At 31.6% G+C, this 144,179-nt stretch overlaps 1 protein-coding gene across 1 annotated transcript; it reads right to left on the reverse strand.

Annotated features, from left to right (window-relative positions):
- Positions 1-15,580: 15,580 nt before the first annotated feature.
- LOC113515804 (uncharacterized) lies at positions 15,581-82,445 on the reverse strand. The gene is made up of 8 exons (XM_031911288.2): positions 82,074-82,445; positions 42,809-43,179; positions 41,020-41,522; positions 39,517-39,618; positions 36,706-36,814; positions 35,694-35,840; positions 29,502-29,636; positions 15,581-19,453 (listed from the first exon to the last, which is right to left on the reverse strand). Exons 2-8 carry the CDS (start codon positions 43,023-43,025, stop codon positions 19,317-19,319), a joined length of 1,350 nt encoding a protein of 449 aa, XP_031767148.1. The 5' UTR covers positions 43,026-43,179; positions 82,074-82,445; the 3' UTR covers positions 15,581-19,316.
- Positions 82,446-144,179: the final 61,734 nt, after the last annotated feature.

Below are 144,179 nucleotides of genomic sequence, written 5' to 3' on the forward strand. Positions count from 1 at the left end.
ATTATTTACTTTTAAATTCAGAACACGAAATCGCGTGTTTACGTATAAATTTTGCTTTGTACCAATCAATTTATTTTTTCGTTAAATCGATACTAAACATAATTTTGGAAATAAATCCAGAGTTGGCGACATTTTTTTATGCCACTTAGAATGACAAACATACGAACGCCCTATTGATTCACATTTTTATTTTTTTTTTTTTTTTTTTTTTTTTTTTTTTTTTTTTTTTTTTTTTTTTTTACAATACAGGGGGCAAACGAGCATGCGGCTCACCTGATGGTAAGTGACTACCGCCGCCCATGATCACCCACAACACCAGCGGCATTGCAGGTGTGCTGCCGGCCTTTTAAAAAGGAATATACTCTTTTCTTGAAGGTTATGTTGTCGTATCAGTTCGGAAATATGTTCGAAAATATCACATGGGGAAAAAAGGAAACTAGTAACCATCGCCAATAGATATGAATAGTACAATGAACATAGGCGAGTATACTGTGTCGCCCATGATACCCTTCATGCGTTGCTATTTTACAAACACAACTGCTTCAAGCAGACGACGTTCGTACAAAGTACTTTGGTAAAAAAAAAACAATATGACTTCATAAAAATCAAACAAATGAAGAAACTACTTGATAAATCTCCTAAAAACAAATATCCTTTATTGAATTTCTATCAAGCATTAGTTTCCGTTAAAAGAAATAGAGTTAGATACATAATGGATTATTTCTTGGAACTGGAATTTTCACACTGTTCCAATTTATTTCCTCCAATATAGAGGTAATATCTCAAATTGATTGAATGACTAACTTGCCATATATTCAATCATTTATGTTTATTCCATTGAGAATATTAAAGTGTTTTTTTTTTCGATTGAACCGATTTCACAAGAGGAAGGAGTCTATTAATTTAACACTATTTTTTGTTTTTGTATATGTTGCGAGACATGTCACTTATTACAATTTTTTTGTTTAATAATTGCAATTACGATGATTCCTTTTTTTTTAATTCTAAATTAGTTCATTAATTATATTATTATTATTTCAGCGGTTAACTGTCTACTGCTGGACATAAGCCTTTCCCATGAAGGGAGTTTTGCCCGCCTGCCAAGTGTGCCAGTACTTGGCACACTTGGCAGGCGGTTTGGCAACCGCAGTTAGGGTTTTAGAGATATATTAAGAGGGACGCTCTTTTTTATATATATTTATATGCTCCTTCCTAATTCTAATTAATAAAATATGTGAATATTTGTAAACGTAAATTAAATTGAAAAGTCGCATTGAAATTTTATTATATTTGGTTGACAAATGTCATTTATACCCAAATTTATGTATAACTGGTAATTCAAGTGGTTTAAGTATTCCCGTGTGGTTCCGGCATAGAATAGGCTACCCTTTCCTTTCCTGTGGGTGTCGTAAAGGTAACTAAGCCCCCCCCCCTTAGCTTGTTAAGCTTTTATACACCGGCAGGACACCAGTAAAGGATAATAGGTGAGAATGAAGTAAGTAAGTTAGCCCATCGTGACGAATTCAACAAGAAATGTTCACGATGATTTCCAGAGGGAACCACGTAAAGGTCGAACTAATAGGACGTATTGCTAGCAATGGTAGCCTCATAGGGTAGGCTTATCCTCAGTAATGAACAGTTAAAGGTTGATATGATGAAGTATTACTAATAAATATTCATTAACATCATATCATTCGTTAAGTGATTCCTGGGTATTCCTGGGCATAGGCCTCCGCCATAAGGGGAGTTTTGACAGTAGTTGCCAATATTATTATTTATTCATTACCAAAGCCTCATAATGAAAATTCCTATTATATATTCATACCTCATACGGTATATAGATGAAATCAAACTACGGTCAAACTATTTATAACTATTCCTTTGCATCCAAAGATAGCCTGAAAGAGATTTTTAGCGATAAGACCACCCATTGTTCTCTCACTGTGATCATTTCTTGTAATTGTTTGTGTCTATAATAGGTTTACTATTGTAATCTTTTGGAGGAAACAATAAAGAATATCTGTCTATTTATAGATGGAGCATGTCATAGATTGATAGATATATAGATAGAGACTCTTTAGTTATAGAATACTTTTTATTTATTTATTATATATACCAACTAAGGGAAATAAACTAATAAAGTTTTCGATTTCGCTCTCTTAGTAATCACATTCATCTATTATGAAACATAATAAAATTTGACATATTGGACATTTTCTAAATAATTTATTGCCATTCTGCGAAACTCGACAAGTTTACAGGTCAATATATCCAAGTCCGGATACTGGCTCATGACACCGTTGAGCAGAGTCAGTGTCAGTGGAAGAGGAGCCTGTTTTGCTAGTTTTATTCTTCGCAACGGAACATGGAAGAAGTTCCTTCGACGTGCTCGAGCATTTTATTTTGTCCTAATTCACGCGTATGAAACTGCAACTAGTATTTATAAACTAGTCGTTTCCCACGGTTTTTCCGCGTGAATCATTATATAAAAGATCTCATCTGTTAAGACGTAATCTATCCATATCTATACCAAACTTTCCTTGAATTCGTTCAGCAGTTTAAGCTTAATTGAGTAATAAACACATAAACACTGGAATATTTTCAAAAACTATCGCATTTGTAATATTAGTAGGATGTGAAAGATTGTAAAGTTGTATGGGTGATTGAAGTATTGAATGTTTGTATGTTTGTTACGCAGTCACACTTGAACGACTGAAAATTTTAATTAAATCAAATCATAATAAAATTTTTTCATCTAAAAAGCGCTGTAGCTTTTCAGTTGCACTATAACGCTGATCGGGAACCATTTTCGCAAACATTACGTAACGTCTTCACCTCCCATACATGTTATGTTACTCTGTATGAACATTTTTTGTAAATGTAACAATGGTTTCTGAATAAACTATTATTATTATTAAAGGTGTGTATGTATGTGTAAATATATATATAGGTGCAAGTATATATTTATGTCTATGTATATGTATATTTATACGATTAAATATAGTGTAATATAATTATGTATACATTTAAGATTGTCCAGTTTCTTTGTTTGAAAAATTTCACAATAGTGTACACCGCTCTACCCACTGATATTGATGCTCCTTTCCACTTTGGATTTGCTGGAAGAGAACACTTTTAGAGTTAAACTCGCCTTTGTGCATTTGATTACCTCTGTCATATTTTTATCTATAATTAGTGCGTACAATAAAGTATTGAATAAATAAATAAATAATGGATTTGAATAAAATTCGGCAATAGTAGAAGGATAATTTATATATTATTACACGCGAGCAACGCCGCAGAAAACAGCTAGTAATATATAATTATATCGATTAAACATTAATATAAATGCGAGTATATGTACAGGTAGAAATAAACGGGCACTAATGATGCGAACTTCCTGAAATTCCGATATTAACTGGAGATTATGAGTTACGCGTAGGTGAATATATATACATATATACATACATATACTAACTTTTCCCCGTGAATAATCGTCCGTGTGACCGGGATATGGTTACTGACCGGGATAAAAATCACATTCCTGCTAAACAGCTTATATCCTTCTGTATCCCATTCATTGAATTTTTTATACGACTTAGAATGGCAAACAAGCTGACGGCCCACCTGATGGAAAGTGGTAACCGTCGCCTATAGACATGAGCAGTACCATGGACATAACAGTACACACACATAGTGTTTCGCCCATGATACCCCCCCATGCGTTGCCATTCCTGAGGACGCAGGTGTTATTCCTCTGTACCCTGTAAATTGACGCCATATCCCACCCTTTAAACCGAAACACAACCATACAAACACAATTGCTTCACGGTAGAAACACGAATGGCACAGAGGTACACAAGCATTCGACTTTTGTACAAAGTCTCCCTCTTTATTTACTAAATATTGGTGATTACCAGTAGCAGATCTTGAATTACAATTGTTCAGCAATACTCAGCAATATATTACGTATATACTAAATTACATGGTGATTAATTAACCCATTCAATTACTATAAGGTAACTAACAAACACACTTCCATATTTATAATATTAACAAGGATATAATAATAATAATAATAAAGATTTATTGCACATAAAAATATACAGTCATGGGCTTACAGAAATTTCAAAGTGAATTATATGTGTATAAAGAGTAGCATTATGCCCAGCACATTAGTGTCTAAACTAGGCCTAGCCTGTATCTTAGACACTAATGCCTTCTATAATACATATTTTCGTGCAGTTTCACTATATTAAAATAGTACATGATTCAGTAAACAACATGTTTTATATTACTAAAATAGGGTATCTGTAAAATAAATTACAATGTTGTATCAAGAAATGTGTCATTATATATTTATATATATATATATTTTTAAAGTATTCTTCCTTTGTACTCTTGTATGTATATACACTCGATGTTTGTTGGAATAGGTGTATTTGGTATTTTATCTAGTCAAATAGTGGCCAGGCATGATATTCATGAATGTACATATTATTATTATACAATTACAGGCATATTAATACGTAAATAACAAATATTAATACATTATGTAGTAATAATATAATTAAAAAAAAAAGTGGTAATTTATTTATTTAAATTCAAATATTTACATATATTATAGATAATTTAAAATTATTTCATAGAATAACAAAAAAAAAAAATTAAATTAATGATTAGTCCCATTCATGATCCGTACCCGACCCAAAGGTCCCCATGACACTTGCAGCATTTCGGCGTTGGATTGCCAGAGATATTCTTTGAGTCAGATACGGACCAGAACGGCGATCATGGCCCCTATCCGCAATACGCAGACTCAACTCTCTGTATGTATGTATATTATATATAATTATGATATATATTTACAATTTTTATTTTATGTTTATTAAGTACACATGTCAACGTCATTACCTGAGGGAAAGGGATTGTTAGTAATACGAACTACCAAGTCCCATTGCTAGCAATATAGGGTATAGTCAGGTCGACCTCCACGTGGTCTCCCTGGAAACCATCATGCTGAATTCCAAGTGTTTTAGTCACTATGGGATAACTGACCTGCCTTTTTGTTCTCATCTGTTATCTTTTACTGGTGTCCCGCCAGTATATACCGTTAGCTCAGAAGGGGTTGCCATTCCATTATCACGCATTAAAAAATATAATCATTACCTATTTTAAAAATTAAGTACCGCGTTTGTAATTCATTGTTCATCTCAAAGATTGATTGGTAGAGAATGCTACTACATAGTGTTAAGTCTACCTTTTTACCATATTTTCATTTAGTCGATAAAGTTATTTAAATAAATAACTGTGTAACTTCTTTCTAACATACAGGATAGTCCGTCTATTACTTCCTGCAAGAAGTCTCCTTTTTTAAATAATAATACTTAATACTATGTATTTGCTCACACATGTATTGTATGTATGTATTTACGCTCTTTACATTACCCGCTTATCATTTTCTCTCTCACTGCGCTGGATTGGCTGGAAGAGATCTCTTTCAGAGATAAGCCCACTATTGCAAAGAAGTTGTTAAACTAATCGCAGTATCTTTTTTTTTCTTTTAAATGTGATAAAGAATATATATATATATATATATAATAAATAAATTTAATATCTAACTCCAAAGAGATGCTGATTCTAATTAATGGCCTCAAAGAGAAGCAATTAATTCATGGGCATATTATTAAACAAGTCATGTTTCGAAATCGTCTTAATTGACATTCTTTAGGTCTCCTCCCATTTATTATCCGACAAATTATGATCGGAAACTTGATTCGAATTCCTCGTTTAACTTAGAATACCTTTCAGCTATCCTAAAACTTTTTGTCCCTCGAACACTTCCCTAATAGAGTCCCATAGATTATATAGATCTAGATAGAGTGTCGAATATCGAATATCTAACCAGTATGTCTGGCATTACTATTAATTCAATTAAAATTTTTCAATTTTTATTAAAAAATCCACCCGAACGTATTAAATATTTTTTGTGTATAATATTCTAACACATATATCATATAACATACAAAATAATATACATACATTATTCAAAATGGTAGTTAATTTTGATATTTAAAAAAACGAATACACATTTTAAATCTATTTTCAGAAATCGACCAAATTAATTGGTGAAAAAAGGATATTTGTGAATTAAGGATCGTGATATATATTAAATTCAGCCCTATTCTCTTTATTAAATGTTAATTCTATTATTAAATGTTAATTTCATATTACTAGTTATTGCTCACGGCTTTGCACGTATTTCCCCTTTACGTCGAAATTATCAAAAATTTTTACTTAGCGGATGTTTACGTTATAAAATAAATTAATATTTCAAATTATAGTCATCTATACCTTACAGTTTTAACTATAAATTGATAGTCTGTCAGGTTAAATGGTTTAACAAGTGCAATATATTAGTCCATCTCACTTTAAAATACATATTCTTTACTACTTACTTATGAGTAATAAACATATTATAATTTGTATATGTTATTATTGTAATGTAGTTATGGAACAATAGTTTAATTTTAACAATTTTTCTAGAAATCTGTCCGATTTTAGAATAAGGGTATACGGGTATGCGACCTCGGCCTCCCGAGCCACTGCAGTGTCCCAATCTTTTCCGCAACTGCAGTGTCCCCCCCTTTCCTTTCCAACATAGGTCCCTTGTTCCTCTCTTTTACTGGTTTTCTTTACACATTTCTAACGTTCTCTTCCTTTTTTCCTCAATCCTTTCCTCCAGACCGTGGGTGAGGAAAGCCACCAACAAATGCATTCCCTAAGAGGGTTGACGTCAGGCGGGCGGCCGGTCGTAAAGCTATAAGCCGGATCCTTTGGTAATATGGATAAAACCATGTTGCGCCGACCCCAAATAATTGGGATAAGGGTAGGAAGATGATGATTATTATTTTTTTACTGTTAGTTATACATTTTATAATGTACAATTCGAACATTCTATAATGTTCTTCCAGCTTTTCGTAGGTTGTCTGTAAAAGTTCCCTCTATGGGAGAAGTCCACCATTGTATGTTAAATCCTGTTAATGTATCCAGTGTAAAATATGCGCAATAAAGATTTTACAATACAAAACAATTCTAAAATCCCTATACATGTATGTAAAAATAGAAAAGTTTATATTTAGCAGAGCGTTTGTATTGAGATACTCCATCTAGAGTCGTTTAATCTTGGTTGTGCCAATTCAAGGTACCTATTACACCAATTAATTAACACGCCGACACTTTTATTTTCCAACTGTAACAATGGTTGATGTTGACAAAGACAAATTAATGTTTCCACGAAGACGGTGAACTGATAATGGACGCAGATTTGCGGAATAGACAGTAAGGATATTGAATTATGATTAAAGCTCTCCCCCTTTATTTACAAACACTGAATAAATCTATTCAATCATCATTTAACATATAAAGACTGATTTGTATGTATTTGATATTAAATGGAAATTTTGTAGACTTAGCGAATAGATAGATTTTTGTAACTTAGATGATTTATATAGTTATGTTTTAGTTTATATTATACAAAATTATCGTCTACTCCATCCCATATAGTACACATATACTAAATTTTATAAAGATTAGTTGAGTAAAAAAGTAACAAACTAACTTTATATTATGTATTAGCAAGGAATGCTATACAAAATACAAAAAAAATTGGTCTTTTGGCAGTTGATTAAAATGATCTTATCGCAAACAAAATTATTATGTTACTGATGTGAAACAACAGTGAAAAAAAATCAAAATTTTTCTTCTTATACCGCTTTGCTTTTGACTGAAGCAAAAAAAGAAATTTTCCAGATACGTAACTTAAGCTGTTTCTATAATATTATGCAATAAGTTTGAATCCCTGGTATCTCAAATTGGCAAAATAACCTATCAGAAGATACATACATATATATTACATAGCGCATATAAAAAAAAATAAGATTATTGCTTTTTCATTATATTTTTTAGTTATGCAGGTAACAGGAAAATGTATCTATCGATGGATTAGTTTTCGGATCCTCCACGAAGGGTTCGAGGTATCCCCGTCTTCATGTTACGCCATAAAGTGCCTCGTGCCATAAAGGATTGTACCTCGTTGTAGAATTGGGGTGATCAACAGTGACCATTGAAGGTTTTTTTTTAATGGATGAAAATGGAATAGTAACCCCGCCTGCGTAACTGGATACGCTGGCGGAGCACCAGTGAAAGGTGATAGATGAGAATTAAAACAGGCCAGTTAGCCCATCATGATGAATTCATTAGGAATTAACCATGATAGTTTCCAGGGATAACCGCGAGGAGATCGATCTGGTTGGGTATATTGCTAGCAATGGGATTCTCAGTCTTCATTACTTACAATCTCTTTTCCCCAACATTGAAGGTTGTAATGATGATAATGATGATGGATTCGCTTACCAATTGTCGAAGGAAGCTGGTAAGTTAGTCAGGGCCTAAAGATTAATGACATTAGAGCTTACAAAAACGGATGCCTATTTATAGATGTGAATTGTAAGGGGATATTGGTAACTGCAACCCTGCTGATGTAACCTTCGATTTGTCACGCAACATTGACATTACATGGAAACCAATTTGGATTTTCTTTCATCTAACAATGTGTCATTCAATTTGCAACTCTATAAAAATGTATAAAGGTGTAGTCCGACTTGTACAATGCTCATAATACTGAGAATTCTATTGTGTAATGAAATATACTCGAATATTTTTTAGGGTCCTTACGTGGAATTGTGGAATTGTCCATGTGATGACAGAATTAGAACACAATATGTTCCTTCATTCCTTTTCATCTCCACTGTTTTCCACGGAAAGGAAAAAAGTACAATACAATAGTGTAAAAAAATGTAAAACTTTAAATTCTATACTACGCAATCTACCAACTCCTTGCGGTTCTTTCAAGAAACCATCGTAGTTCCTTCCTATGGCATTCGTCATGATGAACCAACTGACTTACCAGAGGGAGACTTTGTACAAAAGTCGATTGCTTGGGTACCTCTGTCCCATTCGTGTTTCTACCGTGAAGCAGTTGTGTTTTTGCATAGCTGTGTTTCGGTTTGAAGGGTGGGATATGGCGTGAATTTACAGGGTACAGAGGAATAACATCTGAGTCCTCAGGAATGGCAACGCATGGGGGGTATCATGGGCGAAACAGTCTACTCTGTTATGTCCATGGTACTGCTCATGTTTATAGACGACGGTTATCAGTTTCTATCAGGTGGGCCGTCAGCATATTTGCCATTCTAAGTTTTGTAAAAAAAAAAACTGACTTATTAGCTGAATATGGAACTATTTACTTATTCAATAAAAATTTTTGTTCATCATCTATTCAAAGCAAATAAAGTATTGTATTCTATTTTATATTGTATAGCGTAGACGAGATTACCATTCCATTTTCATCCATCAAAAAACACGTAGCCACCAAAACAAAAAACGAATAGAGAACCATCTTCCTTCAGAATTTGCTTAAAAACTAAAAGAAATACCGGATATAATAAAACCGGAATGTTATATCGAAACATTCATTTGCCGTGTCGCGTCAATCCTTCCTCAAAGTACCAATTTACGACGCCAAATGGCACTTACATTAAATTAAAACCAACTCGAAGTTAAACTGTCTTTTTATGGGTTTGTAATAAAAATAAACCCATGACTGGCCAACATTTAGCTGTAAAGTTTCAGCATTTCACTCCGTTGCTCGTAAAGTATCGTGAGCAGTGGTGTTTAGCGGTGAAATAATTTCAAAGTTATAAAAGTAAATTACGCCAATTTTTTCAAGTACTACAATAATACTGGGGTAAGTCAAAATGTAGGATATGATTTTAACAACTTTCTTATGAATATAATATCCGGTTATTTCAAAACAGCTGTACTTTGCTACTCTTTTAGAGTATCTATGACTACCTCGACATCCCTGATTGTTATAAGTGTCCGTAGGCTACTGTAACCTCGTTTACCATCATAGGCCATATGCTTGTTTGCCATTGTAGTACATCACCAAAACCTAACTGCAGCCAACCTCAATGGTCACGTACTGCGCGGTTTCAGAGATGTTTTCTCCCACCGAACACTCAGGTTGTGGAATGAGCTTCCTGCCGAGGTTTTCTTAAGAGACTACAGCATGGGGTTCTTCAAAAGGTGGGTAAAGAGGTTTCTTCAGGGTCGGCAACGCACGCGTAATACCTCTGCCGTTGCAGGTGTTCATAGGCTACGGTAACCACTTACCATCAAGTGGGCCGTATGCTTGTTTGCCACCTCAGTGGTATAAAAAAAACCTGCCTGCCAAGCGTGACGTTTTTTGGCAATATTATCAGAGTGGCCTGTGTTCAACAGCGAATATTTAAGCTACTATGATGCTGATAAACCTGTACATATAGTATAAATATTGTCATTATTTATACAGGGTGGACACGAGTTCACTCTGTATAAATAATTATAACACTTTTTTTTTAACTTAAATTATGAAAAAAAATTGTGCCAAAACCACTTATTTTGGTTTAGTATTTATTTAGTATTTTATTATGTATCTTAATATTTTATTTAACTGTATATTTGTGTATGTACTCTAAATATTAATAGTTGTAGCACTTCAGCTACCCGCTAACAACATGCTTTCTAATTGCATTGGGTTGATTGGAAGAGATCTCTGTCAGAGATAAGCCCACCCTTGCTCACAATATTTATAAATGCGTTAACAATGTAATTTACAAGTGCAACAAAGAATATATATAAAAACTAAACTACTTAATTGGTTTTTAATAAAATTGCTATGAAACTAATCTGAAAATATATCCTTTCGAATAATAAAGAAAATCCAAAACAGTTTATAACTGACGGAGATCCGAGGTAACAAACATAAAATACAATCGAATCTAGAATCTCCTTCTTTTGGAAGTCGGTTAAAAAGTATTGTTAGATACAACAACGAGAGAAATGCGAATACAAAAAGCAATAAGCGGATTCTGTACTAGTGAAAAGCATTTTTCAATTAAGAAAACAGTTTTTTCCATTCTCTCTATTGTGAAAATATTAAAGAAGCAGTCTTAATATTAGATTGAAAAGTGCCTTCGGACAGAATTACGACTGCTATTCCCTGGTCACATAGAGAAAAAAAATAAAAAAAGTCACAGCACGATTCCCAATAATACTGTTAGGAACAAGTACATACAGAAGAGTTATTGGAAAACTGTTCCGCGTAAAATGATTGAGGAATTGCGGGTTTCGAATTTTATCAGAACGAGGAAGAATTATTTCCAATGTAATATCATCGATGGTGAGGCGTAACCATAAAATGTTTTTCATTTTTTATACAACTGTAATCAGAAAAATCTATATAAATAAAAACCAATTGCTGAATGTTTGTAAACCGATCACTTCAGAACGACTGCACCTATTTGGGTAATTCTTTTGCTGTTGTATTTGTAATTGTTAGGACAAGATTTGTAAGAAAGAAAATATTCGAAATATTCAATGTAAAAAAGAAAATATTTAGGTAAAAAATTTTCGATTTAAAAAAATGAGTGAGAAAGGGAATTTAATCTTATTTTCTTTATTAGTACAGCTGTGTGCAGTTGGGGCAGGCAGGTATCATAAACATCAGGTGCCTGCTCCATATTTTGAGTCGGGGCCCGCAAATCGGTGCGAGCCAATGCCGTTGGGGCTCGGTGGACTTCAAAGGGAACCCGGGTCCCCGACACTTTGGCGCGGCGAGGGATGCCGTGGTGGTTTTAGCCGGTAGGAGTCCGGTAGTACCCATACGCCTCCCCCGAGGCATATGGGTCTGCATGATGCATTTTCCTACGATAAAAAAAAGCAGGTATCATAAACAATATAGTTTTCGTATGTTTAAGTTGGAAATTAAAAATCTTGCGCATACTTTTTTATAGTTATAAAGTTTTCTCAAGTCTAGTTGAATATTCCCCATTGAAAATTAAATGAATAATTTATGATTTTGTTCCATAAATAGAGACTAATTACAATCGTGCTAAATGTAGTTATTTTGATTTAAAAACTAAACTACAAAATAAAATTTTATTAAATTACTATAAGCTAATTCAAAAAGTTTGCTTTCAGTCAAAAAAAAAAATTTTCTAAATCGATTCATATCTTTTGGAGTTACAAGGCAATAACCAAAAAATACAGCCGAATTGAAAAGCTATTCTTTTTTTAAGTCGATTGAAAATGTATATTACGACATGAAGATCAATTAAGATTTAAAAATAAAATATTATTTTGATATAACTTATAAAATGGTACTTAAAAAAGCGATAGATTTATGATTGAATACTAATGATAAATACAAATTCCTACCTAATGATTTATTACTAATTAAAAATATAATTAGAAAATAAAAACTTTACGACTTCTTGTCATTAAAAATATTTAAAAAAAAAAAGTTATTTTTTCTCGATCATTTTAGCAGTTTACTGATTAAAATAATTAACTCTTTCAGTTACGATTATTAAAATCTCCTAAAACACAATTTTTCTTGCATAGTTATAGATGAACCCGGCAAGTTGGATTATAGAAGGTGTCTAGGTACGGTCTCTAATTTGTTACACAGTGTATAATCGAATAATTTATTCCGCGCCTAATTGAATATTAATCTATACAAGATCTGAATTCATTAGAATAACAATCTAAAGCCTTACATTCACGGGATCGATCATCTCTTCGATCAATCTAAACGATAATCTCAACGATTCACTTGTCTATGGTTTATAACGTAGTAATACACTATGGTATAGTTGCATGACTTATAGTTTACATGATTATATACTAGTGATTCTCGCCGAATTCACACGGGTTAAATATATACAGATAGAAATATATATTAGCTTTAATAGGCAAATTTTTAGTACTTTTTGTAATACAATTATAATTTTCTAGGAATCTTTATTTTTTTTCTAAAAAGAATTATAAATATAGTAACATATACTATTTGATAATATAATTTTCTATAGATTAAAGAATGTTTTAAAATCAATTATGTAGTTTCGAATTTATCCATTACAAACAATCAAATCTTTCCTCTTTTTAATATTAGTATAAATAAAATGTAAACTTTACCATACGAAAATCTAAAAATTAAGTCTAGCTTTTACCCCTTATGACGATAAATGACGATTTTCAAGAGAAATGGACATGAACGGGAGGTTAATAATAAGTATAAAATAATTGCAGAAAGTTGCTCATTTATGCTAACATAGCTTAATTTAGCAATTTTAGTACGGCAAAATTCTAGTGCGGCTAAAAGTAGCTAATCTAGCAAAATTGTGTCTAACATGGCAACACCACTCGTGATCCTTACTGCCATACGACCTTAAGTTTCAATGGACAAATAATTTCGAAATCTTATGTTGCGATCTACGATCGGTCGTTTGATTAAGGAATTGTATGTAATATCCTTATATATGAGTATATTCTATTTCAATAGAACATAATAGAATTTTTTATTTATTTTATTTATTTATTTATTAAATACAAGAAATTTACAACAGCGAGTACATTGGACCCCGCACTAGGCGAACCTGTATCGCGGGAGTCCATAAGAGATTAACAAGACATGGTGATTTACAAATATAAATAATAATGGAAATGTAACTTACTTTTGTTTATACATACTTACTTACATACATATACATACTTACTATATATAATACATACTTGTTTATTAGACACTCTCTAAATGAATTTATTAACATATATATTTATTAAATTTATAAACTTTAATGCACAGTGAAATTCTGTGTACATTTGACGACCTTAACATCGGACGATGTTCTCTACCAGTCAACCATTGGGCAAGAAAAACATTCATTAAATACATGGCCATAGCTAGGGGAGCGGAGGACATTGAGGGGCAATGCCCCACCTTAAAATGCCCAATGCCCTATCTTGAAATGAAAGGCCTAAGAAAATCAGACAGATTCGCTTTTTCGAAGTAATTTAATTATGGCTTCTGCCCTACCAAAAGTTCTTTGTCCTACCTTAAACTTGCGTCTAGCTACGGTCCTGATTAAATAGTTTGTCAAACTGTCTTACGATCAAGTCAATTAATCATTTGTTTACGTTTCATTAAATTATATTGAAACAGATTATACGCTGGGTCTGTTGTTAAATAAGAACTACGAATCGTTACGGTAGAGTACTAACAGTACCATAATACTCTTACTAGACTAGACTCTTGTATAAATAAGCCAATGACCTGAGTGCCTGACCCAGTGCCCAACCTAAGTCTGTAAATCGTGATAGTGAAATAGTTTTCCTATACAGACAATTCTAGCTAAAAATATCGCAATGCCTCTCTATTGTAGCTTTTATCCGACCAAATATAAGATTGTGTTCCTTCTTTTTTATGAAGTCGATTAACATGATAAAAAACTTGTATGCTTATTTTGTATGTCTTTGTACATACATAAAAAGAGGAAATTAAACGATAGAATAATGCATGTAAGAATTGATTGGGAACGAATAGGTATATATATATAATTTTTTGCTACAAAAAAACGACTTTATTTATAACTTATTTTGATTTGAAAATTAAAGTACTAAACCGATTTTCATAAAATTTCTATAATACTAATCCATAATATGTACATTTAAATTTTTTTTTTCTAATCGGTGTATAACTGATGGAGATATGAGACAATAAAACATAAAGAAAAACAATCGAATTGAGAACCTGCTTCTTTTTGAAATAGGTTGAAAATTTAGTAATGTCTAACAAATTAATCCGAGTGACGTGGGTAGGTTCATCTCTTGTTACGTTGAATTAGTTTGCTCGTTGAAATGTGGGCAATTTATCAAAGGGAGACTTTATACAAAATTCGTCGGCAGCAATGTTTGTATGTGTGTGTGGTGTGTTTCGGTTTGAAGGCTATAGTAGTGAAATAATAAGGCATGGAAGTATAACACCTTAGTTTTTGAAAATAACAATACATGAAGTGTATTACAAATGTCACACTCTCTGATATGGTGCCGTTCATGTCTATAGGCAAAGGTTAAAACTTTCTGTCAAGGTGGAGTCACTTTGTTTGCCATTCTAAATTGCATAAAATATGTTGAATGTTACGTTCACCATAATAATCGACAAACACCTTTGATTAATATGCTTGTAATATTTCACATTTCACAAGTGAAATTTCATATGCTGTGTCAAATCACACGTTATTCGAGCTAAGTCACTTCACTAATCACTTTAAATGAAATCCCACATAATTGCTGTGTTCAGATTTTTTCGTGAGTCGAACAGAATGAGGTGAAATCGCATCAGTTAACCAACAGAACTGTACAGAACGAGTGAATATAGACTTTATCACACTGCGTTAAAGTGTCTATTCCTTCGCTCTTATTATAAAAGTCACTAGCTTTCACTTGCGACTTTATCCACGTGATCGAAATATGTTCACTGAACAAAATAAATAGTAGCGTATGTCTTTCTGCATTCCATATAGTGCTTATATAGCAAATTTAAGAGTAATTGGTCAAGCCAACAAAGAGCCAAGAGGTAACAAACAAACAAACTTACTTTTATATTTATAATGTTATTAAATATTTGAGTTGGAACTATATTAAATTTAGTTCTTGACGATCCGTAATATAAGACTCGTTGAAAGATCACTTGAAAATTTTAATAACGATAAGTTTAGAGAGTGGTACTTCAAAGACGATCCCATTGTCCTCGGTAAAAGGATGTCTTGGTATTAGAATATTTTAAGGGTATCTAAATAAAAAACGAACTTGGCACGTTCAATTCAAAATTGTTATTTATTCATAATAGTCCAGAAAACACGTCGAGAAACCAAAAATAGATTTTAAATAACAATATTAAATGTTTCAGCACATTAACAGTTTATAATTTATATTATAAATTCTTCTGTAATTTAGATGATTCATTGATTTACAGTGATTTTTCTAGAAAGAGTAGTGAGTGAGACAACAGGACAATGTGGGGACAATCCATTCCTTAGCGTGACGATGGGACAACTATAAATGCGAAAAAAAAAACTTAAGAAAAAAACGATATTTTGAAAGTATTAGCCTGACTTCTTCAAATGTATTTGTAGTAGTACTAATTAATAAAAAACAAAATATAAAATAGTCATGGCGTATTTAAGATTATTTTCCCGGTAAGGGGCGGACTGACCCCTTAAAAAGGAACATAAGTTTTCGCAGACAGATCTATGTGAAGCTTTGTTCGCATCCTAAGTTGAGCACTAGACGATTCTAGGTTGGGATCGGTCCACTCCACTACTCTCACCCCTCTAAATACAAACATAAAAATAGTTTTAAATTGAAATTCCGTGTATTACAGCAAGTGTTGATATAAGGATGCTTCCTTTATGTATAAATTAGACACTGTCCTGACACCTCACTTCTTATATTTTTTTTAATAAAATGACAAGCATTAAGTAAAATGATTTTACGTATTTTTTATATTATATTAATGATTTAAATAAAATAATAAAAAAAATTAAAAATGAATTATTTAATGCGTAAGTCAGGTATTAAATAGAAAAGTAAGAAGTAATTAACTGTTCTTCAAAGTTCAATAAATCTGAGAAGCTCGATATTTACTATATAGAAGAATGAACAATTTACAATATTTTCTCAAAAGCTTTAAGCTCCAATCGAATATATCTAATAACGTCACATCTTCAAGCTTTTAAGAAATAAATTAAAAATATCATAAAATAATAATTCGAATTATAGTTTTTTCAACAAATTCAATGCCTACTTATTTAATCAATAAAATATTTGGAATTTTAAAATACTTTAGTGTCTGAAATTAAGTGATATTGAATGAACATTTTCTTTTTTTATATTATCATGAAAAATTTTGTTATAATAATATTCTAAAATTTTTGAATTAAATGAATTTATTTATACTATCAACTCACAGCATAAAATTTTTAACTTATACAAGGTAATCTAAAAATATGAATATAAATGTTAAACGACACTTCTTGCACAGAAAATGAGGTCATAATGAAAAGTGCAACTAGTTTTTTTTTTTTTGTATTTTGACATAAAATTCATATTCAAAGTTACTTTTGTAAATAGCTACTAGTATATTTTCTTAATAACACGGTGAGTGTAACGATAATCTCAAGCCCATTGAACCCCTTAGTCTAATCTCTCACTATAATACAGGTTAAGGTTCGATCTTAGACCGTTTTCAGTCTGGTAACTCGAAACACTTTGAGTTTGATCATGACTGAAACAGAACTGAACTGTATAGATAGTATGAATGCATGCATTGTTTCTTACGTAATAATTTTTTACAAAACCAAAATTGGACTGTGATTGAACTGTGACCGGAATTATAGTGTGAATATAGCTTTAATCTTGCCCCGTGTTTCCGTTACACCCGCAAAAAATTGAGATGCCTACTCGCCCCCATTGGAAATGGTTCAAATGGTAACGTATTATTTAATATTATCCCGATGTTCACTGTGTAATAAAGAGGCATAAAACCACTATAGTAATTATTTAAGTAACACAAAAATGTTTAATATTTTATTAATTTCAGAAGTAAATGTATATTCTGAGCAAATTTTGATAATGGGGTCAATAAGCTTATCAAATTATTTGCGACGTGAAAATGGGCACATATTAAGGAGAAAGATTTTGAGGGTCCAGTAGGCCCGAGACCGTAACGACGAATTAACTGGACTAATAAATTTATATGACAGATAATTAACTACATTACTTATAGATACATCACTTATGACTCATTATATTTCACATTTTATTTACATTTATTATTATTGTACTCACTTGGTATACTTTTTATGTATTTTTTTTTTTTACTTTCCTCAATAATGATGAATTCAACATTGAAAAAAATATTGGGCAGTTATTAGCTTAAGGCAGGTACTCACAATGACAGTTGTTACCTTTTAATGTAACATAATACACTGGTGTTAAATTTACACATAAATATACAATTGACAAACCTAATTTTAAAATGTTATATACAATCTACTATATTTTAGGCGACTTGTGAAATCACAATTAAATAAAATTAGTAAATATTGTTATATACTCAATTAATATTTGAAATATTAATATTAAAAATAACACAACAACATTAATACACGACTAATTTATTATAATTTAATCTTGTAACTAAATAATTTACCAAGACAGTCTAAAGTATTAGTAAGGTGGTAAGTAATTTAGTGTTATCATTTGGATAACCAAATTTTTGTTGAGTAGTTCGTTTCGGTACTAAATTACTTGTCACTTAATTGAAGTACAAAAGAAGTTCGAATATCAAGAATCAAGTAAAGTTAATTCGGAGGAATTTACTTAGTAACAATTAGTCGTTAATAATTGGTTTAGTCAACAAATAAAACGTATTAAAATTTTAAAACAAAAACTCGTAGATACGATAAGTAACTTTGTTGAAGTCGAGTCGTTAGCCAATTGATTATTCTACAAAATTAAGTTTATTAAGTAATAATTTATTTATAATATAATAATTAAATCTTAGAATAGCTCAACGTAATTTACTAGAAAGTTCTATAAATATATACTTTAAAATACAGAGGTGACGCTACTTCTAAGAATGAACTAAAACATTCAAACTATCATTTAAAAATAAAACTAGTTCTTGGTAATATCAATAAGTAATTTTTACATTAGGCAAGAATATTTTATAGACAAAATCGATAGAACAAAAATATACATTACCCACTTTAGTATTCATCGTAACAAGATAGGGTTGTCAACTCAAAATTTCAAATACTCTCAGTATATTAGCAAAGTACAAAAAAGTCTCAGAATACTAGCAAAGTGTCCCTTAATAATGGCCATGTGATCCTAGCATAGAACCACCCCTTTCTTTCCTGTAGCTATCGTAATAGGCAACGGCGGTTGTCAAGCCATTTGCCAAGTATAGCAATTACTAGGAAAACTCCCGTTATGGGGAAGGCTTATAGTCAATAGTGGACAGTTAACGTTTGAAATAACGAATGATAATAATAATAATAAAATAATAAATAGTAGATGGTTATAGTAAGTACACAATAATAACTCAATCAATGGAACTCAATTAATAGCAATTACATTTTTTATTAAAGTATTTATCTTCAATTACATTATACAAGAAAATAAAAAAAATATATTATTATAATCAATACCTATTACACATTGAAACAGGACGATATCCAAGTTCTATAAAAAAAAAGCTAGAAACCAGGCAACCCTAGTAAACTACCTGCCTCGAGTTAAAACTGCCTCTGTTTTTATCTGAGTGATTATTTATGCACAGTAAACGGTTAACTTTAAATGGAACGTTATCCAAACTCCAGGTAGTTTAGCATTAGAATAATTCTTAATGAAACCATTACAGCTAATAAATGTACGAGTGAATATATTTGTTGATTAGTTGCTGATGAGTTGTTTCCATGTTGCATAGCAGCTGGTGTCTCACCTGGAACAAAAAAAAAAATGAATCACTTTGTTACAGTGTTGAACTTATTAAACCCCCTTGTATATCCTATTGATCCGCAAAAATTTTTCAAGGTGCCTACTCGCCCCTTTTAAAGAACCGTTTCAATGTAAATTTTTATTATTATATTTTTGTAATCTATTACATTCGTTTTAATAATTATTAAAATTACACTTTTCTCTAATAAACTTCGTATTATTATTATTATTTAATAAAAAAAAATCTATTTTTTTTATAAATAAAAATAATAAAGTGCACCTGCCTATACTAACGCTATAAAATGGAAAGATAATAATGAACGGTGAAATGATGAGAACGAAATCAGGTCAGTTGATATATCGTTGTTAATTCATTAGGAATTAACTTCAACGGTTTCCACGAATAACTGCATGGAAGTCGATCTGACAGAGTAATCACCTATCCTGTTCATAAAATACGTTGTCTTCTGTCTCTTTTTATTTTTTTCAGAATATCAAATAAAATATGGAGAGACAACACAAATTGTATATTTCCTAAGTCTGTGTTCATAATGTAGTGTCTATGGCATTAGTAAAATATATATTTTTTTTACTATAAATTAAATAATAACTGCGTTATCCAATTATCACTGAAAATAAAAAATATAACAGTCTACAACTCGCGGTCAGCGGGCTAAGGCGCGCATTCAGAGTCGCTCTCGCGTAAAAGCTGCAAATGATTAAGGGTGCTGAATTGATCTCGAAACTAATCGAGCTTTCTCTATTTAATTACACGTAAGATAAACCGGCAATTATTATATTGAAATATAATGTATGCTTAAGAAACTTTTAACAATAAAATAAAAAATAAGTACTTATTCCTTTTACACTAGGAAATGTATACTCTACGAGGTACGGTAGTAATCGTCTTATGTAAAAAAAAGTAGAATAAGGTCACTAATAAATAAAGTAACCTAAAACTCCTAATAATATAAAAAAAAATTTGCTTTCTTTCATGTAAAAATGATAAAAAAGGAAGTAACTCAAAATATAAAACAAAAGGTGTTTGCGCGGTATTATCATGGAGAGCTCAAAAAAAAAGTAAACAGTAAAATACAAACATCGGGATATAAAACGCAAATGAATACGAAATTGTATCTAAAAATGGAATCAAAACAATTGTTTAACCCGCTTTTATATTTAGTGACGTGTTTGCGGTCGACATTTTTATTTATTAATTTTTTTTGATTAGATTTTAACGTCATAGAAAATATATCGATACTGCGTTAAGGTTGCCTTATAAAGATTGCTCTCAGCAATAAGACCGCCTTACTGTACTTATACAATTGTATCGTTGTGTTTGTAAATTGCCTTGCTTATTTCCTATATTGTATAATGCAAATAAAGTATACTCATTCATTCATAAGAGTAACAAAAATTATGTTTTGACATATTACTGGCCATATCCCGCAGCTTTGATCGTGTAAATCAGTCGATCAATCAAAATCAATTTTATTCATATACGTCTGTTATAGACTATTATGAAATGTCATTTTATAATTATCATAATTATAGTATACAAAGTAAACTCCCCTTATGGGGAAGGCTTATATCCAGCAGTGGACAGTTAATGGCTGAAATAATAATAATACAAAGTATTATATATGATAATTTAAGATAAAATCTCATAGGTAGATTATATCTTCAAATTTCATTAAATTCCATTTAGTAGTTTTCACGTGAAAAAATAATAAACATCCATTCATCTTTATAAACTTTCGCAGAAGAAAGAGACTTACAAATAGTCGCTGCATAAGTGTGAACTTGCCTTTACATACAAATCGTGTACCACTGTTTTACTTGTATTTATGCTGCTGAGCAGCTGTACTCGCATAGCTGTGTTTCGGTTGAAAGAGTATGAAATTAAAATTACGTATGTATATAATTTAAATTAACATTTCTGGTGTTTTCAGATCTATAGGTCGTGTATATAAACACAGCAAGACCTATTAAAGTAATCGGCGTTATTCCATAAGAAAAGCTGATCACGTAAAAAGGTAAAGTCTTCATCAGGAATGAGCATTCTTTAATAGTAATGATGTTGTTCATGTGTAGACGAGGGCTATTTTCCATTAGTTATGGTGGCTTATTCGCCATTACCATTCATATAAATGAAGTCGGAAATTTGTAGTGCTCACGTTTTTCCTACCGAATGCGAGCAATAGCTCAACTAACATAAGTCACGAAACTGTTACAGAAATACTAGGAAATCATAAACATATAACAGTATTACGTTAAGTACAACAAATACGACACTAATCTGAAAATATTACGGCCTAACTACGCTACGGTCGCTATTAATCTCGAAAATAACCTAGGTCACTTAATTCAAACAATTTAATTACCTAAATCGAGGAACAAATTACTTTGTAAATAAAATTTACTCGTCCCTCGGGCGTTATAATAAAATGTACCTTGTTTCTTTGCTGAATTATTGTAATAACAAAAACAAAGGCGAGACTAAATTAGTTTAGGACCATCACTCATTTGTTGGAACGGGAAAGAGACTTAATTCTATGAAGCATGAACAGTAAATGTTTTGTTAAGCGATTTTTAAAAGGCAGTGCTATTTAGTCTTTTTTTTTTTTTGTTACTAATAAATTTACTAATTTATTTTCTTTTACTTTAATTCGAATATAAACTTAGATTACATATATAGATAAAGAATCGAGTACTAAAAACATGACTACATTTTTTTACTACATTCCAATCAAAATGTACTTTTTTAAATACCACCAGCTTAAATTTTTTTCAGATTAAGTCGTATTTTAAATTTGAATTTGAAACTGTTTTTTTTTCCCCCTATAATAATATAAATATTAAAATGGCAGTTATTTTCAATAGTTTAGAAACGAAAACATAATTTACGTCTATTATAAGTCAAAGCATTCTGTAAAAATAAGCATCATTACGAATAATTAGGCATTGTTAATCTTGTTCTTTTAAATATACCTCTACGTATGAACGTTGTTTCGTTTTTATTTTTCAATTTAATCATACGATATAATTTCCTCCATATACTGAGTAATAAATGTACATTATGGTAATCCTATTCATGTACACATAGATAAAAAAAGGTGACCTGTTTTTGGCGAAACATCTGTATCGAGACACTCTACCTAGATCATAATCTAAGGATATAATGCATATACAACTTTTCTTAATAAAAGTATGTAAATAATAATAAAACTCGCATCAAAATCCATTGTGAAAAGAAGTAAACTGAGAAACAAATATGAGGACAACGACTTAATTGTATAATATTAAAAGATTATGTCGTAATATGGACCAAATAAACGATTGTTACATTATTTATTATACTATACAAACTATTGATTAGCAATCGATACTCAGTGATTATTAACTAACGTGAAGCAGTCTGCAAATCACTCTGTCCTTCAGAATATGCCAAGGATGTCACAGTATAAATTCACTGTAGAATCAACGTTATATTACCATCCATCGCTACAAGGAGCAGCTGATGTAACTTTTTATTAGGAACTCGATATACTTATAAAAATATATAATCGAATTGAAAAACTTCTTCTTATTGAAGTCGGTTGAAAATAATTGGTTTCGATATGATTTATGTATTTTTTATGGACCACATTACAAAAATGTCTAGTATAAAAGGCGGATTTAATGCTAACTATATAGCATTCTCTCCAAGTCAACCTATGGCAAAACAGGAATGTAAATATTCGGTTAAAAATTGAAAATTCATGTAGATAAACAGTTACAATCGTATCCATATTATCACATCTACAAAACCTACTTGTCAATATAAAAAAAAAATACAACCGAATTGAAAACATAATGCGATTGTTTTTTTATGTTTTTTTACCTCATAACTCCGTCAGTTGTAAACCGATTTGGAAAATTATTTTTTTTTATCTAAAAGGATACACTTAGAAATTGGTTTCATAGACATTTTATCAATATCGGTTCAGTAGTTTTTAGTTTTTAAATTGATATAACTAGTTTTGCCGCAATTGAAATCGCTTTTTTTTTTGTACAACACAATTTATATTATAATACATTATTATTATAGCATATGTTTACTCCCGCTGATCCACATAATGTGCATTGCGTATAAAATATGTATTGTGTATATGTGAAATGAATATTATAATTTCTTGTAAACTTCGGAAAAACCATTCGTAGTACTCGCCATCCAAATATGAATTTTTTCTACAACACTGGTCCGATTTACTTGGAAAGTTAGTGATAATAGCTATTATACGATACTCTATTATAGTATTTATTTATTTTTTACTCAAGAAAAATCAACAGCTAGGAAACTTCATAATAAGAAAAAAAAAACATTAAAGCCAAAAAGCCAATTATAGGTTTTTACAAATAAAAACAAGATTTAACTAAATGACATCGCTAATACTTACAATTAACTGAATTAAACTAAGAGTAACAATATTATAGTAGTACAAACATTAAGGTAGACAGTTATACAAAAAAGTTGAAATCACACGTTCCAAGATTAATGTATGTATTATATTTATACTAGGTTTTATATATATATATATATATTTCCATCTCTTCTTTTACATTGGGGGTCGTAAGGTACGACTAAGGGAACTTAATACTCTTAATAAGGGATGGGCAGCAGCGTCACATTTAAAACATCACCAATGCCTGATTGCGATTGTTAATCCACCTACCAAGCGTGGCAACTACTGTAAAAATTCATCTTTTTGTGAAGGCCTATGTTCAGCAGTAAACAGTAGGCGGCTGATGTGATGACGATGATGACATTCAAATTAACTCATAAATGATTTTTAATATTAGCTCTAGCTAAGTATCATTATTTATATTAGTCACATAATTCCAATATATGTTAAACATATATTGAAATTATTTCAGGACTGTCAAAAAAAACTTAGTCTAATATTTTCAGGGTTCATTTATTAATTTATTGATTAGTACATAATATGTGTGCATGCCGGTCTTCATGCTAAAAGCATTCTCTCCCAGTCAACCATAGGGAAGTGTCAGAATACTCAAGTATGTGAATTTTTTTACTCCACCATAACTTCTAAACAGTTAAACAAATTTGGATGTATCATTAGAATTTTTATGTCATTCCGAAATACTTTATTGATATTTTTTTTTTAAATTCATTCTGATGTTTATACGGTGGCGTCTCTATCAAATGCAATCCGGCAGTCGTGTTTTTTTCATCAAGTTATTTTAGTATGTAATGAGAGATATATTCGCAACGCTGGATTATAGTATTATATTATTTGTAAAGCTAGTAAGTACATATAGGTTGGTATTACAGTAAGTCTCTTTGATCTTTCATAACATTTAGGGCATTACACCCATCTCCAGCTAGAATAATTTATATGAACTCTAAAAGGTCGCCTTTATTACATAATAACGGTGGTGATGTGTGACCTTATAATGTACGAAATATGTTTATTATGTTATTAGGTAAGAATGTTTTAAACATTGAATTTATATAAAGTTATACACACAGATTATATTAAATAAATAATTAAAAATATTTTTGTTACCTTCAAAGTCTATTTATACAAAGCTACAAATAAAAACTTGAAAAATGTATTTCATCATGCAATTAATTTTATTCAACATTTCATCAAAATTACTAGGGAAATACTTCTCGGATTTACTATCTTGTTGTTGGCGACTTAGAGGGTAGTTTAACAAAGCAATTCCGCCCCAGAGACGGTCTTCCAAACTAACTTGGTACTAGAGGACGTAATTTGAAACTTGAGAGCTTATGTGACAATTGTGGAATGGCTGTCACAAACTCTAATAGGATGTGCTGGTGGTAAAGATTTGTGTAATTCAGTTGGCCAAACCACAGTAGTATCTATTTCTGCTGTGAAGCAGCAAAAGAGTATATTGTATTCATAGATAATAATAAAATGTGTAATTTTTTTCCTGGGAAAAAATATAAAAGGAATTATCGTGAATACTCGTAACACACCGGCAAACCACGAGATGTTTCGTAGATACCTTACATTGTAAATATTTGAATTCAGAACGCCATATCACGTGTTCACGTGTAGATTTTGCGTTTACGATGAGCATATTTCTGCTCGGCAACGATATATAACTTTTGCAATGATCACAAAATTAATATAGGACCAACATTGGAACAAATCTTATCGATTGTAAAATAATTGTGAAAATCGTTTCAGAATTGGTAACATAATTGTACAATACAATCATAAAAATAAGAATATAAAAGAATTGAGAACCATGTCCTTCTGGGAATCGTTTAATTAAGTAGCCCATCCCAAATGGACTTAATGTACACAATATATTAATAGACACATATATTGTAGCTATTATTAATAACTGAGTTCCGAATCTCGTACAGGAAATACATGTTTTTAAATATAGATTCCTTGTATATTCCGTACAACTAAATAAAAATTAATTCCTCGAAGAGTTTTGTATAATATTGGAGTATATTCAAATTTCTTTCACTCCTAGTTACCTGGAATCAGATCCCAAATCAAATGGAATCAAATAATCAGCGGTTTCATCCGCCTGATAGTCTTGTCTTCTGGGAATGTGTCAAGATTCAATTGTACTGACTCAATTTAGCATTTGGAATAAAGAAAATTTACATACTTGATTCCTTGTAAAACCGCCAGTTTCTATCGCAAGCTATTAAGAACTGTTTACCCGCGCGCTTTCAAACTAACAACTGGGTCACCGCCATTAAATTTTCGGAATGTTGTTCGTGTATGCTGAGACTGAAATGGTAAGTGGTAATGATGTAATTTAGTAATAAATGTACTGAATTAGACAAAAAGAAAGGTCTATCAACCAATTTGATTGAAACTCTAGGATTTGCATTTATGATTCCCTTCCTTGATCTAAATAATAAATAACTAGAATATGATAATGTCTAAAAAATACATTAAGTATCAAACTTAACAATGTGTTAAACTTTGGTAAAGAGAATAAGAATTTAATATATGCCACTATTTTGATACATTTGGATAGTTTAAGGGACGTTAAGACAGGAAGAACAGGATATGGTAGTGTAATCAGAAACCTAAAATTTTTATGTTATGACATAAAAATTGTTGGAAAATGGCAAAGAATTATATTGTTGACTGCAAAAACTGCTTTATTCTAAAAAAGTTGTGTAACTGATTTATTTACTATGCTGTCTATTAAAAAAAGTATATATTTCGTAACTACTGATTTTTACTAGTTTAAAGGGTATTAAGATATAAAGAAAAATATTACCTTCAGAGAAAGAAACAATCTAGTTATTATCATCGTCCTTTTTTATTTTATTTTAATATAATCTCGATTCAGTCATTGTACCTTATGCAGTCTATCAAATTCAAATCATCCATCTATTTTTGAATACTTCTCTAGATTTTCATCTATTTAATTATTAATATCTTGAAATACTTAGAAGCTACAAAAATGACTAGTCCAACTTTTGTTTTATTTTATTTATTATTAAAAAATTGCCACAAGATTCGTCTTAATTTTTAAATGCACGATATACATTATGTGTATGTACGTTGAGAGATCTCCTTAATTAATTTTACACAAAAGCATCGGACCGCTCACCCTTTCGTCTATTCTGGACAAACTCTTGATGAACCTTTTGCAAACAAAAAGTCCTTTCATCTGGACTTCAGTTTACTTAAGTCGAAATGAAATAATATAGTTATAAAGTCAGTAAATTGAATTACACCTAAATTAAAATATAACGTTGGCATTTACATGTTTATTAAAAGCAGAAAATAAAATTTATATTACTCGCTATTTTTCCTAAGGTATTTTTAAATATATTTTGAATTTTATTTGGAACTCCAGATAAGAAGGTGCAGTGTTTGTATTAGTTTTTTTTCAGTTCTTTGTATGTTTTAGTACTGCAAAATTAATATAAATTACACTCGAATTACATACGCAGATTTCAAACGAGAAAATTACATTTCTGTACTTACATACTATTGTGATTTAAAGAGAATATTTTTAAAAAGTATCTATAATAGATTAAAAAATAATTAACTAAATTTAATTGATTATAACTGGCTGGTAAAGAATGCATTAGTTGCCCCTCTTAAATAAGCAACTAATTAATAAACTCTTAAGTAAGAAAAATATATTAAGAATACCTATTCTATTATTCATAAATCTATATCAAATTAGATAGTGAGTAAAATGTAAATAACATCACATACAAATAACAATTGACAAAAGAGAGAAAAAAATACAAAAGAAAGGAAAATATATAAAAGAGTTAACATTTTTTTTTTTTACAAATTACAATTAAGGTTTCTCTAAGAAAATAGTCAGAAAATATGAAGCTTTGCTAATCTATTTTGATCTCTTAGTGACTTTCCCTGTGACGCTATCAAAATTTAATGACAGTTACTTAGTCTGAAATCACCGACCACTTGTGAATTATAAATTGGTAGCAGGTGTGTAATTTCGCGCAAATTGACAGCAATTATGATCATATCTTAACGCTCTACATAAGGAAATAGTTACACGTTATTTTGCCATATATGAGGATGGTAGTTTCCTGCAAAAGTATTTTTTTTTTATATAGAAACAAAGATGATCTTAATTTAAATAAACTTGATCATAAATGTTTATTTTTAACTTGTCAGCTTTTTATTATTCTGTCGCTGATTGTAAATAAAAAAAAAAAAACTACTAAGCACTCTTGGAAAGTACCAGTGAGAAACTATTTACTATTATTAATTTATAAAAATATGTACTTTAAAAACTTTGAAATTTTATTTGTATCGTTAGTAATTTAATAAAAGCAATATGAAACTAACAGGAAAGTAAATTTTAAAATTTGCAAAAAGTATCGAAATTCAGATCAAATTTATTAAAATATTACATCATCATGATCATCATATCAGCCGTTAACTATCCACTGGTGAACATAAGCCTTCCCCATAAGAAAAGTTTTGCCACACTTGGCAGGTAGGATGGCCACCCCAATTAAGCCCTTATTAATGTTTTAAGAGAGGCGCTGCTGTTTATCCCTCTACCATTAAGTTCCCTTAGTCGTCTCTTACGACACCCACGAGAAAGGAAGATGTAGCCCATTCTATACGAGAACCACAGGGCTATATTGTATAATATATACAAAATAAGATATACGAATTGATAGTCTCCGCCTTCTTGGTAGCAAATTTTTTTTATATCTATAAGTGCACAAAACTAGAGAAGCATATTGTGCAAGTTTGTCAAAGGAACTTTAATTATTAGTTGACCCGTAGTTTAATTATTGTTCTCAGATATTAGCTACATTCTTTGATCTTCGCTTTTTGTCAAGAGCCACTCGAGCGCTGTTAATTCGAGAAAATGAACCAAGTCTGAATAAGATATCTTAACGTCGATAACATCAAGTTTACTTTTGTATGTTGTATTTGTTTGTAATTTGTTGATTCTGTGTAATCAACCATTTGTTTTGAGGTTGAATTACTTACGAAGCTATTTTGTACAATTCTTTGATGAATAGAGATGAAGTTTTATTGTTAAAAGTTTCGTAAGCATACATTATATTTTAATGTAATTACTGCCGGTTTAACATTTTAAAAATTTCTTATCTTGTTAAAAGTTTGCACGCCGACATAGAGGCAAAATGTACACGGTAAATACAAACCTCTATCATCTAAAATTACCTACATTCTAGCAAAATAAATTCATTTCATTTCAACTTTGCGCTCAGCGGGCCGAAGCACATAGTCAGACTCGTACTCGCGTCACAGTCACATATGATTAAGGATTACGAATTAATTTCGAAACTAGTCAAGTTTAACCGGTAATTATTACATTAAGTAATAAGTGACGTTATTTTATAAGTTTTATTATAAGTCTAACATAGTGATGAAAGACGACGGAAATTTGTGCAATCACAAAAGTAAATAAATTATAAAAGTTAAGTAAACGATGTAATAATCTGAACAAAAATCAAAATTTAGATTGAAATAAAAAAACCTCGTCTAGCAACACTGATCAAGAGTAATACTCACTTTGTACAACATGAACTGTAACTGAAGCAGCTTTTGCATTGGCCGGTACACATGTGTAGTTACCAGCATGCTTTGGTTCTGCTTTGCCGATGACCAGCTCGCTCGTTTGCCGTCCGTTGTGGACATTGACGCCATCTGAACGAAAAATGCAAATATGTTTATTATTATCCAAGCTATAATAGTTGTTAAAAAGGTACAAGTTAAAAAAAAATATACATATTTTCATTTACCAGTATAAAGCTTGAAAATGAAAACTCATTTTCAAACTTAAGTATTTATAGAAAGATTTCGTAAAAACCTAACTGTAGTTTTTTAAGTTACTAATACTACTAATATTAATATCATAAGGAGTACAGTAGTTATTATTGCTATTAATTCGATAAAATAAAATAGGTATTTTAATGAGAAGATAAATTATAAACACATTAGTTTCAAAAATTTTTTTTTAATGTAATAGGTACTATTTGCTGAGAAAAACAGCAGATTCAACTGTCATAAAATTGATATTGAACCAAAACCAACCAATGAATTATCAAACTCGGTTTAGAATTGATAAAAATTATTTTGATTATTATAACTTTTTCTTTCATCTTTTAGACCAATTAAGGAAGCGTAGGAAATACTTATTAGGTGACATGATAGTAACGAAAGAACAAAAACGAAAGTAGACTAACTGAATCTGGGAACTTCTGTTTACCAACAATATATTCCTACCCTGTGTGAAGCACTCACATCTTAGTTGAATGATTTAATTGTATGGTTCAGTGAGCTCAATTGACATTAAATACGGGTATCCCTTCAAGGGTTGAGGGTATAGTAGTATTTATTATAAATAGCACATAATTTCTTTGTAATAGTCATTATTATAGGGGCTGTAACCGAAATTATTATAGTCCTTTTAAAGAGTGTTCTACAAATGAAAATAAACTTTATATCTTCAAAGAAATAAATAACAAGTTGATACCTTCTATACCAATACGGCGCACCTGACTGTCAAGTTAGGGATTTTTTTATCGTTTGTTGATAATAGTTTAGGAAAATATGATCCATGTTTGATGGAAAATATTTCAATTTCTCCGGCAGAACATTGCTTTAAAAGAACTGGATTTAGACTATACTAATTCTATATATACTAATATTCTGTGGCTTCACTCTAGTGATATCAGCACATAAAGCATTTTTAATTTACTTTAAATAAAAAGAAGTTTTTAATTCGGTCGTATTTTTTTATGTTTATTACCTCATTACCGTTAGTTCTAAACCAATGATATTTACAGATTGGTCTTATAAAAATTTTAAAAGAATTTATTATATCACAATTAAAGTATTTTTGGTGGGTTAAAATTTTTAATATAATTATAATTTATTTTTATGTATGTTATATATTTATTTATGTTATTCAGTAGCTTTTGCGTGAAAAAGTATGTAATCCATCCGTCTTTACGAACTTTTGCATTTATAATATTTATAGAATGAGATGATTCTAGAGAATTAGATAAGAAATGTTTCGAAACAATAAAGTAAAAATAAACTGTAATCCCAAAGCATAAGAGCTATTAGTCGACTGCTTCGCTTGTGGTAAAAATAACATTCTATCTTTTCATATTTTTTCTACATCATATCGAATTCAATATAGCGGAGTGTGAGTGTCTTGTGAGAGATTATAAAACAATCATTCAATTCGGATTATATTAATAAAAAAGAAGGCACAACGTATTCTTAAAAAACATCAGTATTTTTTTATTCTACTTCTCAGTTCAGAATAGGTATACTTATTTTTTATACAACTCAGAATGGCAAACAAGCTGAGGGCCCACCTGATGGAAAGTGGTAACCGTCGCCTATAGACATAAGCAGTACCATGGATATAACAGAGAATACTATTTCACCCATGATACCCCCCATGCGTTGCCATTCCTGAGGACTCAGGTGTTTTTCCTCTGTACAATGTAAATTCACGCCATATCCCACCCTTCAAACCGAAACACAGCCAAACTTTCAGTAGACAAACTCCACTGAATTTCTTGCTCACTTGATTCATAGTAATAAGGCAAGTATAAATAAAGATTTAAAAATAAAATAGATTTAGGACATTATCATAATATTAACTTGTTATGATATTAATTCTAATCATCGTCGCTATCATATCAGCTGATAACTGTCCACTGCTGAATATAAGCCTGCCCTAAAAAGGGGTTTAACCGATAGTTGCCACACTTGGTTACCAACCCACCCGGGGTTGGTAACCACAGTTGGTTTTGGTGATGTTTTAAGAAGAACACTACTGTCTATCCCTTGATCATTAAGTTCCCTTAATTACCTCTTACGAAAGCCACGGGGAAGAAATGTGGAAAAATTTTCGCGTGGTTTATACAATACTAGCGACCCGCCCCGGCTTCGCTTATTATATAAAGGAACCACGCGAAAATTTATTCTAATACAGAAGTAAATCCTAATATAAAAATATACCGTATCAAGGTAAAGTCCAAAATTATTTAACTGATTGTAATAAAATTATGGGAGATAGGCGTGATAGACATGTATGTATGTATATAAATGTCTATGTGTTGTTTGCATTAATTTGAGACATAAATAATTAGGATTCATGGATTACAATTATTATGTTTAATTTTGCTATCTTTAGTAAGCGGGTTACTACTAAAATTTGGGGATTGACTACTTTTATAGTTCTACATTCTTCCATATTAGTCATCAATCTCCGACGGTTATTCCGCCCTCACATATGTTGCAACACATGTTTAGCCTCTAAACGATATATCATTAGATATGTATCTCTGCATGATAATATCCTGTTTAGTAAAATATTTTCATATTTTTATCTCGATAATAAAAAGTGAACCCGGTGAACAGGTAACGGTAAAGAGCAAAACATCGTCTTACGGGTCATTTAGTATACTATAATATCAACAAACAAGTTACGAGTATAGAATATGCTTCGTTATTAAAAATTCTCCTCATATTTTGCTCAGAAAATTAGGTCAGTCCATAGACTTGAGTAAATAAGAAACGTAGCTATCTACTTAGAAACAGCTGTAAGATGTTTCAAGAACTACATTATTGCTCGTGTTCTGAATGAAATTTAAAGCCGTTTATGCCTTTTTACTATTGTTTAAAAAAAGAAACAAACTTTTTAATACGATTAAGAATGTACTTTAAAATTCTGGAAATAGAGTTAAATGTTCATTTTTAAAAGAAAAAAAAGTTCGATTCTTTGTGTCTGAAGTTGGTATACTATGAGTTTTTATCCGTGACTTGGTATATTCTGTTCCAAATAAGTAATATGTGTATACCAAATTTCATAACGATTGGTTAACCAATTGATCATTTTATAATATTAGTAATTATTGTAGACTTCTGTAATGATTCCTCTAAATAAGAATCACGCCCTTTGGATTTATTTCTGATTGTATTTTGTTATACACAAAAGCCACTGAAGGTTATACATACCTTCTGAAGCAAGAAATAAATGACAACCATTTTTAAATAAACCAAAGATTAATTTAAAAACTCAAACTTTTAGGCTTGCACTAAGCTTGTGCTTATTTGATTAAAGTTATTTTATTTAATTCTGCTACGATTAGTATGTGTGTGACTCACAACGCTCGAAGATTGACTACCATTATTACTACCAGAAGTTCCATAACCATATATATATATATATATATATATAGTAGGTAGTCACACATATACCTACTAATGGTAGCGGAATTAAATAAAATAATTTCAATCAAATAACCAGTGATATAGACTTCTGTAAAATAACATCTAGTTCAGTAAAGTATCAATCTTGTGAACTAATAAATCAAGGCGAATTAATAATATCATTTTGATATCATAATTAAATAAGAACTCTCAGTAGATTGGAAATATTATATTGTAGCTGAAGTAATCACTCGGTTTGGGAAAACATTATTCTTAGAAACGGAAAACCTCTATGAAAATAGACTTATTAAATTATCTGGTTACAGAGAATAATCTGTAAAATATAAGAGGAAACTGACTGCCTACTCAACGAACAGATAGATCTTGAATAACTAAATTATACAAAGGTACCCTGTAATATATAACAACGTAAGTGAACATCGTAACTGGGGTTTCGGGAATTCTTGCGAAAAAAAAAGGAAATATTTATGTTTGAGCCCCACTATCTAAAACGGTACGATTAGATTTTAAATTAAGAGACAATATGTTTCATCATTTTTAACCTATTTTGCCTTTAGTAAATATGTTGAACTTTTTGATAAAAATAGTCTCAAATAAGAACAAAAAAAACAGAATTTCAGAATTTCTTGCGAAAAAGATTGTAATTTGTGTGGATAAAGTCGTGTAACGGCTAGTTTGAACGCGCGGACAGCTGGTTTTGAATTACGAAATTTTGCTCAGAGATTGTCTCTGTATAATGTAATTAAACATAAAAAATTGGGAAAATTCTTGCAAGGAAGGAGGAAATATTAGATTCAGCGAGGATAAAGTCACATATAAAAGTTAGTTAAAGATTTCACTTTCCAAAAAACAATATAAATTTTGTAAAAAACCAACACGGATTCGATCTCTATTATTTGAGAAAATAAGTGCGGAGCACCAGTAAGATAAGGGACGATAAATGAAGATGAAGCAGTTTTTTTTAGATAATAATGGAATATCGTTTGCGCTATCGGTATACGCTGGTGAGGCACCAGTGAGAAATGATAGCCGAGAGGTAGGTCAGTTGTCCAATCGTTAAGAATTCAACAAGAATTAACTACGATGATTCCTAAGGGAACCGCGTGAAGTTCGACCAGACAGAGTATATAGCTAGCAATGGGGTTGTTAGAACCCATTACTAATAATCCGTTTTCCCTAGATGAAACAGGTCAGTTGGCCCATAGTGACGATTTTGCAAAAAAATAACCAAAATAATTTTTAAGGGAAAGGTAGGCGTACGTGGAAATTGATTTGATGGAACATATTGTCAGGGCTCTGATAAAACTATTAGATTTCCATTACCAACAATCCCCTTTCCCCGTTAAGAGGTAATAAACAAACAAACTCACACGGTAATATTAGCAAGGATTTATACTGTCACACCTGACAGTTTCATATAATGAATAATCCAAAACTGTCGTCTCAAGTTGACACAATTATGCACTAACATCATAACGGACTATTGTGAGTTTGCTAGAATAACGCGAAATTTCACAAAGTTGCATCTCCATACGTTCATTACACTGTCGTATATTTGGAACAGTTGCAATGCAGATTTCATTCACAGATTATAATACGTAAAATACAATAGACTGTATTGTGTTGGAAAATAAATCTACATTCTTTAGAAACAAGGTAAATCCATGATTTTGTTTATATTTTTTAGCACCTGATTCGTCTCTTTTTATGCAATTTGTAATAACCGTAAATATTATTGTTAAAAGTTTCGTTCGTTCACGTTACATTTTAATGTGTGTTTACTAACTTACTTTTTAAATCAAGTTTGCGCTAGCAACTCAGCCGCTCACGATTAAAGGTCCCGAATTGATTGCGAAACTAGTTGAGCTTCCTCGAAGTTATTATACGTAATTTAAATCAGCAATTATTGCAGTAATAAATTTAATAGCACGTCTGATGCAAAATGATAATGATCAAATAAAAACATAATTAATATCTACCACAAACAACACAGTATATACTATGCCCTATTCATAGCCGTATTTTAAACTTAATTCTCGAGAATAATAACTAATATTACGAGTATTATGATTGTTACTAATAATCCAATAACTATATAATGATAAATCATATCACATCACATCATATAAACCCAATAGAAGTGATATGATGTACAATTACGTGTGATAGGCAGTAGATTTATCTATACAAAAGAAACATCGACTTAAGTCCTAGTGAAACAATTACTTTGATATAAAAACCAAACTGCTGATCCGATTTTGGTGATTTTTTATAGGACCAACCTAAGAGAGTTCTCAATTCGTATATATTTTTTTAACGTTTGTTACCTCATAACTTCGATATTTATAAACCAATTTGTAAAATTCTTTTTTAACTGAAAGGATGTACTTACAGTTTAGTCCCATAGAAATTTTATCAAAATCGGTTTATTAGTTTAATTTTTAGATCCAAATAACTGATTTCGCCATAATTGAAGTTTATGGGGCATAATCTTTAATTGTTACTTACTCAAGTCGTAGTTGATCATCCTGTTTTCAAAGTACCAGAACACGTACGAGGGCGGCTCAGTAGATCTCTTCACTATACAGATTAGCCTCAACATAGAGCCTTCGTGTATTATCTTCTCTGATTCCCCCACTATTTCTGCGTATGCCGCTGTGAAAATAAATTAATATTTTACTTCTGTGAATTACGGCTCTGTAAAGTTACCTGGATGTGACATTTAGCGGTAAGGTCATCCTTTATTTTCTTAATATGATATTTTTTTTTGTTTTTGCTTCTATTTCTTATTTTATGTTTTTTTTATAATCTGATAGAATACTACAATTATATTAGGAAAAATTATTTCAAAGATAAATAAATAGTTTACAGTAAGATTTTAAAAAGTATGACATTAATTATTTTAATGTAGATATTACCGAATGTTAAAATAGGTGCCACTTCAATAATATTACGTACACACATATACATACATACAAACATACATACATATATATATATATATATATATATATATATATATATATATATATATATATATATATATATATATATATATATATATATATATATATATATATATATATATATATATATATATATATATATATATATATATATATATATATATATATATATATATATATATATATATTATTCGACATAAATTAATGCTGTTATTTTTTTTAAAATCCATCCAACAAAAGAAATGTGATTGACACTTAAAGATATCATAAACTCTCACATTTATTGTATTTTAGTTACGTACAGTGGCTTTGTTCATTTTAATTCGAATAAAACGTATTAATCTAAGATAAAGACTACATACGTGTATCTGTAAACGAACCTTCATTCATTTACGTTAACATTACAATTAAGCATGATTGAAAAACAAATATTAAAACCACTTTATAAACTTTCACAACTATAATATTTGTTGTTGAATTAACACATAGAATTAATGTCATAATTTTAATAAAGAGATTTTAAAATTAAATAAGATGTTACATTAAATACATACCAACAAGTACGAGTTTGAAGAAAATACTAGTGGGTGGATGTGTTGGGACTTGACATTCGTAATATCCAGCATCAGCAGATGTTGCAAATCGTATATGCAAGGCCCAGTCCTGTAGCGACAGAAAAAGTACAATTATTTTACTTTTTATTATAAAATTCAAAACAAAACAAAAATCTAATATCATCTTTTATCCCATACATTGGCAGGCGGTTTGTTAAGAAATTAAGTAAATAGGTAGCAGATATTCATTATTGTTGATATTAAACTATATTATCAAATATTAATATCATCATTATCGTATCAGTCGTTATTTGTTCAATGCTCAACATAGGCTTCTCGTATAAATTGGGAGGTTTTACCAACAGTTGCTGCACAGACGGGTTGGCAACCGCAGTTGTTGATGTTTTAAGAGGGACGCTGATGCCCATCCCTTGACTTTTAAATTCCCTTAATCATCTATTACGACTTCACGGGAAAGGAAAGGAAATTATTATACTCGTATACACGCTGTTTATACTCTTCTCCATCCAAAGTTTGCCTGGAAGAGATCGCTCTTAGCAATAAGACCGCTCATTGTTTTCTCAGTGTAATATTTTCTTGTAATTGTTTTTATTTATAAAAAGTTTACTAAACTCATTCAACTATTAAATTGCGACTAAATCCTTTCAGCCATTTTATTTTAAACATACGCACGTATGATAAAATGGACAAATAAAAATAGCAAATAGTACAGACAATTTCGTATCGAAGCACAAAGTGAACAAACAAAAATAAATCGGCGTCCAGACAGTTCAGAATCAAAGGCAAATTTCCTAACAAATTCTGTTCAGTTTATAAATGGGATTAAAATAGCGTGTCATCTGAAAGCCATTTATTTCAACTTCGATTGCAAATTTATTACTACCTATTAACATCTGTAGTATTTATACATTTATAGATCAGAGTACTTTCTATGTATATAAATATATAATTCTAATATTATAAAAAGGAAAGATTTGATTTTTTGTATGATTGGATAAACTGTAAAACTGCTCAACAAATTTTAAAAATTATCTCGTCTATAGAAAGATACATTATCAGCGATTAAAATAGGTTATATATTATTTTTGAAAACTTTATTTAGCCGTACGAATCCGGGACAGATCATTAGTAATGTATATAGTTGTATAGTACCCATAGTACAAGCTTTGCTTAGTTTGCAACTAGATGGCGGTGTGAAATATGTCTATCGTTATTTATCTATGTCTATACTTTCATATACTATAATATCAACAAAAGAGAAAAGTAAATTAAATTACTATGTCATATAGAAACATGTTACCCTTGAACAGTCAATTTTTAAATATTTGATTTTATTTTACTAATCGAACGATATCTTGTAAGTACATACTATATTTTAATGTAATAACTACCGGTTTAACTTACACATCGCACCACAACTTCTCAAGACTAAGGGTCCCGAATGAGCCCGAAACTAGTCGAGTTTTTTCTACCAAATTTTACGTAAGTTAAACAAGTAGTTATTAGATTATAATAAAACCATGTCTTTATATAGGAGTAATTTAAGAAAATATTTTGTGTTCTAAAAAGGTCGACTTCAGTTATGAAAAAACCACTTATTCTCTATTTAAAAACTATCAAAATATCGCTCATAATTGTTTACAGTGACGTTTCGTTTTACACAAATAAGTAAGTAGGTATTTTATTACAAATACAAATAGATTTAAAAAAATAAAATTTGAAGTAATTAGAACGTAAAGTCTTCATTTCAGGTAATGCCTCAAGCAGTAAATATGATAGCAGAGCAAAATAACATACTAAGACATTTATGTATAATTGTGTGTGCAGATATAACATTGCCTCTTCTTGTATTTTCCTATTCAAATTATATGCTCTTGTTCAAATACATCTCATTTTAGTAATGTAGGAAAACAATTATTACATTATTTCTACATGACTAGTATTTGCCGCAATATGACTCATCAAAATGAAATATACATTAAGTTAATAATGCCTTCAGTAAAACAACTGGTGTAGATATTTTTTGTTTCACAATAGCAAAATTTAAGAAACGTCTATTTGCGACTTTAAAAGCACCCATTTAAAATTTATTTTTCGTCAACTTCATATTTAAACAATTTTTGTACTAATTTTTTCTAATGTTTGAGTATATAAAGATATACTTTTATATACTCCTATTATGTGTATGTGTATACTGTAGTTATAATGTGGAAAGGGATTGTTAATAATGCAGAGTACCAGTCCCATTGTTAGCAGTATAACCCTGTCAGGTCGACCTCCACGTAGTTGAAACTACCTGGAAACCATCGTGCTGAATTCTAAATATATTCATTACGATGGGCTAACTGACGTGCCTTTTCATTCTCACCTATCGTCTCTCATTGGCGCCCCATCAGCATATACCGTTAGTGCAGGTGAGATAACCATTCTATTATTATCCATTAAAAAACTATTATAATATTATTTATACTATTATAAGAATTATAATATTTATTTTCTGTAACTTTAAAAATTTTAATATATTTTTAGATCGTCTGGTTATATATGTATAGTTTTTTATTTACCAGTAGATAACTGTTTGTTATTCCAAATAAAGAAAATAAAAATAACTGTAAAAACCACGTTCTCTTTGTGCGGTCATTTTTGCTTAATGTCGAAAAAACACACAGAAAAGCAAGACAGAAATTAAAAATTACTGTTATGGCTTTTTAATTCTACATACAGACACCATCTAGTTACAATTTCTTTATGTTAGTAAAATAATATATAAAAAAAATATATTCTATTTACCTTGACGTGTCTCCCGTGAGCTGAGAAAAATCTGCTATCGGCACTGTACGTCACGAGACCCACTGAGAGCAGGGAATAATCTTTCTTCCTGATCCACGTTACCTGAAATTGACTTTAAATTAAAATCTTCAAAGGCTTTGATATAATTAAATATTTTATGAAAAATCTGTATAAATATACACATTATTATAACTTTACTTTAGATATACATTATTATAACTTTTTTTTTCCTGATACTTTGTACGCGTGGATTGCAAAATAAGGAAAATTAGTAATGAAATTTACTAACTACTTTTAGTTGTTATATCAAAATAAAACATACACTAATTTTCAAATTCAGAAATACGGCACTCAAAACCAAATTCAAATTGCATGATGTCTAAACAAACATACAACAAGGAAACAGACAGAGAGACAAAATTTATTGTTTATGCTTTTATTTGTACTATTAAAATCCTTTAAATTTTTTTTAAATATCTTCCATGTACAGACGTCGTTCAGTTACCATTTTATTATAGGTATTAATAAGATTTATACCTTATAGAGAAGGCAGTAAGTATATATAGATATGCTTTCTTTCATTGTGAGCATTGCTGTTTCACACATGAATTCTATGATTATATGATTATACATGAATGATTTGCAAGATAAAATTGCAGTCGAATTATTAACTCAAGATTTTCATGATACAAGAGTCACCATTGCAATAATTCTTCTAGTGTAGCAAACTCTTAGATAATCCTATATCTGGTTATCATCAGGTTGACCATTATTATTATATCGGCCGTTAACTGTCCACTGCTAAATATAGCCTCCCCCATAAGGGGAGTTTTGCCAGTGGTTGCCACGCTTGACAGGCGGGATGGCAACAGCAGTAAAGCTTTGGTGATGTAATATATTCTAAATATTCTTCCAAGAATAGTGGCAGATTTTGGAAGAACATTTTTGTGTTCGTTATTGTTTTATAATAAACAGAAGCCATGTCTATTGCTGAACATAGCCTTCTTCATAAGGAAAGTTTTGCCAATATCTGTCACGCTTAGCAAGCCGGGTGGCAACAGCAATAAGGCTTTGGTGATATTTTAAGAGGGACTCTACTGTCCATCTCTCAACCATTAAATTGCCTTACAACACCCACGGAAAAAGAATTCTTCTTAAAAAAAATAAAAAGAAAGAAAAGAATTCTCTGCCGTGACCACAGGACGGCAGGTGAGCCGTAATTATGTAAATTGTCATCAATATTGTATTATATAAAATAATTACTAATAAATATTATTTAAGATGTTTTAAAAAAAACTGACTACAATTATGATGAAATTAATATAAAACCAAGAATTTCTAGGTAAATAAGTATTAAATTCTTTTAACATTTGATACTTTATATTTACTGTATATTAATTGATTTTCATGTCTCTCTGACCGTTTACCATAATGGTTAGTAACCTTTAAAAAAACAAAAAGATTAAATATTAAATCTTGATCATTATTCTCCGATTTACTCACCGTGTTTTCAGTAATATCGCTAACTTCACAGTGTAATATAGCTGTCGTTCCAATTTGAGCTATAACTGTAGTACAATTTTCAGTTAAAAATATTCCATTTTTTCCACCTTTCCCATTTACTTTGTTAACAGAAAAAGCTGTTGAATCTCTGTACATTTTTTTAACCTTATTTAAAGACTTAGATAATGCTTGCTCATCCAGTTCATTGAATGATTCTTTATTATCATATATTCTATCATATTTCATATGATGCCTTTCTCTATCTATTAGTTGATTAACTTCTTCTTGTATTATATTATCTATATTATGTACATCTTCACTGTAATCTTTATCTAATACTGACGATGACAATCTTAAAGGTTTTGGTAATTTCGGATATGATTCAGTGTTCAATACATTATCTGTTGTTAATTTGTATGGCTCAGTCGTTTCTTCATCATTATCGTTTGTTGTGTAAGTTATTGTAGTTTGAGTTGTGGTAGTTGTTGTTCTTCTTCTGTGACCTGTAAATGATTAATATAACTGTATCTTTCATAACAAAATTATAACCTTGAATAAATAAATATTGTAATTTAAATAATTTCATTTTGTGATATATTTTTGTACATCATAATAATTAAATTAATTTTTAATAAAGGTTATATAAAAATAAATATCTTGTTTTAGTACAGATTAAATATATAACAAGTTATTAATTGATCTTCGTTAAGTTCGTTTATAAAAATGTAAACTCCAAGAATAGCCTGTTTTATAAATTAAATTAAAATTGTATATATTTGGGAATAGTTATGATACACAGAATCAGTTTCTTATTAAAACCTACGTTCATAATATAATGTTGTGAATACATTTAATCCGCAAGTTATTAAATTCATTATCTGTATTTGGTTAGTGGCATTGTTAAAATGTAACATTTAAGTCATTAGTAATGTATTAATGTCAAATTTATAATATAACTTGTACAATTATTTTCCATTAGAGGTATTAAAATGAATATGGTAGGTATCATAGAGGGATAATGAAACCATTATTTATTCCGAGGAGTTGGGAGAAATTCAATTAATTGATTGTGGTATAATAATGTTGCTCGAAGTTAGTAGAAGTTATTATTTTGTTATGTTGCTTAGTTTTCTGTTAAGAAAATTGTATAGGTATACGAAATATTAAATTTACCAGACTAAGTTATTACATATTGTTTCTATGACTGACAGTACACAACCTACACTAAAAGTATAATTTTATAATTTGTTTATCTGTAAATGAAATATAAATTGTTATTTTTATTTTGTTTGCTCATATTATTAACACATTCCGGCATGTATACTCGGTTTAAAACCGAATTAGTGTGGCATTAGTGATTTCAAAAATTGGCATGTTGTAGTACAGAAACTGTATACTCCAAGAGTTTTACGGCCAAACGACGTTTCCTAAGACTTTGCTTGGAAGACAATATTTTCGAATGACGTGGAGGGACGTTGTGCTATAACACAAATCTTACGTTTGACATTCACTAGCACTGCTTACCGGAACGTGTTGAGATGTATTCTAATATACATAATTTTGTCATAAGCAGAATTGTTTTTTTAAATATTGTTCTTGGAATCTTCTTACCTAAATAAAACTCTTTACGGAGATTCTTTAAGGAATTCTAACATTAGAAAATATATTAATATTATCAAACACTTAGTGGATGAAATGTAAAACTTTTTACGAATTGAATACTCAACATAAGATGATGATGATGACAATGATATGATAAACGATAATAGTAGTATTAATATAAATTTACCTTTCTTGTGATGTCTGGTAAAGTTTCCAAAGACACTCCCTAACCGCTGTTGGTTTCGGGACGTACACAGTTCCAATGATTTCAAATCATCTGCGTTCTGTGCAACTAATATGGAAGACCTTTTTGATTCCATAGCACCTGTATTCACTAGTAACTCAGCTTCAAGTAAAAGAACAACGGTAGCGTACAGTAGTTTTAGTTCTTTACAGCAAAACATTGTTTTGGCACTATGCGGTGTAAGTGTCACATTGGTATTATAATTTTTTTGGACTCACTTAAGTTTATAGTCATTTTTCTTTGCACATTTATTAGTTAGATGCACTAGCTATCTGAGATGTTCTATTGAGATTACTTCGCGTCGACACACCATTCTGAAACAATAGAAAATATATTTTAATATTTCGAAAGAAGAATAATTTCGGTATTTTACTTAGCTAAAACAAAAGGAACTAAAATGTGGTTAACATTCAATTGTGATAATATTAAAAGGTAACTCACTGTAGTGGTAGAAATATAATGCTATTTAAAAGATCATTCTAAACTAATTTCAGAGAATTTCAACATCATCATATCAGCCTTTAGTTGTCCACTGCTGGACATAAGCCTCCCCCTTGAGGATTTTTACCAATAGTTGCCACGCTTGGCAAGTGAATAGACAAACGTGGTTAAGCTTTGGAGATGTTTTAATAGAGACGCTGCCCATCCCTCACCCTCCCTTAGTTGTCTCTTACGACATCCACGGAAAAAGAAGGGGTAGCCTATTCTATGCCGGGGACTACACGACTAATTTCAGAGAATTTATTCGAAGAAAACTGTGTACAAATTCACCTTATCTTCTGGAGCAACTATGTACTACCCCGAAAGGTAAGAATTACTGCGTAATGTAACTCAAGATTTTCATATTATAAGGATTGCCAATATGCGAATGTTGCAGCGTCTGTAGTCTGAATACATTTACAATCGGGTGGGTCATATTGTTATGCTGGTTTATTACCCTCGTTGTATAAAATATTAGCTTTTTATTAATATTAATAACAGGCTTACGATTATATAGGGTAGACATATGTTTTTAAATACAATAAGCAAAATAATTATCATCATCATCATTTCAGTCATTATTCGTCCACTACTGGATATAAGTCTATTCCATAGACTGCCATATAGATATCCTTAACCACCTGCATCCATTGACTCCCTGCAATGCATTTCTGGCATCACTCCATCTACATACATACATACATATCTGTCACGCCTGTCTCCCATTAGGGTAGGTAGAAACAATGGACTCACTCTATCTAGTCGTTTTATATTGCATTTGCCCGTACGGCGTCGCCACTCAAGAATCTTTCTTCCCCATCAGTTATCGATTCTTCGGGCTACGTTACCAGCTTATTGCCACTTCAATTTGCTTATCCTTCGGGCTATATCGGTTACTTTATAAAATAATTATATAACTTGATTATCAATTATATTATGTATTTCTCAAGTATTAAAATATGTACATTGGTCCCAAAATGGAATTTTGTGGTACACCTGAGGATACTATTGTATATATTCTTTATGGCACTTGCAAATTACATTGTTAATGCATTTACAAATGTTGTGCGCAAGGGTGGACTTATCTCTGACAGAGATCTCTTCCAGTCAACTTAATACAGTTAGAAAGCATGTCGTTAGCGGGCAGCTAACGTGCTATAACTATTAACATTTAGAATAAGATATACTTTTAACACTAATCAATTATAATATATATAATTATTACACAGCATTGGAGTAACATCGTATCATGGAACCCCATAGAAAATAAAGTTTTTTAGAAAAAATGTATAGTGCTATACATTATTAAATCAGTATATATTTGAAAACTAATATTATACGAGTATAACAAAACCGTTATCGAATTTTCTCTCTTAAATTGTTCGTTCCATAAGCGATATTTATATTTGTAGCTGAACTGTAAATTGTTACATGCTCGTTTACACTTAATATAATTAAATTTTCATTAACAGGCCCAAGTTCATCCTTTCAAGAACCGCGACCTTTTGTCTGAATAGGAAATTACTTGGGCGTTACTGTAGAAATGCGTGTTACTCTTATACTAATTACCTAGTATTCAAAGGCTAGTGGTTTCTAAATATTTGGAAAATATTTTATTTATTCTTCTTGCTGATTGTATTAATACTTATGTGTTAAATCTTGCCAAACAGTAAATTTATTAGTCTTCAGAGACAGTCATTGCTTTATTATATTCTCAAAAGGACACAGTACTTAATTCGATTGTATTTTTTTTCTGTGTGAATTGAGGACATATTTCGATTATTTATTTTGTTTTCGATAGACTTTAGTCAATTTGTGATAACTGAAGTTGTCATTTTTCTTTGCCGGACAGAAAACTACTTGTTGTGAAGCAAAATCTACTGATAGATAGATCTATTGTTAGATTAAGAATCGACATTTTGAATTCAAATATTTTAAATCGAATAATATATTGTAATTCAACGGTACAGTTTGTGTATGTTATAAAATTAAAATAAATTATTTGCTAAATTTTATATTGTTACATTTTGCATAATAAAATCTGCTTGTATAGTTACGTATTAGAAGTTATGTAGTTATGTATTAAAGTTTCCTTTATACGTTATCCTTTTTACATTAAAATAACAAATATAATGATTTTTTAATTAGATCATAACTTACTAATAATTTCTATTTGTAGGTGAAATTTTAAATTACGGAGGCAGGACATTACAAACTCTTGAATAATTTTTTTTTATACTTAGATTGACAAGTAAGTACCCGATGAAAAGCGGCAACAGTCGCTTATAAACATGAAAAGAACTCCGAATATTACATAATATATAATAGTATATTATGTAATATTCGCCCGTGGCACCTCTCATATGTCGCCATTCCTGGGGGTTTACCATGAAATGATATTCCGAATTTTCGGACTCAGATTCGTGTTTTTGTTCATAATTAAATCGACTAAGGAAAGAAAGCTATCGTTTGACATAAACCCTACTATAAAAGTCCAAAGGAATGATATATTAGCATTTTTGATATTTTTAATCAGTATATATCATGTAATTTTAACATCAAATTTACATTTCGTTCGGACCCAAAATTTTGGAAAAAAATTCTTGGTAGACCTTCTGAAAACTACAATGCTATGCCGTATTCTGCAATTTTACTGGCATATTTTTTATTTATTTATTTATTAAATACAAAAAATTCCTTCCCTCAAACCGAAACACAACCACGCAAGTACATCTGCTTCATGGCAGTAAGTATCGCATACAATTTGATCCAAAATTAAGCAGTGCAATAAAGAATTCAAACAGTTGCTCCTTATTTATCGCATTTCTAATCCAAAGACACGGTAATTATTTTATATTTATAGTTTCACCAAGGCTATTATAAGTTTGTATTAAAAAATGTACTAACTATAAAGCGCTATTCACACAGCACTGGTTTCTGAGCTTTGGACCATCCGGGCTGAATATTTCGTAAAGAATGAGTGTTTGGCTCTCTGGCTTTTTTTGTGTATATACCTATTGTGATTGTAAACATATCGTTAATAACAAAAATATATAACATGTAATTTATAATAATATATTACATTAGCACGATTCCTTTTTATCTGTGTTAAAAACTCGACGTTTAATCAATTATCGATTTAAATAATTACGAATAAATCGACTCAAGAATACATACTTCAATTGTGTTTGTACTGCTGTGTAACTTTGGTTAGATTTTGGTCTAAAGAGTGGAATATAAAACTGAAATTCTATCAATGTGACGTAGATATAGGATCGTCACAGATTGTTATATCAAATTATCACATATAACATCATGGGCTTAAGTCCTTGATAATGTAATAGTTATATTTATTTGGTTGATGGTTGTAAATGTACGTAAACGGTTTCTTCCCCGTTTGGTTTAAAAACCTGTCAGTGTTTTCCGAGCATTGGCGGGATCCGGATAAGCTGTGTGAAAAGCGCTTTATTGAATCGATTGTAATTTCATTTCCACTCAAATATTCAGTCTCTAGTTTGTATATAGGTTGTATCGATGTCGATTTACGAGTTATCGAATAGTCATTTCGATACATCGAAGGTCGAAACCGATATAAAGAATGATTGATGGTAATATGTGCTTGAATATTTTGTGTCGAAGTGTATTTCTGAAAAATAATTAGTTATAAATACAATTAAGCTGTACAATAACGATTGTTCTCTAGTCTTTAATATTTTATTCATATCCCCGTACTTCATTTGGAAATTATAGTTCGAATGTAAGATTTATTGATAGTTCTATACGAATAAATATAGTATATTCAAAGAAGAGGTGTGGTCTCACCATAGAACGGGTTCACCCTTTTTTGTGAATGTCGTAAGAGGCGACTAAGGGAATTTAATGGTTAAGAGATAGTGAGTAGCGTCCCTCTTAAATGTCATCAAAGCCTAACTATAGTTGCCAACCCGCCTACTAATCGTGGCAACTATTGGCAAAATCCCCTTATGGGGAAGACCTGTATTCAGCAGTGGATGGTTAACGGCTAATATGATGATGATGCAAAGACTAAAGCGACACAAGGCGGCTAACTTTTAACTTTTTACATATATTTTTGTATCCATTTTGCAAGGGCAAATCAGCTGACAGCGAATTTGAATGGAAAGTGGTGACCGTCACCTACGGATATAAACAGGACTAATAATATTACAGATAACAGGATGACAGAAATAAACAGAGCCATGAATATAACAGAATGCGTGGGAGTCATTCTGTAATATTCATGCTCCTGTAGTTCATTCCATGAGTTCTATGGAGCTCCTCATGCATTACCATTCCTGACTGCTTTCACAGGCAATATTAAAATTGATTTTCGGAAGTTACATATCCAATTTTATTGCCGATGTTTCATTGTCCTGCCATAACCACGACGCGGTGCAATTCACGTCAAAACATTGGCAATAAATTCAGGTAGGTAATATTTTATGAATGAATGAAATTTACGGGCAAAATAATTCATTCATTTATTGCTTTATATGATATCGGGTTGTGTTCAGTCCTAAAAACGAGTTAAAATGTAGCCACACTACTCGAACATCTGATAATATAGTGAAGAAAAGTTCTTGAGTGACAGTCCTACGTATGTATGTAGGTTACCGGCTTCCAATCCACGTGTACGAAGTTTCTGGCATAAGCTTGTATATTATGAAAAAGTCTTTCGGAACTCTGCTTTCCTTGTCCAGACTGTAAGGGACTTAACGCGCGAGGAAGGATAGACATATTTCTTTTTATCGCCTTTAGTCCAATTAAAGTTTTGTACGTTTAAGTTTTTTTGACATTTATCTGTTAGCCGTTGTTAGCATTGAAGAAAGTAAACGGAATCATAAATTATCCTATTTCTTTAGTTCGAACATTTTCTTTACGTTTGAATCGGATTAACTCGAGTACCTTTTCGTATAAATTCACAATGGCGCCAATACCTCGCCGCAATGCGGATGGATTTTACAATTAGGCACCGTCAAAAGGAATTGATTGATCAAACAGCTTACAATAATCATTCATTTTACTATATTCTTATTTGTTTGTTAAAAATATTTATTTTACGTCAGAGACTTTGTACAAAAGTCGTCTGCTTGAGGCGACTTTGTCTCATTGCAAAATACCCTATCTGGTCGACCAAGCTGTTCTCCCTGGAAATTATCGTGATGAATTCTTATGAAATTCGTCACGATGAGCCAAGTGAGCTGCTTCATCCTCGTTTATTATCCACTCACTGGTGCCAAGGTATATTGATAGCGCAGGCAAGGTTATAATTTCATTATCATTCTTTAAAAGGCCCGTCTTATTCATGTTACTGCCGTGAAGCAGCTGTTTCAATTATCGTAGTTATTTCAATTTGAAGGGTGGAAATATAACGGTAAAATTACAGGGTGTGGAAGAAGAACATCGTACTCCTCAGAAATAAGGGTATCATGGTGGATACTATGAGCGTAATGGTATATTCTGTCGATGGTACTGTTCGTGTCTATAGATGACTGTTTTAATTTCCATCAGTGGAGCTATCAGCTTTTTTGTTCTAAGTATCATAAAAAAGAAAACGCAAGAAAGTGAATGGAGGTATCGCAAGATATTGATCGGTACGATGATGGAATTATTCTTAGAAGGAATACATTACAGCTAATCTAGACGATATTGAAAGTATTTTCAGTTGCGGTCTTGTTTCTTCAAAAATCATTATTGTGTCAACCATTCTCTTTTTTATGTACAATAAAATTCAAAAAGAAATTGTTTGAAAATGATAAGATATTAAACGTTTTTAGAATTATGCTTGGAATGATATTTGGTGTGAGGATTTTCTATATTAACTGGAATGTTAATAATATGTTTATAGTAACATTCCAGTTAATATATGAGATAAAAAAGTATAGACAGTATTTATTTAATTATATTATTATTTAATTATATTAGATTAGTATTTAATTATATTAGAACAAAAAAAAAATACAATTAAATAGCTTTTACCGCGACATCGTCCGCGTGACTAAGATATGTCGATTGAGAACGGTCTATGTCTTTCTCCATCCAATATGGTACGTACATACCAGATTTCTATAACGATACGTTTAACCAAGAGGTAACAAACTCACCATCATATTTATAGTGTTAGTAAGGAATAGGTGTGCCCGCGGCTTTGTCGACGTGACCGGGGTATATTGATCGACCGAGATAAAAAAATTGGCCTATATTTTTCTACATACCAATTACTACGTGTATGATAAACGTTGTAAATTGGGGTAACAAGAGGTTATAATTAAACAAACCTATTTTACATTTGTTTTCCAGTATCTTACATTATTAAGCGAACTCCAAGAGAGAGATATTTCTTTTTTATTTTACAACCGACTTTAAAAAGAATGACGTTATCTATCCGATTTTTTTTTTGTTCTTCGTAGCCTCGTAATTTCGTCAGTTGTAAATCGATTTGTAAAATTCTTTTTTTTTTATCTGCAACAATATATTTATAGATTAGTATCATAGAAATTTTATCAAAATTAATTCAGTAGTTTCGTTTCTAAATCAAAATAACTGGTTTTGTCACGACTAAGGTCGGTTTTTTTTAATTAACAGTATTTATTTTGGGTGACTATATTACGCGATTCGAAATTCTAAATTCAAATATTTATAATGCAAAAATTACATATGTTTATTAGTGTTTTTGTATTTCGACCTTTGTTATACAATGATAAATATGTTGCTTTGTGTAAATAAGGTCCTGGGTTCGATTGCCGGTTGGGCCGAGAAAACGAACTTTCCAGAATTTTCTCGGGGCTGGGTGTTTTGAGTTGTGCCCCCTAGATTTTCATTGACTGATTCCTCATAACATAATCTTAAAGACCAAGCTAGATGTAATCATGTAGCACTCTTTATTATTATTATTAACGACTGCTATTGTTTCTTAACTGATTAAAAAGAGGTTTTTGAGGTTTTAATTCGGTTATATTTTTTTATGTTTGTTACCTCAGAATTCGATGAGCCGTAAACCGATTTAGAAAATTATTTTTATATCTAAAAGGATAAGTTTACAGTTTGGTCCCATAGAAATTTTATCAAAAGCGGTCTAGTGTAATATAATAATTGACCAAAATAACTGGTTTTGTCACAAATAAAGTCGGTTTCTTTTATTATTAGTTTTTTATACAACTTAGAATGGCAAACAAGCTGACTGCCCACCTGATGGAAAGTGGTAACCGTCGCCTATAGACGTGAGCAGTATCATGGACATAACATAGTATACTGTTTCACCCATGATACCCATACGTTGCTATTTCTAAGGACTCAGGTGTTATTCCTCTGTACCCTGTAAATTCACGCCATATCCCACCCTTCAAACCGAAACACAGGGACATAACCTTTAATTACTTGCGAATCAGTACGTAAATGTCATCGTAATTCACACGGGCAAATCTGCGGAATAAAACTAGTTACAAATAGTAATAACACGGCTGTCCACGAAGGAAATAATCCGATACCGGTGTCAAAGTAAAAAAATACATATTCGAAGAAAAATTGTCGGACGAAGCGTAACAATCATGTTTTATTCATGTACGCTAGTAAGGAACGGAAATACTGAAACATATTCGGGTACAGTTGGTGCGTGGCACTCGTGTGTACAGTCGGCAAGAAAAATTGTATGAATACGTAACATTATGTTTTATGACGTAACAGCAGAATTTATACCGTACTTACTCTCGCTTGATTTACTGCTATGTACTTCGGCCCATTTATTTAACTATCTTTATTTTATTTCTGCAATATATTTAATTTTGTTTTTTTTCAAGCATATTCATATAGAAAAAGTTTGAAGCCATATGTGAGATATTTGTGATGTCCGATTAAACCGTCTTTGAAAAAGACGTTTATGCTCACTCTGTAAGTACTATAGGTATTCTCATGTTCGTGTATAATATAGTATATATTATATATATGTAAGTAGATGTTTTATTTATATATACTTATTTATTTACATACGTCAATATTAGTATGTATGTACTTGTATATCAATTATTACTAGTACCGCATTCGAGTGTTCTGACATTTCCCTAATGTAGACTGGGAAGGAATGCTTTTAGCATTAAGTCCTCCTTGTACACATACATGTACTAATGAATAAATAAAGTGAAATAAATATGCAAAAGGCATGTTTTCATTATTTTTATTTTTAGATTAGCTATCAGCCTCGTTTCGCAAACAAACAAACTGCACATATAAACCTTTCGTTAATAATTAAAATCAGTGTGGTCCCGGTATAGAACAGGCCACCGGGGGAAAAGGAAATGTTAGTAATGTAGACTACCAGTCTCATTGCTAGCAATATACCCTTTCAAGTCGACCTCCACGTGGTCCCCCCTGATAACCATCGTACTGAATTCCAGATGTATTCATCACGATAGGCTAACTGACCTGCCTTTTCATCCTCACCTGTCATCCCTCACTGGTGTCCCAAAAGCGTATACAGTTAGCGCAGGCGGACTTACTATTTCATAATCATCCATTGAAAAAAAAACCATTATTTCCATTGGCTGTCGTAAGAAGCGACTAAGAGGGATGGACAGCAGCGTCACTCTTAAAACATTTCCAAAGCCTAACTGCAGTTGCCAATCCGCCTGCCAAGTACAGCAACTACCAGCAAACCCCCTCAAGGAGGAGGCTTACATTCAGTAGTGGGCAGTTAAAGGCTGATATGATGATGATGATGAAATAATTAAAGATAAAACCACACAAAAAAAACCGACTTCAAATGTGTATTAAAAGTAATAAAACCTGTTATTTTGATCTAAAAATTAAAATAATAGTTGAAGACAATTTATATGGGACCAATCTATAAGTACCATATATCCTTTCAGACAAAAAAAATCAAATCTATTTATTACTGATAAAGGTATGAGATAACAAATATAAAAAAATACAACCAATTTGAGAATAAATAGATAGGGAGACCAGAGGGAGGTACCTCTGTCCCATTCGTGTTTCAACCGTGAAGCAGTTGTGTTTGCATGACTGTGTTTCGGTTTGAACGGTGGGATATGACTTGAATTTACTGGGTACAGAGGAATAACACCTGAGTCCTCAGGAATGGAAACGCATGGGGAGTATCATGGGCGAAACAATATACTCTGTTATGTCCATGGTACTGCTCATTTCTATAGGTGACGGTTACCACTTTCCATCAGGTGGGCCGTCAGCTTGTTTGCCATTCTAAGTTGTATAAAAAAAAAGATAAACTTTTTATTTGAGTCATTTATGACACACGTAAATTTACAAATGAGTTTATACAATCAAATTATTTACACTTTTTAAAATATACAACAAGAGATAAAATATGAAAATATGGTTCCACCATGTGTGTCGCAGTGACTCAAGTAGGATACAGCTCAGTGATGGTTTTGCTTAAAAGCAAAGCTCTGATTTTCAGCTGCAGCCTGAAGTTAGGCTACACGGACGCGTACAACAAACCCAGAGTGTAACCTGTGTAACCAATTTAACAGCCAAAGATAAAATTGTATTATATAGATACATACTTACATAAATGATGTATAAATAATATATTTCATTAATTAATTAAACATATAATATAAATAATTCACCACAATAATTATTATGTTAAAAGCAGTCGCTATTAGACGACCAACCCTAGTTATTGTTTAGTTAATAAATGCTGCTACGAATCATTTGTGTTATGCTGTCGTTTTATTTTGTTATTACGTTGTCTTCTTGTTTCTCTTATTGTCTCTCCAGTGTCACTTGGTTATTACCTACTACTGCAGGTTTACTCTTGAATCCAATATCAATATTAATCCAATCTGTTGCCAATAACAATTTTATACTGCTCTAGTGAAACAACAATTATGGTTTAGGTGGGAGTTGAAATTGGTTTGCATTGACAATTTATATTAATATCCGTCTATCAGAACAATATGGAACCATTATGTCGCTAGTATTGCAATTCAAGAGTAGAAAATGTCTCAATTTCAATATCGATCTATTGGAATCTATTTCAAGAGTAACCCCACTGTTATCTATTGTCGTCATTGTGTTCTCGTTTATTTAATATGTATATATTGTATATGTGATATATGTGTACATATATATACGTATACGAATACTTAGGTTATGAAATGAGCTCCCTGCCGAGGTTCCCAAGAGATTACAGCATGGGCTTCTTCAAAAGTAAAAAGGTTTCTTCAGGGTTGACTACGCGCGCGTAATGCCCTTGATATTGCAGGTGTTCATAGGCTACGGTAATTGCTTGCCATCGGGTGGGCCGTATACTTGTTTGTCACCTCAGTCGTATAGAAAAAAATTACATATGTATATCTACTTATTTTTATTTATGTAGGTAAATATTTACATACATATATGTATATATGTATTAGTATTGTTTTGATTTCTGTTTTTAACTACTGCTGCCCACTCACTACTTTCTATGCCAATTTGTTAGTTTGTTTTGAAGAGATCTCTTTCAGAGAGAAGTTTACCTTTGCTTACATTGTTTCTAATTTTTATTATTACTGTATGTTTTCGTGCAATAACTGTATTAATATTTAAGTTTATACATTTATTTTTAGATATAAAATTGTAATTACTTTCATTTGTTTGTTTTTCTATTATGTGTAGGTACTATTTGTAAAAATATTTTTGTCATTCCTTTTAAATATTTATTTGTGGAGACTAGTGAAAATTTATGATAGTGTTATTAGTACAAATAAGGATCAGCACTCTACATTATATTGCTCCCTAGTCAGTAATACCTTACAACCGTTTCACAAACATTATTACATCAAGTTTACTGTACTCATATTACACTGGATCATTACGGATCACATTGGCAAATAAATACCTATATTGTAGTGGTGGATAATATGTAAAAATATTTTGGTTATTTTATCTATGTATTGGACCAATAAAGAATATGTTAAAAGTCTGTTATCTAAAAAATAATATTGGATAACAGATTTTTAACATATTCGAGAATAGATATCCAACCGATATGGGCGATATCGAAATAAGTAATTAAATTTTTACCGCCTTCAATATCCAGAGGAAACTAATAAATAGATATCGGATCGATATCCATATTCCATTGTTACTATATTGCGAATAGCTTTATTGAAAAGATTCTCCAAGTTATATATAGTAGTTTACTAGTGGTTAACTTTTAAATTTAAAAGTTACTTTAATGTTAATTAGATATATAGTTGTTTTTAGCAACTTAGTCTTCGTGGAAATTTCTTATTATATTTTCTTAGCGCTTATTTAAGGTAAAAATATAAACAACAAATAAAATAAAAACACATCGTAAAATTGTATTTTCGACCGATTAAAAAAAAACAACAGATTCTACATTTGGTTATATTTTTTTTTTTATTTCGATACCTCCGATTTCGTTTTTTTTTATGTTAAAAAATATGCTCGTAGATTAGTTCCATAGAAATATTATAAAAATCCGTAAATTTTAAAACAAAATAACTGGTTTTGAAGTCAGTTTTTTTGCGAAACACTATTTTAAATTATTTTGGTTTTGATCTTAATACTATATTAGTCATTAGTCATTTATTCAAAAAACAATGTACATCGTGTCTGAAATAAGGGATAAACATACAAAAATCATTACATTAACTTGAATATTACAACCATTCAATAACTATAATAATATAATAAATAAATTTTGCAATAAACAGTGTCAACTTAATCGTATTGTATTTAATCTGTGTATATTATTGCACGTGCTATATCATTAAAGTATGTTATTAAAATTAATGACTCCTAGAACTGTTACAATAATAAGCGTATCTACAGAACGCTTCAATAATTGTAAACATTCCATTACTTTTTACAATATCCAGATACAAAATTCAGCATTTCAAGTCAAACTTAACATATACTTGGAATTCGTTAATACTTAAATACTAACGAAGATTAAAGTGATCCGATATCGTGTTATATTGATTTCACTAATACAATTTTCACGCCTCCCATGATGTAAATGCAATAACTTTTCATGTCTTTGACATCGTAGAAGGCTAGTTCGAAAATTTTTAGTAATAAAGCCTAAGTCTGGGAATGTACAATACCTAGAAATTTTGGCGAATGTCAAATATTTTCTTTATTGTTCACGGGTACGAGACTTTCGTAGTAATGTTCACTAAGATTTAAATTGAAATTTTGAAATTAAAAAATAAGACGTTCGCTATACTTTTTTCTATTAAGTAATTTGAATTCTTTTTAAAAGGTATAAACATAGTTCATAGAAACAGGTATTTATTAACTTTAATTAAATTCAAATTATCATTTCAGCCATTATCCGTCCACAGCTAGATATAAACCTCCCCCATAGACTACCTAAAATATTGTCAATTAAATTATTTTTGTTTTATTTTTAATTATATTACATAATTAATATTCTAAGTCGATATTATTATTATTAAGGTATTGTGAATCTATTTTAATGTTTCATTTGTAATTCGTTATATCATATACCTATTTACATCCGTTATATCAAATACTATTTTTATCACGAGTGATGTTATTATAAATGGAATATTTTAATTAACATTTTTTAGTCATAATTTACATGATACTTATTAAAAATATAACTGTGAAGGTGAGTTTGTTTATTACCTTAAAGTACCTTAATAGCTTAACTAATTACTATGAAATCTTGTATATACATTTTCATTTAGGAGTTTCCTCTTGTCGGTGCAACTAATTCATGCATCTTCCTCCAGCCAGCTCTATCCCAGGCCATATCCTTTATCTCCCTATACGACATGACGCCTAGTGTTTCCTTTATCTGTCCCATGTAGTTAATCCTCGGTCTTCCTCTTCCTCTTTTGCCCTCTATCTTTCCTTCTATTATGCTCTTAAAAAAATCGTCATGTCGTATAAGGTGGCCCTTGTATATACATACTATGTGAGATCGAGAAGGATGTAGGCTACTTTTTATCTCGGTCAGTAAACATATCCCGGTCACGTGGACGAAGTTGCGGATAAAGGCTTGTAAAATATATTTGTTGAGAAATACTTGTAAGGTCAAAGAGCGCAATGTCTAGGGATCTCACCGTGTTTACTTTTTAGTTGGTAAATTAACGGTCGATTATATGTCCAACATCGTTATTTATATCTGATATTTTTTAGTTTGGAAGTTTCGAAGTATTTTTTAACAAGCAATATTTTTAACGATAACCAAACAACAAAAATTATAACAATAAAGACGTTGTTTTATGATAATCTAACGATAATAAATTATTATAAAACAACAATATCTAAAATATATACTGAATAATGACTTAATGGTTGGGGGATAGTCAGCAGCGTTCCTTTTAAAACGTTACCAAAGCCTAATTGCCGTTGCTAACCTACTTGCCAAGCATGGCAACTACAGGAAAAACCCCCCAAGGTCGACGCCTATTTTTTTTTATATCACTGACGTGGCAAACAAGCATACGGCCCACCTGATGGTAAGTGGTTACCGTAGCCTATGAACGCCTGAAATACCAGAGGTATTGCAGGCGTGCGTTGCCGACCCTAAAGAAACCCCTTTACCTACCTTACCTAGCCTATGTTCAGCAGTGGACAGTTAACGGCTAATATAATCATCATCAATGATATTTTTTCATTGCATTGAAACCTATATAAAAAATCTTTTCATTTCTAATCCATTTCTTAATATAAAATGCGTATCGATCCAAAACCCAAGCCTTTATATGAAATGTTGGAAGAAATGCAAACCTTCGAATGATAAATTGAAATGGAATAAAATGTAGCCTTGCAAATCCTATAGATTTGAATGTTACATAGCTCTGATAACTCTACTCTTTATCACTGAACTAATCCTATCTATCTATTCAGTCCACATTAACTCACTGCTCTGCACAGGCCTTCTTTTTGTTGCGACCTTTGTAATGGTCCTGTATTAACGTCATCCACTCCTTCCCCGTAATCCGCAATATGTTATCCCACTATTAGGTTTTCTTTATACAACTTAGAATGACAAACAAGCTGACGGCTCACCTAATGGAAAGTGGTAACCTATAGACATGAGCAAGACCATGGATATAACAGAGTATACTGTTTCGCCTATGTGTTGCCATTCTTGAGAACTCAGGTGTTATTCCTCTGTACCCTGTAAATTCACGCCATACCCCACCCTTTAAACCGAAACACAGCCATGCAAACACAACTGCTTTACGGTTGAAACACGAATGGTTGGTGGTAGTCTAACGACTGTTCTGTCACTTGGTTACTTGGTCCCGCTCTTGGTTACCATTCTGTCACGGCCTCGAGCCTCCACCCATCGTTCCACTTTAACTTCGTAATTGAAATCTTCGATCTTTGTTTTACGTCGAATCTCGATATTTAATACACAATCTGCCAGCGAAATGCCTAGCATAGCATGATCAATAGCCCTCCATAACGTCTTACGTCTAACGTTGTTTAGACGCCGATCGGAAGAAGAAATTTTAAGAAGCCTCATTCAGAAGTGAAACACGTGTCACAAAACGTGTGAGAACTAATGGCGGTTGAAGATTAATGGCTAATGTAGAAGATTATAGAGCTTTTGGTAATAATAATAATAATAGCAGTCAATCTTCATGTGTTGACAGTTGCACGTAAACAAATTAAAATAAACATAATTAATTAACTAGTTGTTAAAAGGTTTTCAAAAAAGATGATGAAGAAGACTAAAAATTATGCATCTATTCTAATAACAGTAGATACAGATAGGACGACAGTACAGGAGATACATTATATACCGGTCATGCAAAGATCTCGCGGGCACATACCGATGAGTGCCGGAATAGACTTGTGTCTGAAATCGAAACTTCACTCCATCAAGTTTCGATCTGGGGTGAACAAAATCTTGTCCAATTTAACCCCAAAAAGACACAAGTCTGCGCGTTTACCGCAAAAAAGACGCCGTTTGTCGTATCTCCTCACTTTCAGGGCACTTCCCTTGATAAAAAGTCAAGTCTAGGAATTCTGGGCGTTGATATATCTTGCGACGTCCAGTTTTGCGGTCATCTGGAGGAGAAGGCTAAGATAGCTTCCAAAAAGTTAGGAGTGCTCAATAGGGTGAGACGATATTTCATGCCAGAACACCGCCTGAAATTATATAAAGCCCAAGTCAGGCCGCATATGGAATACTGTTCTCACATGTGGGCAGGAGCGCCACAGTACCAACTCCTTCCGTTAGACCGCATTCCAAGTCGGGCGGCTCGAATTATCGATAGTCAACGCCTTACTGTCCGACTTGACCCATTGAAACTGCGCAGAGATGTTGCGTCTCTGTGCATCTTCTACCGAATTTATCATGGGGAGTGTTCTGAGGAATTGTTCGGATTGATACCTGCTGCTGATTTTCACCACCGTACAACCCGCCACAAACTAAAGTTTCATCCCAATCATCTGGACGAGTGGCGGTCTTCCACCGTGCGTTTTTCAAGGCACTTTCTTCCACGCACAACCATTCTTTGGAATCAACTTCCAGCAGCAGTATTTCCGAACCGATACGACAACATAACCTTCAAGAAAAGAGTATATTCCTTTTTAAAAGGCCGGCAGCACACCTGCAATGCCGCTGGTGTTGTGGGTGATCATGGGCGGCGGTAGTCACTTACCATCAGGTGAGCCGCATGCTCGTTTGCCCCCTGTGTTGTAAAAAAAAAAAAAAAAAAAAAAAAATAAGCATTTTTTTAACTTTTCAAAAAGGTATAAATTTTGTTCTATCTTGAATTACGTTAAGTACACACCGAAAACACTGAGGTGGGTTAATTAAGAAATTACTCACCTCTCGAAGCGTCAAGTTTACACCTTTTGCTTTACAATTCGAGTTAAAATAACACCGTCTCTAATATAAACTAAGTGTTGGCTTCAAATGTTCTCCCGAAGTACCATTGAAGTTTAAATCCCTCAAGTATCTTTAAACTAAATTCAGGGCTTCGTATATTCTTTGCAGAATAGCAGAATAGGTTCGCGTCTCAGTAAATTGCTGACAAAAAATATAAGATTTCCGATAAATTCGCTTTCCAATTCAATTTATATATTCATTGATGCAAAAATTCGTTGTTCCGTTAGCAAACTTGTACTGGTTTCGAGATTTTCCGCTACTTGGAGGTTTTTACTTAGTTTCTTATTGTTAACGGGGATTTAAAAGTTATTTTATCGGTAGCATCAAGCGTATATTTCGCTTGAATTCTTTAGAAATAATGGTTTCTATGTTCCAATTATAGTACTCTGAGCAGCTATTGAAAAATTTACATAGAGAAATAATTGCAGCTTCCTGGCCAATAAAATTCATCGTTAAAATTCTTTATGATTCCTTTTTGTTTGAAATCGCCTTGTGAAGACTAAATTTTAATCAAGTAATTTTTATTAATTACATTTTTATACATAAGTAAATGTTATGTAATAAGACTTCATTACATAAGTAAGTATTATAACCCATAAAGTGACAGCAAAGTAAATATGACATTCATAGACTATCATAATTGGGTATTTGTTGCCACAAAAATTTAACACTCATTTGCTTCTGTAAATTTCTTTCTATCTTTGTATCTTTCCTTATTTACTTTATTTTCAACTATTATTATATTCTTCTCTTATTTCAAGTAACTGTCACAGTAACTGTAACAGTTAAATAATTTATATTTCAAATAATAAAGAAGTCCATTATCGTAGTTTGAAATAATATCTGTTGAAATTACATATTTTGGAACGAAATCCATTAAAATGTACGAAGACAAGTTTGCAAATAAAGTAGAAGAGTAATATAAGAAAATGGAATATCAAGTTCTTGAGCCTTAAGACATTATTACGATAAGTAAATGAAAGAAAGAAGGAAAAAAAAACTTAAAGAATAATAAAAACTGTAATTACTTATAGTGGCTTTTTTCATTAGAGTTATAACGAAAAACAAGTAACGATATAAAAGCTAACCAAAAATAAATGTTGAAGGACTAAATTAAAGAAGTCTTTTTAATATATGTAAATGATGTCCCGAATTCAATTCTTGATTTGCCCATGAGAAAGAAATTATTCTAAATTGGCTCGAAACTAGTTATTCTGGGTTGCGTTCCGAAATATTCGTTGTCTGTTTTCTCATATTATCCTATTTTGAGGACCTAGCAATAGGTAAATATGTGGGGCACATTTATGAATATAATTATATAAGTGAAATAAATTAACATAATTCTGTCTCTTTAATAACATATATACATGTCTATAAAGCCTATCTTCCATTACGGTAGGAAATGCTTCGATTCAAACATACCTCTTCGCTTCCTCTACATTCATCAGTCTTTACATACACACTATTTAATTAATTAATACCTATATACAATACAATAGTTGTTTTATCTTCTATTCTAATTAATATATTTTATAGAAATCTATAAAAACATCATTTCTAATCTATCATTAATCAACATTCTTTTTTACTGCCCAACATAAACGTTTCCATAGATTTCTGTAAATTTTCAGCTATTTCGTTTCTTTGGGAAAATATTTGGGTTTACCGGTAGAGTACTCTTTTAAAAGGCTACTAATTAGTCCCAATTTCACCTATATATGCTACTAACTTTTACATGCGGTATCGTCCGCGTGATCGAGATTTGTTCATTGACTAAATTTTTAATCCAGGTTTTTTGCCTATGTCCTTCCGCAATCTATACCTACAGTACGTGTAGACGAAATGTAATAGGAATAAATTAAGTAATTTAGGCGCTAAGAAGAAACAAACTAAAAACTTATTCCCGATTTAATATTAGTAAAGACAAGAGAATAATATAAACAATTGACTAATTAAATCACCAACGTTAAAATACACACTTCGCTGATTTCACATATTTGAGAATTCCGTAAATGTTCGTGAATAACACTTGATTTAGCCAGAAATGCATGTGTAAACTCGAATACAATATTGATTAATTCTATGAAACTTCCATATTGATTATGTAGTTCGTGCTATGTGTAATAACAGAACTTCTGCTGATGGAAGAATTTAGGATTACACTAAACTTGTTGAACAGCTCTCGTCATTTGTTATCGATTTAAGATCTTCAACAATTTTGAGTGAGGTCTTATTAAAGTCGACAGTATAAGTGCAATTAACATTTCAGACTATTGTTTTATTCATCATCATAATCATCATCATATCACCCTTTAATTATCCACTGTTGAACAAAAACCTCTCCATTGGAGAGATTTGCCGGTAGTTACCATGCTTGGCAGTTAAAACTGCAGTTAGGCTTTGAAGATGTTTTAAAAGCCGCTGCTGCGAATCCCTCACCTTCCTTTTATTGCCCTCTCACGATAACTACGGGAAAGGAATGGATGGCCTGGACCACACGGCATTATTTATCTATACTTTCTACTAATATGAAAAATGTTAGGCTGAATTTGTTTGTTTGTTATTTCTCCATCTAAGAAATGGAAGAGTGATGCTTTAATATAAGCTATATTACATTCACGCGAACAAAGTTGTCGGTAAACGCTAATGTTATTATTTTTTTTTTTATTTATATTCATTTTTGACGTTATCTATATACGTACATAACGCGAATTACTTAATTAATTTACGCACTAGCTAACTTATTACACGTACTTGACGCAACCCTTTGCGTAAATGTAGTAAGTTAAGTTACGTACGTCCCCTGAAGAAGACTTACGGTTGAAGTCGAAACAATTTGAAAAACAAGTTTATAAAATTTCCCTTGTATGTAGACTAAAATAGTGATAGTATATTTTCTATCCGTTAGTAATTTTATAAGATCTAATTATACTTTTCAGCTAATCATAATTATTTATAAATTATTTTTTTTCTATAAAAACTAACTTTAATAATATCGGAATTTGTAACAATATTATGATCATATTTTGGTTTGATATCAATATTATGAGGTATCTCACAAAAAAATAGCTCGGAATTGGTAAAAATAATTTGCACAACATATAAAATGTATATATGATATACATAAACTAATTGATAAGGAAAGTCTTATTTGAAGTTAACAAAATTACCACAAAGATCAATAGATAAGTCATTAAGAATAAATATCAAAATTGGTTCATAATTGGAAAAATGGCGCGTAAAAAAATAAATACGATAAAAAGTACCTTGCATCGTAAGCCAACAAGCACAAGCAAGTGTACCATATCACAGGAATTTTTTTTTTTAGCAATACTTAATGATTAATAAATAATTTATGCATTGAGTTACTTAAAAAGTTTAGAAGAGAGTTAATTTGTTTTCATCTTTTAATTAAAAATAAAAACTTCCATATTTTAATCTCAGTGTACCGACAACAAAATGGTTTAATGAAACCACTGCAAAGCCCCAATCTATCGGACATCGTTTCATCTTCCCTCCCATTCTAACACGTGTACGATGTAAGCGACAACGTCCTGTATTCCATACCATTCTCAGATGCACATTGACGAAATCGCTCCGAGCTAGGATCCGGATAAAACCGGTTTAGTCCGGTTCGCACGTTCGAGCGATATAGCCAATCGTGCCGGCTGGATATTCTGCTTCATTGTTGCTGGCAGATTAAGCGATTATGGAGATTGTGATTGCGTCAAGTCGTGATATTGTATTCAGCAAATTATAGACTAAACGGATTCATAGTAAGGCGTTGGAAGAGGGATCTCTTTAGTACAAACCTGATCGTTGATGGAGAGTAAATGTACTACTTCACTTGTCATGTAGTCCCGTCATGGAGTGGGTCACCTCTTCTTTTCTCATAGGTATTGTAAGAGGCCACTAAGGCAACTTAATCGTCAAGGAATGGGCAGCATAATCCCTCTTAAAACATCAACAAAGCCTAACAAGCATGGCAACTACTGGCAAATTCCCGCCATATTTAGCGGAGGCCTATTTTCAGGCTTATTTTAAGGTTAATGGTTGGTATGATGATGATGATGATATAAAGTCACAAAATGTGCAGTCACAAAAGTTAGTCACTAAAAGATGTCTAACAAAAAGTACTAAGTTGAGGAAAAGGGTAGCGCACGTTGGATGTCATATAATTAAAACTATCATAATTAAAAAGCGAAACTTAAATTCTACTTACTAATAATCTTTAAAACTTATATAACATTTTAATAAACTTATAGAATTAAATTAAATATATATATTATAAATGTGAATATTAACTACTAAACTAAAATAATGACGTTTAACTTTCTAATTAGATTTTAGTAAAATTCTAAACAATTAATAGAAAGTTAAATTTAAGTTAATTAACATAAATTTTAAAAATAATTCTAAATGGTAACCGTCGCCTATAGACATAAACACATAAAAACACTATCACCTCCACAGTTGTTACTTTTTATGCGTTGCCATTCCTAAGGACTAAGATGTTACGCTTCCGGACCCTGTAATTTCACTACCATATCACCCTTCAAATCGAAACACAGCCATGTATAAGACCCTTATATTTTTTCTGTGGGAAAGTCGAACCTAGATAAAATAACGTCATATTTTATGCGCGGTATGAGCCACTCCATCATCATCGGTTCGCGCCTACAAAAATCCGAAAACGAACAAGTTGTGGTATAAGTTAAAAGAGTTTAGAGTTATCGTAAAAATATAGACATTCCGCAAAAAGCAGGATTGGAAAAAATTTTTGCTTAAAGATGATTAAATTATTAAATACGGCCTGGTATCGCATAAATACTACGAATTTTCGAAAAAAAATATATATCTTATTCTACTCGCTGATAATATAGTTTTCTATAGATGAAATTATTTTTAAAATTGAGTAGGTTTTGAGTGTATCCATTAAATACAAACAAACAATCAAATCATTCCTCTTTATAATATTAAATAAAATTATACAAGACATGGAAATTATTCAAAATACATTGATTTTTTTTAAATTTATTACTAAATTTAACACAAGAAAGCTATTTAAAGAAACTATTAATTAATGAAACTTTGGTAATGATTTTTATGAAAAAATTTCAATTCTGTATTCTATATAATTAAAGTATTCATTAACTATTTATTAACGGGTCAACAATCCATTGGTTGTAAATATTTATTTAAATGTCTTAAATAAAAAAAAAACCGACTAAAATTGAGGTAAAACCACTCATTCTGATTTAAAAATTAAACTACTAAACCGTTTTTAATAAAATTTCTGTGGGATCAATTTGTATGTATATCGTTTCAGATAAAAAAAAAAATCAAATCGGTTTACCACTGACGTAGTTATGAGGCTTTTTTGAAGTTGGTTAAAAAAACAAACAGGGAAAACACGAGCATTTCTTTAGCTCACGGTCTTTTGTTAATCCCAAGGAGAAAATATACGCTCACAACTTACACCAAACAACACCTTTCACTTAACAGCCTTACTGGATCAAACAAACTGCGTAGATACGCACTCCGGGGAAAAATATGTTTTAGTTAGATTGAATTTTATTTCCTATAGGGATTACTGTTAAACACCAAAGAGGAAATATTATGGTTCATTACACTGAAATGGTGACTATAAAACGATTAATTATATATTTTAAAAAGATAAAATTATAAGATATCTCTTCGAAGCTACTCGTTATAACTATTATAATACAAAAACTCGTTCAGATCATCGTTTTTTTGTGACGATAAAGTTTATTCTGACTTTTAACCTATTTCAAAAAAGGAAGTTCTCAATTCGATCGTATTTCTTTTATGGTAACTACCTCATAACTACAGAGTTAATTGACAGAATTATAAACCGAATTGGATTTTTTTATCTAACAAGTTTATACTAACAGATTGGTCCCAATTTTTATCAAAATCGGTTTAGTAGATTAGTTTAGGAATAAAATTTTTTTGCTTTTTAGTTTCACTTAAATTGAAGTCAATTTTTCTTTGTGGAATACAGTGTTTAATTACTCGTATATATTCAGTTATACGCCGTGTCGGTCCCGGCCACCCCTTTCTTTCCCGTAGGTATCGTAAGAGGCGAATAAGAGAAGGCGAGGGATGGGTAGCAGCGTCCTTCTTAAAACATCACCAAAGGCCTAATTGGGTTGCCACCCGCTTGCTAAACATGGCAACTAATGGCAAAAGTCTTCTTATAGGGAAGGCTTATAAGTCCAACAGTGGACAGATAACGGCTAAAAATATATATATGTAAATATATTTAGTTGTATAAAATCCTGTTAACATTTGTGAAGCACACAAATTTAATTTTGTTAAAGCTAACCGGATTAAACGTAATTGGTTTAGAATTGATCTTTATTGACTCTTAAAAAAAGTTATAAATACATAGTGTAGATAGTACGTATTATTTATTATATTACTGGATCGATAGGATCTAGAGATGATTTAAAAAATAATGAATGAATGAATGGTTTATTTTCTCTTCACAAAAGATAGTATAAAGTGACAACTTGAGGTACAATTTGATATGAAGACCAATTTTGTGAGAGACTGGAGCTTGCGGTAGGTTTTGAAGAACCTTTAATAATTTATTTAAAAAATAAATTATGCTTCACAAAAAATCCGATTTCACTTGTAGTAAAACAAGTTATTTTGATTTAAAAACGAAAATACTAAACCGATTTTAATGAAATTTCTATAGAACAAATCTTGTAGTATAATCCTTTCAGATAAAAAAATATTTTTTCAAATCGGCTTTTAAAAGAAGGAGACACGATGTAATAAGCATAAAAAAAATCCAACCGAATTGAGAACTTTCTTCATTCTGAAGTTGGTTGAAAATTAAATTACTAATATGGAGAGTTTGAAAATTAAAACACCAATACGATGCTATTAATTACAAAAACAATTCTAAAAATCAGTTTAGACTAAGTGACGTAACCGTAAACAAGTACATTTTGCTCCACAAAGAAACCGTTTTCAGTTTTGACAAAACCAATTATTTTTATTAAACCATCGAACTAATGAAACCGATTTTCATTTTAATCAAATTTCTACGAAACCATTCTGAAAGTATATCCATTCAAATAAAAATTAATATTTTTATTAAGGTTCATAAACTTTTTTATTATTTTTTTTTTTTTATATATAATTTAGAAATTTTTGAAATGACGGGATTCTGAGGTAACAGACAAAATACAACCGAATTGAAAAACTCCTTTAAAAATTAGGATGTATTGACAACCTCTTCTCATAAAAAATTGTTAAATATTTATAATGTAGTAAAGTACCTAAATAACCTCGCGTCGACTGGTCGCTCCATATTTAATAAACTCATAATAAAATTACACTAAATGAAGGACACGATACGAGTCATGAAAGTATAAGAATCAGCAAGACCTCTCTGCTTACCACATAAGGCACTTGGCGTGAATATAGATAGATATAACTAAAGTCATTATAATGAAACTGACACGTGTTTATAACTATTTACAAGTTGATTAAATAGCAAACTATAAACTGTTCTGAAGTGATTTACTTGACTAGCGAACTTTGATTAGCTGTTTCATTGAGGCCTCAGGTGTCAAATGTTACTAATATTTTAAACTAGCGACCCGCCCTGACTTCGCTCTCTTTTTATTTAAGAGTGTCCTCTTGTCAGTGCAAATAACTTATGCATTTTCATCCAGCCAGCTCTATTTCATGTCATATCTTTGACCTCCCTATAGGACATGACACCTAGTTTTTCCTTGTAGTTATTCCTCGATCCTCCCCTTCCTCTTTTGCCATCTATTTTTCCTTCTACTATGCTTTTTAACAAGTCGTCATGGTGTAAAAGGTGGTCCAGTATGTTTCCTCTTCTATTCTCTATTGTTTTATTATTATTGTGACTGACTTCGCGCACATAGAAAAATAAACTAGCATTTTAAATTAGTGTTTTAATTTATGCTCACACGCTTAAATTTAAATGAGGTAAAGATACTGCATAAATATTATTATTGTAAGTGAAACCTTAATTACAACCATTCTTTCACTTACAATACATTGATTTGGTCCTAATCACTGTATAATTTCTCAAAAAATTGAGAATAATATGAGAATTATTGGAAATATAAAAAAATATTAAGTTATTAAAAATTTTATCAACATAAACATGGGGTTCTTCAAAAGAGGTGAAGAGGCTTCTTGAGAATCTGAAACGCTCACGTAACGTATGCATTACTTGATATTTCTGACGTTCACAGGTTACAGTGACAGCTTACAATCAGATGGACCGTATTATTGTTTGCCACCTCATTGTTATAAAATAGAACTTGATTTTGAAGAAGCAAAATCACAGTACATCTAGTATCTGTATTAACCAAATTTTTGTAGTTTAATTTATACCTTCACCTTTTATTTTTTTACCTTACATTGTTCTGTTAATATAATTCGCAACGAACAAAAAATATATCCACTGTTAAAATAATAAATAATACATTACTAACGATGAATAGCTCTCGGAACAATGAATTTAATAAAATGTAATGTTATTCATATTTACTTTGGGTAATATAATTAAATTTTCTAAAGTATATAGGTAAAATATATATATATAATAATTCTCTCATAATAATATTCTAGTATATATTTAATAGGTATTTAAATATATAGTTTAAATTTGTTACTATAGTGAGATATTTCTAACAACTAACAATATTTTTCATCGTGCCTCCTACCAAATTGTTTATAATTACTCCTCTCCATCCAAAGGTTGCCTGGAAGAGATCGCTCTTAGCGATAAGGTCGCCCATTGTCTTCTCATTGTGATTATTTCTTGTAATTATTTATATTTATAATAAGTTTACTATTGTAATCTTTTGGAGGAAACAATAAAGAGTATCTATTTCTTACCAATTTTTATTATTATATCAACCGTTAACTGTCCACTATTGGGCATAGGACTCTCCCATAAGGGAGGTTTTGTCAATACGCTTGGAAGACGGATTGACAACCGCAGTTAGGCTTTGGAGATGTTTAAAGAAGATCGCTGCTGCCCTCCCTCGCCCTCCGTTAGTCGCCTCTTGCGACACCCACGGGAAAGGAAAGAGTGGCCTATTCTATACCGTTACCTACATGGTTATATAGGGGGGGAAAGGGATTGTTACCAATGAAGTCTGACAGCCCCATTGCTAACAATATGCCCTATTAGGTCGACCTCCACGTAGTTCCCCCGTGATGGGCTAACTGACCTGCTTCATTCTCACCTATCATCTCTCACTAATGCCCCGCCAGTGTAAACCATTCCATTATCGCCCGTTAAAAAAAAAAACACGGCTATATATGTTTATGAACACTTCAACATAACATGTACAAACTTACATCTTATATAAGCAGAATAACACTTGACGAATGATGCTTGAACTGTATTCGAATCAGTTATTAATATTTTTTTTTCACTCGCTCAATATGTGTCTCAGCTTTTAACTAGATCAGGTTTCACTGTATAAACACATTTTTTGCTTTTATTCACAAATATTGCCATCATAGCGATCAATTTGTTCCCTGCTTTTTGCGTTTCATTTTATTAAATACCCATTCATTGGACCAGTTTATAGGAAACGTTAAAATCTTTTATTTTTCAATTCGCTATAGTATTAAAAATCTAAATAGTCTAGTAATAAACGAGGGTTGGTCACTAACTGCCTTTGTCAACCAGCCTGCAAAGCGTAACATTTACTAACAAATGCAATGGGAGGTAAATGTTATGATAAGATACCGAAGATAACCGAAGATAAATATTTCGGATCTACCCTTTATAGTGCCACAAAATAAATCAAAATTATAAGAAAAAGAAAGTGCTACATTCGAATACGAATAAGATTCGCTTTATTTTCATGTCATGTATAGTTACTGGCCTCAAGATAAAATATAAGAGTAAATACAATCATAAAATATCTCTTTTCTGGTTTTTTTTTTTATTCAGAAATACTTCTTCATTAACCGAGCGTCTTCAATAAAACATCTCTCATTGTATATTTTGATTACTGTTCATTGAGTAACAGTCAATTCATTTCGATATTTTCATTGAAAATCCCTAATATTACAACACAGTAATTTATTCTTTTGAATTGCGTAAACTCAGATTGCCTTCGTAGGCACGCCGCAATTTTTCACGGCTCAATCCATACATGCATTTTCAGCCGTATTTTCTAATATTTACACATATGCTTTCTCTTCTTGTAGTAGTATAAATACGAATGTTTATAAGTAATGGTATACGAATAATGGAGTCCAACTACCGCTTTGTTACAGCTACAGGATGACACGGTTCCCCCAGGTAACCATCGTTGTTAATGTTGCATTCGTTGGTGAGCCAACTGGCCTACTTCATTCTTCATTCTATTCATTCCTTGCTGAGGGCCTACCATGAAATGTTTTCCGAAATTACGGAGCCAAACGAAATAGAAATTTGATGTTAAAATTACATAATATATGCCGTTTGGAAATATTAAAAATGTTAAAATATTGTTCCTTTGGACTTTTATGATAGGATGCATGATAAAAGAAATGTTAACCTCTATTTATTGGTCCGATTTTGGTATAAACAAAAACACGAAATTGATTCCGAAATTTCGGAATTTCATTTCATGGTAGACCCGATGGCGTCCGCCCGATGTATACCGATAGCTCAGGTGGGTCACTATTTCATTACGACTAATTAAAAAAAAATCGAGTAATGTTTTGATGTTTTGTTAGAAGAAATGCAGTCACCGTATTTCCTATATTATACAATATATTTATCCCTTCTTTTGTCCTAAGTTACGTAGCGAGCCACTATCGACACCGCTGACTTCGCATCGCATCCAAAACGTGTAAATGACGTAAATGCCTAATTAGGTAATTGCTTACGTTGTAGTACGAGGCTGGTCTACGTGACGACTTGTAAACGCACTCCTGGTTCACACTTCGAACTGTCACGCTTGGCAGACGAATTGACAATCGCAGTTAGGCTTTAGAGATGTTTTAAAAGGGGCGCAGCTGTCCGTCCCTCGTCCTCCTTTACTCGCTTCTTACGACACCCACGGGAAAGGGGTGGCCTATTCTATGCCGGAACCACACGGCCATATATTATATATACATTTTTAATTATCATAATTACTAATATGATCGGGTAACGTAACTACGAATAAAATTATATACGAAATTAGAACCACTTAATGATCTTAGACCGGTTGTGTTTACTTTTTCTTTATTTTGTATGATTAATTAAATTAAAAAGAGAACGATGTAATTCTATTCTTGATTGAAAGTCGTGACATTTTACTTTTTTTCAATGCCTTTCTGAGGACCTGTGAAAAACAATGGGCTGGTAAAAATTTAATTTGTGAAAAATGTTCGATTCTCGTGCAAATTAAGCGTCTTTCGAGTTAATTAATTTTATTAATCATTGCTGTTGAAAATTGAAACGGAATACAGTGTCAGGATACAATTACGTGACAAATTGCCTTCGTTCTGATTTATTTATTTAAATACATTGACTGTATTTTACTCTACTGCCCGAAATAGGGGTAGGTTGTGTTATACGATTACCCAAAAAAGGAGTTCTCAGAATTCTTGTATATATAGAAGCTTATTTATTTCATTATAACTTGTAAATTCCTGAATAGATTTGAAAATATGGGGTATTGTCAGAATCCTCATATCATCCTTAGTGTTACTATATCTATACATTTTTGACACAAAGTTCATCTGATTTTTTTTTATTTGCGGAAAAAAATAACGAGTACATTTTTCTCCGCAAGAATTTGAGTTCATGTATGTATCCATGTAAAAGCAGTTTTATAGCTATTCATAATATTAATTTATTATATTTATTTATTTAAACTTCAATGCACAATTATATAAGTGTACATACAGCGATCTTAATACTTATCGGCGTTTTCTGCCAGTCAACGACTTGACCGATTTTTGTGGATAAAATGTTATATTTATATGGGATTTTAAAATTACTCACATTGCATGTAGTTTAAATATTTTAATACGAAAAAAAGCAACTTTAATATTCAATCGTAATAGATTTGATAATAGCTAATTAGTAATCTATTATATTACTGTTTTATTTTGAAACGTATTCGTTTTATTAAACATAATAATAGGCGAGCTCTTGTTCAAAACACATCTAAGTGTAACTCTTGCAATAAGAAAATTATTATTAATAATCTAGTAGTTAGCACCTCCTTTTAAGTATGAAAATTTTGATTTTTATTGAATTATTTAATAAACACATTTTCTCTATCATAAAAAAAGTGAAATTTGTTACAGAATCTTGCTAAATACATGTTTAGACATTTTATTACAAAATCCTATCTAACATCTGTTTATTTCTTAATAAAAGAAAAATATTAGAAATAAAAAGTGTTTAAAATAATAAATTAACTATTTAATCACATAATATTAGAACATACAATTGTAAAAAAACATTATTACAATGACAAAATAATCTCTAACTGACCAACTAGATTTATAATATTTGAATTTAGATTGTGGAATCGTGTTAAAAAAATGGAGAAAAATAAACGATAAATGTTTCTTGTCGCACAGTTCTTAAAAGTGAATTATATCTTCCAGTTGCGACGTTAACGAACTTAATTTAAAGGAAAATAAGACAATCCCGACGAACTCTAGTAGGCAGTGTTGCCAGGTGCAATTTTTTATTTCCACCCAAATTTTATATATTTTTTCCAAATTTATACAATTTCGTTACTTTTTACTCAATCACAAACATGTGTCAGTTTTCATCATCATCATCATATCAGCTTTTAACTGTCCACTGCTGAACAGAAGTCTCCCCTAGGGAGCTTTTTCAGTAGTCGCCATGGTAGGCGGATTGGCAACCGCAGTCAGACTTTGGAGATGTTTTAAGAGGGACGCTGAAGCTGAAGCAGTCACCTCTTATGACACAGAAAAGGGAGGTACAATTTTAATTATGTTTTATTATGCAACCATTAAACAAACAATGGAAAAAATGTCGTTTACTAATTTCTTTAGTATTCTATAGATCTATATACTGCCATATATAATTTAGTAATGCTAAAATTATAAATTAAATATGCAAATTCCTCTAAATACATTTTCCCCCAATATTATCTGTAACAGTTTTATATTTCGCCAACAACATTTTTTTATCAAATATTACATAATCTGGCAACGCTGGTAGTAGGTACAAAATATCGAACCCCAAAACGCAGGAGACAGCGCAAACAAGATGAACAGCCATTTAGTCGCACGGAAGAGAAATGTTATCTTGAGATGCAATGAGGGCGTTTTTACAGAGCTCGTTCTAAGAAATTACCTTTTAAATGTAAGACGAAATCTATACTGTAATAAAATCGCAATAACTGAAGAGTATTTAGGTACATTAAGTTTTATTATTCTTCATTTTTAATATTTTTATTTTTTTCTCTAAGAAGATAGAAATAAGCAATAGAACTTGTCAGTGAAATTAGTCATTTTCAGAAATGATATCAGTCATGTTCATGACAGCATGAATATGGCTGGATATATTTGAATTAAATTTTATACAACGATTCCACAGTATATATAATATTTATTCTAATTTATGCAAATAAATCTGCGAGTTACAGATTGTAATTTATGAGTAAATTAAAAATAATTTCTGTTACATTATGATTTTTACAACTGATAACGTTTACTATAGTTTTAGTTGCATATTAATTTTACGACGAATAAATTTAGGCCTATGTTCAGTAGTGGACAGATAATGGCTGAAATGACGATGATAATGAAATCTGTCATTTGTTTTGCGAAGTCAAAACTGTTTTTGGTAAAAAAACATCTACATTTAAAGTAGCGATTTTGCGTTTTAAATTCTAATATTTCTCTTAAAAGGCGTTTACAAAATATGTAGTAATTTTTTTTGTCAAGCAAAAGTGCGCTTACCTCTTCTTGATTGATTCAACGATTACTGAGTATTATTGTAGGTCGAGTTATACTAAAAGAAATGATTTTAGTTAAAAAAAAAATTAAAGATTCGAGCATTGTTACAATTGGACGCTGCCATCAATCTTCATCAGAGACGTTTTTAAATTTTCTTTTTCTCTCCGTTTACCTTTTACAAATTTTTTATGTCAGTATTATCCATTCGTATTCATTTGTTGTTTTAATATTGTTCTAATAAATTTGTAATAAAAATAAAATTTTAATATATTTTTTTTTACAAATGAATAAAATATTAATTTTTTTTTTATAAATTGTGAAATAAAGAGTTCTATTATATTAAATTTCTTCCTTTTCCGTGGGTATAGTAAGTGGCTAATAAGCGAAGTTCATGCTGGAGGGATGGGCAGCAGCGTCCTTCTTAAAGCATCACCAAAGCCTAATTGCAGTTGCCAAACCCCCAACAAACATAGCAACTGGCAAACCCAACCTTATGGGTGAGGCCTGTCCAGCAGTGGACAGTTAACGGTTGATATGATAATGAATATATCAAATCTAGGTATTCTTTAAAATAGATTTTATTTAACATAGCTAAAATATTGGAAGAAAATAAATTATATGAAGGAACTTTTAAAATTATCTTCCATGTAATATTTATATAGAAGATAATTTTGGAAAGTTTGATGAGTGGGATATGGCCATAATATTACAGGGTACAGAAGTATAACACCTTAGTCTGGGGGAAAAGGGATTGGTAGCAATGGAGTATGACAGCCCCATTGCTAGCAATATGCCTTATTAGGTTGACCTCCACGTGGTTCCCCCTGGAAATCATCGTGAACAATTCTTGTTGAATTCGTCACGATGGGCTAACTGACCTACTTAATCCTTACCTATTATCCTTCACTGGTGTCCCGCCGAAGTATACCGATAGTGCGGGTGGGGTTACCATTCCATTATCACCCATTAAAAAAAACACCTTAGTCTTAAGGAATGACAGCACACAAGACCCTCGTGGGGTATATTCTATTCAGCCCATGTTACTGTTCATGTCTATAGGCGACGGTTACCACTTTGTATTAAGTAGGCCGTGAGTTTGTTTGCTATTCTAAGTTGCATAAAAAATGTATGAGTGCTCGCAAAACTTTCAAAATGAGGAGTTATTATTTTATCAGGGTGTTATTGTTTATAATATTTGTAACTAAATTATATGTATACTGTTAATTTATTATAAATATTAAAGAAACTTATAAAAATTAATAAATAAAATTTGTTAATTTTCTAAAAAAAATATTTAAAATTAAACATTGCGTTTAATAATTATTTTATTGTAGGAAAACTACAGTTGAGTACGTAATTCAAATTGAAATAGGCACACCGATGAAATACATTATACTTGATACGAGTAGTATGAGTACCAGTAAATTAAACAACACAGGATAACAGGGTTGGCTTCACATCTGATCCTCTTGTTAGGATAAATATTTGTGTTACTTTACAAATATGTTCCGTGTTCTGGATACAAATAGTATACAATTTCGACTTCCGATAAGTACAGTCAGCATCAACAGTCGATAAACTTTGGGACAAGGATTGGTTTAACATAGTATATGATCAAAACTGTTTGTATATATGTGTTTGAGTGAATTTTATGAAATTAATAAGTTTGTTGTTTCCGACAAGCTCGCAAGAAGCTAGATATTGCGATATAAAGCGCTGTACTCATCCTGAAGAAGACTTTTAAGTGTAATAGAAACAATTGTCGGAAATGGCATGCATCATAAGTTCACAAAATTCCTATGACACATATATATAGACATCGTTGAAAATAAACATAAGTTTTATTCAAGATCAAAATTAGATATAGGTTTTATATAAGTTACAAAGCTACGAAAGACAAAAAATACATGCGTCAATAATTAATTTTACATTCACCACGGCGCAGAGGTGGGCACTTTTCTTTACGTAAACGAGATCATGGGCTTTACTCAGAGTAATTTAGAAAACGTACAGTTCTGAATTAATTCAGATCTAATAATAGAGTTCTAGGTTGCGCCCTCAGATGTTTATTAATTGGTTCCTTATAACAGAGGGTACCCTTGCTTGAGAACCAAATAACTGCAATAATTTTGTGGCACTTATTATTATTATTACTATATGTCAATGTCATTTATTTTCGGTGTATAAGAGTTTAAATATTTTTAAATTATTCATACACTTTTGCTGCTGACCGTACATACTTTGTATTAGTCCTTGTTAGTCCCGGATATTGTCATTCGATCAATGTGACTGCTCTTTGGTAGTCAAGTTTGAGATACGCGTCCGAGTTCAATATTACATAACATTTACCAGTTATATAGCTTCAAACTAGCTATATATTGCGGTTTTATTCTATGTGAATCAGTATATAAAATATCCTATGTCTTAACTTGGAATATAATTTACTTATGTACGAAATTTCATTCAAATTCATTTATCTATTTTGTTTAATTAAGTTTAAATTACGAGTAAATTGGTTTTTAAACAATAAACATACAAAAATAATTTTACTATGTTCCTAATATTATTAGGATTTATTACATTATGTATCATATTATTAGGAAAGTGGTAGTATACATATTGTTAGAAAAAAAGAGAATGACAGCACGTTTGTTTGTTACGTTTTGATGCCTTAATTCCCCAACCGATCGTCATTAAAATTGTTATGATGAAAAAGGACATAGGCTTTTTATCCCGCTCAAACAACACATCCAGACGAGTGATGCAAAATACTCATATTAAGACATGAATATTTGCAAAATATATTTGGCTCAACTAATAATATTTATTGTTTATGTACGTTTGTTTATCTATAAATATTTGTAAAGTAAAACGAGCAACAAATTCTCAAAAATATCACGAGTTGACGGATTCTAGTGGCTTAGGAGCGTACTCTGTGAAATTCAATGAGGGAGTGTTTGATTACTTACTTCAAATGTAAATTTATTTTCCATTGTTATACCTAGTTGACAATTAAGTACACTTGTCAAGGTGAAGACTCTACAAGAAATGCAAACAATATATACATATATACATATATATACCAAGAAGTTAGATAATAGAGGATTTTTTTTTGTATTTTACCATATCATATGTATATACCTATTATTTACAAAATAAATAATAATATAATTGCTGTGTAGTGAAATTTTTCTTAGAGCCATATATAGCACTGCTTTAAGGTATATATCTTTGTTGTACAATCTATATACACCTTATACTAATATATATTTACATAAATATATATGTGTGTATATGTACAATTAAATATAATATAATTTTTCTTTTCTCTTGTACCCAAAGGTTGTCTGGAAGAAATTGCTTTAGCGGTATATATATATATATATATATATATATATATATATATATATATATATATATATATATGTGTGTATTATGTTTTAACTGCTGCAATAAACAGTCATCGCTCTACCCACTGACATTGACTCTCCTTTCCACTTTGGATTTCCTGGAAGAGAATTCTTGTAGAGTTAAGCTCTCCTTTGTACATTTGCTTTCCATTGACATATTTCTTTATGTATTATTAGTGTGTAAAATAATGAAGAAATAAATAAAAATCAATGGCCGAAGGAATGTAGGCACATCACTTCGGAGCAATATAAGTGAAAAATGGCTTTTCTACTCGACTTACTGCACATGTAAACGATATATTTTGAAAAAGCTGTATAAAGGAAACAATTATTACTATATGAATAATAAACAATATCTATTAAAATTCTCCGTATCTGGTACATGAACATATTTATAAAATTTAAACTTATATTAATTCCACAACTATTTACAATCAAATGGATATAGAATATTTATAGAATAGGTATAGAGTAGGCCCAGTATAGAATGGGCTACCATTTCGTTTCCCGTAGGTGTCATAAGAGGCGACTAAAGGAGAAGGATGGATGGGTCATCATCCCTCTCAAAACATCTCTAAATCCTAACTGTGGTTGCTGCCAAGCTTAGCAACTATTTGGCAAAATCTCCTAAGGAGGAAGCCTATGAGATATGGTGATGAAATTTTTAATAATAAATATTTACCTAAAGTAATATCATGAAACAGCTATAAAATGATCGAAGGTCACGACAAAAAATACTCTAATTGTCCATATTTATAGTATCGAAACCCCTTTATTATTTACACCCCATTATTGTACAATGATACATAAAAAATAAAACAATGATAAGTACATATGATGCATATATTCAAGGTATAATTTTGTCGAAAGAATAGTTTTGAAATGGAAATAAAAAATGTGGTTTTTTTTTCAAATTATAGGCACTTGACTATTAAAGTGTTGGTAATGGCAACAATATTATAATATATGTTCTATTTTTAAAAGTTTTGTAAGCATACATTATATTTTCATGTAGTAACTGCCGGTTTAACTTATAAGTTACATGTAATACTACATGTAATAACTTATATGTAATTAGATCGTTATAATATTATAATATAATGTTATGTATATTTTAAGTGTGGCAACTTAGTTCTCTCCACTATATCGGTTGTCATATCTTCTTTGTAACGTCTGTCTCCTAATGAAATATATATATATATATATATATATATATATATATATATATATATATATATATATATATATATATATATATATATATATATATATATATCACTTCATACCTACTTTATATTTTTCTGTGAAATTATTATTATAAAAAAAATACACAATTGACGTGTCTTAAATATTACTAAGAGTACGAAATAAGATTTATAAGCAAGAAAATTAAACAAAACCTTTTTATTTGATACTAGCTGACCCAGCAAACGTTTTGCCATATACATTATTATTTAAGTTTACTATTGTAATCTTTTGGAGGAAACAAAAAAAGATTATCTAAATCTAAATATCGAATTAGTAACCTCCTTTTTTTTTAAAGTCGGTTGAAAATAAGAAGTGAGTATACATAGATGAAAACAGAATCCTACTGCTATTATAAATGTGAAAGTTTTTAAGGATAGACGGATATTAATTACTATTTCATGCAAAAACTACTAAACGAATTGAAATTTAAAACATGGATAGGTTATTCTTAAATTAAAATATAAATTACTGAATACAATCATACACGCGAGCGAATCCGCGAGATACAGCTAGTAAATATTAGTGTAAGGTTTACGTTAACAATCTTCAGATTGTAAAACGTGTCCTTTCCAAGTTTTCAATTTAAACGAGCAGGTTAACTGCGAAAACTTGAACTGACAAACTAGTTTGGAATTTATAATTATTATGTTAATTCAGAATATTGGACAAATTGCCTCAATTCTGAACAGATATCGTTCGAGTTCTGTTTTAGTTGGAAAAAGTCAGCCAATTTAAAATTCAAATCTAAAGTCGAGATAAATGGGGCTATGGTAAATGGATTACTCAGCAATTATTTTGTCTAGAAAGTAAAGTGTTAACAATTTAATTTCACTAATCAAAGTTAAAAACTGTTAAGAATTCTATGTCTAATTACATAATTATCTATGTAATACGAGTATATGTTATTGTATGCAGTCAGTCTATGAGAGAAGCCTATGTTTAGCAACCTATGCAAATATGAATTTGTTTGTTACCTTATAGTCTTAAAGATTCAATCCAAAAGAAAAGAACCAATCGTCTTGAAATTTGGTATATATATATGTTTTTCTCCATGTCAAATATCACATTTATTTTATATAGAACATACAATAAAAGAACATACGTCCCGCGGACGAAGTTGCGCGTAAAAGCTATATATACTACAAGTTTAAAATATTAAGGTTCCGATTAGTTGATCTGACAGGGTTTTTTTTTTTATACTACTTAGAATGGCAAACAAGCTGACGGCCCACCTGATGGAAAGTGGTAACCGTCGCCTATAGACATGAGCAGTACCGTGGACATAACAGAGTATACTGTTTCGCCCATGATACCCCCCATGCGTTGCCATTCCTGAGGACTCAGGTGTTATTCCTCTGTACCCAGTAAATTCACGCCATATCCCACCCTTCAAACCGAAACACAGCCATGCAAACACAACTGCTTCACGGTTGAACCACAAATGGGACGGAGATACCCAAGCAATCGACTTTTGTACAAAGTCTCCCTGTGGTACATATACTACAATTGTGTCTCAGAAGTAACCATCGTATAAGCCGTAATTCCAAATTACTGTATGGTAAATTTGATGGTCAAAATTCACCATAGCTCATAAATGCCTACAGTACTAAGAGTGTAACTTACGGGTTTCCGACCCTTAAAAAATATTATAATTACATCTGACTATAACTTGTTAACTTATTTTTTTTTTGTGTCTCTCTGTCATATAATTCCACGACAATCCTTTCGTTCATGTTACTTTATTTTGCGTGAGGTTTCTTTTGATTATTAAAATATATCCAATGATGTCTAAAAATTGATTTAGGTACGATGGGACTGACGTGGCTAAAAGGACAAAATTCCCTAAATAAATGAAGATAAAAAAATATTAAAATGCTCTTTTTGAATAACCCCATGTTGTAGTCACTAGAGAGAATCTCCGCTGGAAACTCATTCCATAACCTGAGTGTTCATGAGAAGATTATTCAAATTATTTAATTTATTTATATTGTATCATGTTTGTTTATCCGACAGGACTCGAATCTGCATTTCTAAGGTACCTGCGGTTGACAGCGTTTCTAGTTTAATTAGGAAGGAATATTGTTGTTGTTTGTTGTGGTTTTCAAATAAATTTAGTTTGGATTGTTACCGACCTTTTATGTGATCCGAATTAGTCAGAAATTATAATCTCATCTTACTAATATAAAAAAAAATTGTAACTTGATAAATTCTGTACATGGGAGATATTTAAAAAAAAATAATATGAGGGATAAGACCCAATAAAAGCAATAAAAGCCAAAACAATTTTTTTCAGAAATTATGTCTGTCTGTATGTTTGTTCCGGCATCATGCAAAAGCTACTAGACTAAATTGGATACGATTTTTACAGTTGCGTTTCTGAAGATCTAACTTAAAATCTGGTATAAGTTATATCTTAACACACCATCTACAAGTATATTTCATTGGAAAACCAATGAAATATACTTCTGAAATCGACGCTTACGAAGTCACGGGCAAAAATCTAGTTAATAATATAATAGGTATATTTTTACTGTCAATTAGATTAGAACCCAAATCTAAGGTTCATAAGATAAAAAAATTGCCCATAAAGTACTTCTTTAGAGAAATAATATAAATTATTTAGAATCTTTGAATACAAAACTTTGAATGTTAAGACGAGAGACCGCATTTGTACTACACTAATAGTATTATGAAAATAAGATAGTTTGAAGAAAATAACACTATAAAACTTTACAGAGAATGTAAGATAATTGAAGTATTTTCAATCTATAAAATTAATAAATAAAATTTATCATCTCTGACAGTAATTATAAAAATAAGTAATTAAATAAGAAAATCCTTCCTTAGTATTATAATAAATGTCCATGTTACAAAAAGAACCTAAGTTTAAAATTGCGAGTTTTTTTATTCTAGTAAATTAAACTTCATGACGATAGTCAGCTAGTAAAATTTTTTAATATTTATAATTTTAATAATAAATTATTAAAATTATAAATATCAATTTAACGAAAAATGTAATAGCAATAGACTAAATAAAAAAATAATTGTATAATTTTCGTCCTTACGTATTTAAATCTAGGCGGTTCAAATTGAAGCAGTAATTAATTTCACACTAAATAACAATGCAATCAATTCTACTCTAAATATGGAAATAGAATAATAATAAATTATTTACTAGGCCGAATATAAATTACAGTAATAAATTTTATGCATGTGAAATCTAAATTAAATTTTATTTAGTTAAAAATCTTTGTTTGGTAAATACAAAAATAGAATGTTAATAATATAAATAAATAAACAAATAAATATTAAACGCGATATAACAATTAAATGTAAATTGTGTTTAAGATTGTTTTTTAAAAAACCAATATTATATTACAGAATTAGTACATACTAATTTGAAATTCAATAAGAATTATTAGAAATAATGTAGAATTTTATATATACACACACACACACATAAAATATTGTAGGATTAAAAAACTCCTTTTTAAAACTTTTTACTATATATCGCATTTAGTCAATTACTAAAATTTAAAAAGTCATCATCCCTTTTCACCCTCATAACATCCTACACCAGCCGTTTCACCCGCATGGCTAATAATAACAGGCCTCCTTTATTACAAGATGACCAGCAGTGGGATGATAATGGGTTGTTATGGTATGTTATTAATATTGAATCTACATAAATGCAATATAATCATTATATTTTTCTTCGGAAATTCGTAAAAAGATCGATCAGCTCGTCATAGTCGTAGAATACTGATGGATATATATGTAATATTTGTCAGATCCGTCAGTATTCTACGACTATGACGAGCTGATTACAAGGTCAAAGGATATCCCTATTATTTAGCAAAGAAGTTTTACTAATTTCCTCCTAATAGGTTTTTTTTTTGTATTATTATTATTTTTGTCTTTTTTTTCTAAAGCTATAGATTTTTTTTTATTTGTATTTGAATCGATCAAAATAATCGATTTCATCTTTAAAATCAGTATTTAAATAGCTTAATTGGTCCTGTTTTTTATTAATGATGAAGTTGAAACAATTATTATTCTATGATGCAGTTTTTTTTTAACTATACTATAAAAAAACCCTTAAAAGGTTTTGTATTATACTTACTCCATCGAATTATAATATTATTGAAAACGATAAGTATAATATTTATTTTCAAAATATTATTAGTTTATTTAATAAAGTCTAACTTAAAATATTTATTACCTTTAAAACTTCCCAAATCATCTCCACTATATTTCTTCTTCATACAGCAAATTAAAAACACATTAAGGTCTAGCACTTACAAATTACTCCTAATCTACACTTTCATGAAATGTTTTAAAATAATTTTTAATTAATTAATTTGAGGTAATTTAAAATTTTAGCATTCCACACTTACACTATTTTACACTGATACCTCAAATTATACGGCCAAAATTACAAACTGCCAGTAACTATAACGTTCACTTTTTAAAAAGTAATACTGTGGAATTAAAAATAAATAAGAATTAAAAACACCACATTCGATATTTAAAAATCGTAATCGCGATCTTCCATGATGCGTTGGAAAGTGACGCGGCGTCTGCACCATGCGGGGTATCAAAACGCACTGGTGTAACCGTGCGGGTTAAGGTGCGAGCGAGACAACTACACAGAGGGGTGGCTAGTGGTGAAATCTATAGAGTTCATAAACTGCCCGCAAAAATATTGAGAGATGATTAATAAATTTATATGGAAATGTAGGAGTCAAAGAATTATTCAATAATATTTTAATTCACAGCCAGACAATTGTGACTTGACGTAAGAGTCTCTTTGCTTTGGTTTCCTTCATTTTGATCCCTGCTATGAAGGAAAACGTGCGTGGGTTTTGACATAGGTAAGATGTTATTCGCTTTATCTTAAACTAATCTGCGAATTTGCTAAAAGTGACAATTACGATATTACGCAGAGGCATTTTCTCGTTCTATTTCAAACCTTGAGTAATTAACAAATTTAATTCAGAATCGAATTTTAGCTACTAGGTTTTGTTTTATGTCATTTGAAATAGTTTAAGAAGCGATTTAGAGTATCATTAGGCTAATCCTATTATTTTAAATCATTAATATACTTTAATTACCGATTCTAAAAAAAGGAGGTTTTTACTTCGGTTATACTTTTTTAAATGTTTCATCATATCATCATCATATCAGTCTTTAATTGTCCACTGCTGAACATAAGCCTCCCCCTTGGGGGGTTTTGCCAAGAGTTGCCACGCTTGGCAGGCGGATTGGCAACCGCAGTCAGGTTTTAGAGATATTTTAAGAGGGACGCTGCTGCCCACCCCTTACCTTCCCTTAATCGGCTCTTACGACACCCACGGGATAGGAAGGGGTGGCCTATTCTATACCGGGACCACACGGCTATTTTTAATGTTTTTTACCTCATAACTCTGTCAATTATAAACCGATTTGGATTTTTTATTTTTTTATGAAAGAATGTACTTACAGATTGGTTTTATAAAAAAATATCGAAATTGATTCAGTAGTAGTTTAGTTTTTAATTCAAAATTACTGGCTTTGCCAGAATTGAAGCGGTTCTTTTTGTCGAACACAATTTAGTTTGGTTTGTAACATATAAATTCAAAAGTACTTAATCTATAAATAAAGATCGCACTGAACATTTGCACGAATCAATATAAATCAAATAAATCTGCAAAAGTTACTTTTTAATACTGAAATAGTAACTTTAACATCGAAGTTGCTGCTGTTTCGAAGCTTTCACGAGAATTGAATTCAAATATTTCATTTTAAAAATGATGTTTTGAAATAGCACTGAAAATGTACTGTATTTTTTGACTGACATAAAAAAATACAATCTCATAGTATTTTTGGACAATAAAAATTTGAACAGGTGGCGAGCTTAATGCCATATGGCATTCTCTAACAGCTAACTATTGGGTAAAAACAGAAAACGAATAAATGGCAGCGATGGTGAAAAAGATATATACATAATTAATATTTTTTACTATATGATATTATATATATATATATATATAATCTATATAATAATCTTTCTTTTTTAAACCAAACAGACTTTAAAATTTGTGAAAGAAATACATAAATTGTTACTCAGAAATGAAACGATAATTTATTGTATGTTTATAGTTAGCTAGTTTATTAGCCCATAATTACAATATTTACATTAATTTTTTCTTATCTAGAATATATAGATATTGCTATATATTACCCAACCCTATTAATAACGGTTAAAAACCGATAGAATTTAAATCACGATAACCCAAGTATAGCACTGTTTGTGTTGTAAGAGAAAATCTTTTAAATTGTGCCTTTTCGAATTTATGTCCATCTTTTTCACGGTCAGAAGAATAAATATACCTAAGTAGATAGGTAACGTTCACAATAGCGCAATAACTTTTTATAGTTCTTAGGACACAGTTTAAATAGTTTAACAGTAGATCAAATATTTCCTTACTATTTAAATTTATTTGTTACTTTAACAACTTAACCAATCGCTGTGAAAGTTTGTATATATATATTATATTGGATAGAGAAAAACACGGGCTACTTTTTATAAGTTACTTTTTTTGTCAGTGAACATATCTCGGACAAATTCATGGGTAAAAGCTAGTAGTACTCATATATAAAATATTAAATAACTATATATTAAGTTTGCCGTAATTAAAAGTTATGCTTTACATAGTATTAAACAAAGTCGCTTCCCGCAGTTTGTACGCTTAGATCTTTTAAACTACGTAAGAGATTTTAACGCAGTTTTCAACCACAAATAGAGTTGTAATTCAAGAGAATAGTCTATACGTATATTTTAATATTTTTTTGTGTTAATTTGTTGAAATATGATGATAATTGTTCAAGATATCAGAAAAAATCAAGTCAATCAAGTATGGTGGAATTTTCCCTTTTATTAGGACTACAAACATTTCAGAATTGGCATTCTATATTATAAAAATAGCTTTTTATAATTTTTTTAATAAATTATACAAAATTTGAAAGCTTTATAATTTTATTTGAATATATACAATAATATTATTATTAATCACTTCACACTAAATCACATTGTTTTACATTTTTTTTTAATATACAACTTAGAATGGCAAACAAGCTGACGGCCCGCCTGATGGCAAATGGTAACCGTTGTCTATAGACATGAACAGTACCATGGACATAACCGAGTATATTGTTTCGCCCATGATACCCCCCATGCATTGCCAGTCCTGAGGACTTAGGTGTTATTCCTCTGTACCCTGTAAATTTACTGCCATATCCCATCATTCAAACCTGAACACAGCCATGCAAACAAAACTGCTTTACGATTGAAACATAATTGGGATAGATGTACCCAAGCAAACGACTTTTGTACAAAGTCTCCCTCGCTTCTAAGATTGGACTACTGCATATTTATTTTAACCCTTCAAAAGCAATACGTTGTCTCTGAACATAAATAACTGGTAATCTTTACACAAACACAGCTTTGCTCGGTGGACACAGACACGTTCAATGGCCGATTTGAAGACGATCAGATTGTTTTACTCGGTATTGTTTTTTATATTATAAATATAAGTACTTTAAGTATTTTATTGAACAATTTCTCTTTTAATTTTCGTGACCGGAATATCTTCATTGACTGCGATAAAGGAATGTATTTTTTTTATCATACACTAGCTTTTACCCGCGACTTCATACACGTGACCAGAATATGTTTATTGACCGTGATAAAAAGTAGCCTATATTCTTGTCCATCCCTTATAGTACGTATATACAAGATTTCATAGTAATTGATTAAACTGTTAAAACACTATAAGGTAACAGACAAACATGAAAACAAACTCGATTTCACATTTTTAAAATCCATTATCATCCGTTAACTGTCCACTGCTGAACATAAGCCTTCCCTATTAAGGGAAGTTTTTTATGGGTGATGGTGGAATGGTAACCCCACCTGCATTATCAGTATATACCAAAGGGGCAACCAATGAGTGATGATAGATGAGGATGAAAAGACAGGTCAGTTAGTCCATCGTGATGAATACACTTGGAATTCAGCACGATGGTTTCCAGGGTTCCAAATAGAAGTCGACCTAGTTGGACATATTGCTAGCAATGGGGCCCTTAACAATTCCTTCACCCCCGAGGACTTTAGTTAGTAGCTTTTGATGATGTTTTAAAAGATACGTTGTTGCCCATTCCTCTACTATTAAGTTTCTTTAGTCACTTCTAACGACACCCATGGGAAAGAAAGGGAATTTATAATATTAGTAAAGATGATTTATATCAAATTTAATTATATAAAAAATGATTAAAGCGTCAAGATGTAACAAACATACACAACTCGCTTTTATATATCCGTTATCATGTCTTAACCACCGTATTCACCGGACTTGGCCCCCGCTGATTTTTTCCTCTTCCCAAAACTGAAGACACCGATGAAAGGATAGTGTTTTGCTACGATTGAGGAGATAAAAGAAAAATCGAAACAGGAGCTGTTGGCGATACTAAAAAGCGCGTTTCAGAAGTGTTTCGAGGATTGGAAAAAACGCTGGCATAAGTGTATTATATCTGAGGGGGATCACTTTGAAGGGGACAAGATAGTTATTGATGAATAAATAAATACTTTTTGAAAAAAATTAAATTAAAGGTTATTTTTTGATCAGACCTCGTATAATATTAACCGCTTTACCTTATTAATATTATTACATGATTCATATTATTCGTTATTTGTACAGTGCAGGTTTTTTAACCCTCAATTCCGGGGAAGGAATTGTTAGTAATGCGAAGGTTAGTGCCCATTTCTATCAATATACCCTATCATGTCGACCTCCATGCGGTTTTCCCTGGAAACCATCTTGACTAATTTATCGTTGAATTCACATCGATTTGCTAACGAGCTTCCTTCTTATCGTCAGCAATCATTCCTCACTGCTACCTCGCCAGTGTATACCAACATCGCAAACAGGGTTACCATTCCATTATTATCCATTAAAAAACTCTTGATTTCAAAAACAGAATAGAATTTTGCATCAGGTGTAAACACCTACATTTACAATATCTTTATAATAGATTGTTATGTAGCAGATATCATTAATATTGAGGAAACAGCTAGGTACCTATTTGAAAAATGTTTACTGCAATCTTATATCGTACAAAAAGGCTTGGACATTGATAAGGGTGAAGGTACTTATCATGCTGTTATTTGTAACCTTTTGGAGGGACCGCTGCATTTTGTTTTAAGCAAGTTCAAAAGGTTGAGATTCACAATTCGACGGTATTTTTATAGTTATATACGCCACTAGCTTATATAGGTGATACCAGCTACTACTAGCATGGCAACTACTGGCAAAACTCCCCTTATGGGGAAGGCTTATGTCCAGCAGTGGACAGATAACGGCTGAAATATATATATTAATTGATCTGAATATAGTATCGTAAGGATATAGCATATATCCTTCTCTGTCTCACATAGTACGTTTATACAAAATTTTAAGCGAAACTAAGATTAGGATATTTTTACTCTATTAAACTTAAATAGTTCAACGGATATTAATAATATTTGGTACAAAGATAGAATTTATAAACATAGTTTATCCCAAATAATATACAAATCCACGCGGACAACGCTGCGGGATACAATTAGTCATGAAAATATATACCTCGACAATATTTTAATAAAGTCAGTAGGTATCGAATTGGTTTTGTTTGTGATGTATTTACTGGATTTGATTATAAAGTTTTTGATGTAATTTAAATTTATTGTTTGAATGTTAAATGTTTACTCAATTTCAGTAACAAAAGTATCAAAGAAAGTGCGAGGCATTTTGTCTTAAAGAAGTGTTTACATTGAAAGTATAGTCAGCCATCGACTATGACCGAGCGTATATAGTACATCTATAGATGACTATGATAATTAGTAGGTATTTTCTATGTATCATAGTCTAATTTTAGTATTCCTTTTTAAAAGGCCGGCAGCACTCCTGCAATGGTTTTGGTGTTGTGGGTGATCATGGGCGGCAATAATCACTTACCATCAGGTGAGTCGCATGCTCGTTTGCCCCCTGTATTGTAAAAAAAACAAAAATTTTATTACTAAAATCAATATCATAAATAATTATGAATTTAACGGCAAAGTAGTTGGAATTAGATATAGATAAAAATAATAATATATGGTCAAAACAAAAAAACATGACAAAATTTCACCGTCACGTACTTACAAGAATATACGAGTATAATATGTATTATAGTATACAATTGAATGTCTTAATTTAAGACAAATATATAATCTCACGTCAATGTAAGTCTACTTTGAATAATATTACAAGGTATGGAAGCATCTTAGTACTCTGGAACGGCAACCAATAAGGCATGGGCGCTGCAGTGTGGTTTGTAATGCCCATTTTTTTTTTGATGATGCAGTTCCTAACTTTATTAGCACTTTACATCATATGACATGTTAATGTTTGCCGAGTTACATAAAAAAACTTGTTCTTAGTCAGCGGCTGACTATACAATTCAGTGTGAACGTAGCCTAATATTAATTTTGCAGTTGACTTACCCGGAAATTACGCGACACGATATAAGTGTTACAACGTATGCACAACACGATACGTGTTATGTTTTTATATATATGTATATATATCTTGTATATAGAAAATCATTTTATACATTTGAGAACACACGGTATTTGGTCCGCACTGTTGCCCACGGTGCAAAGACAGAAGAGGTTTACGCTCAATATCGTGTGAGTGGAATAAATGACCTATATTGTGTGGAAACTATTTGACTGATAAATCGTTTTTTATTGTTTTATATCTGTTTGTTAATTATATTTCTTTATTTAATAAGTATAAGATTCTAGTCTAATTGCTAAATGAAGTGTCATTTTCTTATAGTATACATACTATTTCGACTTACAGACGATGTTTTCGAATCTGGCCGACACCAAAAATTTTGTGTCCATTAAAATTACTGATTTTTTATATAATACTTTGGTGGCAAACAAGCATACGACCCGTTTGATGGTAAATGTGGTTACAGTAGCCTATGAATGCCTGCATTTTTTTTCACTATCAGTAGCATAAAAATTATTTTTTTTATACAACTTAGAATGGCAAACAAGCTGACAGCCCACCTGATGGAAAGTGGTAACCGTCGCCTATAGACATGAGCCCATGATACCCCCTATGCGTTGCCATTCCTGAGGACTCAGGTGTTATTCTTCTGTACCCAATAAATTCACGCCATATCCCACCCTTCAAACCGAAACACAGCCATGCAAACACAACTGCTTCACGGTTGAAACACGAATGGGACAGAGGTACCCAAGCAATCGACTTTTGTACAAATTCTCCCTTTGGTCAGGGATGTGTGGCGCGCCTTGTCAAATTAATTCAGATGACGATTTTGGGCAAGCCTCTTACCACAATTTAACATATTCGGCGAATTGTAGTAGACATACTTCCCTAGTTTTCTTTACATTTATAAATTATTTTCCTATTAAACTTATTAATACAAATAAAGCCGCAAAATATAGCTACTTTCTTCATATAGGCTCTCAGTCCGATTATGTTTCTTTTTTTATGTTTATCACGTCATAACTACGTTAGTTCTAAATCGATTTGTTTTTTTTTATTTCTAAGGATATACTTACAGATTGGTCTGACAGAAATTGTATCAAATCAGTTCAGTAGTTTTAAGATCAGAATTTAAAAAAGTTTTAAAAAAGAAGAGATGAAGTCGGTTTTTTTGTGAGGCACAATTAATAATTATGTTGTGCTAGAAGGGACCCTTGGCAAATAAATGTTTGCATTTTTACCACCAAAACAATATTATTTCTAATATTAACTGTCCGAGTTGCTATAAATTAAAACAGTAATTTCTCTCGATTTCGAAACTACACTGTAAATATTTAAACATCGAAACATTTTCGTTCTAACAACGTTCGCAATCGAAATGAGTGCACCCGAAAAATGATTAATTGATGTTAGGAAGCGGACGAGTGACTTAAAATAACATAAAGCACTCGGGTGTGGTACGGTAAAAAAATTGGGAAATATATTATATGAGAGTTTTTAGTCGAATCCAAATATGAGTATGTTGAATTTATCGACTACTAGCTTTAACCTGCGACTTCGTCTGCGTGGATGGAATAGGTTTACTGACTGGAATAAAAAGTAGCCAATAAACTTCTCCATTTCATATAGTAAGTGTATGTATAAGATTTTATTAATTAGTTACTCTTTAAGGCGCTAAGACGTAACAGGCAAACAAACTCACTTTCATATTTATAATATTATTATAGATATATATTATATAGTGATTTATTTTCAATTAATCTTTTTTTGATCAAATTGAATCGAGATGTTAGTAAAGAACATTTACGGAACTATTATTAATATCCCCAAATATTTTAATATATTTTCAAACCAACTAAAAAAAGCAGGTTAACTAATTCAGTTGTATTCTCTTTGAGTTTGTTACCTCCGAACTTCGTCATTTATAAACCGATTTTTTTTTCATTGGAAAGTTGCAATTATTTAAATATATACTTTAAAATTTATCCCATTCGAAATTTTAATAATATCAACTAATTTAATTTTTAAAACAAAATAACTGGTTTTGCTTTGATTGTTTTCGGTTCTTTTTTTGGTGGAATAAAATTCTAAATTATGAAATATTATCTATATGTTTTTTAATTTATTTTTATAGCCCACCATGTATACTTGACATGGGATATTTGATGGCAACTATTTATCATTCTATCATTTATTATAATATAAGTACCTATAATTATTCAGCCTATGAACATCAGGTCATTAGAGAAGGCATTCATACACACAACATAACACAACACAACCACTGTACTTAAAAATAATTAAAGATTGTGTCCCACAAAAAATCGACTTCAATTAAAAACTAAACTAGTAAAGCGATTTTGATAAAATTTCTGTGGAACCAATTAAAGTATATACACTTACAGTATATCCTTTCAGATAAAAAAAAAGAATTTTTGAAATCAGTTTAAAACGGACGGAGTTATGAGCTAATAACAATAAAAAAAAGTATTAAAAAATACAACCGAATTGAGAACTTTGACTTTTTGAAGTCAATATTTTTTTTTATGCAACTTAGAATGGCAAACAAGCTGACGGCCCACCTGTTGGAAAGTGGTAACCGTCGCCTATAGACATGAGCAGTAGCATGGACATAACAGAATATACTGTTTCGCCCATGATACCCTCCATGCGTTGCCAATCCTGAGGACTGATTCATAAAAAGCAACAACTAGTACACTCATAAAAACTCTTTAATAGCAATTGAACATTTAAACATCTACTTAGCAGCTTTAAAAATCAGCTAATCTGATAATAAATACTTGATAAATAAAATAGAATCGATACATTAAGGTTACAAGTAGATGGCTTCTTTATATAATTATCTAGGTAGTTAGTCCTAATTTGTATTTTTGGAAGACACGATGATTAATATCGAATTAATATTATCCAGTTTTACTTAAAATTTAAAGAACAATCTCTTATAATATTTATAATGATATGACGCAGGTACTTTTATAGAATCGGAATACTATGCTTAATTATTGAATGGTCAATTAGCCAAACATGGTGTGTTGTACTCTGAGAATTAAATACAATGGTTTCCTAGGGAGACCGCGTAGAGGTTAACCTGACAAAGTATATTGCTAGAAATATAAATTATCGTCTCTATTTCTATCGAAAAATGTATAAATAATGTAGTAAATGCACCTGCTTCCACTGACCCCTTGTATCACATTTAATCATGCTCCATCGTATCGGGGATCGTCCTACACTGCATTTGTCTATAAAGGCTCACCACTCGAGATTCTTATTAGAATATTAAATGGATAGTATTCATTTTTTTTATGAAACTTAGCATGGCATGGCATGGCCTATAAACATGAATAGCACCATGGACATCAGAGGACTCTGTAATACACATGTGATTCAATCACATCATCATCACAATCAGCCTACTCCATGTTTATGCCCACTATTGGACATAGACCTCTCCCAAGGCATGCCTCTGATCACGATCTTCGGCTCTTCGTCGTCAATTGTTACTCGCAACACTACGTAAGTCGTGGTCCCACACTACGCTTACCGATTCTCGATCTTCATTATAGAACATGTCTGCTAAAGCAGTTATCGATTCTATAAAAGGTATGACCAGTCCACTGCCACTTCAGTCCCAAGTTTAATTATTTATTCATTAGTGTTTGTACAAGGTAGACTTAATACTAAAAGAATTCTCTCCCAATCTCAACTTAGGAAAATATTAGAATATTCGAATGCGGTACTATTTTTTTACATCACAAAGGAAGCAAACAAATAAACATAATACCCTGAGGAAATCTCTTTATTCCTTTTTTTGAAGAACCCCATGTTATAGTCACTAATCATAATTTCGTTGTTTCTTGTGATTCAATGCTTAATTTCATTAATAGCCGTCGTTCATCACACATTGTTGGACTATTATAAAGAATAACGATAAAGACTGTCAACCATTTATCTTGATATCCACAAAATGATAGGTTTATTACACACAGACGATAAAACAATGAGATGTCTTTATTAATTACAGTTACGATACTACTCTGTCATAACGTAGTAACGGAATATATTTTACAGAGTAAATTAATAAATAAATTGACGAAACTAAAGTAGAATTTATTTTAGATTTAAAAAAGTAAATTATGATTTATGACAAGGAAAAATTTTACAACCCGGCATGAATGTTAGCAATATTCCGCGGTTTAGCCCGCATTTGTATTATAATGTTAAATAACCTATAAACTTCTTCAATAAATAAGCTATCAAATGCAAAAAGGTATTTTTTTTTAAAACAAACACGTTCGCGTTGTTACATAAGATAGCATATATTGTATAAAGAAACTGTGTTTCCATACGAATGCTTCGCTAAATATAGATCAAAATTTTTGTTTATGCTATGTGAATAGGTTTACCATAACGTACATTTATTACTAAATATATAGGAGAAAATATATTGCAACGTTAAATTTAAAATAAAAACGATACGAAATGATTAAAAATATATATTTGTAAAAACTAGATAAGCAGTTCATAATGATTCGTAACGACGCTTATGTTTACTGGATACTTTGATTTATATCTGAATAAATTATGTATATGACAAAAAAATATATTTCCGTTTTTATATAATTGAAAATGGCGATCAGCCATTTTAATGAACACATATATTAATTTGTAAGTAGTAAGCACATTTGTATATTTGTAATAGATCAAAAACATGAACTATGTTTCCAATTCCAATTCTAATATAAAAATCTAGGGAATTTTACAACACTTAAACAAAAGTGCATTAATTATTATTTTAAAAAATGTGCCCAAGAATTGACACGTTTTTTACACTCGTTGCTCTATCTATATAATCTAAGATAAGATAACATAAATTTTAAGTTTGAATAAAAATAACCCAATCCTAAATGTAAGTAACAATATAATTTACACTGTACTTTTGTTTGCCAATAACAATGTGGTGTCATCTTTTTATACCATCTATCTTATTTTCTTATAAAACAAAATAACAGATAATAGAAATGTAGTGAAGCCAGATCTAATTGGAATGCTCATCCCCAACATAATTTGACAATAACACCAAATGTGATATCACAAATTCGAATAAAAATATTATAAACAATCCAAAATAAGAGTATATTATATAAATATACCTTATAAATATATTTATATAATTTCATCTCATGTAACATTAGACCGAGAATCAAATCTAATAACATTAATTTATGATTACAATACATTTCCAAGATTTAAACTAAAATAAAAGATGGAAACTCGTATTAATTAGTAAGAACTTTCCAAAAAAATATTTGAAAAACAACCAAAAGTTATAATTTTAACAGCTCGTTTTTAACTCAATGGGTTTTATTCGCTAAACACGATTATTTTTCTATTACTTCAAAAAGGAAAAGGTTACTAATACCACCTTTAATAAAATACCACTTCTAATCTTATTGCGTAGATTCTGCGGTATCTCCACCAATTCAAAACAGAAGTCGATATTTTATTTTATAGTTGATATAATTACTCCCATGTCAGTTCATATTTTGTCATAATTTTTTTATAACGTAACATTATTTTAATGATTTTATTAAAACCAGTTACCTTATTTTGTTTTACAACAGTCGTGCTATAAAATTTGCTTTAGCCATGACATAATTTTATTAGAACGATAATCGTAAATATAAAATGCAGCGTTGTCGTAAATTTAACTTATTGCTTCAATACGGTTCGTGTAAGAAATTAAAATAAATGAACGCGACTAAATTAAAAAAAAATCTATTAAATAAATTTGTGACAGTTTATTACCACCACTATATTAATTTACTAGTTATATTCCGCGATTTTACCCACGTGAATCAGTAAATAAAGTATCATATGCGCCAAGTTATATAACCTACCACGAGTAGGTTAAATAAGATATAACCTACTCGTGTAGCAAATTTCATATAAATATGTTTGGTAGTTTCTGCATGGTAATCATCATAGAACATCCATTCATTAATTCATCGTAACAAATTTTCGCATTTATTATATTAATACGATACTACATATAATAATACGAATGGCAAACAAGCTGGTGGCTCACCTGATGGAAAGTGGTAACCGTTGCCTATAGACATGAGCAGTACCGTGGACATAATAGAGTATACTGTTTCGACCATGATATGTTATATGGCCATATACGCCATACACTTATATCGTTATATGGCCTGTGATAAATATGTATTGTGTGTATGTATGTGTATAATCTTTCAATTATACACATCCATCAAGTAGTAGCTGAATTAAAATACGTACTCACGACTTTAATCCCTAATGGGGCAACTCAAAAGAAGGGCCAAATTAAAAGTACCCGTAACCGACGAGCGTGTATGACAAGATTGATGAATGTGGAAGAAGCGAAAGAGGTTTGTTTGAATCGAAGCATTTGGCGTTCCATTGTTTCTGCCTACCCTAATGGGAGACAGGCGTGACAGATATGTATGTATGTATGTATGGGTCAACTCATTTGTTGTGAATGACTAATCAACGTAATACGACTACGAGTGAAGCCAGGGGGTAAAGCTAGTAAATTATAAGACCAATAAGGCATCGATATAAATAGGTAAATAACATTTATTATTTATAAAAGCACTTTCTAAAAACTAGAATAAACCGATTTCATCTGAAATACACAAATGCCTTGCTTGTAAATACAGGAAAGTGTCAAAGGTTAAGCTTAGAAATAGACTTAAAAAGGTGGTCGACTCGAAGCAAAATACAGTTGCTTATTTCATTAAAATGTAAAGAAATCTTAAGAGTTGTTTTATTAAAAAAATAATACTGTTCATTCATTTGAAATATATATATGTTATATATTAGTATAGATAGGTATCATATATATATATCTGTAGAAAGTAACATAGGCTATATATATATTCGAAAAATCTATCTACCCATAAGTAGCTGAGCCAGATAGCTAGCTATAACTATATATTATTACTGATTAATTAAATAGCCGTTAACTGTCCACTGTTAATCATAGTTCACCCTCATAAGGGGCATTTTGACTAGTCGCCGCGCTCGGTGGGCGGGTTGGCAACCGAAGTTAGACTTTGTGTTAAGAAGAAGAACGCTGCTGCCTATCCCTCGGCCATTTAGTTCCCTTAGTCGCTTCTTACAACACCCACGAGAAAAGAAGAGGAGTTAATTAATTTTTTGGACCTATTTATTTTATAAATAAATTATACAAATTAGAATGGCAATCAAGCTGACGGCCCACCTGATGGAAAGTGTTAACCGTCGCCTATAAACATAGACTATGTGAAAGATGGTTTGGCCAGAAAGAGTATAAATGTTGAAATAGCCATGAATGGAAGAGGAAAACAGTACGCCCACCTCAAATAATAGGTGATAAGGTCAAAAAGATAATGATGTACATATATCTTCACCAGATGTGAAACCATTTTGATAATACTTACAATCTATAGAGTTCACTCCCATAATGATACTGTATTTATGTATATTTATTATAAATTGAAATAATAAATTTGTTCTTAGACCACCCAATCTTATTACAATTGAAGGGAGCCTTAAATTTGTGCCTGGGCTTAGCCCCAACGATCAACGTGACAATCTGTCATATAATAATCCCAAGCCGTGATATAGGTCCTCATTGAAAATACCCTCAAACCTCAAACCCCTGGTTTGGACTGTGTCAAGTTTTTCAGAACACAAAACCATTTATCACACTTCCAAAGGTATGAAATTCCTATGTTATTGGGGTAGCATACTTGTTTATTCAACACGAAAAGTAATTAATTCTGTTGGACGTTTATTGATGAAAGTTTTTTTTACCAAATTGATATTATAATTGTAGGTAGTATTTTAGTGGGCGCGACGAAGAATAGAATAGTGGAGTATTTTCTTTTACTTTTCTTGTTCAGCAGTAAAAAGTTACATATGGTAATGACCTTAACCTTGACCGGATCATACAATATGCAGCGCTACAGCGACAGCATATACTCACAGCGTTTTAATTTTTGATGAAATAATAACATACTTCAGATACATTTTGATTAATCATTATTTTGAAAAGAATTAATGTTTTAAGATAAGTTTAATAGCGTAAGATTTTTTTTCACAAATTATGAACTGCATTTATACAAATCCAATCGACAAGAATCTATTACATGAGGTATAAGTTTAAGATACATTTGTTTAGTAGGTAATATATAACTGATAGTGTCAATAAAAAGCTGGTTATTTGTTTAGAATTATTTTGTTTAATTTTGCTGTCATTAGTATGTATGTGACTGCCAACACTCGAAGAGTTGTTGTTATTACCAGAAGTTCTACAACCATCCATATTACTAATGGACGAAATGGCAGTCGGAGATTGATTGGTAATATGGAATATTATGGAACATCTGGCACGTGGCGAAAATCGTGCGTGGATGAAATAGCAGTCGGAGATTCATGGCTAATATGAAAAGTTGTGGTAAACTTCTGGTAATAATAGTGGTAATCTTCGAGTATTGGTAGTCGCACGCATACTTATGGTAGCGAAATTAAACAAAATAATTCTAATCAAATAACCAGTGATATAAACTTCCGCAAAATAATGTCCAGTTTACTTTTTAGGCTGGAAATTCCTCTAAAATGTACTGGGTAATAGGTTTTAAGAAGAAATTACCCAGAAAATAATTGCCATTTAACATTTTACCAATATTCACATTATATTATGTTCTATATAAAGAGAATTTGATAGCAAACATATGTTACAAAGTGTCACTACATTGAAACGAGTATAAAAGTACTCCAATATCGGTCAACACCAATTCAAATATTTTCTTTGCACCTTCCTATCCCGAGAAGCAAACAGTCTCGACTGTGCGACAATTTCACATCTATTAGTGTACTTATAAATAATGTATTATTAGATTAAATGATTTTTAAAAAGGAGAAATTTTAAAGGGTTTTTTTTTTTTTATTCTAAGCGTCATAAAATTTGATATACTCATGCATGTTGGATATGGAATGGAGCAGGACATAAATTACTTTTTTTTCTGATTCAATCGGTCACACGGACAAAGTCGAGAATGAGGCAAATAAACTTCTTAGCTGAATAATCTTCATCATCTTATAAGCCGTTAACTTTTTTTTTATACAACTTAGAATGACAAACAAGCTGACCGCCCACCTGATGGAAAGTGGTAACTGTCAGCTGCTAAACATAGATCTCCTCCATAGACTGTCATAAAAAACAGTCGTGAGCCACCTGCATCCGCTGACTCCCTGCAGTGTATTTGAGCTCATCACTCCATCTATGATCATCCTCGATCCTCATCATCTATGATCATCGTCGATTCCTCTAGCAATGTGACCAGTCCATTGCCATTTCAGCCTGTTTTTATGCTTCGAGCTGTACTGGTGACTTTGGTTCTTCTACGCATTTTCTCATTTCGGATTCTTTCGCGTAAAGAAACTCCGAGCATAACCCTCTCCATATCTCGCTGAGTACCGTGAAGCTTTTGCATTCGAATTCAATAGGAGTATTTTATTTAAAACGTGAGCTGTGCCGTTATAAATAGTTATAAAAACTTAATATTCATATCCATTACTTCTTTAGTAGGCACTTTTTGTACTCTCTTTCTTTTTATACGATGAGTTCCATATTTTTCCTTTATATATTTATATAGGTGCTTTAACTATAGTTAATAAAGAAACCAGAACAATTTACTCCCTGATTCATATTTCATTCTCACGCCAGAGAAATCTGTAATTCACTATGGTGCCTGCCCACCCCACAGGACTCAATATATCAAACGATAGCTGGACAATAGGCCCAGTCGATATTTCACTCTCAGATCTTTTGTTCACAAACGCCTTTGTGAGGAATTAAGACGTAAGAATTTTCGATATCAGATTAAATAGAGATGTGTGTTTCCTGTGAACCTTTATTATGGACATTGTCTTTATATATTAGTAAAAGTACTTTAAAGCGATGGAAATTACATACACGGAGAGATAAAATTTCTCTTTATATCATCATGTCAGCCTTTAACTGTCCACTGCTGAACATAGGCCTCCCTCTTTGAGGGTAGCTTTCTCGGTAGTTGCAACGCTTGGCAGGCAGATTGGCAACCGCAGTTAGGCTTTGGAGATGTTTTAAGTGGGACGCTGCTTTCCATCCCTCGCCATTCCTTAGTCCTTACGACTCTCACGGGAAAGGAAGGGATGGCCTATTCTAGCCGCTGCTACCCATCTGTCGACCATTATGTTCCCTTAGTCGCCTCTTACGATACCAATAAAAATGGAAGGGGTAGTCTACTCTATGATGGGACAACACGACCACATTATATATAGCCTGTTTTAATAGAACTTAATAAAAATGTAATCAAGTTTTGTGGAAATTATCACGGAAACACTCCCCAAATAAAAACAATAACAAATCGAAACATTCAAGAAGTTTTATTGTTAAAAGTTTTGTAAGCACATTGCATATTTTAATATAATAACTGCCAATTTATCTTACGTGTCATTAGAATTCATTCAATTATTGTAGTTTTTTTTATGGGTGAAAATGGAATGGTAACCCCACCTGCGCTAACGGAATACGCTGGCGGAGCACCAGTGAAGGGTGATCGATGAGAATGAAAACAGGCTAATTAGCCCATCATGATGAATTCATCAGGAATTAACCATGATAATTTCCAGGGGGAATCACGTGAAGGTCGACCTGATAGGGTATATTGCTAGCAATGGGATTCTTAGTCTCTATTACTAACAATCTCTTTCCTCCCAATTATTGTAGTTAATCGATTTTCTATTCGTTCTACTAGTACCGTGTAGACTTCGGTATACATAGAATAGGCAACCTCTTCCTTTAACGTGAGTGTCGTAAAAGGCGACTAAGAGAGTCTATAGTTGAGGGATGGGGAACAGCGTCTCTCTTGAAAGATCACCAAATGCCAACACGCTTGCCAAGCATGGCAACTGCAAAACCTTCTTTATGGGGGAGCTATGTTCAGCAGTGAACATTTAACGGCTGAAACAATAACTACTACTAAATTTCAGCAGTCTGACTATATTCGGGTCAATCATTCGTTTATTTACATTATCATTAAATGCTATTGCACGGCGAGCATGTATGAAAAGATTGATGAATGTGGAAGAAGCGAAAGAGGTTTGTTTGAATCGAAGCATTTGGCGTTCCATTGTTTCTGCCTACCCTAATGGGAGACAAGCGTGACAGATATGTATGTATGTATGTATGTATTAAATGCTATTGAAATAGGCTCGTTCATTAGCTTGTTTGTCACCGACTATCATCTTACACTTGCTAATATAACAATTTTGTAACTAGACAATGTACATTTAAGAGAAATTGATATGTTGATAATAAGATCAGTAGAAGGCAAAACAATAACTTTTAGATATTTTTTGTCTATCTATCTATCTGTGTGTTTGTTAGGATACCACGCAAAAAATGCTGCACCAAATTAAATGTGGTTTTCATTGTCGTGTTCTAATTTATAATCTGTTTTTTTTTTATACAACTTAGAGTGGCAAATAAGCTGACGGTCCACCTGATGGAAAGTGGTAACCGTCGCCTATAAACATGAGCAGTACCATGGACATAACAGAGTATACTGTTTCATCCATGATACCTCCTATGCGTTGTCATTCCTGAGGACTCAGGTGTTATTCCTCTGTACCCTGTAAATTCACGCCTTATCCCACCCTTCAAACCGAAACACAGCCATGCAAACACAACTGCTTCACGGTAGAAACACGGATGGGACAGAGGTACCCAAGCAATCGACTTTTGTACAAAGTCTGATGTAGATTATGTCTTGATATCCGATCTAAAAGTGGTGTTTTTTTATTTATTTAAACCGTAATGCGCAATAAAATTCTGTGTACATTTGGCGAACTTAACACCGGACGGTGTTCTCTACCAGTCAAACCGTTGGGCAAACCGAGAAATATGTAGACGGTGCAATATTGAATAGAGGAAAAAATGCTTTAATATAAACTGCATCTAATATAAACATATATTAAGATTAATATAACCATACACATATAATAAATACATACATAAAATATTACTATACTAAACTATTTAATATAATAGAAGAGTAAATAATAATCTATGACTCAAAGAGTAACCAACAAGATTAAAGGGAAAGTGATTTTTCTAAGAAATAGGTGCGCAATTTATGTTTAAAAGCTAGTTTGCTTAGAATAGATCTTATCACGTTTTTTTTTTTACTTTTGATATACGTTTGTACGAAATAATGGAAAAGAAACTAGTAAAATATAAAATTAAACACAATAAACCAACTAACACAACTTCATTCTATTTGATGAAGAGATCTTTATATATGACCTTTATACATCCTACTAATGTTAAAAAGGTGAAAATTTATAACGATAAATGGATGGATAGATGTTGTTTATTACTCTTTCACGCTAAAACTACTGAACAGATTTCAATGAAATTTGGTACAAGAGTAGGGTATGTTCTATATTAGCATATAGGATATTTTATATTTGGATTTACGCAGATAAATCCACGAAATCCATCAATTATAATTTATATTTATTATAAAACTTTGCACTACCTTATCACATTTCTGTTTTCCCAAATGAAAATAGAGAGAATATCGTGCAATAAATTCGCTTTGTGTTATAAATATCTTTCTTTTATTAAAAAAAAGTCAAAAAAGTATAAATAAATAATGTTTTTTTTTTCTGCAGCTGTTTATCAGATTTAATAAAGAAGTATAGCGAAGTGCGAAAAGTGGGTAATTTAAAGAAAATTATTTTTCGAACAAAATTTTCTTGAAATGAAAGTTTTCTTTTCAAACTTCCGCTGTACAAAACTTTTCTTTACAAATCGATGATTTTATTGAGAAATTGTATAATAAAGTTTTATTGCAGATCTATCGCTTTATCTTTTGATATTTCAAACGGTAAAGTTGTGTTTATTTTATTTATTTTTTATTGATACTTATCAAAATTGATTCTGCCACTTGTACAATTTTTAGATTTTGAGTTTTTTCTTTTTCTTTTTGTGTATAATATCATGTTAGATTCTAATGTCTAATCTATATTCTTCACTAACGTATATGTACGTAGTTTTTAAAAGCAGGAAAGCCAATGAAATAGCCACATTTAGATGACGTATCAAGATAAAAAATTAGCCAGTGTTTAGGTTAGACTTTGAGGAACACAACATATATAAAAAACTGCATTTAATTTTGTGCAATAGGTTTTACTTGACACCCATATAAACAATCAGACATTCAGAGAGACAATATTTGTAAAGAAATATTCTTTTATTGTCTATTGTTCCTACTAAAACCTTTATGTAGATATACATACATATATATATATATATATATATATATATATATATATATATATATATATATATATATATATATATATATATATATATATTATTTATTTGTTTAATAGATAAATAGATACTCTTTACTGTTTCTTTAAAATTATTACAGTAGTAAATTTAAAGTACCGACAATTATAAAAAATGATCACAGTGAGAAAACATTAAAACTGTTATCTCTTAACACAATAACGATTATAATTACCATGAAATTTACGATTTTTTAATCCCGATCGGTGAATCAGACCGGGATACAGTCACGCGAACGAAGTCAGAGGTAAAACTATCTTTTACTATATTATCTTTAACTAGTAAGCTAGTTACTTATATCTGTATTTTTATTAATTAATTTTAATTAATTTCTAGTCCATATGGTCCGGCATAGAATAGGCCACCCCTTCCTTTCCCGTGGTTGTCGTAAGGACTAAGGAATGGCAAGAGATAGACAGCAGCGTCCCACTTAAAACATCTCCAAAGCCTAACTGCGGTTGCCAATACGTCTGGCAAACGTGGCAACTACTAACCCCCCAAGGGAGAGGCTTATATTCAGCAGTGTACAGTTAAAGGCTGATAAGTTGATGACGATGATGAATTAATTTCAGCATATTATATATTACTGATGAAATGAATGGCCCAGATAAGAAATTCTAACGACCATTTTACGGTGTGTCAAAAGTGATGACTCGCGGCGGCTTATCGTGGATTTTATTAGCATCGCATTACAACCGTCCGTCTGTGTAGATAAAGCTAACCAACCATAAATTGTAATGGTTTCCCATCCCATTTATCAGGGAGATCGTTATTGAATCCTACTCGATGGGGAGTACACGTACGATTTGTCGACAGACGTTAGGTTTTTTTTTAATGTAAATTAAAATGGCAAACAAGCTGACGCATGGTCGAGGACAAATCCAAGGTTAGTGCGCCGCCACAGCTTCCAGCATGAATTTTCTGTCAATTTGTGGACAGGAATTTTTAATTGGATACTCTACTAAATGTCAATTTGGAGCTGCGTCAGCGAGTATTTTTTCAAAATGATGGAGCTCCGTGTCATTTTGCCACAATAGTTTGCAACCATTTAAACGAAACATACCCAGGAAGATGAATCGGACGTGGTGGACCCATCGCCTGGCCCCCAAGGTCTCCCGACCTGAACCCTGTCGATTTTTTTATCTGGAGGTTCTACAAAGAGTTGGTGTATTAAAAATAATACGATACACTCAATGAGTTAAATTAAATAATAAATTAAGAGAAGCACAGCAGAAGATAAAACAAAAGGTCGCGCGTCTGCAAACATCGTACATAATCCAAGAGGAATCGTTCACTGCCCGTCTACGACAGTACTGGGGGGCGCAATGTCCGTAATCCGAGACAAGAGCTTATTTATCATGAAATATGGTATGATACATCTCACAGCAATATGTCTGATTTGGATGACCAGTCGTTAACTACATCCAATCCAGTTATAAATCTGATTTGCGACATTAACAATGAATAATGGTCAAGTGGACACTTGTAATTTGAATAAATAATTGTTAAATTATATTTTACGTGGTTTTAGCATCGTGCATGACGAAGACGGCCTAGAAACTTGACACCAGAGGGCGTTATTACACAAGGAATGAATAACGATAAAAGGAATGATTAAATATCTAATTTTGAGTATTTCTTCCATAAATGATTTCGTACTAATTCCTTACTTATTATTATTATTTTTTTTTATATTAAATTATTGTAGTATTTTTTATATAAAAGCGACGAAGTATCACTAGTCTAACAGTATGCAGGATGAATGCCATGATTAAAGGAAGTAGGTACTCCTTTAGTAACTTGATGTGTTTGTTATTTTCTGTCTTTTTAATATATTTTGTGAAAGAAATGAAATAATAATACCTGGCATACTCATTCTACGAAAATACAAAAAAAGAGAGCCCAATTGTTCTATTTTTAAATTATTTTCTTTTTTTTTTTTTCATTTCCATTTAAACTTCCTCTTCTTTAAAAGTCATCGTTAAAAATAATTACACTTTTTAAATAATCATGCCTGCATCATTAAAGAGCCAAAAATAAATATGATAAAAAAGAACCATTTCTTTTTTATTTTATTTTTTTTAATAAATTATTATATTCTCAATGAATATAATAAAGTAGAAAAGAAGAAAAATACTATAAAAGTATAGGTACGCAAGACAGTAATTTAACATACATATTTATGGCTTTATTCCAAGGCTACTTGTCGAATATTAGAAACGTGTTTCCACTTGATATCCCAAATCGCATTGCCCACATCAAAAAGGGGAGAGTCAACTCAGAATGACATCACGGAACCACTGTCTCCCTAGAGATCTATGCGTTACGCACACGGCGTGTATCACACTATGTTATCGTGTAAACCATTCTAATCTGATCCATTATTATAAACACTAAAGTACGGTAAAAGAGGTCTACATTTAATGGTGATGTTCTCCTATCGAATTTCGCGAGCATAATATTACTGAATGAAATCTTCTGTACCAATTTAAGGAAATAGAGATACTATTCGGATACCTATACGTGTAAATTTGGTACGGATCAGTTCTTTGCATATTTTATGATATAGAATATTTTGTCATCTTAAGGAGAAACGTCATACATACTGCACTCCCGTCGATACATTGATATTAGATGTAATGAAAAACTATGAATTTGAATATTACAATAAAACCATAGATTTATTCCATTTAGATAGAGTATCTCCCTACAAATTCATCGACATAATTATTCTACATATTTTATACAATGTCTTCGCAATTTTTTTTTATACAACTTAGAATGGCAAACAAGCTAACGGCCCACCTGATGGAAAGTGGTAATCGTCGCCTATAGACATGAGCAGTACCATGGATATAACAGAATATACTGTTTCTCCCATGATACCCCCATGCGTTGCGTAAATTCACGCCATATCCCACCCTTTAAACCGAAACACGGCCATGCAAACACAACTGCTTTGCTATACAATAGGTACTAGATGAGTATTGATATTCTTTTTATATGTTCAATAATTCCGGTGTTGAACCTATACTATTTGTGTTAAGACTAAATAAGAATAAATAATTTAAATATAAAAAAGGGTCGTTATTTCTTAATATAACGCTTTGCTACATTATATTGCAGTCCCGAAAACTGCAGTCGAATTATTTAAATGCAATTTTCGTTTGTCCTCTGGCGTTTTGAATTACAAATTCAACCCTAATGTCCAAAGAGTAGTAACGTTTAATATTACAAAAACATACAAAATTGAATCCCGTTTTCCACATTTATTTCGCCTTAGCATCTAAAAGTACGAGACGTGGTGGCAACACGCGTCCGGCGTTTTTGTCTGAATGTCTCATATCCCAAGATATGAATGTGATGAATGACACTCGACAGACTGGATTGTGACAGTACGCATATAGCAATTCTGTTTGCTGTGACATAATATTTTTTAAACAATTTGAAATTACAATCTGGTCATTTAAACAAACACCCGACAGTCTGGATTGTGATGGTACGTCTATGGAAATTCTCCATGCTATGTCATAATATTTTTTAAACATACTGAAATTACAATCTGGTTGTTTAAACAAACACCCGATAGTCTGAATTGTTATAATACGCATATGGCAATTCTCTATACTGTGTCATAATATTTTTTAAACAATTTGAAATTACAATTTGGTTGTTTAAACAAATATCCGACAGTCTGTATTATGACGATACGTCTATGGCAATTCTCTCTGCTATGTCATAATATTTTTTAAACAGTTTGAAATTGCAACCTGGTTGTTTAAGAAAACAAGACATTCTGAATTGCCATATGGCAATTCTCGTTATTTTAACATAATATTTGAAGGCTTAATCTATCACTTTGAAATTTTGGATATTATATGGGCCGGAGAAAGACATAGGCTACTTTAAATTCTGATTAGATAACATATTCTAGTCCCGCGGACGAAGTTACGTGTAAAAGCTAGTCTAGGATAAAAAAAATTCATCTGATTATCAAATTTCATTCTAATCCATTCAGCTATTTAAACTTAATTCAGTACAGCCATTTTCCAACCCTTCAATGAAATAAATTTGTAAATTAGGTAAAATGGTAAATAAAGGTAAATTTGTAAAATTTGTAAAATTAGAGGGCCCCCAACAGTGAAATTATAGAATACGATAGCTGGCACAGTCCTCAGAAATAACAACGTACCAGATGTATCATGTATCATACGTCTGTAGACGAGGACTGTCACTTTCTATCAGATAAGCTTAAGCTTGTTTGTCGTTCTAAGCATCATTTGTAATATAAAAATGAATCGCTAAATGTATATGCTAAGCGCAAATCTCGAGAACAGCTGAAGCGATTTCGCTAATTCTTTTTTTAGAATATTCCTTGAAGTACGAGGATGATTCTTACGGAGAGAAGAATTTTAAAAATTGTTTGAAAAGTTTAAAAACAATACTTTTCTATACATCCATACGAAATTATTCGTAATAATACTTAAAAGTCAATTTGAACTTTAATACTATACCAGAAAGTTCAAATGTTAGTGGAGAGGTTCCGGGAAGGCAAAACAATTAAGTGACGTGGCGTGGCGTGTTTTATTATTTTTATTTTTTGACGTAATGTAATTGTTGACTTATTATCTTTCTTTTTTTTATCTTACTAGCTGACCCGGCGTCCCGAATAGCAAAAAAAGTATTAAAAAAAAACAAAAAAATTAAAGAATTGACTAGGCTTTAATATATTATAAATTAATTTATTAATAAATTGAATTAAGCTGTACGAAGTTTGCGAGTTCAGCTAGTAAAAAAATAAATAAAAGAATTCACTTATAATATTGTCCTTGTTTTTTTTGCAACCAATTACGACAAACCCTTACTTCTGTGTTGGTCAAGTTATAAAAAAAGGAGGTTCTTATTCAGTTATTTTTTTTTATATTTATTACCTCATAACTTCATCAGTTATAAATTGTAGGGAAATTATTTTTTTATCAGGTTTCATAAATTTCTTTCTTAATATGTCCTGTAGCGGACGGAAGGGATTGTTAGTAATGGGAATCTAACAACTCCATTGCTAGCAATATATCCTATCAAGCCGAACTAAATGCTATTCCATCTGGAAATCGCCTTAGTTAATTCTTATGAAATTCATCACGATGAGCTAATTGATCTGCTTTTATTCTCATCTGTCAACCCTCACTGGTGCTCCACCAGCGTTATTAGCGCAAATCACAGTTAGGTTTAAAAAATTTAAATTAGTAGCATGGCATGATAATAGACAGGGATTTATGGAAGATGAAGAAGATATTCTGCATCGATCCCAAATAAATAGGAAAAAGCAAGACAATGATGATTGACGATGTTCTGAAGCATGGGTAATTTACTCTTGATTGTACATACCGTAAAAGATTTTCATTTTAGCCTAAATAAATAATATTGCTAAAAGACAGAACTTGGGAAGTATCTGGCAATGTACGCAGATTTAGTTTTATTTGTTTTGCTATAAATTCGTTGAAACAGATGGTGCCCAGTCCACATATGATGGATCGACATAATATGCCGCCCCTAGAAACCCTAATGCCGCCCTAAATAATAATTTTGACAGCATTACGCACTGGCAACCTGCAAATTGGTATTTATAACCCAATCATAAACGGAATGGCTTTTTTAAACGTGCGTTTGTTTTAACATTTGTGTACGGAAATTTATAAATGCATAATTCATATAACCAAGCCGAAAGTTACAAAAATCGTGCAGCTATAAAAAAGTACATGGTTCGAAATTTATTACACAATTTTAACAACAATATTTTTGTTCATATGGTTTTTTTTATAACAAAGGGGGTCAACAAACGTGCGGCTCACTTGATGGTAAATGATTCCCGCTGTCATAACATCAGAGACAGGCTTGTAGTCGGTTAATGGCTAATATAATAATTACAAATTTGTTTTTTATTTATATAGTGTTTTACTTTTAAAGAAAATCTGAAAAAGGAAGTTACATACAAATTTCACAATTCTTTTTGCATATTATTTCAATGTTGGCACAATTTTAATTTAGTAACAGATTAGCTGCGGTTTTACTTACGGAACTACTTGTATGTAAGCAAACTCTATTAAACTCGCAATTCCGCGTTCTATATTCAAACATTAAAATAAATTACAAAACACAGTCGTATTTAGAACTTTTTTGTAATCGAAAAGGCTCAAAATAAAGTGTAATAGAATTAAGAGAATATTTATTTGAAATTAGCGTCTTATTATAATAAAACAGGGTTTAATTTACTTTGAGTAGAGAAATATACAGTAATTATTTTTAACTCTAGGCTTTTTTTTATAAAATTTATTGAAAATTGAGCTATGACTGTAAGTATATTGTAATATAATTAAATAACGTGTTTCATATAATTCATAGAATTTTACATTATAATAATAATAAATTTATAAGGTAACAGTCCGCTCACTTGTTTTACGTACTCCCCATTCTAAGTATTTTGTAATGATTTTGAATTTAATATTTATTATGAGGGATAATAAATTTGATTTTCAATATAATAAACGAGTATATTTCAGTAGATATAATAAAAAGAAGTACCCAATTTTATATCAAATAAAAATTTTAAATATGCATTGATCAAATAAAAAATCTATAAATAGAGTTATTTACGGACTTTCACAACCTATCCTACTAATATAGGTATATTCCCCTGCTTTTCCTACTACAATAAAAATTAAATGTAACGAGATAATTAGTTAGCAGTGGACAGATAATGGCTGACATGATAGTGATAAAATATTAATGACAAATTTAGTTTTGATTTTTAAATAATAGTTTTATATAATCTTGGGTTCCCATTTGTGAATTTGAAAAAAAGGTGTCTTTTTATAATATGATGGATAATACTAGTAAAAACCTTAATGCATTTTTTCTTAAATTTGGTACACCGTATAGGTAGAATGCGTCGTCATCATCATTGTTATCATATCAGCATTTACTAGAGGGAGACTTTGTACAAAAGTCGATTGCTTGGGTACCTCTCCCATTCGTGTTTCTACTGTGAAGCAGTTGTGTTTTCATGGCTGTGTTTCGGTTTGAAAGGTGAGATATGGCGTGAATTTACAGGGTACAAAGCAATAACATTTGAGTCCTCAGGAATGGCAACGCATGGGGATATCACGGGCGAAACAGTATACTCTCTTATGTCCATGATACTGCTCATGTCTATAGGCAACGGTTACCACTTTCCATCAGGTAGGCTGTCAACTTGTTTGCCATTCTAAGTTGTATAAAAAAAAATAACTGTCCACTGCTGAACATAAACCTTCCCCTTGGGGGGTTTTGCCAGTAGTTGTCACGCTTGGCAGAATGCACTTTTATTATTTCTATACTGTAACATCATAATAACCTGTATTTCTTGCAAATAAATAATACGATCGATGTGATTTGATAAGATGGTAATACAAGGATATTAATGGTATAGTTACTATCTTTTACCAAATGACAGCCTCAACTTGTTCGATATTCCGCATTATCTAAAAACTGAGATAGTGCAACTAAAAGTCTTAGAATAAAAAAAAAATACAAATAATTGTAAGGGCAATGACCTTAGCAGACAATTCTCACTGCCTAACCTGCAAAAGACTTGGTATAAATACAGATAAACGTGTATGAATTTAAAAATATAAAATTAATTAAAAATATAATATGAACGACATGTCCAAATCATTGCACCAATTGGATCGGACATGTTGAGAGTAATTGATGGTACTCATAACACTCGAATGTGTAGGTAAACCTATGTACATTTAGGTGAGTAGATGTGAGTAAATATGCAAGTCCATCCAGAGAGCCCTTTATGGACAATTATAAAAAAAAAAATCATTAAAAATATGATTTATTAGCATATTTAATATTATTTTCCAGTGGACGTATGATTGGCTCTTTAAAACAGATATACATGTTGTTCACACAAATAATGTTTGATCATGGGTATGTATGCCCTGGTGTGATTTTAGTGGCTTGGTAAATAAAACGGAAAACTATTAAATTCACTTTCTGATTTATTTCTTGCAAACACACTGATAAGTATTCTGATTGAATAATATTAAAACGCGTTATATCTTTATAACTTACTTAATAATTGAAATATAATCACAGAGATACTCTTGCTAGTCCAAGAGACGAACGAAAGAGCGAGAATCGACGACAATTCTTCTTACATTTTTTACTAGATCATAGACTATAAGAAACTGAGATCTTTTTAGGAATAAATTATGATTAACCGAACTGAATATAAAAATGAGATACACACATATAGTATATAATATTGCGTAAACATATGTACTCTTAAACATGTCTTTGCATATAGCTGGCCTATACCAAACTGTTTAACCAGTGTGGTAATAGATATGGTAATATTAGAAGGCTATATTCTCTTCTTATGAAGAGAAACCCATGTCTAGTTGTAGAATATTAATGAATTTGTAACGCTGAGGAAAATTCCAATTTTATTTATTTATTTATACTTTATTGTACACAAAAAAATTACATACATATAATTTATATTAAATAAAGATGTACAACAGGCGAGATTCACTCGGTAAGAGTTCTCTTCCAGCAAACCCTGAGTGGAAAGGAGCATTAATTAATTCTAGGATTAGTTTTTTCCTAGAAATTAATTGTCAGTTCAAATTTCACTTATAATGATTTTTTTTATACCACTTAGAATGGCAAATAAGCTGACGGTCCACCTGATGGAAAGTGATAACCTTCGCCTATAGACATGAGCAGTACTATGGACATAACAGAGTATACTGTTTCGCCCATGATACCCCCTATGCGTTGCCATTCCTGAGGACTCAGCTGTTATTCCTCTGTACCCTGTAAATTCACGCCATATCCCACCCTTCAAACCGAAACACAGCCATGCAAACACAGCTACTTCACGGTTGAAACGCGAATAGGACAGAGATACCCAAGCAATCGACTTTTGTAGAGTCTCCTTCTAGTTAGATTATTCTAATTAGATAATTCTAATTCTGTTGGATTATTCTAATTATGATATCAATAACATGCCAAATTATTTTTGGCATTAATTAGTAACAATTATATCTGGAATGGTTTTGTTTTGACCTATATTATTTAAACACAATTTACATTTTGTTTACAAGACTGCTGAGAAACTCCAAAACAACAGTAATTATTTTGTATAATCAATTTCCACAATTTCCGGAACAGCTGAGTCTTGAAATAGTCCTCGGGGTTCTGTATAACAAAGAATAAATGGTTAGTCGATTAGAATTATTTTGTTTAATTCCATTACCATTAGTAGTGTGTGTTTATTGACTACTATTACTATCAGTAGAAGTTCTAATATCGATTTTTTTATTACTTCAGCCGTTAACTGCTCACTGTTGGACTTAAGGCCTCCCCATAAGGGAAGTTTTGCCAGTCGTTGCCACGTTTGGCAGGCAGTTTCGCAATCGCAGTTAGGCTTTTAGGGATGTTTTAAGAGGGACACTGCTGCCCATCCCTTGCTCCTTAGTTGCCTCTTACGATATCCACGGGAAAAGAAAGGGTGGCCAATCTTATGCCGGGGCACACACGGTACTAATATAGATATTAGTCATCAATCACTAATCGCTATAATAATAGTAGTCAATCATCATTTTTTTTTATACAACTTAGAATGGCAAACAAGCTGACGGCCCACCTGATGAAAAGTGGTAACCGTCGCCTATAGACATGAGCAGTACCATGGACATAACAGAGTATACTGTTTTGCCCATGATTCCCCCCCATACGTTGCCATTCCTGAGGACTCAGGTGTTATTCCTCTGTACCCCGTAAATTCACGTCATATCCCACCCTTCAACCTGAAACACAGTCATGCAAAAACAACTGCTACACGGTAAAAACACGAATGGGACAGAGGTACCCAAGCAATCGACTTTTGTACAAAGTCTCCCTCTGGTAAATGTTGGCAGTTCATACATACGAAGGCTAGCGGAATTAAACAAAATAATTCCAATCGACTAACCAGTGATATAAACCTCTGCAAAATAATACCTAGTTCAGTAAAATATTTTCAAACAGTAAAATCCAGATTTATTTACCTGTAAAATCTCTTTATTGTCTGTTAAATGAATTACTAAAATCGCTATTTTAAAAATAGCGACATATCTATAACCTATAAAAATGGAAATTTATAATTTAAAGTGATTCCGAAGAAAAGTTAACTTCAGGCAGACGGCCGGTCGTAAAACCAAAAGCCAAAACCTTGTGTAATACGAATTAAATCATATTACGCCGACCCCAAATAATTGGAGTAAGGGCAGGAAGATGATGAAGATTTTCATTTTGATTACCTAGTTACAGAAAGTTAAGTAGCAATCATGGTAGGTATGTTCCATTTATTTTTATATAGGAAAAAATATATTAGAATATTCATAAATATTCAATACAAATATCTTTCTATTCTAGCTATGTATTTCTTTATTTTATATATTTTTAAAGATATATATATAAAAAATATGTGTTAATTTACACTTATAATAAATCTGTAGAGAGGTCAATTCTGTACATGAAATATATTTCCAAAATAACTATCGAGGGGTGATTAGTGATCGATACTGATGCCAAAAATGCATTCAGTAAAATTTTTGTCTGTGTGTCTGTATGTTCGTTATAGAAACAAAAACTACACGACGGATTTTAACGAAACTTGATACAATTATTGTTCATACTCCTGGGCAGGTTATAGTATACTTTTTATCACGCTTCGGTCAATAGGAGCAGAGCAGTGAAGGGAAATGTGAAAAATGTCCACCTGTGCGATGCCGGGACGGGCCGCTAGTTAGAAATAAAATTATTATACTAATATAAATATACTATAATATAATTATTTTATATTTTTTTTATATGTATATACATATATTATTATTATAATATACTGTTTATTATTATTGTAAACTTATATCGTCAACTTAAAATTTAAAAAAAATCTGACAAAAAATGGTAACTGTCGCTTATAGATATGAATATCAATTACATCACAAAATACTCTAAAAAGCCAGCAACACACCTGTAATGCCTCTAATATTGTGGGTGACCATAGACGGCGGTAGATGGTAAACATCAATGAGCTGCATGCTCGTTTGCTCCTTCTGTTTATAAAAAAAAAACTCTATGATGCTTAGAATATCTCATATTTTGCCATTACTGAGAACTATGGTACTATGCCCTCTTATTCGTATTTTGTAAATTAACTATCATAGCTCAATCTTCAAACCGAAACACAGCCATGCAAACATAGTGAAAAAAGGTACCCAAGCACACAACTTGAGCTTTGTACAAAGTCTCCCTCTGGTAAGAAAATTATGTTTTGTACAGAATCATTACAACACTACAGAACCTACGCTTTTCCATTTTTATCTGCTTACATCGCAATACCCACGCAAGTGGCACCACGATTCAAATACTACTCAGATATAAATCGTATTTAATGCTTCACAATTGTCGCGGATCAAGACAGATCGCTTTGTTCCCAAATCTAGATTAACTGTGTTAAGACAGTGACTTAGCGAGTGTTGCGTAGCCCTTTGTTTAACGAATTAAGATTTTGAATTGAATAGATGTTTAGAACGAAAATTGTTGGGATTTATGTGAAATTATATATAATTATGTCGACGCAAATATTGCGACCTCAGTGCCCTCTAGTTAAGTTATAGTCTTTGTTTTTAATATATGAAAGATTTACTGTGTGGTCCCAATATAAAATGGGATACCCGTTCTTTTCTCGTGGATGTCGCAAGAGGCGATTGAGGACACATAAAGTTCGTAGCATGGACAGCAACGTTCCTCTTAAAACATCACCAAAAGCCTAACTGCGGATGTCGAATCACTTGTCAAACCCTATCTATGAGCGAAGCCAATATTCAGCAGTGAATAGTTAACGGCTGATATGATGACGATGATATAAATGAGATAAAGATTTACCAGAGGGAGACTTTGTACAAAAGTCGTTTGCTTGGGTACCTCTGTCCCATTCGTGTTTCTACCGTGAAGCAGTTGTGTTTGCATGGTTGTGTTTCGATTTAAAGGGTGGGATATGGCATGAATTTACAGTGTACAGAGGAATAACATCCGAGTCCTCAGGAACGGCAACGCATGGGGGGTATCATGGACGAAACATTATACTCTGTTATGTCCATGGTACTGCTCATGTCTATAGGCGACGGTTACCAATTTCATCAGGTGGGCCGTCAGCTTGTTTGCCACTCTAAGTTATATAAAAAAAAAATATAGAAAATACAAGGTGAAAATTCAGTTGTTAGTTGTATGTAAAACAAATATGCTGTATAATATATTATAACAGAAACTTCATGAAATAAAAGTGCACGAAGTCAAAAATACTTTGAGCCCCTTAAATTTACTACGTGGACGCGTCGTGTTAGTCTGATTTTTTTTTGTAGAAAACATTCTTAATTCGTCTGAATTTTTATGTGTAAGCATGTAATGCTATATCTATAAATATATATCTTCGCTAATTCTAAATGGATTTTAATAATTCTTTTTGTAATCTATAGGATTTTTTAATGTATGATAATATAATGGTAACCTCGCCCGCGTTTACGATATACTCTGGGGGGCACCAATGAGGAAAGAGAGGTGAAAATGAAAAGGCAGGTCAGTTAGCCCATCCTGATGAATACACCTGAGATTTAACACGATTGTTTCCAAGGAGAACCAAGTGAAGGTCAACCTGATTGATATTGTTAGCTATTAGACCTTATTACTAACGATCCCTTTCCCCTCTACCTGTGCGGTACGCCATTTAAGATATTTGCAAAGGTTAAACGAAACATTAAATTATTTACATTTGTTAATAATTTAACGTTTCATTATACGATTAAAACATAGTATGTGCTCGATACGACAACGATAATGCATTTGTATTGTAAAACGGAACGCGGCGGACCGACCGCAGCGCCATCTGGACGAGGCCGCGTAATCTGATCAGTGGCAATTAGTCTCGGTACATTAAAAGTAAATAGCCAATTTAGTAGGTGATAATATTTGATTATGGTTATTTGACGCTAATTTAAACACATTTTTAATGTCCACCGGAGAATTATTGCGTTTTAACTGACATCAAAAACAGAAGGTTGAGTGTTTGCTAATTTTATCACAATTTTAGTAGGTTTAAAAATACAAACATATAACAATATTAAACGTAAAAATGAGTTTATTTAACGTATAGACATATAATTTTGGTCTACACGTAATATTCTGAATGGAGAGGGAGACTTTGTACATAAGTCGATTGCTTAGGCACCTCTGTCCCATCCGTATTTCTGTGGTGGTGGTCGGTGGTGGTGGGATATGGCAGTGAATTTATAGGGTACAGAGGAATAACACCTGAGTCCTGAGGAATGGCAACGTATAGGGGGGGGGGGCATGGGCGAAACAGTATACTCTGTTACGCCCATGCTACTACTCATGTCTATAGGCGACGGTTACCACTTTTTACAAGTGGGCCGTCAGCTTGTTTGCTATTCTTAGTTGCATAAAAAATTTACATATTCCAATCACATAGACACTGTCGCAAATTAAAACTACTATAAATATAAAATATCAAAACTAAAACAAAATTCAAATTACTCCAACAAATAATTGGTTATTAAAAGTTATATTTAAGTCACTAGAGTTTTTTACCCATTCACTAAATGAAACGATATCCTAGTCCTAAAACTACTATTCTGTTTTATGTAAAGTCGAATACCAAAACAGATAACATATTAAAATCAAAGGGCAGATTTATCACTAAAAGTAATCTTGATCGATTGAAGATAGGAATCAGTGTTTTCTTTAAAGAGCAAAATTATGCTTGGTTCAAAGCAAAATCATTCTTTGTTGCAAAGCAAAATCTAAGACATTCTATATATAAGATTCCGCGTTCTAAACTAAAATATAAGATCCTGATTAATCACAGGAGCCTTCAGTAGAAAAAATACCGCTACCTAAAGATTGTCTAGAAAAGATTACTTAGCAATAAGGCTGTCTTTTGTATTATTTCTCTTTAAATAGTATTTATTACTTTTATAAATGGTACAATAAGGTCTAAATAAATAAATAAATAGAAGATACACGAATCCGTGTTCTAAATTCAAATATTTTTAATATGTTTCATTTGTGATCTATATTCAATATTAATTTAATTAGTTACTGGCTGATATTAATTTTATCACAGTTAAAATTGCTGTTTTATGCTGAGCAAAACGTTCTTCATTTTATTTTAATCTATATTTTTTACTTCGTAGTTAAACTTTCCACTATTACACTGATTTTTTATCTTGTTTTTTAGCATTCCATGCCCGAAGGCAACAAAGCACTATTTCTGTCACTCCGCTGTCTGGACGTCCACGTGTTACGCTTCTGTAATGAGTTACTGAACTGGCATTTGGTTATTTAACCTAAAATATTTAATACAAAACCGGAAAACGTGCATTTTATGTTAGGTATATTATCGTATACCTATACATATATATTACAGACGTGTGGTCCCGGCATAGAATGGGCCATCCCTTCCCTTCTCATGGACGTCGTAAGAGGCGACTAAGGAAACTTAATGATCGAGGGATGGACAGCAGCACCTCTCTTAAAATACCAGAAGGAGACTCTGTACAAAAGTCGTTTGCTTGGGTACCTCTGTCCCATTCGTATTTCAATCGCAAAGCAGTTGTGTTTGCATGGCTATGTTTCAGTTTGAAGGGTGGGATATGGTGTGAATTTACAGCGTACAGAGGAATAACACCTGAGTTCTCAGGAATAGCTACGCATGGGGGGTATCGTGGGCGAAACAGTATACTCTGTTGTGTTTATAGTACTGCTCATGTCTATAGGCGACGGTTACCACTTACCATCAGATGGGCCGTCAGCTTGTTTGCATTCTAAGTTGTATAAAAAAAATCATCAAAAGCTAACTTCGGTTACCAACCATACGGGTTGGTAACTACTGCCAAGTGTGGTAACTATTGCCAAAAATCCCTTGAGGCTAATGTACAGTAAGGAACAATTAATGGTTGATATGTATGAATGAATGTAGATTTTTATATCTGTTTGATATATACTAATATTATGAATAATAATATCCAATTAGTTAGCTTGTTTGCCATTCTATGTAGAATAAAAAAAAAAATTAAAAAAAAATAGTTTCTCTGTCTGTCTGCTATCTTTACACATCTACATCACTAAAACAATTTTGATAAAAATTAATGTAGATAGATAGATAAATTAAACTTTAGACAAGGGCTGAGACTTTGAGACGAGACGCTATGATGCAAAGCACTGTACGCTCCCTAAAGAAGACTTCCGGATGAAATTGAAACAATTATCGGAAATAACAAACATGGTAAGTTTATAAAATTTTCGTTACACTTGTACTTATAGACTGAGAACTAAAACTTGAGACTAGAGTCTTGAGTCGAGACTCATACAAAAAAAGAACACTGTTTATCCTAAAATACAGGATTTACCTAATTAGGCAGTAAGGGTTGGCCTATGCTTAAAGACGATTGTATCATTAACTTTGAAATAAACTATTATTGATTTAATAATAATAATTAAATCAATAGCTGTATCTACACTTAAAAAACTAAATCAGTATACAAGAGATAATTTTAAAATAACAGTAATCAGACTTAGTGTTGGTCTGTCATTACAGACAGCGTAATTATAAGAAAGTGTTTCACCCCTACTAATGGGTAGACGGAAGAGTGTAATGCCCCCTAAAACATCAATGAAACCGGCACTTACTGGCCCTAACGTAACTTTATAATGAGCCGTTTACATTCAAAGGTATAAAAACGTTTTAATATCGTTAGATGTAAATAGACCATTACAATAACATGCGTTTAGTTTAACAGATATTCACGATTGTTACAAAGATGAGGTTGACAGAGATCGTTTCAAAATTTTTTTTTTTTTATAAATATTTATTTTTTATATTTTTTTAGTGATCGAAATAAAAGAGGAAACTCGATTCGTCAGTATAGTTTCGTGACTTTTTTGCAATGACGTTACCAATTTGGACTGATTTTGATAGTTCTCTTTCAACTAACTGCAAAAACAAGCAGGTTTAAAGTTCGGTTGTATTTTTTTCATGTTTGTTTTAATTGTTCTAAATTTGTTTTAGATTTGGAAAATTATTTTTTTATCTGTATTTATATACAAATTTTATCAAAATAAATTTAGTAGTTTAGTTTTCAGATTATAATAATTAATGTTTTGAATTTGAATTAAATTAATTTGAAGTAAAAAATTTTTTGGGATTCGATATTTAATTATCTTTCTTTTTGTAATAACAATGTTTACTCTCGTGGTAGTCTCATATTAATTTTGTGACGATATAAAGCTAAGCTACCTTTTTATTTGCCGTACAACAAATTCCTGTGGGTATAAAATTCTACGTTTAAAATTTTAAATAGATAAAAAGCTTTTTTGTCTTTCTATGAACTGAGACACTTGTAATATATCACGAGAACAAAATATCTCATCATCGATGTATTTCGTCATGAAAAGTACTTTATATTATTCTCAATTTCGTGTATAATATAGTATTCTGACACTTCCCTATGGTTGACTGGGAGAGTATGCTTTTAGCATTAAGTCCGCCATGTACACATATTTGTACTAATGAATAAAAGTCATTGTTTTTTTTATGAAGCAAAATGTTACTGACTACTTTATAGCTATTAGTAATTATATGTATACGAATCATGTGCATATCACACACTATCTAGTAAATTGTAGTGTGTTTATTGCAGATTCGTGTAATGTAACAAATTGCAGTCTGCCGTTGGTCTATTTTAATAACATGACATGTAATTAGAAATTTCTATAATTAATAGTCTGTGAGACATTATTAATTCCTCTCGCCTCACGATGGTACCATATTAAGTACAATTAGACGTAACGATTTTTTATTTGATAAAGTTTTTTTTTAGTGACTTCATAAAGAAGAGGTTTTCATAGGCACATTGCTTGCACTTTTTTGTATTTTATGCAGTATTTTCGCCAGTTCTGAACTAATGTTTATAGTAAAATAAAAAAAAGGTAAGCGATTACTGCAACCTATAAATTCTGGCAGGACCAAAGAAGTCACTGGTGAGTCGCAATTCTTAAAAATTGATTGCCATTTTAGTTATTATATCATGAATTTGACTCTTCTTATTTCTACATCTTTATAGTAAGGTCTCTTCTAGCTATCTTTTTTATTAGCTCCTTTTCTCTTTTACTTCTTTTCTGAGCAATTATTGTATTTTACCCATCAAATATGTTGTTCAAAAATTTACTATTTAAAAAAAAAAATGAAAAAATAAAACTGTTAGAAATAAATTCATTAAAAAAATCACGTATCATCTAAACGGGCTTAGTTTGAAATTGTCAACAATTTGCCGCTGGCATTGTACGCCATATTGTTGTGTGAAATCACAAAGTCATGGCATGTTTTGCATTATTAGATTCACACATGTTGCAGTGTGGGTTAGCTTGACAAATTCAATATTACTGTTTATTACAGTGAGCGACTTTTGAAACGTGGGTGCATAGTTATTATCGAGGGTCGGCACTCGAAGGGTAAGTTTGTCTATGGATTTCTCTATCTTTTATAACAAAAAAAATTGTCCCAAATTTAGTATTACTTCTTTATAAATATTTTTTTTATTTATAGGTAACTAGCTTTTATCCTTGACTTCGTCTACTTGACTGGGTTATGTTTACTAACCGAAATAAAAGTAACCTATATTCTTCTCCATCCCATGTATGTGTGTACCAAACTCACTTTAACATTAATAATATTAATAAAGACTAAAGTATAAATGGCAATTTTCGTTGCTGCCAATTTATTACAAGAAAAAAGTATCTAACAAAAATTTTTAAAACATTTCAAAAAAGTTTATATATATTAAATGACATCTGTATCATTTGGAACACTAGTTTATTTTTTTTAATCAATAGGTTTACTTCGTAACAACTCTATTTTTTTTAAGACAGTCACTACTTTTTATCAACTATTGTAAGTTGCAAAAATTCTATTTTGTTCGAATTTTAAATTAATACTCAAGTCATTTATTGCACAAATATGGGTATATACATTAAATGAAAAAAATTTTTATAAGCCTATTAAACAAAGTAATTATAAAAACTTCGAGACGTCTCTATATCTATGATTATTTTGAAACAAAACAACTTCTAAATATAAACGAAAATATCAACAAAACAACAGCTGTGTTTCTTGCCCGTTATTCTCAGCTGAAATTGCATTTTGAACTGGGCGGTGGACTCATAAAAAAAATGACGATTCAAAAATGCTTATTATTAATTTTATTTAAATATTTGTTTTTTTGTTATTATTACTATAATCTTTCAGGACATTTCATTTAATCAACATTCTTGTTCTTAACTGGTTTTTTCCTCTAGATTTGGATGCGTGGTGTTCTGTTTTCCTTTTAAGTTAATTTTCAAAAATCCATTCTTAGCCAATGCTTTCATTATAAAATAAACTTATATTCCATATACTATACGTTAGCAACGTCAGTCAAAATAAACGAAATTTTATAAATGTAGATGTAAAAAAAACATAATATTTTTGTACCCTTCTTCTTAAGGTACCATCTCTTATCGAAGATTGGTGATCATTACCTTATTTACCGCCATCCTGAAAAGATATTCGGTACTCATTCTAAACCACTACCTCAAATTTATTAACCAGGAGGTTCGGCGTCTTCTCAGTCTTCGGCAACTATGGATCTTTCCCTGTATTATAAGCTGCAGAAGACTGTATTTTCTGTTCCGCATTACATTTCCTAAGTACAGCAACTTACGGTATTTTGTAACGTTGTGTTGTATTCTGCAAGTATCCAATCCATTCTTTTGTGATGGATACATGAAACTTGGAAACGAAGTATTTATAATTCCTTATATTTTTCAAATAACGAACATCAATCAAGTTGATTGATGTAATGGTGATTACTCCAATACCTAACAATAAATAAACATTCGACAGTAACTTATTACCAAGTTACATAATTTAGAAGAAATAACAACTACAAAAAAACATATGTATGAAACCGAAACATGATCCTTGACAGTTGCTGGTATGCAAAAGCTTCAAATTAGTGAACGAGCTATGGAGAGTTCGGCTGTCCTCGGAGTATCTTTGCGTGACAGAATCCAAAATGAGGATATCCACAAAAGGACCAAAGTCACCGACATAGCCCGAAAGATAAGCAAGCTGAAATGACAATGAGCTCGAGGAACCGACAATCGTAGGGAAAGAAAAGTTCTTAAGTGACTGCCCTATAGGGCAAATGCAATGTTGTTAAACATCTCTTCTCCGCTAGATGGAATAACAACCACAAATGCATTGCAGGGAGTCATTGAATACAGGTACAGGATCATTCCTTATGGCAGTTTATTGGGAAGGCCTATGTTCAGCAGTGAACGGATAATGGCTGAGTTGATGATGATAATAACCAACTATACCCACATGATGAACATTCATGGCGAATCTCACCAATTTATGATATCTTTGGTATTATTTGTAATTCACTTGACATGAATTTGAATTTATCTAAAGTGACAACATGACCTTTGTTTTTGAAAACTGATAATATATAATAATATATATATAATAATAACTTATAATAACAATAATATAATTTTTTTTATACAACTTAGAATGGCAAACAAGCTGACGGCCCACCTGATAAAAAGTGGTAACCGTCGCCTATAGACATAAGCGGTACCATGGATATAACAGAGTATACTGTTTCGCCCATGATACCCCCCATGCGTTGCCATTGCTTAGGACTCAGGTGTTATTCCTCTGTACCCAGTAAATTCACGCCATATCCCACCATTCAAACCGAAACTCAGCCATGCAAACACAACTGCTTCACGGTTGAAACACGAATGGGACAGAGGTACCCAAGCAATCGACTTTTGTACAAAGTCTCCCTCTGGTGTCTTTCTAATATTAGAAAAGTGAAAGTTCGTTTTTCGTTATCTTATAGTGCCTTAACGGTTTGACCAATCATTATGAAATTTAGTATACACGTAATACATGGGATGGAGAAGTATATAGGCCCCGGTCTTATTTTATCCCGACCAGTAAACAACACCAGTCACACGGACGTAGCCACAAAAGCTAGTAGGAAATAAAATAACGGGAGCTTGAGGTAAAATACAACCTTGACCGCAGTTCCCATTGAAAGTGTTATTCCCCATATACCGTTGTTTTTTTTTTTTTGGATGAAAATGGAAGCACCAGTGAAAGGTGATAGATGAGAAAGAAAACAGGCCAGTTAGCCTATCATGATGAATCAATCATGGCAGTTTCCAGGGGGAACCGCGTGGAGGTCAACCTGGTTAGGTATATTGCTAGCAATGAGATTTTTAGTCTCCATTACTAACAATCCCTCCCCCCCCCCCATATACCGTTAGCAGTGTATCCTGTCTTTACGACCTACACGTGACTCGCCCTGGAAACAATCGCAATTTTTAATGAATTAACCACGATAGACTGACTGAGACTGACCTGACTTCTTCCTCATTGTATATCATTACCATGGTTGTGTTTCGTCTTAAAGGGTGGCATCATCATCTTCATCAGCTATCAGCTATTAACTATCCACCGGTGAACATTACCCAATATTGGCAGATTTTGCCAATAGTTGCCACGGGGCAGGCGGGTTGACAACCGCTTAGGCTTTGGTGATGTTTAAAGAGGGACGCTGCTACCCATTAAGTTCTCTTAGTAACCTTTTACGATTATATATATATATATATATATATATATATATATATATATATATATATATATATATATATATTATATACCTAAAACGTTAGTAGTGTTTAGTAAAATTTGATCCTAGCATAGAACGAGTTACCTCTTTCTTTCCCGTAGGTCATTAAAGGCAACTTACGAAACTTCATAGTCGAGAAATAGGTAGCAATGTCTCTCTTTTAACATCACCAAAGCCTAACTGCTGTTGCCAAACGTGGCAATTACGGGCAAAATCCCCCAATATTGGTTAATGTTCAGTAGTGGATAGTTAAAGGCTGATAAGATGACATAGATATGTTTAAGATAGAGCTGATAAAATTTCAAAAATAAAGTAGCTTGAATAATATTCTATATAATACAAATATTCGTATAGTCAGAATGGTATTAACACCGCTTCCTATACAAATATATTTGAACAAGTTAGTGTCTGTTTGTATGTTTAGGATAGTAGGCTAATTGCGTCCCTTGCTATATGATAGCTAACTAGAACTTGGAGTTAGTGATACAGATTTATAACTTCCCCAAATGTTGGAGTAAAATGTTTACTTAATACATAAGTTTACATATTTCACAAAATGTATGGAACGTGTAACAATCTATAGACATTATAATTCACAAACTATGAATTCACGTTAAGCAATGTATAAACTATCAAAATTTATCAATTATTTATTTATTCATTAATACAATAATGTGTCTATACATGGTGCACTTAATGTTAAAAGCATTCTTTCCCAGTCAACCGTAGGGAAGTGTTTGAATACTTGAATGCAGTATTAGTAATAATTGATATACTCGGATCGGTATCCATACTTTTTTTTTATTAGGTGAAAACGGAGTGGTAACCCCGCCTGCGCTAATGGAATACGCTGGCGGGGCACCAGTAAAGGGTGATCGATGAGGATGAAAACAGGCCTGTTAGCCCATCATGATGAATTAATCATGATAGTTTCCAGAGGGAACCGCGAGGAGGTCGACCTGGTTGGATATATTGCTAGTAATGGGATTCTTAGTCTCCATTACTAACAATCCCTTCCCCCCCCCCCCCCGGTATCCATACTACCCATGCCTACAATATATGCTTGTCATCCATATTGAAATAACTAAGGAGTGGTGCTATTTATGAATAGGAAAGAGTTAGCGTATATGTCATTTAGTGTGACCATAACTAATCATGCCCAATTCATCAATTCACTAACTTGACAGTGTGAATGTTAGACAGAAATAGGAATATTTCATGACTCAGAGGCCAACAACCCTGTGTCCTGTCATTAATCATAACTTTGTCAAGATCCCAAAGGAAAGAAGGTGTGTATACGGTGACAGATAGATGCCGATGTAAAAAATAAAATTGTACACTCTATTACAATGGAATACGGTTTATAATACTATATTGTTGATAGAAAATAAACTTGTAAAATAAGTGTTGTGGTAAATTGTGTTAAGAATTCCAGTCGAAAGTTATAGTGTACGGATTTGGACGCGGGCCAAAGTTATTGCTGTCTTTAAATGCTTGTCATAAAATATATATTGTTTAAATATTTCATGGGTGACTATATATGTTTAGAATGTTCTATAACATTATGATTAAAGACTTCGTAATGCGATATTTATATCAGTCTAATGAATGAAATAAAACACTGTCATTAGAAAATTTTAGTTATCTAAATTAATATTAAAAAGAGGAAAGATTATATATTTTGTTTGTAAGATTTAAATCTATTTTTTTTTAATAAATAAAATAAAAAAATCGCCGTGAAGGACTTGGTATAGCATAGGCCACCCCTTCCCTTCCCGTAGATGTCGTTAGAGGTGACTAAGGGAATTCAATTTAATGGGCTGCAGCGTCCTTCTTAAAACATCACTAAAAGCCTAACTGCGGTTGCGAAGTCGCCTATCAAGCGAATAATTAACGGCTAATATGATAAAAATAAAAAAAATACTTAAACTATTTTGAAAATTCTTCCACTTACAAAATCTCATAAAGCTACCTTTATTAGCGAGTAACATGAGAAGTATTCCATTAAAAAAAAAATCAAGCGAGGCCGGGGCAAGTTGCTAGTTATCATATAGTAAAGAACACTAATTATCTTCATCATCATATCAGCCACTTTTGAACAAACCCCCCCCCCCCCCCATTGAAGGGTTTTGCCAATAGTTGTCTTGCTTGGCAGGTAGGTTGACAACGCAGTTAGGCTTTTAAAGATGTTTAAGCAGGGACGCTGCTGCCCATCCCTCACCTTCCCTTAGTCGCCTCTTACAACACCCACGAGAAAGGAAAGGATAACCTACTTACGCTGAGGCACTCACGACCAAAATATAGTAATCACAAGTAATGTAATTATTTTTTTATTTTATTTTTAATACCACTAAACAAACCTCTTTATCCCGCTTTTGAAAATTTCAATATTTTTATTTATATAATACATACGTTACATTCACAATAACTACACACAATGTACATAACAATACACTATTGTAAACATGTTTAATTAATCGGTTTACAATACATCTAATTTACAATACAATACATGCTAATTAATGGTGTATCGTGTTTAATTAATTGTACGACAGTGAATACAATAAAGTACTTTGTTCCGATACATTACAACAGGAATTCGTAAATCTAATGTATACCAACGCACTTCCCCTCAGTTAACGAATTAAGTACATAGTGTAGGTAAATACAAATTGTGCAGTAGCCCCACAAAGAATGGATGCAGAAAATTATACAGATGTATAATTATACATTTTATTAATTGTTTTCACTTTAAATCTATTCTAGTTTATTAAGAGAAATAGTCTGATTGTTTGAACGTGCTAATCTCAGGAACTACTAGTCGGATATGAAAAGTTCTTTTTGAATTTGATAGTTTATTTCTCGAGAAAGACTATTCAATAACACGATACGACAACGGGCGAAGCCGCCGCATAAAGGTCGTAATTTTATACTATTATTATGGGTTTAAAAGGTAAAAAAATTGTATTTTTTTAAATTTAATTAATAAATAGAAATCTCAATTGCAGGTATGTACATTAAAAAAAATATATAATAATACATTTCGTACAAATTAAATTGTTATGTAATTTATTTACCTATTTGAGTAGATACCTATTGACTGTAGTTTCCAGATAATTTTATTCCACATAACATATTACAGGTCATTATAATTTAACGTGAAGGTCGATCTAATAATAAAGCAATATACCCATTGCTAACAATCGGACTGGATTAAATCCCATTATATACCATATATTGACTTATCGGGATAAAACCTATATTTAATATTTACTTCTTCATGTCAAATAATACGTGTATAACAAATTGCATAGTGTATAACAATCACTTGATGTTATAAAGTAATGAACAAAGTTATTCACTTTCACATTTATAGTATTAGTAATTCTGTGAAGCAAATTAAATTACTGTGCTAAGTTGAACTACTGTTGACTTTATTTTACTTGCGTCGAGCCACCATGTACCAACCAGGGTGGTCATAATTCATTGTCACTCTCAGGCTGTTCCGCAAGTGTATACGCATTACTAAGATTAGCATAAAATTAAGCAGATTTTCCATATTAATTTTAAGGAGTAACCTAAACTAAAGAGATTTAAAAAACGCTAAAAATGTTAGGTTCAATATATTGTAATAATTTAAAATAAAATAAAAGCTACAATTTTAATAATAATTTTAATAAAATATAAATCATATATTATTCGATCTAAAAAGAGATACAAAAAATACATTACTGCTATAAATATCGCATTATACTTATTTCTATTAAAAAATATGTATATTACATATACCACAAAAGTCTATAAACCATGTTATTCGCTGATAATATACCTTTCTACTAGTGAAATAATTTTAAAATTTCGTTATGTATTTTTTTATTTATGCGTTACAAAAAAAAGACAAATCTTTTATATTTTTTCCATTATTTAAAATATTCGACCTAATATACTCATTTATCCTTAACATAGCTAAAAATAATTTGTTTAAGAGTTAACCTAATAGATATCTGCTCTATGTTTCATCTTTGCCTTAAAAAAAATTATGTATATAGCGACCCATTCCGGCTTCGCACGGTTTTTTTTATAAAAATAAGTAAAAAAGTTCATATGATCAGTTAAACAGTTTTTGATTTTTTTAATTATACATAAACGAACAAGTGTATAAAAAATCAAATATACGCTCTTTATAATATAATATTAGTTTAGAAAAATAGAATATATTATATGAGAATAAAATATAATATAGATATAACAATATATTTAAATTTCGTACCACGTGATAGATATATCACTTCAGCTACCGCCTTTATGTAGTCTATCACATTCTAAAGATTAACTGGGAGAGAATGCTCTCAACATTAAATCAGCCTTCTACACCGATAGTTGTGCATTAAACAATAAACTTAATACTTAAATAATGAATAATACAGAAAATATGTACCTATCGTGATGCAGTTTCAATAACTGGATAATATTTTAATAGATTCTTGCTTATTTCTAAAGTGAAAAAAAGTGTTGTCCTTCTCTCTCGTACTTGCTGTGCCCAACAAGATACATAATTGAAGTTGAATTGTTATCTACAGATTACATTATGGTGTGCAATAAGAAATAAATAAATAAATATATATATACTATGTGAATAAATCTCATAGTCGTATTAACACATATAATATTATAATAGTACATTATTCTCGGCTAATTTGCTGGTTTCTCAAACAACCCGTACCAAACATCATTGGGAAAAAGGAAGCTAAGTTTATGGTTCCGTATCCAATTTAATAACAATTTTAGGTTGCTGTTGCGGCTTCCGTGCTTCTGTAGCATCTCAGCGACATTTGCCGAAGCTCGCACAGATGGTTTTGACACAGTATGACGTAAAAAGACAGCTTCGATCTTACATAGAATACGCGGAAGTGGCAACAGTATCCTGAACATGTTTGTAAATAAATTAAATAGTCCTCTCGTGAGAATTCCGAGAGGACTAGATTATTATTATTAGTAATTAAGTATTAACATACTTTATGGATAAGCAAGCTGAAGTGGCAATGGACTGGTTACATAGCTCGAAGAAACGACAACCGATGGGGAAGAACGGTTCTTGAGTGGCGGCCCCGTACAGGCAAATGCAATATAAAACGACTAGATGGAGTGACGACCTGAAATGCATTGCAGGGAGTCAATGAATGCAGGTAGCTCAGGACCGTTCTATATGGCAGTCTATGGGAGAGGCTTATGTCCAACAGTGGACAGATAATGGCTGAAATGATGGTGACGATAACAATTATAGTTTTTAAGTACACTTACTAACACAAAAGTTAAGTTGTCTTAAATAAATAAATAAACAAGATCTCGACCCTTTAAATATGTATATACATACACATACATTCATACATATATATGTACTTTTTATTCTATACTATTACACATATAATATTATTATAAATTACGTCTAGATGTTATTTTATAATAAAAAACTTATAATTTGTTTTACATTTAGTTTTGTTACATTTAAAATTAGACTAGTCTAGACATTATCCTAATTAATAATCCAACATTTATTATCATAACTATTGGATACGCATAATTACTCATAATTAGAGTAAAAGTGTTGTAAAAGAAAGTTAATATTTATAAACATTGATATTTAGTATAAAAATTACTGAAAATAAGTTTTGTTTTAAAGCAAATGAAAAAAATTCGTCTGTATCTTTTGTGACTATATTACGCTATTATATTAGAAATAATAAACCGATTAAAATAATAATTAAACGACTACAAAAAAGGAGGTTTTCAATTAGGTTATTTTTTTTTTGTTTTCATGTTTGTTACCTCATAACTCCGTCAGCCATGAATTGATTAGAAAAAATATTTTATTATCTGAAAGAATATACTTAAAATTTTGTCCTATAGAAATTTTATCAAAATCGATTCCGTAATTTAGTAATTAGTCTTTAAATCAAAATAAGTTTGCCAGAGGGAAACTTTGTACAATAGTTGTTTGCTTGGGCACCTCTGTCCCATTCGTGTTTCTACCGTGAAGCAGTTGTGTTTGCATGGTTGTGTTTCGGTTCGAAGGGCTAGATATGGCAGAGAATTTATAGGGTACAGAGGAATAACATCTGAGGAATGACAACGCATGGGAGGTATCATGGGTGTAACATTATACTCTGTTATGTCCATTGTACTGCTCATGTCTATAGGTGATGGTTACCACTTTCCATCAGGTGAGTCGTCAGCTTGCTAGCCATTCTAAGCTGCATAAAAAAAAAAAACTACTACAAATGTACCAAACATTTGTAGTAGTTTTTTTTTTTTATAGAACACAGTTTAATTATTTCACAATTTATAGTGTTTATTTCCATATTAATTTTGTATATTATTTATATATCTTATATTAATTTTATGAGAAGCAAAGTTGGCTGGTTCCTTTTTCAGAGCAAAACGATTTATTAAGCGAGACTCCTCTTCAACTTCAGTGAACCTCTTTAACTGCGCTTTCAACTTCAAGTCCTCAGAAAAGCGGATGTCCTTGAAATATAGAAGAAGCATTTTACAAAATGCTTTCAAAGTCATTCAAATTTCTAAAGACTCAATAACAAAAAATATTCAAATTAGAAATCGCACGTATTGAAAATCACTCACTTTTTGTTACGAAGAAAAACCACCACAATTCCGTTATATAATTATAAATATAACAGTTATATATATTTTTTTAAATAGACTAATTGAATGGTAAACCTGCTTGTGCTAACGGTATACCAGTGTGGAATATAGGTGAGGATGAAAAACAAGTCTGTTAGCCCAAGGGCAACCACGTGGAGGTCGAACTGACATGGTATACTGTTAGTAATGGGGCTGTTCCGCATTACTAAAACAATCCCTTCCGCCCCTCACTCCTCCCCTACAATTCTGTATTAGGTATAAACTGGGATATTTTCAATCTAATGTATCTACAAAATATCATTAATAAGTATGTAAGGTTTAGCGACTCTGCTTTAGTGAAGTAAAATGCACTCATTTATTCTCTATTTTTACAAATAATAATTTAGTATAGGAAAAGACATAACAAGCTGACGGCCCACTTGATGGTAAGCGGTAACTGTCGCCTGTAAATATAAACAGCACTGTGTATACTACAGAATACACTGTGACATCCATGCATTGCTATAATATAATATATAATAACAATAATAATAAACTTTATTTGCCATAAGACTACTTATCTTAGATTACATTGCGCAAACGTAAACAAAAATAAACAATAATAAAGAGCTAAGCAATCGTAAGTAAATGTTCATAAAAAAAACCGTCACTAGTCCACTCTCTAGGATTCCCTGTGTCGTGAAATCTAATCCCTTGTAGGCAGGATTTTCCTTTTCTTAATATAATAAAAATACTTAATATTAGTTGTTAATGTATAGATATGTGTATTTGTGTGTGTGTGTGCGTATGTGCGCGGTTATTTTTGTGTGCATGCGAGCGTGAGTGCGGGTCATGCGGGTGTGTGTGTGTGTGTGTGAGTGTGTGTGTGCAAGTGCGCGTATGTAGCCGTGCGAATGTGCGCGGTTGTTTTCTTGTGCGTCCTAAGATGATAAACGTACGTGCCCTCTAATTTTACTACATTAATCCTATCCATCAGCCTCTTTCAGTTCAAGAAAGTAGTGGTCATATCTTATGAATTACTGATACTTATACAAAGGTTACCTTCACCACAAAAGCGACTGTCGACTTTTATTACCCCATCTGGAATTACAGTTGTGATCATATTAATTCGTTTAATTTATTTTAACCTCAATAATCTTCGTTGTGCTCATTCTTTAGTCTAAGAAAATATTAATACAATGTGAATTTCTAATAAATTATTGATTCCTAGCCCACGATCCAACATGGGGTTTCTTCAAATAGTAGGGAACGCAGCTATTTTGGGGCGTCTATTAATATATTGATAAGGGGTGCACTACCCCTACACATTGTCGCAGGAATTGAGAGATAGTATAAAAAAAAGCAGTAGTCAAATTATAACTGCTTTCTACATTTATAAAACTAAATGAATTAAATTTTAGATTATAAATTGAGTAAAATGCTGACACTGGAAAATTTTTTTAATATACTCTATATTTTAAAATGATCTTATTTCATTATATCTGTAAACTAATATTTTGAATAGAGGTACTGATCTCTTCACGTTCTCTGACGGAATTCACAAGGGATGCAATGTTTACTATTTGCTACTGTAAAATCTAACCATTATTATTTGTTGTACCATGTCGAATTGGGATGTATCCTGTAAGAATATGGAATCAAAGAAATAAAATAAATAAATAATTGCCTTATACAATACTAGTGACTCGCCCCGGCTTCGCACGGCTAGAAAGACATATAGAAAGATAATGTTATTATTATACTCAGACTTATGTATCATCAATAGTTTTCGCAGGGGTTAGGGATTGTTAATAATATGGAATACCAGTCCCATTGCTGGCAATGTATCCTGGCAGGTCGACCTCCACTTGGCTCCCCTTGGAAACCATCGTGCTGAATTCCAGGAGTTTTCATCACTATGGGCTAACTGATCTGCTTTTTCATTCTCACCTATCATCCCTCACTGGTGTTCCACCAACGTATACCGTTAGCGTAGTGCAGGGTTGCCATTACATTATTTTCGATTAAAAAAAATAGTTTTCGTAGCGTACGCTAAATACGCGTACGCTTTTATAGGCAAATTTTTAATATCTTAAGTTATATCATTCGGAAAATTTTAAATTTTATTGTAATCTATCTGTATCACGTGGTGGCATAAATCAGTACATAAACTATCTTATGTACTAAGTTAAAATATAACTTACTTGTGTACCAAATTTCAATCAAATCCGTTCAGTAGTTTTTGCATGAAAGAGTAACAACCATCTATCTGTCCATCCTTCGGTCCATCGTTACAAACTTTTGTATTTATTATATATAAGGATAAAATATAATCCACGTTACTTACTGATAATATAGTATTTTATAGGTAAAATAATTTTTAAGATTAGTTAAATAGTTTATCGCCGTATAGGTTCCAGCGTACAATAGGTCAAGAGAGTTTAAGGTGAAGAAACGAGCAGTAACGTCCCTCTTAAAACATCACCAAAAGCCAATCTGCCAAACGTGGCAACTACTGACAAAAGTCTCCCTTATGCGGGAAACTATGTTCAATAGTGAACAATTAACAACAACTAGTTTATATATTTTTTATTACAAACAAACAAACATACATATAAAAAATCAAATACAATCTGTTTATAATATCAGGCAATAGTCATAATATTATCCCATTTTTTTTTCCATACAAATTCGAAACACCGTGCATATAACAAAATATACTAGATTCATGATTATTATTATCATCAGGCCTTTTCCCAGTATGTGATCATTTCATAGAACCATTTTAATTAGAAAAGATAATTATAACAAATCGAAACGTGATACATTTCCTGGTATTATGCGAACAGTGATACGCGAAGTAATTACAGAAACGGAACAAAAGGTCTGTTTATTTTATTTTATTTTTTGCTTTTTAATTACCTAAAAATAGGCTAAAGCTGTCAGTTAATTTTATTTAATCCAAATTTTGCTCATCGCTGAAGTAATTTCATAAGTTTATTTATTTGTATTATGTATCAGCCAGCCAGTTAACTAGCTACTGCTGAATAAAGCTTAATATTATAAATGTGTAAGTGACTATTTGTTACCTTTTGGCACCTTAATGACTTAACCAATCACTGTGGTTGTGTATTGTAGTGTCAAAATTTGGTATTTTTTGATACAACTTAGAATGGCAAATAAGCTGACGGCCCACCTGATGGAAAATGATAACTGTCGCCTATAGACATGAGCAGTACCATGGTTATAACAGAGTATATTGTTTCGCCCATGATACCCCCCATGCGTTGCCATTCCTGAGGACTCAGGTGTTATTCCTCTGTACCCAGTAAATTCACGCCATATCCCACCCTTCAAACCGAAACACAGCCATGCAAACACAACTGCTACACAGTAGAAACACGAATGGGACAGAGATACCCAAGCAATCGACTTTTGTGCAAAGTCTCCCTCTGGTATACACATACTTACTATAAAGGATGGAAAAAGATAATCTTACTTTTAATCCCGATTAGTAAACATATTTCAATCGCGCGGATAAAGTCGCAGGTAAAAGCTAGTATAAAATATACCTTGGCGAAATATGAACAATACTTTGCACTCGGATGCCCTAGCATATACATCCATTTGGACTACTGTTAAATAGTTCACTCTAATTCCACAGTAGCTAGGGTGATGAAATGGGCTTATTTTAATTTTAAATGAACGCTAATCCACACAGATGCTTGGTCTGCACGACGAAGAAATTAGAAGTGGGGAGGTGGGTGAAATATTAATTATACAATTTAAAGTACAACTTGGATTTATAGTATTTATGTTTCAACTATTAATATTGAAGAAAATAACGAATTTAATTAAAAGTAGCCAATATCCTTCTTCACGTATATCTATATCCTAACCCCGTACGGGCGAACGCAGTGCAGATTGATCCCCCAATAGATGGAGTGACGACCTGAAATGCATTGCTGGGAGTCAGTGGATGTAGGTGGCTCAGGACCGTTCTTTATGGGGGAGGCCTATGTCCAGCAGTGGACAGATAATTTCTGAGATGATGATGATGATGATATCCTTCTTCATCCCATACAGTAAGTGTATACCAAATTTCATAGTGATTGCTTAAGCCGTTAAGGCAATATAAGAAAAAAAAAAACAGATTTTCAAATTTATAATATTAGTAAAGTAAATTTTTAGTCCCTTTAGCTAACTTAGTTTATTCTAATTATCGTAGTGATATGTATTTTTTCTTTAAATAATATTCCTGTGTACTCTCTGATAATGTAGCTTTCTATAGGTGAAAAAATTTCTAAAATCGGTTGAGTAATACTTGAGTTTATTCATTACAAATTAGCAAATATATAAATATTCGTAAAAGTAGATAAATAAATAATGATAAAATAACAATGTCTGATATATATCAGGAAAATAAACTTACCGTGTTTTGCAGTTTTCGATAATATGTTCGACTTCAACCTAAAATTTCTTTAGATACGGCGCTATATTCATACGTCACAGCATCTCACCTCGCGCTATAAAAAATATTAAAAAAATATTAATATTATTTATGAGATGTAGAGCTGATTTGCAACAAAACTAATTAGGCAACGTGCGCAACCGAATGACGAAGAGGCTGACTGCTCAGCGACTGACCATTAACTTACTGAAGTAATAGTCTCCAGTCATCTCTCCTTCTCTTTATAGTGTTCCCCCAATAGTCAATGTATGCCTAAACGAGAGGACCAGGCACGAATACAACAGACGCCATGTCACCCGTATCAAATCAGGGGGAAAGGGATTGTTAGTAATGGAGATTAAGAATCCCATTGCTTAATATACCCAACCACATCGACCTCCTCGCGGTTCTCTGTGGAAACTATCATGGTTAATTCCTGATGAATTCATCATGATGGCTAACTGGCCTGTTTTCATTCTCATCAATCTCCCTTCACTGGTGCTCCGCCAGCGTATCCCGTTAGCGCAGGCGGGATTACCATTTTATTTCTACCCATCAAAAAAAACCCGTATCAAATCGCGAGGATATGACATTTCTCTGACGGAACGTACAAGTTATAAAAAAAACATGGAAGTTATATCTGTTGATTGCAAAAACAGTTAACAAAAATTATATTGATAAGTCTATAAGAGATAATAAGTTGAAACTACACTAAAACTTCCGTGTGTTCCCGGAATAAAATGGGCCATCCTTTCCCTTCCCGTAGGTGACGTAGAAGGTGACTAAGAGACCGTAATGGTCGAGACATGGGCAGCAGCATCTCTCTTAAACTAAAAGTCAAACTGCGGTGGTCAGGGGGGAAAGGGATGGTTAGCAATGGAGTTCGACATTGCTAGCAATATGCCCTATCAGGTCGACCTGCACGTGGTTCCCCCTGGAAACCATCGTCAACAATCCTTGTTGAATTCGACACGATGGGCTAACTGACCTGCTTCATCCTCACCTATCATCCCTCACTGGTGTCTCGCCGGTGTATACCAATAACGCGGGTGGGGTTGCCGTTCCATTTAAAAAAAAACTGCGGTGGTCAACTCGCCTGACAAGCATGGCTACTACTGATAAAATCCCCCAATGGTAAACTGTAATAAGGAACTGGGCCATTCCTTATGACAGTCTATGAGACGGTTAATGTTCATCAGTGGATAGATATATATTTTTGATTTCACTTGTAAATTACATGTAATATAAAGCATTTATAAATGTTGTGAGCAAGGGTGAAAACAAAAATATATGTATATATATATATATATATATATATATATATATATATATATATATATATATATATATATATATATATATATAACTATCAACTGATACGATGATGAACTAAATCATTAAAAATAGAAACGTAAAAGTCTAATAATTGGGTCGCATGACACCGAAACAATTTAGACAATTTTCAAGTGATCGTTAACAATTAAATTTAAATTATGACTATTACATTTATCTGATGAAACGACATTATTTATCAGGTTATTATGTTGTCACGTGATACTAAAATACTCGTTAGGTTTTTGTTCCAAATAATCGTTAAGTCAGGGTATCTCAAATATGTTAAAGAGGATTTTTTTTAAATAGCCCGCTTTAAAATAACAATCTTAAAACTATGGAGTCCTTAATTTATTAAAAATTAGTTTTAATATAAAGAAAATAATTTATAAAAATGATACAATAATAGGAAGATTATTACAAAAATGATTATAACATTGGCACGTCGGTAAAGAATTAGTTAAAGTAAAAATACGAGTAAATTGACCTATTACTATAATTTCATAAAATTGTATTTGGTTAATGAATAAATTGTATTCAGTTAATAACAGAAAGGAAGGATTCTTTTTTATTCTACATTGGCTTGTTTTTTTCTGCGATTATATTTCAAAATATTTGTTCATTGTCTAGTTTCTCTTAATACGAGTACACGGTATCCTTATTTATTTCATGAACCATATGAACGTATTATGTCATTTATTGTAATTATTTAATCGTAATAATACTAATACATAATAATGCTGAACTTTGTTACAAGTATTCTCGTCAAAATTAACATTGTTGCAGTACATAGTGAATAAAACCTTGTGATCTTTCGGACAATATTGTGACAGTGGATCCCTCGCAGAGGTCACGCATACCCCAGGGTATCGTAGAGTACACTTTGAGTACAACTGCCTAAAATTAAAGGTGGTATATTAAAACGACAATGTTTAAGATGAAATATGAATGAAATTTTAATGAGGCAAACATTGTAATAGCTAGCAACCCTGTTGTTTGTCTTAATGTTAATAAAGAGTGTTTCGTTCTATTTACTTTGCTGTGTTTGAATTAAGTAAATGAAGACTTTGCCTTCCGCGACCAAGGATTAATTATCCTTAGGCATTTACTTAGCTTTGTATGTTAAAGACCCTCATTTCCACAAAGGCGGAATATTTTTGGCTTGTATTGACTGAATACAGTGACTTTGTACAAAGTCGTCGTGTAGGTAATTGTGTGTCTCTGTCTCCAAGCAATAACGTTTACAAGACTGTATATGATTCAAATTGAAGGGTGGAATTTGACTGAGAAATTGCCAGGTATACTATACTAAACTTTATTGGAATAATTCTTGAAATAGTAAAGCTGTCCAGATTTGCTTTATCATTCCATATTACGTAATTTACTATTGGCTGTTTCCATAGTTATTATTATTTTTTCTTATTTCTATGTTTGAAATTTATTCTAAATTCGTTTGTTTTTTTTCCTTTTACTTTCTTATGCGATTACATCCATAAGTGTATTTAAGGGGGGCCCAGTGAGCTGTGCTCACCCCAAAATGGTCCGGTGTCCATCGCAGAATTCAAATGAAACATCATACTCGTTTCTTTTTTTTTTTTTTTTTTTTTTTTTATAACACAGGGGGCAAACGAGCATGCGGCTCACCTGATGGTAAGTGACTACCGCCGCCCATGATCACCCACAACACCAGCGGCATTGCAGGTGTGCTGCCGGCCTTTTAAAAAGGAATATACTCTTTTCTTGAAGGTTATGTTGTCGTATCGGTTCGGAAATACTGCTGCTGGAAGTTGATTCCAAAGAATGGTTGTGCGTGGAAGAAAGTGCCTTGAAAAACGCACGGTGGAAGACCGCCACTCGTCCAGATGATTGGGATGAAACTTTAGTTTGTGGCGGGTTGTACGGTGGTGAAAATCAGCAGCAGGTATCAATCCGAACAATTCCTCAGAACACTCCCCATGATAAATTCGGTAGAAGTAAGTCTGCCGCAGTTGAGTAAAAAAAATTGAATTCACTTTACTAATACACTAATCCATAATCTGTTAACACAAAAGCGTTCCTATAAATCCGTTGATAGCATTTAAAGCTGCGGAGGGGTGGTAGGAACAATAAAACACAATGGTCTACTATTGTGCTCCTCCCACTAATGGATTAGTTAACATGTTGCAGTTTCATTTGTGCGTAGCTTACATTCACTTATACAATACTAGTTTCACCCCGCAGCTTTGCACACATTAATATAAGTAACGTCAGATCTTTATCAGATAGTCAGTAGTAACCACGCTTGACAGGGGGGAAAGGGATTGTTAGTAATGGAGACTGAGAATACCATTGCTAGCAATATACCCAACCAGGTCGACCTCCTCGCGGTTCTCACCAGAGGGAGACTTTGTACAAAAGTCGATTGCTTGGGTACCTCTGTCCCATTCGTGTTTCAACCGTGAAGCAGTTGTGTTTGCATGGCAGTGTTTCGGTTTGAAGGGTGGTATATGGCGTGAATTTACTGGGTACAGAGGAATAACACCTGAGTCCTCAGGAATGGCAACACATGGGAGGTATCATGGGCGAAACAGTATACTCTGTTATGTACATGGTACTGCTCATGTCTATAGGCGACGATTACCACTTTCCATCAGGTGGGCCGTCAGCTTGTTTGCCATTCTAAGTTGTATAAAAAAAATAAAGAATTTAATTTTTATGCTACTGATAGTGTCGTTTCTTTACATAATAAAATTTCTTTTATTCAAACTTCTCTTGACGAAAACGAAAGTTGGTCATGACCCTCCCGAACTACATTAAAATAGGGATAACTAGATGCACACGACTGCAATTTATTATTCACAAACTATTATTCACACTTCTCGGTATAATAAAAGAACAAAATAGCCCCCTTCGAAAAAAGTCGCCCACTATTATGACACGTGGCAACCGTAACCGTATCGCGGCTTACGATTGCTACTCGAAACGACAATAAATCAGGGCTGTCATTTACCCGCAGTTGTAGGGTTCTTTTGTGAACGGAACCAACCGTAATGTTGTTCTGATATCTACCAATCTAATCATTCTTTGAAGTATTTACTAAGATTTAAACGATGCCAGTTATCTATGCATACAAAAGCTGTTCAAAATAGTTCTTTGTATATGCTATTATAAATATAGATAAAAAATAGATATTTCCAAATCGGTTAGTTTTGGAAATAAATATTTCCAAAACTGATAGAGTTATGAGGTAATAAATATAAAAAAAATACAACCGAATTGAAAACTTCCTTTTTTTTTTAAGTCAGTTGAAAATTGTTACTAGACAATATCTAAAATTAGTCATTCGCAGTTTAGCCACCAAACGGTTAACACTAAGCTCTAAGAAGCGATCTAATAATTTGCCTAAAGATGCCTCATTTAGATGTGAAATACCTGTCGCAAAATGTGCGTGAACAAAATGGCAGTCAGAAATTAATAGATAATAACTATATATATGGCTATAGTAACTTTCTATGATTGTGGAACTTCTGGTAGTAATGGTGGTAGTCAATATTTAAGTGTTGGTAGCTACACACAAACAAATGGTAGCGGAATTAAAATAATTCTAATAATATAATCAATGATATGAATTTCCGTAAGATAAGTGTCTGTAAATGGAAGATATTTAAGAAAAAATATTTTGAGGAATCTTAATAAGTCCGGTAGATGTCTTATGTATTAGCTGTATGCATCCTGTGTATCTTTCTTCCCATATATGTAGTATGTGTATACCTTTCATAGTAATTGGAAGCCCTAAATGTTAACAAACACACTTTCACATTTCTTATTAGTATTAGTAAGAATATTTTATTTATTAGATGTATCTATTATGTATAAATCCATTATCTACGAGTATATAAAAAAAAATAGACACTGATTGATAGACAAATAATCCACAACCGAAATTATGTACTAGGTTAACATGAAGTCATCGGAACTTTGCTCATAGATTTCTTTGAAAACGTAAGTGAACTACGAACTTTTCAAAATTTCCACGATTTTAGGAAATATCGCACTTTGAAAGGACTTCTTTTCTTCTTACGTGTAATAACAATGTAACTTTCTCTTATGTGGTGCTTCTAAGAACGTTATCTACTGGCATTTAGTATGTGTTTTTATTATTAACATGCAGTATTTTTATAGGTGACTAACGATTCGGCTCGGATTTGCACGTGTAGATAGAAATTTCAAGGCAATCATCATATTAGGCGTTTATTGTTCATTGCTGAACACAAATCTCCCCCATAATAGAGGATGTCCCCAGGAGGCAGGAAGTAGGTTTTTTTTGGGGCACAATTCTTAATTATGAATAAGAGTGTTAGTATTTAGAATAGACAATTTCAATTTTCAATTTATTTATTCGCAATAATACCACATTGTGTAGAATGTTTTTTATAAGTAACAAGAAAATATAATAAAATACAACAAAACAAAAAAAAATATGAAACAACAAAATAACCAATAATAATTGTCAAAAATTACATTACAATTAATTTACAAATGTCATAAATAAGGCATACATACAGTACATATAAAAATTGTTGGAAGGATTCGAGATCTAATGACAGGCTACTTATTATCAATCAGCCAATCAATATATCCGAGTCAGTGTCTATATAAATATGGAACATTATTGAACTTATATAAACATTGAATAAAAATTAACATAATCTTTAAAAATAATATCCCAGTCACAAACGAAGCCAAATGTAAAATACTAGTGCATAAATTTATAATTAAGATCTCGAACCAGTTTTTCCGTAATAAATATAGTGTCAAATATATTTGAGAAAATATCTATATAATAAATATTCATAGCTCTATTCCATTAAAAGAATTCCGAACGGAAACTTTTCGAAATTTTAACTATCCACCTGTCAATATCTTTTCAGGATAAATTTTAATAGCGCTTTATATTATGTCAATCTGTCTGTGAAAGATTAATCGTATGCTGTATTCATTTTGAACAATATTTCAAAACAATTCCGCTTCCTTTCGTAAAATTATACTCGAAATATTATAAATCATCTTTATACTTACATGAACTTTTCATCATAACATTATCGGCATATCGACGCTGTAAAGGCAAAACATGTTAAGTGCCACTTTGATATTGAGTGATATATACATTTTTAAGTTTAGTTTTTTATGCATCAAATGGTATATATATTTATTTAACACTTTATTGTACCAAAAACAATAATATACAATGATAATTAAAAAATTCAAGTGAAATACAGTAGTAGCATAACGTACAGATCAATCACAGCATACTTTGTGTTTGATAAACATTAAAATGGAATTAAATTAATAAATATGAAATATTAACAATATAAGTAAATGATGAAAATTGTGATTAAATTATTTTAAATTATAAATAAATAACATTTATTATATAAGTAGGTAGGTACTTATAGTGTGTATGCATTTATGTAATATTTTATATATTTTAATATTTTATTTTGCTGTATATTTGTTTATGTATTAATAGTTGCAGCACTTCAGCTGCCCGCTAACGAAATTCTTTCTTACTGTACTGGGTTGATTGGAAGAGATCTCTGTCAGAGATAAGTCCACCTTTGCTCACAACATGTATAAATAGATTATTTTACATGTAACTTAAAAATCGGCGAGGTACATATATTAGACATTTAATGTACTTCAGACGGTTTCTATAATTTCGAGACTTTAGATTTCAAATTAGTTTAAAAAGAAGGAGTTTCTCAATACGGTTTTTTTTTAATATTTATTTCCCTACAACTCCGTCAGTTTTAAACCAATTATTAATAGTTATTAATTTATAGAATAGTTTTTGATTTGTAATTTTTTTTATCTGGTAGTATATACTTACAAATTGGTTACATAGAATTTTTTTTTGTTGATCACCATCTTAATTATTGTCTCCACCAATTCACAATTTCTATTAGACATTCAAAGGATGACTGGAAGAAATTACTTTTTTGAGATAAGTCCGCCACTGTTTTCTTTAAAATTCTGTATTCTGTAATTTAAATCTTTACTATATAATATAGTGTTATAAACAAACCAACAAATAACTGACGCGCCCGTAAAACAGTCTGACAACAGTAGTAACAATTTAAAAAAAATGTTTATTTCAATCTATTACTAATTTCATTTAGATTATGTTTTTATAATAATTTCTGCGAAACTTGGTTCTCTTTTAATAAGTTTTATATTATCCTGTTAAAATTAATTAAAAATGTCACTTTATACGTTTTGGCTTTCCAGCGTGGATATATCAAGGTCTTTAATCTAACCTGATATGACATGTCATGATGTAATATCGACAGTGAGATAAATTGTATATTCTCGGAAAATAAAGATGAAGAAATCTCATATAAAGGACGTAGACACCAATTTAAATTTGATTTACAAATCTGAGGATAGAAATTCTTTCAAAAATAATAATTGAAACGACACAATATCTTTTTAGGCAATTTCTAGAAGAAAGAGTTTAACGATTTGTCTGTTCTTATTTATATTTTACCAGAGGGAGACTTTGTACAAAAGTCGTTTGCTTGGGTACCTCTGTCACATTCATGTTTCAACCGTAAAGCAGTTGTGTTTGCATGGCTGTGTTTCAGTTTGAAGGGTGGGATATGGCGTGAATTTACAGGGTACAGAGGAATAACACCTAAGTCCTCAGGAATGGCAACGCATGGGAGGTATCATGAGCGAAACAGTATACTCTGTTATGTCCATGATACTGCTCATTGTCTATAGGCGACGGTGACCATTTTCCATCAGGTGGGCGTATAGCTTGTTTGCCATTCTAAGTTGTATAAAAAAAAAATATGCATGTTACACAATATCTTCGAAACATGTAATAAATTTTAATAATTATTTTTGCAATTAGTAGGGTTTACTTCCATCCATTGAACTCCCTTCTCATGTGGTTCCTCCAATATGCAATCCCAGAGTCTTTAAGAGTCCCATAAAAATTAATTTATTAGCCAACATAATTGGAGAAAACCATAAATTACTTGTACTCGTGTTTTGTTTCTATTCATAAATTGCTAACATTTGATGTGACATCTTGAGTTATTATATAGAAACAAAAAAAAAGTTTTTTGATAATTTATTTATTTAAAGTTAAAATCAAATTAGTAATGCGGACAATCATTCCCTTTGCTAGCAATATACCCTATTAGGTCGACCTCCACGTAATTCGCCCTGGGAACAATCCATGATGATGATGGGATGACCTAACTGACCTGCCTTTGCATTCTTATCTATCATTCTTTACGGGTACCCCGCCAACCTATACCGATAATGCAGGCGGAGTTACCATGCCGTCGGAGATGTGGTGAGTGCGATAGCAAACCTATGTCTCCGACATATGGCACCTCGAGGGTATATCGTCAGGTGTTTGGTGGGTACACCCCCACCTTATGGGGTGATTCCCAAAGTACCCATTCACCTCCTACAAGGTGTATGGGTCTTTTCATTTGCATTTTCCAGACGTTAAAAAAAAAGGCGGAGTTACCATGCTATTGTCATCCATTAAAAAAACACACATACTATAATAGTAGTAATATACCGAGGAACATTACTCCTCTTTAACCCGCAGTCGGGTAAACCTGTAAGTCCAGTAAACAATATATAAAAGCATGAATATAAGAACAAAAGGTTAAAACTGTCGCGAGTAGACGTAATCAGTCGTCGATCTTGCGACATCCCATATACCTAGTCGTGTATAAAATCAATACGACTCATTATTCTTGTATCGAACAAACTTAACTCCGATATTTGTTGTACTGGAATGGTTATGAAAAAATAATTTATAAGGTACTCTGCATATACTTAACATACACAATTTAAATTTTCCAACATTTACACACATAATAATAAATAGACTATATTCAGCAATATAAAGTATTACATTATGTAAGAGTTGGCACTGCCCTTACATTTATGTAGCTTTTTTTTAATGGAACCGTATGATGGAACAGTAGTTTCATCGTCACCCGAAAGCCCGCCTGCGCTATTAGTATGCGCTGGTAAGGAACTAGTAAAGGGTGACAGGTGAGGATGAAGGTAGGTCAGCACCTAGTGACCAATTGAAAAAAAACCACTATGGATTCAAAGGAGAACCGCGTAGAAATCGACCTTATAGGGTATATTGCTAGCAATGGGTCTGTTAAGTCTCATTACTAGCAATCCCGTTTCCCTACATTTATGTAGCTGTATGGTCCCGGCATAGAATAGGTCACCCTTCCTTTCCCATGGGTGTCGAAGAGGTGACTAAGGGAACTTAATGGTCGAGGGATGAGCAACAGCGTCCCTATTAAATCATCACCAAAGCCTAACTGTGTATACCAGAGGGAGACTTTGTACAAAAGTTGATTGATTGGGTACCTCTGTCCCATTCGTGTTTCAACCGTGAAGCAGCTGTGTTTGCATGGCTGTGTTTCGGTTTGAAGGGTGGGATATGGCGTGAATTTACTAAGTACAGAGGAATAACACCTGAGTCTTCAGGAATAGCAACGCATGAGGGGTATCATGGGCGAAACAGTATACTCTGTTATGTCCATGGTACTGCTCATGTCTATAGGCGACGGTTACCACTTTCCATCAGGTGGGCCACCAGCTTGTTTGCCATTCTAAGTTAAAAAAAAGAAGATAATGATAAAGTATTGAACGTTTCTTCAAAATAGCATACTTACGATGAATAAACAGCTATGATATTAATATTAATGAGAATAGATTAATTTAATACGAAGTTAAATCAATGTGAAGCATTCGCAAACAACTATAGCAGTTGCCAGAATATTAATAACTATTTGTTTTACTTAATCGAAACTATAATAGCTGAAGTTTTAATTAGGTGTTCAACTTGAAGTTAGTTGACAATTGTACGTAGTTATTGCACTAATAGTTAACAAGTTAACTGAAGATTATTCAGCGGAACGGAAAGTAACAACGGCGATATATAGTTATAATAAAACTTTTGTTACAACTTATCGGTAACAAAAAAAATATA

This window comes from Galleria mellonella, unplaced genomic scaffold (genome assembly GCF_026898425.1).
Source record: "Galleria mellonella isolate WM207_F2 unplaced genomic scaffold, CSIRO_AGI_GalMel_v1 utg87, whole genome shotgun sequence".
In the NCBI taxonomy this organism is placed as follows: Eukaryota; Metazoa; Arthropoda; class Insecta; order Lepidoptera; family Pyralidae; genus Galleria; species Galleria mellonella.

Coding starts and splice junctions, on each gene's coding strand:
- LOC113515804 (XM_031911288.2), bottom strand. CDS start 43,025: ATGTTTTGCTGTAAAGAACTAAAACTACTGTACGCTACCGTTGTTCTT. Junction 39,619..41,019: donor GCGATATTACTGAAAACACG/GTGAGTAAATCG, acceptor AGTCAATTTCAG/GTAACGTGGATCAGGAAGAA. Junction 35,841..36,705: donor CTTCAAACTCGTACTTGTTG/GTATGTATTTAA, acceptor TTATTTTCACAG/CGGCATACGCAGAAATAGTG.